This window comes from Urocampus carinirostris, chromosome 16 (assembly GCF_059441175.1).
Source record: "Urocampus carinirostris isolate Australia breed hairy pipefish chromosome 16, RoL_Ucar_1.0, whole genome shotgun sequence".
Taxonomy (NCBI): domain Eukaryota; kingdom Metazoa; phylum Chordata; class Actinopteri; order Syngnathiformes; family Syngnathidae; genus Urocampus; species Urocampus carinirostris.
Window position 1 is genome coordinate 33126957 of NC_142364.1, and position 124009 is coordinate 33250965.

Below are 124009 nucleotides of genomic sequence, written 5' to 3' on the forward strand. Positions count from 1 at the left end.
CGACCTTTTCCCACAACTGTAATCAAGTCTTTCTAAATTTCTACATGTATGCAAATCTATTCTACAAATGCAAGTGTATTTACCACAACATATCCCCCCTTTGGGAGTTTATACTCCCACTTTGAATGGAAATTAGAATTGAAAAATCAATACAGAGTAGTGGCAAAGTATTACAAATCATAGATATCAATACACGGACAGAGTTTACGCGAATCGAAAATAAAATAAAATTCTGGCGGTCAGCCTGCTGTGATCATTCTAACTTTCATTGTTCATGTCTCATTTACAAAAACCCCCAACACTCCAAACATCTGACCCATGCACTAACCCCCCCTTCATTTATCTTTATCCGTACATACTGGATTATACACGTAGACCGTCCACGGTTGATCGGTACGTGATAAAGGTAAATGAATAATTGAACTGATAAGTGATAACAAATTTTGGTAACAGTCGTCGATACATTTCAAGATGAGTGCATGACTGGATAGTGATACAGTGTACACATTGGCCTTTGGCCTGACCCCCGTGAACAATTTGAAGACCATGCACTGTCGTATTCGTCAACGGGTCTCATGAAGTCAGATGTTGGAGTGAGTGTTCATCCCAGCAGGCATCACGCGCAGTTTCCATGCAGCCAAAAACCCGGAAGCGACGATGCATCCTGACCATCCCAGACAGCAGCCTGTTCCCCGGCAGTGTGACATACCAACAAAAGAATCACAATCAGAAACCAATATATTTGCAGCTGTTATTCCTAGCGCTATAGTGTGTTGCGTGTTTAACAATAGTGCTACTTGACATTGTATGTAGTCCAGATCATCATATGTGTCCCTTCCTGCAGATGCTCCATTATCTTGCGTAGGTTTTCCCGACTATTGATGTTGCCATATAAAAATCTTGTTGTTCTCCTATTGTACTAAGGCCTCGTTAGTGTAATTAATAAAACGTCGTTGGTTGTAATAAATCAATAAATGTAATTAATCCATTCTGCGTTCTTTTTCGGAGTTATCCAGATAAATATCAATTCCAATCCAGACTTAATTTCATTCCTAGCTTTAAATTCATCTTGAATTCCTCTCGGTTGTCTGATGGTATCTAGATATACACGTCCATCCGGAATATATGCTCTTTAACTCCGGCCAATTGTCAACAAAAATATTTAATTTAATTACCTTTTCCCCTTTACATTTCTTCCTTTTCTCACTTGTATGTCCCTCTCTTCTCTTTTCCTTAATGTCTACTTTCTTTTCCCCTTTTTACCTTCTTATCTTACTTGTATGTCCCTCTCTTCCTTAATGTCTACTTTCTTTTCCCCTTCTTACTTTCTTTTACTAACTTTTATCTTTCTGTATTTGTAACTTCCTTACTTGCTCTGCCAACAATCCATCTCCTACATAACTTTCCCTTCTTCTACGCCTTCTAACACTTTAGCCCATGGGAAATTGACATATAACCATCTCACTTATTTATTTATTTATTTATTTATTTATTTATTTTTTATTTTTCTTTCCAAACCAATTCAATCTACTATCTTAGCTTCACCTACTTAATGTGAAAATGACGTGCATTGATCTACAATGATTCATCTTACTCATTTTTATTCGACTTAATGAATTTTTCCTCCATATTCAATGAAAAGAAAGTATTTACTCACGCTTTTCCACTATTCTCGTACAACAATTCTTCTATCTCAAATTAATCCATTCCAATTCACTCAATTGGATTTTTCCTCGTCTTCACATTCCTTAATTTTCCAATTTTGAACTGAAAACCGGAATAGGTTAACGTTTTTCTTTTTGATATTATTCTATCCTTTCTTGGTGTTATTCTGGCATTAACATCATCTAAAGCACCTAAAATAACCAAACATAATTTTTTTTTTTTGAAACTTTTCACTTCTAAATTCATCGTTTTCCAACTGAAAAAACATTTATTTTCCGGGAACTCCATAGGCTCTCGGACGTTACGTTGCACACCCTTAGCTTCAAAACGATTTCCAAAAAAAAACCGAACGTTTTCGATTCCTAACGAGACGTGCTATCGGTTCTATCTAAAACTATACATTTTAAACCGTCTTCCTCTTTAAAAAACGTTTTTCTCGTCTCAATGAGCACTGTATTGTTCCCTTTTTCCTTTTCCTTCGATATTTTTCTGTTAATCCTTTCAGTTACGTGGGCTGATTAAACGCCAGCGCTGGACAACCATATAAGACAAGAAAGATAAGAATACAGGAAAGAATACAAACACTTACAACATTGAACAAACATAAAACATAAAACAAGACAGATGGCCCACAAAAATTTAAGTTAATTAGTCAAATCAAAGTCAGTGCACATTGAGACCATGCGCCTACACAACTACCGAGTTAGGGTTATGGTTTTCCTCTTCTACACAATTTCCCGAATTTTACGTACTGGCCGTGCACTCATTTTTGGCTGTCGGCGTTGTAACCTCACTCTTCAGTGCTGTCGCCGTGGGTGTAGGTTTTTCTGGACTTTGGTGTGTCGGTACCCTTCTCGCCTGTATCGTCACATTAAGGTTTAGCATATTATCCGTCACTTTAGTCTGTACTGTCGTTAACACATTTGGTTTCTGGTAGTCCATCGGCACTCCGACTGGTTGCACGTCTCTCTTTCGTCTGACTCATCCCATAATACTCGGAATTTCAGTAATTCAAACTTGTCTTCTATCGCAATTGCACTATTTATACACGTCCTTCTACTCAATCAAGGAAGCAAGGTTTAGGGCGCTCTGAGGAGAGGGATGACTGAGTATGGGGGCCAAGAGTGGACTGAGAGTGTGATCGTGGCCACTGTGTTGTGCGGTGCAGAGACGATTCAGTTTTATTAAGACGACAGCAGTGTGCGTGTGTGTGTGTCGTCGTATCGATACTAATAACTAAATGGAGTGGAATGGAACTATGATGACTATAACATGAAACCAAACGAGACGTCACGCTCTATAGAGAATTTATCGACCTATTTCATCATCGCCTACAATCAGCTCAAAATTTTTTCCAACATTCTGCTTCTTAAAAAGAACCTAAAAAGAAATCCGTCATTAAAAGCGCAATTAACCACCAGTCCATCGTCCCAAAAACAATGGTTCTAAATCAAGGGTGGGCAAACTTTTGGCGTCACGAGCCTAGGGACACATCCAGTTTTTCTCATTTACAATTATGATGTTGTATTTCATTATATTTAATTCATGTTTATTTATTTTGTGTATATGTATGAACCCCTACTGAACACCAGCATACCTTCAGGGCAGTTGCAGTTGATTCAACAAGGTTCGGTTGCATTCGGAATGGACTAATCCCGTTTCAATCAATTTCAAATTGATAATGTGTTTCGATTTACAATAGTTTCATCATTCCATATTTACTGCTAGAACCAATTAAACGTATAAGTAGAGGTACAACTGTGTTATTATAGTTGTGCACGTATGTAGTATTTCTGTTATGTCCAGCATGGTCGCCGTGGCGACCGTCTAATTTGCGTGTGTCCTTCTTAAGGGCTTGCCCGTCCTGAGTAAAAGCCTGTTTTGTGAGAATTCCTAGTCTGAGTTCCTGTTTGCCTGTAAGCCTGTTTTTGTTTTGTTTTGTCCCTGGGTGTTGGACAATTTTGCTAAATAAAGTAACTGGTCGTTACGCGATTGAATTCAGGTCCGCTCTGCACTTAACTCAACCATTCCTGCAGTAGTATCTTATAATATTTACAAAATAAGATTAAATAAGATTCTGTAATATTTTCGAAGTAGGTTGTAGTACACCTGAGGCTATATTTTTGCAGGATTTCTTTAGTAGCGCTAGTATTAATGCTGTTGTAGTTTTGTAGCAGTATTCTTGCAGAATTTCTGTTGTTGGTCTTTTTAGAATTATAGCCGTACCATATACTATGTCCCGGTTTTCAAGCTCTATATTCCGTTTTCTAGTAATTTCATAGAATTTCTGTAGTAGGATTTACATTATTGTAATACTTTGCCATCTCATTTCTTGTTTTCTTTTGGTTAACCGCACATTAATGGCTAGATTAAACCCTTGAGGTTTAATTCTGACCCAATTGTGGAAAAATGTATTTGATTAAATCGTTTACCCCTGTGCTCAGCATCTTTTTCTATAATACAATTTTTATGTATTGTGTGGTATGTATCTTCTTATTCTAAAGCAAAACAACATGTTATGTCTATGTTTATTTGCCTTCAATTAGATATTCATCTTTTTAATAATTTTCTTTTATTTTTATAGCTTATCTATAAAAATACTGTTATATGTTTTGCACAATGCTGACAACTTTTTTGCACTACAATGACTATTTTTAGACCAAATGCATATTACACAAACCTCAACTGTATGTAACATTTTACATGCACATTTTTGTGTAAATATTGTATTAATTATAACTATAACCTTATCTTTTCCGTTCCTTTACCTAACCTTGAAGATGGAGTGTCATGCCAAATGTAATTGTCAGTTACAATATGTCAACCCGTTTTGTAACTATGTCCGTAAAGGTATATTCTTTCTTATCATAAATGATGCGCATATATGTAGTGCCTTCCAAGACCCTGAGGAACTCCAAAAACACTACATAATGTGTTGTTTTTCATACTTTTGTCGCGAGTTTTTCATACCCAATTTTCAGCAAATTATCCTTATTTAAATAACTTATGTTGTATGTTTGTCTTAGTGTTTCTTTTTTCTTTTCTTTCAGAATTAAAGCAAAACAATATACTAGGTTAACTTTTTTTTTGTGGAATTCAGGGGCACTTAGAGTCTCGTTAAGTTTTATCGTGCTTACGTACTGAGATGTTTTAGTAAATTAGCCAGGTTATTCAATTTCTAAATTTTTCTCTAAATTTAAGTACTAGTAGACATTATCTTAGTTTAATTAATTTCTATCCATTCATTTCCCATGCAGTTATATTTTTAAATCACCATATGTCTCGAAATCCATTAATCCGTTATTTTAAATTCCTTTAATCCTTTCCAGGATTGATCAATCTTTTTCTCATTGTCTTCTACAAAAAAAAATGCTCTTTTCAATAGACAATGTTTCATTTTAACTTAACCCAACCATAAGTCAGCTATTGTTTCACATTTATTAATCATTTGTCGAACGTAACACTCATTCTAAAAATTCAGTGTGGAATCAATTGTCCTAAAAAAAACTGCCAACTCGAACTCAATGTCAAAAATTTCTAATTGTCTTTTCATCCCTCTGTAATCATAATCTCTTATTGTTGATTCAATATAAAGCAATGAATTATCTTGTTGAATCGTATTTATTTTATATTACTATCTTAATCTTTTATTCCGCGCAACAATCTTCGTTTTTACGCAATTGTCTTAGTTCCCTTTGTTTTTCTTTTTCTTTTCTTTAAAAGAAATATTTAATTCAGTGACTCAAATAGCTTCAGCTACGTTATTAATGATTTCTAGTCTCGAATTTTCTTCCCTGTGATAATATGTCGTCATTTTCAAACTTCTTTCAATTTTTGATAATTCGAAATCATTCATACCACTAGTAATCTATTATTGGATATGAGAAAAACTAAGGAAACAATCCTTTTACGTATTACGCCTCTTTTGAATTTGTCCATTTATAACCAACGAAAAGATGGACACTGAAATTATGGACGGTTTCCAGTCGTCTTCTTTGTTTTACTCGCCCTTGCTTTATTAGGAGCATAACTACACGTCTTAAAAATTCTTACCCTTTTGCCATTCGCATATTCAACGAGAGATGATTAGTTTTGTTACTTAAACATTCTTTCTTTTTAAACTATTCTGTATAATTATCTTGTATACACTCAGTGTTCTCATTTCACCATGTTCCTGTGTCCCAGATGCATCATCCATGCTGGGGACGCAACCTTTTCCTTTAAATTGTCATTATCATTTAATTCCTCGTTAGCAAAGATTCAACGCATTGCAAGCTTTATCGTTACTTGGTTTTGCTGTATGAGATTTTATTTTTCTGCACGCCGATCTTAGCTAATGAGATCTCGTCGCTTCGAGATTACGTCATTGCTGTTGGTAATTGGTTAAGTCAGTCTTTTTCATTGGACAAAACGGCTTTTTTCTCAATTTATTGAAGAGAGCCAGCTCATAAATGCCCTTCTTGCACTTAACTTGGTATTTAGTTCTGTAGTTATTTATTTTTAATTGATGTAGTGTACTATGTCTTTGTTTTAAAGTACTATATTGAATCGTTAGTTTTGTGATACTGTTTAGTATACCTCTAGGGCACAGGTGTCAAAGAGGCGGCCCGCGGGCCAGATCAGGCCCGCTAAGGGATTGAATCCGGCCCGCGAGACAACACTCAGAGAAGAGCAAGAGAAAAACGAGCTGCAGGTTGAAATATGAAACCCAGGTGCCTTGAACAAAGACACTGTTCTGTATTTCTTTCGCTTTCTCTCTCTCTTTTTAACTTCTTTTGCTCTAACTTCATTTTTTCCCTTTCTCTCTTTTCTCTTTCTTCCTACCCTTCACACTTTCTTTTCTCTCCTTCTGTCTTTCTATTTCTCTTTGGATTTCTTTCTTCCTCCCCCTTTCTTTTCCCCCTCTCTCATGACTTTTTATCTCTTTTGTTTCTCACGCTCTCTCCCTCTCTCCTTTTCCTTCCATCTTTCTCTTTTATTTCTCTCTCTTTTTCTTTCTCTTTAATCTACCAGTCAGGCCCCCGACAGAATGTTTGTTCTATCGTGTGGCCCCCGAGTTCAAATGACTTTGACACCCTTGCTCTAGGGGCATTTCTCTATTACCGTATTACTGTCGTAGTATTTCTACGGTACTTTCATTCAGCGATTTTAATTTTCACTGTGTGACGCTTTGAGTGTTGAGTGACTTAAAATTCGACTCCCTCCCGCCGTCACTTATGAGTGCTGACGCTCATTTTGTCTGTCATTTTGTCTCAAAATGAAAATGTTAAAAATCCCTACAACTGAAGATACTTACGTATTTACTTTTAGCACAGGCGCTGGGCAATGGAGCAAAATGCGCATGTCCTGTTTATAGTTCCTAACACTTACCCCATCAAAACGTTTGAGTTTCTTTGCTACAGCTTCTGGATAAAACGTTCGTTCTCGGTTAAGGTTTTTTCCTGCGAGTTTTTATTAGAAATGTCTTGATAGTGAACCTAAATCGTTTAATTAGCTTTCTTATAAAGTATTTTTAGCAATTTGCATCCAAAACAGGGACTGCTGGTGTGACTACGTGACTGTAAACTGGAGTTACTGGAGTTTTCCATAACATAACATGAGCATCACCTAGAGGCAGTGAAAAATAGTGCTTATGTGGGCACTGTGACTCTCCTATTCATCCTGTTAAGCACTTTTATTTCGGTTGCACTCCACAGTGCAAAGACATCTTGGGGTCAATTTATACACACTGTCCCTTTAAAAGATTTCGAGTGCATGTTTCTTATGAAACCATATTCTAAAAATTATATTTTACACATTTTCGTCATATCTCACATTTTTTCTTTTTTCCTGTAATATTTTTGATTTTGGTACTTTCGAGCTTCCATACCTGAGGGCCAGTGAGCCCTTCATGAGGTAAAATGTACTTGTACTTTCCAAATCCTCAACCGTTTTGGCATGTTATACAGTAGTGTCACACTTAACCGGGCCGCTGTCTCTAGGATGCGTCATGGTCTGCAACTGCAGCGTCGCTTTTTGGATCTCCGGTTGCACTTTCGGAACCGCAATTTCCATTCGCCGCTGCGATTTCTCGAGCTCTGCTCCTAGTAACAATCATATCAGACAATTTATTATCACACACAGCTTTGTCACCCACATCTTGTTTTCCTAATTTAACGTTACTGCCCTGTTGATCTTGCTTGGTCTCGTTGACGGTGGCAGCGTGAGCCGTGGTACCGCGGTTCAGATGGTACCATTTTGAGCTGCCCTCGACCTGGACTGCGGCCGGCGTTGCCCTCACGACGGTGTACGGTCCCTCACGCCTCGGATGGTTCTACTTTCGTTGAAACCTTGATGTAGACGAGATCCCCTGGGACGTCTTTTCAAATGGTTGTTCGACCTTGGACTCTTGTCTCTTCACCAGCCGGTAGATGACAGCCGTCAATTGTCTCATACAGTCTCTCAGTTCAGTTTGTAGTGTTTTGTAGTTGCTAAAGTGGCGGCCCCTTATAGGGACCTCCCAGATGCGGCGCTGGTCTGCCTGTTAGCATTTCATGCGGTGTTAAATGCGTGATCCAATGAGTTTGCATGCGATAACTCATCAGCGCTAACTGTAGCGCATCCCCTCAGTTGAGCCTAGTACTCACAAAGATCTTGTTTATCTTTGATTTTAATATTCCATTTACTCTTTTCCACCATCCCTTGACTTTGTTGATAAACCTCACCGAACCGTTGTTTAATGTGTAGTTTTTGTAAGATGCCCTTCACGACCTTTTGAACAAATGCCGCACCGTTATCCGAGCTTATTTCTGACGGTATGCCAAATCGCGGAATAACTTCTCTAATCAAAAACCTAATTACTGTTTCCGCACCTAGATCTTTTGATGGCACTGCTCCTATTATTCCTATTACTCCTATTATTATTATTCTCTGCACAAATTTCATATGTTGGTTGAGCACTCCGTCTACCGTGGCCTGTAAATACGGAGACCTACACCCTTATTTCTCCAGCTATTTCACACCTCCCCCTTGCATAATATTTTTAAATTGTGCAAATTTATCTGATATAAAGTCAAAGGTATTCCCCTGTTACCTATTCTCCTTAATAATCCTCCTGATGCTCCTGCATCTGGAGACACATCACCGATTTCCTGGAAAGCAGATTCAAAATACAATTTTAGCAGTCTTTCTGTGTTAAAAATAAAATAATTCACAATCCAAACGTATCAATATTCCTCAGATTTGTAAACACTACGTCAATAGACAAGATTCTAGCGTGATTCAATGCAGACTCGTGTTGTTCGTTATCACCGCCCCGTCGACGGCCTTGGCCGTCTGGCTCAGTCCATTGTGACGTTCCACTCGTAATCCGCTGCAGGAATGTGCCATGAGCTTTATCAGTGCCACACTGACCTTGGTGCCCAGTTGTCTACCTCTTTCTCCTCGAAACTGGCTGCAATCAGTTCAGATGGCCCCCTGCTCACTGTTTGAGGACAGCCTGGATGTGCTCCAGTGTCCCCACGACCCTGCTGTAGACAAGCGGCGCAGACAACGGATGAGTGAACGTCTTTGTTTGTTCTTTGCTTGTTTTTCTGTCCATCTTCAGCCCTTTTCAACAGTCCGTCTGACTTCTGAATCCTGTTAAATCGGTCATGTTTACAAACTCGGATGTTTAGTCTAGGTTAAATGACCATGAAGACATCACCTTAGCAATTAAATTCTTACATTTTTCATGGTCTTCCTCAAGATCGAGTAACCTGCTCCTCATTGTCTTTTGAAAATGCTTGCCAAATTGTTTCCTCAATTTACCCAAACTATACTTATCACGTTTATCGGAACAAGATCTCACAAATCAAAAGGCCACACGCAAACGGAGCACTGGACGAATTAAGTAATCCCTCCACTTTTATTTATTTTCCATGACCCCCTTCGTAACGTAAACGACTCAAACATAACGTTACATAAAGTAAAGGAGAGAAAGACGGGGGAAAGACGGGGGTGGGGTGGGGGTGATCGGAGCGGGAATACACACGGTCGAGCTCAACTCACACAGGGAAAGACAGAGAGTGGTGGGGGTAAGCGGTTTAGCGGTGGGGGCGAGAATAACCCACAAAAAAGCAAGACACTTTAACGCAGATACAAGACCGTAAAATGTAAAAGAATACACCTGTCAGCGCCAGCCTGACTCATGTCACACACACATTCTTCGTATCGCTTGTTCTATGCGAATATATCTTAATAATACAACATCTGATTACTGCTCATTTTTCTAACGTCGGTATAACCTTTTAGATTGTAGAAAATGGCGAGGTTCCATGCACCACACTTTTTCTTAAGTGCATGGTTACATGTCCCTCCCAAATCATCAATCGACTAGGGAAACACATAAAACATGCCCCGTATTAACCATATATAGATCGTCCACTCTCGAACTGTCACTTCAGCAAATGACGACGTCTTATCACCGCTTCTACACAGAACTCAAGACAATAATAAATATACAAATACCGACGCCGCTGCACCTTTTATCCAGGTAAATTAGCCTTTTTTCTTTTTCAAGCAGCCTATGTCCCAAAACAGACAGGACTCTCTGAGCTCAGAACTCCCGTCGGACATAAAATCACAACTCAGTCTATATATCTCATCCGTCCGAACTTGGGCCTGACTATAGACGGAAAATCCCACGTGCACGAATTTTCATAATTTAGCTCCGACGCCACAGGCTCCCGTCCTTCCACGAATCTCGACAAGCAAACCGAAATAAGGAGAGAAAAAGCTTTCCTTACCTCACTCGCTCATTTGAGACCGTTCCACTGAGAAGTCTTTTCCCTTTTCTGTTTATTTAAGTGCCAAATCCACGTTTTTGGGCGCCATTTAAATGTTGTCGAAATGTTGGAGAAATTTGGAGGTTCGATAATCGAGAGAAAAGTCTTCTCATAAGTGGATAAGAAAGAAGGAGCCAGCCGCGTGGAGGGAGATACAACAAACAGGATTCTCTGAGCACCGAACTCCCGGGACAAAAAAATCTCAATTCAGTCTATATATCTCATCCGTCCGAACTTGGGCCTGACTATAGACGGAAAATCCACGTGCACGCATTTTCATAATTTAGCTCCGACGTCACAGGCTCCCGTCCTCCCACGAATCTCGACAAGCAAACCGAAATAAGGAGAGAAAAAACTTTCCTTACCTCACTTGCTCATTTGAGACAGTTCCACTGAGAAGTCTTCCTCCCTTTTCTTTTTTATTTAATTAGTGCCAATCCACGTTGAGGCGCCATTGAATGTTGGGGAAATTGCAGGTTCGATAATCGAGAGAAAAGTCTTCTCATATGTGGATAAGGAAAATGGACAGGAGCCAGCCGCGTGGGAGGGAGATACAACTTTATTGATGCGTCAATGAAGTTTTCTCCGAGAGCTGGGAACATGACAATGTTTTTAAAGCTGGTAGCGACGATTAAGCTTCGATTACACCCCAAAAGGCGGTCCTGTATCACGTATCAAGTTCAGAGCGTCCCGTCCCTTGCACGCTATCTTCAAGGAAATTTAATCGTCGCCAAGAGTATCTTCAAGGAAACTTAATCGTCTGCCAAGAGTATCTTCAAGGATGTCAACCCGACCTTTTCCCACAACTGTAAGCAAGTCTTTCTAAATTTCTACATGTATGCAAATCTATTCTACAAATGCAAGTGTATTTACCACAACAACTTATGCCTATTACATACTCTTCCAAACTCCATTACCACCAGTCGTTTCCAGCATGGTCGCCGTGGCGACCGGCTGGCCCCGCCCCCTGGGCACCGGCTGAAGTAGATCAGCTAATTTGCGTGTGTGCTACTTAAGGGTGGGTTGTGGGTATTGCGGGTGCTGGTTCATTGCATTTTCTGTTCTGTTTTGCCCTGTCCTGTTTTGTTTGATTCGGAGGAAACCTGTGTTTTCACGTTTTGAGTGAAAGCCTGTTTTTGTTCTGTTTTGTCCCAGAGTTTTGGACGACTTTTATTTTGCTAATTAAAATTTCTGATCGTCAACGCAAATGAGTTCTCCCTTCTGCCTCCGTTCTGGTCCGGTCTCCTGACAGTGTCAGGCTGACACCACCCTTCTTTCACACTTGCCACACAGTCGGACAAATCCTTCCAGAACTCCTCTCTCTCCTTAGCACTTCTTTCTGAACCAGGTCCATATGCACTCATATAAATACATACTTCTACACCCCACTTTAACCTCACCCACATCAATCTGGAAGATATCTCTTTCCACTCCACCAGTTTTTCCTTTGCTTTCTTACCCACAAGCACAGCCACTCCTTCTCTAGCATGTCCACCCGTAACTCCAGACTTTCTACCATACATACCTCCAAGCTGTAATTCACCCTTTCCTTTCATCTTTGTTTCACTCAAGGCTAAAACATCAACCTTCATTTCAGTCATTATCCTTCTGATTTCCTCTTTCTTCCACTCAGTCGCTTTACTTCCACATCCTCTCACATTTAGTGACCCTATAACTAGCGTTTGCGAGACTTTTCGGTCTCCCGCCCCCCTTTCTTTGCCTTGCTGTCTCTTAAGAAGTAGAGATAGAGAGGAGAGACTCCCCAGTCCCCTCGCTCCCTCCACTTTAGTCGTCTCTTACGACACGCAGCGGACCTAGGTGGGAGAATTCTCTTACCTCTCACGAGGAGAGGGCCCCTCACCACAATGTGACATACAACCCTAAAATGGCCAGCTACATTAAAGAAGGGTGGGCGTGTTTAAAGTGACTTGCAAAATACAGCTGAATAGTTTTGGTGGTGCTGTCTCAAGCACAGCAATAATACAATCCCAACAAGCTTAAATCACATAAAAAACTGCAGGTGGAATAATGTCAGGGCCTAGTTGTAGGAATGCACATATGAGGGTACAATCACAAATGTGAGGAGGACAGAGTTTTTTGTTTTTGTTTGTTTTTACATATGTTAACACTGTTAGGGATTTTTTCATGACGACATGGGTGTTAGCTGTGTGTCCAACTCTCAACTTGGAAAAGTGGATTGCGCCTGTCAGGCCTCTACCTTAAATATCTGTCCAGCTTAGGTGTCTGTCCCACCTGAAGACTAAATCCCCTGCTTGTATAGCTCTTAGGGTCACTGTGGAACGCAAACCCCCTGACTGTCAGGACCAGAACGAAGACAGGACCCACTTGTGTTGCGTTTCTCACAAGTTTTTATTGGAAGGAAGAGAAAGGGCTGCGCCCACGATCCGGTGTTCGCTGGACGCCGGAAGCAAGTCGCTGTGGTACTCAGATTGTGCAATGACGGTGTCAGGGACAGAAAAAGCGGGTTGGTAGCCGGGACAGGAGAGCAAATACGTGGTCGGAGTCGGGTCGTAAGCCAGAAAAGGAGAGAAGGTGTAGTCGGGAACAGAAAGAGGTCGGAAGCCGGGACGGTAGAGCAGACGTGGTCAGGATCAAAAACGGTCCGAAGCCAGGGACAGATGGGAGCAAAAAATGGGACAGGTGGGAGTCAGGGTCGAAAAAGGCTTGCCTAGTGTTCACTGAGGTTCGCCGACGGACGGACTAAAGGGGACAGTCAGGACTGAGTTCAAATACTGATCGGGAGCCAATCCGAACCTGCGGCAGTTGGCGCCAAAAGAGCAGGCACAGGTGAGTTACATCAGTAATCATGACACTGACCAGAGTAAGGTGGCAATCCCTCAGGGCGAAAACTGAAAAAAAAAAAAAAGTAAAATGAAATATCAGGGCAGCACGGCGGCACAGTGGTTAGCGCTTGTGCGGCACAGTTCATGTCATGGGAACCTGACGTGGGTTCAGATCCAGCTCCAGACTTTCTGTGCGGGGTTTGTATGTTCTCCCCGTGCTTGCGTGGGTTTCCTCCGGGCACTCCGGTTTCCTCCCACATTCCAAAAACATGCATTTCAGGTGAATTGGCCGGTCCAAATTGTCCCTAGGTGTGAATGAGCGAATGAGTTGTCTGTCCCCATGTGCCCTGCGATTGGCTGGCAACCAGTTCAGGGTGTCCCCTGCCCACTGCCCGAAGATGGCTGGGGTGGGCTCCAGCCCCCCGCGACCCTAATGAAGATAAGCGGTACGGCTAATGAGATGAGATGAAATATCATTCATCCAAATGTTATCATCCAACAACATAATATTCATCTAAACTGGATAGCCAAGTTGTCAAATAAATTTCAACTTAAAGGAAAGACTTCTCACTATAATCAGTGTTTACGAAACTGAGCAGAAGAAATCACCAAGCATCACATAATCTCTAGCTAACAATAGAAAATAGAAACAGCCTAACATTTTATATTTTTTATATAGTTAATAACTAAAAAATATTCAGTTTCTCCACCTTACTATTCTCTCTCCTCACTCTCCACTCTACAAGTCAAATCAATTCATGTTTATTTGTATAGCCCTTAATCACAAGGAGTCTCAAAGGGCTGAATAGACCACAACACCGTTTTATAAAACTGTACAACACAACATTCAGAGCAGACATAGGGTATTATAACATATATATTTTATCTTTTTTCCCATTTGGGTTGATTTCTTTTTTTACTTGCAACTTAGTTGCTAGAATCTTTTACTTTCTCTCCATCTTATCGTTTTTCTATTTATTCCCATCTAATTTTTCTCCACTCTGAAATTCCACTCTACAACACCAGTCTCGTGTTTTCTTTTGCAAAGAGCCTCACAAATTCACCCCTATCCAAGTTATTTGTGATGGACTTCTCGTGCACCAAAATGACCTCATTTTGTAAACCTGCCTGAGATCCACTGCTACTTACAGCACCATCACTGCTACTGCTTTTAGCAATTTAGCAGGAGCAACACTTGGTTTAAAGGCTCTGAAAAAACTGAATGCATCGTGCAGCATAATATCACACCGTGTATGCTGCTGAAAGCTAGGGCAGGTATGTTAATTCTATAGTTTTGAGAAGTCTATTAGCTGTCTGAAACAAAACGGTGGCGAATCCGATGTAACACTACCGTGCTGCTTCATGTCGACCCAACCGCGTCTTAGCTGATTTACATACTCACCGTGATTGGATGTTTACGGATGGGGCGGGGTGAGGAAAATCGGACTGCAGCGTGTGAAGACATGCTGGAGACGAGAGGTGACAAGTGGAGCCAATTCGCGCCTTTTCGGCGGATTTTGAAGGGGTGGGACATTGGTTTGAGGGGAAGTAGCCCCCTCTTGCCCCAGCCCCGAAAAATGTTTTCGAAAAAGTAATCACAGAAAGGCAATTTATTGGTATATTGCAAACATGTTTGATGTCATTTCAGATGTATTTGTCTTTTTCATATTATATAATACATTTCATTATTTTAAACAAGATGAAAAATAAATATTAAACAAATGCTAATACATAACTGGAACTATATGTGTCGACAAAAGACATTCAGAAGGAAGAGAAGTCAATATTTGAACATAGAGGTTGTAGAGAAATCACCGTTGTTCATGATTTAATCTCATACAATTAATCTTTTCCAAACTGCAACACTCGAGCATTTAAAAAAAAAACCTTACATGAATAAAATAGGCTGACTAAAATGTTGTCATGTCACTGTTGTCAAGTACACAAATTTGTTCATTCAGTGGTAATTGTGATTTTTAACCATGGAAATTGCAAAATATGAGTAACAATCAAGCAGAGTGATCACTGCTATTTTCACCAGTACACCTGTGACCTTGAGCTTTCCCCTGATTTGAAAATCTTTGACCGCAAACTGAGCAAGCAAAACGTTTTTCACCACTGTGGGTTCTTGTGTGGCTCTTTAAATTTGATTTCTGGCTGAATTTTAAACCACATATCAAGCAGGAAAAAGGTTTTTCACCAGTGTGGGTTCTTGTGTGGCTGTTTAATGATGATTTCTGACTGAATTTCTTCCCGCAAATTGAGCAGGGAAAAGGTTTTTCTCCAGTGTGGGTTCTTGTGTGGACTTTTAAGACCCCACTTTCAGAGAATTTTTGACCACAATCTGAGCAGGCAAAGGGTTTTTCCCCAGTGTGAGTTCTTGTGTGAATTTTTAAGGCCCCGCTCTCAGAGAAGTTTTTACCGCAAACAATACAGGAAAAAGGTTTCTCACCTGTGTGGGTTCTTGTGTGGCTTTTTAATGCTTTACTCTGAGCAAATGTTTGACTGCAAACCAAGCAGGAGAATGGTTTTTCACCTGTGTGGATTCTTGTGTGGCTTTTTAAAGTCCTGTTTTGAGTGAATTTTTGACCGCAAACTGAGCAGACAAAAGGTTTTTCACCGGTGTGGGTTCTAGTGTGTTTGTTTAAGTTTCCTTTATGTGTGAAATCTTTACCACAAATTGAGCAGACAAAAGGTTTTTCACCAGTGTGGATCATTGTGTGTTTTTTTAAATTCACACTCTGGGTGAATTTATGACCACAAATTGAGCAAGAAAAACGTTTTTCGCCAGTGTGTATTATTGAGTGTTTTTTTAGGTTACAACGCCGGGTAAATTTTTTACCACAAATTGAGCAGGCAAACGGTCTTTCACCGGTGTGGGTTCTTGTGTGTCTTTTTAAGTATGATTTCTGGCTGAATCTCTGACAACAAACCGAGCAGGCAAAAGGTTTTTCGATCATATGGGATTCCAAACCATACTTGTGCCTAAACCTTTTCCCATGCTGAGAACATGTATCACTATCTGAATGTTCGTCGCTATCGGTGTGTGCAGAGTCAGACATGTCGCCATCATCTGTTGTCACATGTTGATAGGAGCTGCTTGGAAGCTCCTGCCCGTTGTTCCCTTCGTGTTGACTTTGATATTCGGTGGTTAAATTGGCCCCAGTCACAGGGAACTCGGTGAAACATTCCTCAGCTTTTAAGTAAACAGGCTCCAAATTCTCCTCCTCCTTTTTCACAACAACCACATTCAAAAAATCTTCCTCCTTTTTAAAGCCAACAGGCTCCAAATCGTCGTCCTCCTTTTTCATATCAACTGGTTCCAAATACTCCTCCTCAACGCCAGGCAACCCAGGCTCCTGTTGCCAAGGAAGAACATTTTCTTCACTGATGTCTGTGGGACACAATATAACATCAAAATCATCGCAGGGGCCACAATAAAACTTTCTAGTGTTCCACAACCATCCTGCAACCCTTTACTTGGTCACAAGTGACATATTGACATGCAGTTTTTTTTCCCTGTATTTTATTACAACCAAATTTTCCTTCCATTGAAGAACATACTTACTGTCTTTTATTAACACGTTTTCTGTATGAACAAGCAGTTGCATACAATACAGACGATACATTATCCGTGCCTATCTATAATTGACTGAAAATCCCCACATTTTAAGGCTGAACAGGTGAAATGAGTGGCTAAGGTGTATATTATGTAAGCACAAGAGTGCCAAAATGCAATATAATAATCCATTGCCAATCAGAATGCAGAACACAATGCATGATGCAAATCTGTGAAGCAGCGGAATCGTGAATAGTAAATCGCCTTATAGCGAGTGATTACTGTATAAAATGATAATAACGAAAATAAACATTTTGCTTTATAACAACTGGCAGTCATTATTAGGAAATGTGTATTTTAAAATCTATTCATTTAAATCTTTATCATAGTTCAATAATTGTGCCGAGTGCCGTCTCTGACCCTGTAAACCATAATATCTTACTAGATTGGCTGGAAAAATGGATCGGTCTCTCAGGAATTGAGCCTTTATGGTTTAGATCCTACCTCTAAGAAAGGATGCATTGTGTTAGATACAGGGATATGACTTCTGAGCATTTTAGTGTTACCTGTGGCATTCTGCAGGGCCCAGTCTCTGGTCCCCTTCTTATAGTATTTATATGCTACTATTAGACTATAGTATTCACAAGTATAATATTAGTTTCCATTGCTATGCAGATGACACTCAACTGTATCTGCCAATGGAGGAAACTACTCCGGTAAATTGTGGAGATATGAAGGCTTGGCTCACTGAGATAAAAACAAATATTGATGTCACTGAATTTCTTGCGCCTTAAACTTAGAAAATAAGAAATTTCATTTATCCTCTCCAGTCCCCGGATGTGTTGAATCAAAAGTTTGCAGCTGGTAAAAAATGCTGCAACGAGGCTTTTAGCTAGGACAAGAAAGTTTGATCACACCACTGAAATTTTAGCTGACCTTCACTGGTTCCGTCAGCTTTTTAAGTTTCTGTTGGTATTATACAAAATTTTGCATGGACTTGCCCCCTCATATAATATCCTCCTATGTTCCTGTTCAAAGCTCAGAAAACGCTAGTCTACTAGTAACTCCAGGGGCAGAGAAGAAATCTGTAGATACGAGAGCATTCTCCATTCAGGCCCTGGTGTTTTGGAATTCTGCAACCTCAGTGGAAGTGTGTACATCTAGGCTTAAGAATAACTTATATTCAATAGCTTATGAGTGATGTTGACCTCATACTCTTGTTTACTTGTCCTCGAGGGCGAAGGATGAGCCTGGTTGTTGCAAGGTGCATGCATTTAGAGACATCGTACCAGTACTTGGACCTGATGTACGCCATCCATCTGCTGCATTGGTCAAAATATTGGAACAGAAAGCTGTCAACATTCTGTTATTACCTGTCTTTCATGTTGATGTTGTTTGTTGTCCGCTGATGCACTTCAGATTCAGATTCAGATCTACTTTATTGTCATTCTAGTACACGTGTATACAGAACGAAATGTCGATGCATCTGACCCCCACAGTTTCCTTGAATGTACAGATATAAATAAAGTTGTATTGCAGCTTGGTCGTGCTTGAAGAGGATTTTTTGCCTTATTACAAATATCATTATGCAACAGGTTCACCGCAAGGAAATTCCATTCACCACACCAACCCCGGACCATACGTAGGTTTAAGGTCAGTTGTGTAGCAGGGAGAGTATGAACGGGCAAGCACATCGACCCACGAAAAGTTCAAGTCCCCCACAGCTGCTACTTTGCGGATAAGAAAGAAAAATTTACATACCTGTCAAACTGTACGTTTTTGCCGAAAAAAGTACATTTATTATGCATTTTAAGACGTGTACGACGTACAAGAAAATCTGTATGGAAAAACGCAAATTCGTCAATAATGGGTACCATCTGGTATACACACACCAACTATCAGGAAACGGCAAATCAATCAAGTCCAACCAGTTGCCACTATCTCTGCATCGTTTTTTTGTTGTTGCAAATGAAGCGAGCGGTTTGATGCTACTGTGCGCATGTGTCTGCAGCCTTGGATTTCATGTGGTAGTTGTGTAGTGAAAGGAAGTCTGTCTCTTTTTAGAGAACCAGCTTTTTTAAGAAAATTATATTTACATGTATTTTTTCCTTCTACGGTCAACGTCCAAGCTACTTAATTTTTGAACTTTTTTTATAATAAACCTCATTCATGTCGTATCTCACAACAAAATGTTAATTAACAATATATATGATATAACGAAACACATGTACAATATAACATGTTAAACTAGATAAACACGTTTGAAAAAAATATGGTGTGAGATTATTTTGTATTTTGTAAGGGAAAATACGAAATTTTGTAAGGGCATGGAGCCGTGGAGGTTGACAGGTATTAATTTATATATATATATATATATATATATATACATTTATTATGTGGCCGACTTAAGATATGGAAACTAAGATGTCAGATGTTCTTAAAAACTTGAGAGACAAACCTGCTCCTTTCAACACAACTCGGATCTGCTCGCTAGCCTCGTTTAGCCGTCGGCTTTCGGTGTGTTCTTGCACTTCCCGAAGCTCCTCTTTGAAATGTCCTGTCCACCCCTCGCACATTTTAGTCACAATTAACGATCACGATTGTTTTTATACCAGGTTAAACGAAGCGTTTCCATACGGCTGGCGCGGAACGCCACGTAGCCAGAAAGAGGCCTCAGACTGACTCGAGTGAACAAAGAAAGTGGGCGGAATTCCACAAAACAACATCCGGTTCATATGAGTCACACCCAATTGTTACCTTATTATTTTTAGTTTGAATATTTCTTTGTTGTGTGACTATTTTAACCTAAATTTTTCCAAATTAAAAGCGTTTTTTTACGCTAAGGCCCCCCTAAATACAAGCCCTATACCCGTCCCAGTCTTTTGTAATAATATCTAAGTTAAAAAAGACTGTATAAACGAGAAAAATTACAAGTGGATATTGAAGGATTTTATATTTTATACGATTAAATACATGTTACATTTATCGAGTGCAATGAAGATTTTCACTGAGTGAGCTACAGGTTACGACGTTCCGAATGCGAATGTTTTGTTTAGTTCTGTTGATAACAGGACTCTGACAGAGGAGGCCAGACATCGAGGCGAGGGGGACACGTGGGGGTTTTTTCCTGACGCGCCAATGGGAGGAGCCGATGAGAATAGTCCGTGCTTTGCAATAACCTATGGTCTGTGTAAGCCTTTGAGACTCTTTGTGATTAAGGGCTATACAAATAAACATGACTTGACCTGACCAATATGCAGGGCTCTATGAGGAATTAGATCCTGGCTAGATTTTTGGTATAGCGTAGCTTGCCACTGGGACCACAGAGATGAGCAATTGTACAAGGAATTAAGTAATTTTAAAAAAGGCCAACAAAAGAGGTAAGTTCATTTTTTTGTAAAGAATTAACTTTGAAAACGTTGAACTGTGACAAGAAACATGAAAAGAACAACTACAGTACATGTAGTCCCAACAATAACTATAAGAACGTGCTAATCAAACTTGAATATTTTGTTTAAATGTTGAAATATCCTTTCATTTATTCATTTCTAACTCACTTTAAACACGTCCCTGAAACGGAATGACTTTTCTTGGAACAAAGTACTGTAACACGTTATCAACAAAATTTTGTAACTTTACTGTCATCACAACATGGGGCATAACTCCGCAGCGTATTAAAGACAACTCATGAAACAAGTGTTTTGATCGCCATCTTTTCTTCCTTTGCGCATGATGTAACATATAACCCTCAAACGTGAGCTACAAGGGCAGGCCTGTTTAAATTACCTCCAAAATGGAACTAAATACATTTTTAATGGTGCAGTCTCAGGCACAGAGAACAAGTATGCTCAATTTGTCTCTACTACCATTCTGATATTCTCCCTACCATATATACTCACGTCCAAGCCGCATTACAACTATAAAATACAATTCGGGTTAATTTATGTGCGCATATTTGGTTGTTTGTCACCAGTAGGGAATGGGAGGCAGCGTGTGGGGAGTCGGCGTGGCTTATATAGGAAAAATAAAATGAATGGGCCAAACGTGAGCACAGAATTTACAGTAAACGTGTGCTGAATTTTGGTCTTGTTATTTGTAAAAAAAAAATTGCAATACATCCCGCCTGGATTAAAAAAAAATGTCTTGGACAGTACTCAGAAATAGAGAAGGAGGCCCCTAGACAAAACAGATATAGAGTGTCTCATCTTAGTGTTTGTTTGCAAGCTCTCAAAATTGCACCCACCAGGAAATAAGAAGGCTTCACCGCTTCCACAGGTTGGTGTACGCTCTTTCTTTTATCTATTTTATTTTTTGGCTATTTTTAAGCAGTTTTAGAGGATCTGCTTCAAAGAGAGAATATGCTTTAATTTGTAATCATTTACTTTCAGGGTAACGCGCTACCTTTGGGTGTCAGTAATCTGGGTGTAACAAATTAATTTAAAACTGAATAACTAATAATTGTAACAAATTGCAGTTTTTCAGTTACGCAACCAACACTGGCTGTTCCTTGTTTCCCAGACCCTTAGGGTTGATCTGCTTTTTGTAACCTAGGAAATTTTAACAAAAGGACAAGGCTCGTGGGAGGACCTTTAGAAGAGGTTGGATATTTTACATCTTGAGTTTAATATGGTCTTACTCAGTTCTACCAGCAAGCTCAAAATTCTAAGATGTCTTCTCTCCTTAATTTCAGTGTCTATTAAACTATTATGAGTCGTAAAGGTTGGCGACACAGCTAAGGCGTGGAAGACCTTCCAACAGGACAAAGATCAAGCTTACTTAAAAAGGTAACTCAGTTTGGTTGCCAAAGTAGGGCTGGAAGATTCTGGAATCAACACTCACAACGGGTGACTTAAATCACAAGAAAATTTGCTGGTGGAATAATGTCAATAAAGTATTCACAGAAATGCTATTCATTGGTAGATTGCAAACATGTTTCATGTGTTTTGTAAAAGATTAAAACAAATATCAAACAAATAAAAATGCACAACTGGAAACAAAATAGATTGAGAAATCATTTCAGAAGATAAGTAGAAAGTCGAACATATTGTGGATATATATATATATATTTATTTATATAAAAATGACTGTTATTCATAATCTAATTTTATATAACTACTAAAAAAAGATACAACCTGCAACACTCGTGCTTCAAAACTAGCACATCAATAATAGAGTTGAAATAGAGTTTAAACATTTCATTAACATCAAGTACGTAAATCTGTTAATTCTGTGGTAGCTTTGAGTTCTTCAATGTAAATGGTTATGTCAAACAGAGTGATCACTGCTATTTTCGCCAGTACATGTGTGACTCTCAGCTTTAATCTGATTTGAGAATCTTTGACCACAAACTGAGCAAGCAAAATGTTGTTCAGCATTGTGGGTTCTTGAATGGCTCTTTAAATTTGAATTCTGGTTGAATTTTAGACCACAAACTGAGCAGGTAAAAGGTTTTTCACCAGTGTGGATTCTTGTGTGCCTAAACAATGTTGTTTTCTCGCTGAATGTTTTTCTACAAACTGAACAAGAAAAAGGTTTTTCACCAGTGTGGGTTCTTGTGTGGCTATTTAATGTTGATTTCTGGCTGAATTTTTCCCCACAAACTGAGCAGGAAAACGGTTTTTCACCAGTGTGGGTTCTTGTATGGCGCTCCAAGTTTGATTTCTGGATGAATTTCTGACCACAAACTGAGCAGGTAAATGGTTTTTCCCCAGTGTGGGTTCTTGTGTGACTATTTAATGTTGATCTCTGGCGGAATTTTTCTCCGCAAATTGAGCAGGAAAAGGGCTTTTCACCAGTGTGGGTTCTTGTGTGGATTTTTAAGTCCCCACTCTCTGTGAATTTTTGACCGCAAACTGAGCAGGCAAAAGGTTTTTCACCAGTGTGTGTTCTTGTGTGGCTATTTAATGATGATTTCTGGCTGAAATTTTTCCCACAAACCGAGCAGGAAAAAGGTTTTTCACCGGTGTGGATTCTTGTGTGGACTTTTAAAGCCCCATTCTCTGGGAATTTTTGACCGCAAACTAAGCAGACAAAAGGTTTTTCGCCAGTGTGAGTTTTTGTGTGTTTTTTTAAGGACCCACTCTCAGAGAAGTTTTTACCGCAAACCGAGCAGACAAAAGGTTTTTCACCTGTGTGGGTCCTCGTGTGGCTTTTTAAGTTTCCTTTTCGGGTGAAATTTTTACCACAAACTGAGCAGTTAAAAGGTTTTTCTATCATATAGGATTCCAAACAATACTTCTCATCATTATCTGTTGTCACATGTTGATAGGAGCTACATGGAAGCTCCTTCCCGTTGTTCTCCTCATGTTGACTTCGATATTCAGTGGTTAAATGCGCCCCAGTCACAGGGAACTCGATGAAATGTTCCTCAACTTTAAAATGAACATGCTCCAAGTTTTCCTGCTCCTTTTTCACAACAACAACATCCAAAAACTCTTCCTCCTTTTTCATGTCAACTGCTTCCAAATACTCCTCCTCCTCCTCTTCTTCTTCTTCTTTGACGGCAGACGACTCCGGCTTCTGTTGCCAAGGAAGAAGAATCCCTTCATTGATATCTAAGGGACACAATATAACATCAAGATCATCTCAGGGGCCACAAATAAAAAGCTGCTGGCGGGCCACAACCGTCCCTCAAGCCTTGACTTTGGCATAAGTGACTTGCAGTCATGCAGCTTTCTTCTTGCATTTGATTCTAACAAACCTTTCTTCCATTCAAGAACATGCTTACTTTCTTTTTCCACACATTTTCTGCATAAATATGAGGTTGCATACAATAGATATGATACATGATCCGTGCCAATCTATAATTGACAAAAAATCCCCCAAATTTTTAGGCTGACAAGGTAAATAGGTGGCAGAAGTGGATATTATGGAAGCACAAGAGTGGCAGAATGCAAAACCAGCTTAAGGCAAGTTAAATTTAAGACTTGTTAATATTTTTTCATGCATTTTGAAAATAAACGTAGGACCAACGCTGCAAACAAAGAGGCAGTGAAACGAACAAAACACCACATAAATTAGGGACGATTTTTTAAAAAGTAGTTTTTTTAAGATCACATTTTGGTCTGTCTGAAAAAAATAGCACTCTTAATTTTTTACATGGAAAATAATAAAAAAGAATGTGTACAGTACATCATGGATCCTCAGGCAAAACTGGCAGATAATTACTAATTCAAAAGAACCTTTCTGCTTCATTCATGACAAATTTTAATACTTTTAAGTCTCTTTCAGGATCCGCAAAAACCGTGAATTCAGTAATCCCTTGTTTATTGACCTGTAACAGCCAAAATCCATGAAGTCGAATCCAGAAGTAGGAACCCATCTTTCAAAAGCTATAAATGACTTTTTTTATAGTTCAAATGGCTGAGAGATAAAATAGACGATGCACAATTACTTAGTGTATTGTTAGTTTCGGAGCTGAACTTTGTAAGTGCAAAGCCGAGAGAACAACTGATTCAAGGGTTCAGTCCAGTACTAAATATTTAACAACAGTTTACAGTCAAGGTTTCACACCAACAGACCACGTTTTGGCTAAATAATCCTTTATGTGGAATATATATTCATTGTTTGACAATTGAAGATGAAAACCTAAATAACTTTAAAACACACAGAAGCACACGCACTCCTCTTTGCCCAGCGCTGTCTGCACTGAAGGTTAATACGCTAGTCCTCGTTTGAAGTATTTTGTGACATTTTTGCCAAATAAATTTTCTCGCACCTTGTTTTAAAACCATTATTTAGGACAAAAATGACAGTAAAAATTAGCCTCAACACTCTTAAGTAACTGTGGGAGGGAGACAAATGTGGTATATTTATATTGATATGGGACACAGGCTCTGGCATTATTATTATTTCAACTGCAACTAATGCAATCTAAATAATCTATTAGATACATTTATTTTTTGGGGTATTCATTGATTTTGTTCATTTTTAATTTTATGTTTTATTTTTTAAATTGTATGCCCAACAATTGTTTGCAATGCGTGTCTGTTTTTATTTTCGACCCACACAGTGTTTAAAAGGCTACTGTTGGCATTTAGGCTACATAACAGTTAGCTAAAGCCAAGAAAAGAACAAGATAATTTGCAGATAACCTGAGCATTATTAATGAGTGTCTTGGTCCAAAGTTTTCGGTTTAACGCACAACTCTCATTTATTTTCTTTCATAAGGAATGTCTGTTGGGATCCTGTAAGTTTAATTTACGACCACCAACGTTTTTCTTCTGTTCTGGCACACAAACACACAACATGATGACAATTAGCAGCTACGACAGCGTTCTTTTCCTGTGTCTTCTAAACAACGCAAATATTATTTTGCCTCCAGCTTTAATTGTGATGTTAAGCGTGAAGTCGGCTATGAAAGGGTCTGAATGACTGATACGTAGCACAAATACAAACCTTGGCATTTGCGATCATTTAAATAATAAGAAATCTAAAAGTGGATTTGATTAACTTCGCAATTTTATATACAGAATTTTCATGACCATAAAGCGCACATAAAAGTCTCAGACATCTTCCAAATATTGTAGCTCGCCCGGTGTGTGATGTAAAGCTGTGGATGTAGTTGAGGACACCATGAGATACTGTGGGAAGTGTGGGCGTCACAGCTAAAGGGTGAGGTGTGGGCGTGTATATAAGGCTGGGTTCATACTGCATGCTTAATGCTCGATTCAAATTTTCGTGTGAACTGCAATGTTTTTTATAAGATTGTTCACATTTCCAACTAAATACTCCTGTGACTTCTATGCGTCTCCTGTGTGAACGTGACAAGAGTCCCGCTAGTGCAGAAGAGGATACGAGACCCCACACGAAATGTCTCCATTGTTTGCGGAAGTACTCATGGACGCTAATGTCTTATCGTATCTAGCAATTAGAAAGTTATTGTGCTACCGAACAGAGTTATCATCCCAAATACCAATTAAATCCTAAACCCCCCTTTCCCTCCATTGAATGCTTTCTGTGTTTTTGTATGCCCTGGTGTTTCTAGTGTTACGCGGAATAAGATGGAAGCGGAACCGCCGCAAGAGAATTGAAGATTACCGAATCGATGGGATAGGACATTTGATCACATTACCCCGATTTTAGCTGACCTACACTGGCTCCCTGTGAGCTTAAAGGGACAGTGTGTAATATTTAGTGCCTCATAGAGGTCTAAAAAAATTTGATTTGAATAGTGGGCAACCAAACATTAACCATCATACAGATAAAAAAAACTTTATAAATATTTTGCAGGTTGAAAAATGCGTATTTCTTTTAGAAAGCGGAATCCACACCAATTAGTTGCTGCCATGTTCTTTTGCTATCTTGCTGCTACACTGTGCTCATTTGGCACTGGGTTTTTTTGTCGCATTGGGCAAAACAGTGCCCTCTAGTGGTCAAATATTACACAATGTACCTTAAAGGTGTGATTTTATGGTTATGTTGGTGTGATACAAAATGTTGCATTTACTTCCCCCTTTATATCTTTCTGATTTAATTTCCTCTATGTTCCTGCTAACGGGGTGATCTAGCTAATGATTTTTTCCGCCGTTACCAATACTGATGGTTAAAAGTGGTGCGTTACTTTGAATAAAGCGTTTTTTCGAGTTGTTTATGTCACATCTTTTGGGATCATGTCACCATTGAAAATCGCGACTATGATATAGTTACATAGTGGTTTATTAATAGTTAATTATTATTTAAAAATAATGTATTACAAATATAGTATTTACTGATTTGCTGAAAGAAAAGCGAATGAGGGTTGAGTTGCAACCGACTGTGTTGTTGGTAACAAACGTCTCGATGAGCAGCTCTTGGAAGTGGACGAAGGCAGCCGGCTCCCCACCAATAGACTGCTATGGGTCTTTGAAGCTGCTTGCTTTAAAGACCCATTTTTTCCCTTATGATTAGTCAATATGCATTTTACTGGGATTTTGTGTCGTTGACTTTTAATTTGTTGAGCATAAACAAGGTTAAAAATATTTGGCATTTTATTTTTGGTAAATTTAATTATATTTTAATTGCATGCCATGTGTTTTTCAGTTAGTGTGATGTTTTATATACATTTTTTTTCCTTCTTTTTTTATCTCCCCCTTTTGTTTCTATTTTTACATTCAATTTATCAGACTCACTTTATATTGTTAAGTGCTGATTGTTATTTTTTGAATTGTTTACTGTTTATATTTGTTACACTTCAAGTGTAGGATCAATCTGTTGCTGGTGAGGTGCAATGAATATTACAAGGTTCTTTAACACAACTACCTGTCTGTTCAACTGAATCAAACACTGCCTAAAAAAATCAAATACGTCAACACTAATTTATTGTAAAGTAACAGAAATTGTTACTTTCCCTGGTTGTTAGTCAATTTTACTATTGAGTAATTCAGTTACTAACTCAGCTATATTTTGGAACAAGTAGTGAGTACCTAGAACTAACTACTACAATAAAGTTACGCGCCCAGAAAATAGAATAAAACCTATATCGTGCCGGGGACTTCAGGAGCCGAAACTAAGATGTAAAAGATATTATTTAAAAAATAGAGAGACCAACCTGCTCCTTTAAACACAACTCGATGCTGGTCGCTAGCCTCGTTTAGCCGTCGACGTACGGTGTCTTCTTGCACTTCCCAAAGCTCCTCGTATAAATGTCCTTTCCCTTTCTCGCACATTTTAGCTCTATTCGCAGCTCACAGTTGTTTTGATACCAAGTTAAACAGAGCTTTTCCATACGGCTGGAGCCGAACGCCGCGTAGCAAGAAAAAGGCCTTGGAGCGACTCGGGTGAACAAAGAAAGTGGGCGGAGCACCAACAATCAACATCCGGTTCATATTAGAGTTGAACCGAATTGTTATCTTTTATTTTTAGGTTTCTTTATGATTTTTGTTTTTTGTTTTTGTGTGTCAGGAGGCTCGTTTTTATAACTCTTTCAAACTCAAAATTCTCTAACGACTGATCGCAACCTCAACCGTTCAGGTAGTATGCAGTCCTACAGAGTTATGTGGTAATACCATACCTGTCAACCTGTACGTTTTTCCGTACAAAGTACGTTTATTATGCATTTTAAGACGTGTACGACGTACAATAAAATCTGTACGGAAAAACGAAAATTTCTCAATTATGGGTACCATCCGGTGTACGCCGACTATCACGAAACGGCAAATCAATCAAGTCAAACGAGTTCGCAAGTCATTCTGATCTGAAAACAACAGGCGGCATTGATTGAGTACATTTGAAATGCACGTGGTCTTGAAAAACATCAGATTTCATGTGGGAGTTGTCTAGTGAAAGGAAGTCCGTCTCTTTTTAGAGAACCGGCTTTTTCGGCTCAACTCATTAAAGAGAGCCGGCTCTCAAACGGCTCACTTGCTTTGATGTATTATATTACGAATGATTATGTTGTATAAAGAAGTTAAGAAAAAAAGTATAAAAAAGGAGAAAATGAAAAAAGACTGGTTTGTGGTTATCCCTTTAATCAGTATATTACTACTAACAATAATTTAATGCAGAAAATGATTGAATAATTTGAATAAGAAAATGGAGTATTCTACTTAATTCTATTTGCATGTATTTTTTCCTTCTACAGTCAACGTCCAAGCTACTTAATTTTTGAACTTTTTTTTATAATAAACCTCATTCATGTCGGGCAACTCAGTATCTCACAACAAAATGTTAATTAACAACATATATTATATAACGAAACACATGTACAATATAACATGTTAAACTACATAAATAAACACGTTTAAAAAAAAAAATATGGTGTAAGATTCTTTTGTTTTTTGTAAGGGAAAATACGACAGTTTGTAAGGGCATGGAGCTGTGGAGGTTGACAGGTATGTAATACGTTTCCGTTATTGTTAGTTAGTTTTTTTTGTATGTTTTGGTTTTTAATAAATGCTTTATCAAAAAAACAAAACGCAAAAAAAACCAAAAAAAAACAAATAACAGTTCCAAACAAAATCTCACACAATTGTTGCGTTAACAGTGCAAACAAGCAGTACAACACACAAATACCCCCAAATGAAATCAAACAAACTTGCAAGCGGCGAAATGAGAAGTTACATAAAAATACCAAATTGTTTGCAAATGTTGGTTTTTATGGCCTTCTGGTTGTAGGAATGCTTCATGGAACGAATGTTTTGTCTTACTTCACATTGCAATAGATTTCTCGCAATGAATATGCTGTAACTACCTCCCATGAGGGGCATATGGATTTGAAAATAATATTAGATTAAAAATAATGCTAACATTAATATATATACATATATACATATATATACATACATATATATATATACATACATATTTACATATACATATATATATATATTCATACATATATATATATATATATATATATATATATATATATATATATATATATATATATATATTCATACACATATATATATAAATATATATATATTCATACATATATATATATATATATACATATATACATATATACATACATATATATATATATATATATATATATATATATATACATATATACATATATACATACATATATATATATATATATACATGTATACATATATACACACATATATATATACAGGGAGTGCAGAATTATTTGGCAAGTTGTATTTTTGAGGATTCATTTTATTATTGAACAACAACCATGTTCTTGATGAACCCAAAAGTCTCATTAATATCAAAGCTGAATATTTTGGAAGTTGGAGTGGGGCTTTTTTAGTTTTAGCTATTTTAGGAGGATATCTGTGTGTGCAGGTGACTATTACTGTGCATAATTATTAGGCAACTTAACAAAAAACAAATGTATACCCATTTCAATTATTTATTTTCATCAGGGAAACCAATATAACAGCTCAACATTCACAAATATACATTTCTGACATTCAAAAACAAAACAAAAACAAATCAGTGACCAATATAGCCACCTTTCTTTGCAAGGACACTCAAAAGCCTGCCATCCATGGATTCTGTCAGTGCTTTGATCTGTTCACGATCAACATTGCGTGCAGCAGCAACCACAGCCTCCCAGACACTGTTCAGAGAGGTGTAATGTTTTCCCTCCTTGTAAATCTCACATTTGATGAGGGACCACAGGTTCTCTATGGGGTTCAGATCAGGTGAACAAGGAGGCCATGTCATTAGTTTTTCTTCTTTTAGACCCTTTCTTGCCAGCCATGCTGTGGAGTACTTGGATGCGTGTGATGGAGCGTTGTCCTGCATGAAAATCATGTTTTTCTTGAAGGATGCGGACTTCTTCCTGTACCACTGCTTGAAGAAGATGTCTTCCAGAAACTGGCAGTAGGACTGGGAGTTGAGCTTGAGTCCATCCTCAACCCGAAAAGGCCCCACAAGCTCATCTTTGATGATACCAGCCCATACCAGTACCCCACCTCCACCTTGCTGGCGTCTGAGGCGGACTGGAGCTCTCTGCCCTTTACCGATCCAGCCACGGGCCCATCCATCTGGCCCATCAAGACTCACTCTCATTTCATCAGTCCATAAAACCTTAGAAAAATCCGTCTTGAGATTTTTCTTGGCCCAGTCTTGACGTTTCAGCTTGTGTGTCTTGTTCAGTGGTGGTCGTTTTTCAGCCTTTCTTACCTTGGCCATGTCTCTGAGTATTGCACACCTTGTGCTTTTGGGCACTCCAGTGATGTTGCAGCTCTGAAATATGGCAAAACTGGTGGCAAGTGGCATCTTGGCAGCTGTACGCTTGACTTTTCTCAGTTCACGGGCAGTTGTTTTGCGCCTTGGTTTTTCTACACGCTTCTTGCGACCCTGTTGACTATTTTGAATGTAACGCTTGATTGTTCGATGATCACGCTTCAGAAGATTGGCAATTTTAAGAGTGCTGCATCCCTCTGCACGATATCTCACTATTTTTGACTTTTCAGAGCCTGTCAAGTCCCTCTTCTGACCCATTTTGCCAAAGGAAAGGAAGTTGCCTAATAATTATGCACACCTGATATAGGGTGTTGATGTCATTAGACCACACCCCTTCTCATTACAGAGATGCACATCACCTGATATGCTTAATTGGTAGTAGGCTTTCGAGCCTATACAGCTTGGAGTAAGACAACATGCATAAAGAGGATGATGTGGTCAAAATACTCATTTGCCTAATAATTCTGCACTCCCTGTATATATACACATATATATATATATATATATATATATACATATATATACATAAATATACATATACACATAAATATATACATATATATATATATATACATAAATATACATATACACATATATACATACATATATATACATATATATATATATAAACATATATATATACATATATACATATATATACATATATATATATATACATATATATATATATACATATAGATAGATAGATACTTTATTCATCCCCGAAGGGAAATTCACATTTCCAGCAGCATCCCTGAGCTGAGAACAATCGAAAATAACACGGGAGCTGCTGGAGTGGCTGCCATTCGTATGGGCTTGTTTACAAAAATAGGGGGAGCAATACACCGTCTGCCTTACAGCAACAGCACGCACAAACAAATATACAAGAGTGCATATTTAAAAGTAGATCAGGAGCAAAACTGAGTTTGATTGTGGTCTAGTTAAAGGAGCTGTAATGATTTTGGAACTTGGTACTCTATGTCACCATCCCCTGGCTTTAAGTCATGATTGCAGCCTGAGTCTGGTTATTCATGATGATTCATGTAAGTACATTAATTGCTTAGACACGCCTGAATAAACTCTTCTTACTTTTTCCATCTTTCTTGTGGTTTGGACGTTTGGATTTTAAATGAAGAAGACCTCTTACTATTTTCACTGTTTTAATGCTACACTTACAAATAAAAAAAACAAAGGAAACTCCATGGGTCACTGTCAAGCACTCTCCTAGCTCTTAAACCTCAAACCTAGTGTTTTCCGCCCCGAACACGGCGCCGGAAGTTGCAGGTAAAATGCCACAATTACAATATGAAGTGTTGAGGTTGCTGCCTATATTATTTTAACACGACATATTTCTTGGCGCCAGAGTTAGGTTCCGGACAAAGTGGGGCCGCATCACATCAAAAATTACACTTTTCTCAAACATATATGCTCTTCTACACAAAGTAAGATCTGAAGATGTGAAACAACAGTGTTACGAATTAATAAGAAAATACTTTAATCAAAATAGTTAAAAGTCTCTTTCTCTCTCTTTTTCCGTCCCTCCCTAGCCGTCTCTCTCTGTCCGTCTCGGTCTTTCTCTTTCTGTCTCTCTCTTTCTCTTCCTTTCATATATACATATATATACATATATATATATACATATATACATATACATATATATATACATATATATATACATATATACATATATATATACATATATATATACATATATATATATACATATATATATATACATATATATACATTTACATATATATATATACATATATATACATTTACATATATATACATGTACATATACACATATATATACATATATATACATTTACATATATATACATGTACATATACACATATATACATATACACATATATACATATATATACATATACACATATATATACATATACACATATATATACATATACACATATATATACATATACATATATATATATATATATATATATATACATATACATATATATATATATATATATATATATATACATATACATATATATATATATATATATATACATATACATATATATATATATATATATACATATATATATATATATATATACATATACATATATATATATATATATATATATATATATATATATATATATATATATATATATATAGTGGCTTGCGAAACTATTTGTCCCCCTTGAACTTTGTGACCTTTTTCCACATTTCAGACTTCAAACATAAAGATATAGAACTGTAATTTCTTGTGAAGCATCAACAATAAGTGTTCAATGCTGATCTCAATGACCAACGATGATAAATGGAATCCACCTGTGTGTAATCAAGTCTCTGGATAAATGCACCTGCACTGTGATAGTCTCAGAGGCCTGTTTAAAGCGCAGAGAGCATCATGAAGAACGAGGAACACACAAGGCAGGTCCGAGATACTGTTATGGAGAAGTTTAAAGCTGGATTTGGATACAAAAATATTTCCCAAGCTTTAAACATCCCAAGGAGCACTGTACAAGCAATATTATTGAAATAGAAGGAGTATCAGACCACTGAAAATCTACCAAGATCGGGTCGTCCCCCTAAACTTTCAGCTCAAACAAGGAGAAAACTGATCAGAGATGCAGCCAAGAGGCCCACAATCACTCTGGATGAACTGCAGAGGTCTACAGCTGAGGTGTGAGATTCTGACCATAGGACAACAATCAGTCATATACTGCACAAATCTGGCCTTTCTGGAAGAGTGGCAAGAAGAAAGCCATTTCTCGAAGATATCCATAAAATGTGTTGTTTAAAGTTTGCAACGAGCCACCTGGGAGACACACCAAACATATGGAAGAAGGTTCTCTGGTCAGATGAGATGCAAGACATTACGTTTTGCGTAAAAGCGGCACAGCTCATAACCCTCAACACACCATCCGCACAGTCAAACATGGTGGTGGCAGCATCATGGCTTGGGCCTGCTTGTCTTCAGCAGGGACAGGGAAGATGGTTAAAATTGATGGGAAGATGGTTGGAGCCAAATACAGCACCAAAAGAACTGATGGAAAGAACTGAAAATTGCTGCTTACAAACATTTTCCATCCAACCTCACTGAGCTCAAGCTGTTTTGCAAAGAGGAGTGGGCAAAAATATCAGTGCAAAACTGAACGAGACATACCCCAAGCGACTTGCAGCTGTAATCGCAGCAAAAGGTGGCGCTACAATGTATTAACTCAATGGGGCTGAACAATTTTGCACACCCACTTTTTCGTTTATTTGTTAAAAAAGTTTAAAATATCCAATAAAGTGTGTTTCACTTCATAATTGTTTCCTGCTTATTGTTGATTCCTTACAAGAAATTAGTTTTATGTCTTAAGTCTGAAATGTGGCAAAAGGTCACAAAGTTCAAGGGGGCCAAATACTTTCGCAAGCCACTGTAAAAAAATAAAAAAAATAATAATTATATATATATATATATATATATATATATATATATATATATTTATTTATTTATTTTATTTTTTATTTATATATATTTTTATTTATATTACATACACACACAGAGTGAGAGATATGGATTGATAGATGGATAAAAAATGCATTTGTGAATGGAGAATTTGTCTCCAAATAAAAAAAAAAGACTGACAATTAAGGTTTATTTTGGCTTTAATGTATTGACCTTTTGCACACACGTGTGTTAACCACTTGATGACCCCTGACTGACAGCAGTAACCCGTAATAAACCATGGAAAAACAACAGGGCCAATCGAGCCAAAATAAATGTATTACCGTTTCAGGGTCCGCAAAACATCAATGTCTTTGTTAAACGTTTTTACAATATGCACTTTGGTGGGGTAAATCCTGTGAATTATTTTGAACAACATTTCTCCTACATAGTTTCTTAAGAAATAGCAAATGAGAAAGAACCGGACTATAACATGAGAGATTGCTCCATCGACTTTTATATTGTCACCAAGTAATATTGGAAAATTCTATATTTCAATAAACTTTATATAGAAGTATGGAAGCTCAGTCCACTAAATAACGAGCAAACCATTGTAATATTGTTATCAAACCACTGTTTAATAAAATGGGATTTATGTTCAAACAAAATGTCCTGATTGTCCCATATCCAGTATTTATGTGGAGATGAATTGTCTTTTGAAAATAAAAGACCAAGAAAGGAAAACCTGGCCTTGAAAGGAAGACGTTTTTAATGAGACTTTATTAGAGTTGTAATTATAAGCTAAAAAGAATTGCATGCCACCCAGTTTGGACAGATTAGGGAAGTGAATTACATTCCATACAGAATGAGGATTTTTTTAAACAAAGTTTATCACCCAAATGATTATGAATGTACGATTTAATTTTCCAAAATAATGACATAGTAATCTTCGCTTTTCTTAATCAACAAATAGAAATGTTGACACGGTGAGTTCTACTTTTCCATACAAAATTGCATAGTAGCCTGTCAATCTCTACCAACAAATTATTGTCCTGAAACAGAGATTGAGAGGCGTACAATAAATGAGAAATCCCTACTGCCTTAGATAAGAGAACTCTACCTCTAAGAGAGAGAGAGATCCCGCAAGAGCCACTGGTTTAATATTTTCTTTGCTTTTTTACTGATTGGAATAAAGTTCAGAGCGTTTTTTTTGTCGGTCCTTGGTTATTGTGATCACCAGGTAAAGAAGTTCGATTCTTACAGGAATATTAGATATATGTGACTGAACATTCATTGATAGGTTTGATTTCCCATTTACTGACATTCAAACATAAACCAGAAGGTTTTGCTTTTTATATCACGTAGGTAATAACTGTAAATATGACCAATTTTTCAATAACACACCCAACACTGGCTGTTCTTTGGTTTCTACACCCTTCAGAGTTGATCTGTTTTTTTTGTAACCTAGGAGATTTTAATAAAGGGGGGGGGGGGGGCGCTTTTTCATCTTGAGGGTTTTGTACCGTCTCATTCTGTTCTACTTGCAAGCTCAAAATGCACACAAGTCTTTTCTCCTTATTTTGAGTGTCCATTATTCTATAGTCAATCATACAGTTGTTTTTTTTGTGCCGGAATTATTGCCATTGTTACTACTTTCTGTATTATGTTTCGACCTATTACCGACACTGAAGAAATTACCAATTTTTTGTTGATTTGCACCTAATACCAACTGTTTTTAAGGAGGCATACTTGTTTTTCAGTCGACAACCACCAAAACAATGACGTCATTTCAAAGCAACGAGCTCTTGTTTGCCGAGATCGGCGCGAGACCAAAACAACAATGGCGGATCTGCCTGACGAAAAGTTTGGAGTGCGGTAAATCTTTGTAAAAAAAAAAAAAAAAGTAATCGGGTAACAATGACAATTTGGTGTCAAAAAAGTTGCGTCCTGGAGACGCACGTTGATTTGACACAATGCGTCCCCAGCAAAAATGATGCGTCTAGGACGCAGAGACGCGGGCAAACGAGAACAGTATATATATATATATATATATATATATATATATATATATATATATATATATATATGTGTGTGTGTGTGTGTGTGTGTGTGTGTGTGTGTGTGTGTGTGTGTGTGTGTGTGTGTGTAATTAATAAATATAAAGATACAACCCGCAACACTCGTGTATTAAAAAAATAAAATAAACCTAGCACATCAATTAAAAAAAAAACCCTGACAAAAGTTTAGACATGTCACAAAATGTCAAGTACACAAATCTGTAGATCTGTTCATTCAGTGGTAGCAGTGATTTCCTCAATGTAAACACAAAATGTGAGCTCATATCAAGCAGCGTGATTAATGCCATTTGTACCAGCACACTTGTGACCCCGAGCTTTAACCTGTTTAGAGAATCTTTGACCGCAAACTGAGCAGGAAAAAGGTTTTTCACCAGTGTGGGTTCTTGTGTGGCTATTTAATGTTGATTTGTGGCTGAATTTGTTCCCGCAAACGGAGCATGAAAAAGGTTTTTCACCAGTGTGGGTTCTTGTGTGAATTTTTAACGTTGTACTGTGGCTAAAATTTTTTCCACAAACTGAACAGGAAAAAGGTTTTTCCCCAGTGTGAGTTCTTGTGTGTTTTCTCAAGGCCCCACTCTCAGAAAAGTTTTTACCACAAACAAAGCAGAAGTAAGGTTTCTCACCTGTGTGGGTACTTGTGTGGCCTTTTAAGGCTCTGTTCTCAGCAAATTTTTGACCGCAAACTGAGCATGAAAAAGGTTTTTCACCTGTGTGGGTTCTTGTGTGTCTTTGTAAGGTCTTGTTTTGAGTGAACTTCTGCCCGCAAAGTGAGCAGACAAAAGGTTTTTCACCAGTGTGGGTTACTGTGTGTGTTTTAAGGTTCCCTTTGTAAATGAATTTTTTACCACATATTGGACAGGAAAAAGGTTTTTCACCGGTGTGGATCATTTTGTGTTTTTTGATGGTAGAACTCCGTGTAAACTTTTTACCACAAATTGAGCAGGCAAAAGGTTTTTCACTAGTATGGACGATCATATGGGATTTCAAACAATACCTGCGCCTCAACCTTTTCCCACAATGAGAAAATGTGTTATCACTATCGGAATGCTCGTCGCCATCAGTGTGTGCTGAGTCGGATGTGTCGTCATCATCTGTTGTCACATGTTGATAGGAGCTGCTTGGAGGCTCCCTCTCATTGTTTTTTTCATGTTCACTTTGATATTCAGTGGTTAAACGGGCCCCAGTCACGGGCAACTCGGTGAAATAATCCTCCTTTTTAACATCAACAGGCTCCAAATACTTTTCCTCCTCTTTAAAGTGAACAGGCTCCAAATCCTCCTCACTTTTAATGTCAGCTGCTTCTAAATACTCCTCCTTCTCCTCCTCCTTTTTGACAACTGGCAACTCCGGCTCCTGTTGCCAAGGAAGGACCTTCTCTTTGCTGATGTCTGTGGGACACAATATAGCATTATGGTCATCTCAGGGGCCATAAAAAAACCTTGTGGTTGGCCACAACCGTCCCTTAGGCCTGGACTTTGACATTAGTGACTTGCAGTCGTGCAATTTTTTCCCTGGATTTTATTCTAACAATGTTTTCCTTACATTCTTTTTTTCTTTAACATATTTTCTGTATGAATATGCAGTTGTTTACAATACACCTGACACGTTATCTATCTGTGCCAATTTATAATTGACAAAAAAATCATCGCATTTTAAAGCTTTTAAATTGTGTAAAAGTAAAATGAATGCAAACAGGTATGGAAGCCTAAGAGTGCCAAAGTGCATTTCAATAATCGCCCATTTATCACAGGGTACCATTCCAAAAATAACCTGTGAGAAGCAAAATCCGTAAATTAGACACTTTTGTTTTTTTTTTCTCATGATTATACAATTAAATTCTCAACTATACACTGACAATAAAGGGGAAAAACTTTTTACAGGCTTAAACACTTAGAGTCCCATATCAATTGTTTTTTGACAAATAGCTACCGTAACATCAAATAATAATACTGTTTAGCCTATCAGAATGCAGAACACAATGCAAATCCGCAAAGAATCGAAACCGTGAAAAGTGAATTGCCTTATAGAGAAGGATGACTGCTTAAATCTGGGATTAAAACACACTTCTAATCTACAGCCTATGAATGACCTATATTTCATGTTGACAATATCTGTGTATTGTTTGTTATTGCAACATCCGTTGCACCCTGGTCATCCTGCAAGGGGGAGTACCTCATGTGCGGTCCCTTCTTAAGGTTTCTTTGTTTTCCTCTTGTTGAGGTTTTTGAGTTTTTCCCTGACCTCATGTAGGTTTTAGATCAGGGGATGGTGTAATAATAAGCTATGGTTTGAAAGAATCTGTGGTCTGTGCAGCCTTCTTAGACTCCTTGTGATTTAGGGCTATACAAATAAACATGACTTGACTGTATAGAATAATAATAATGAAAATAAACATTTGCTAAATAACAACAGGCAGTTAGGCAATATTCATTCTTAAATTAGGGAGTCATTATCATGAAATGTGTACTTTAAAATCTATCCATTCAAACTTTAATCATAATTCAATATTTCCTAATTTTTAAGTCTTAAAATGTATTTTTCTTCATCTCTTCTTTGTATTTAATTTACATTGTTTAATTGAATGTTGTATCTCAGTGCTGTCTGTGACACCGTGGACCACTGTGTCTAACTGGATCTTCAAGAAAAATGGATTGGTCTCTCAGGAACTGTTTTGTCTTGTTTTAGATCCTACCTCTCGGGTATGACACATTGTTTTAGATACGGGGATATGACCTCTAACCCTTTAAAGTCATTGTGGTGTTCCGCAAGCCTTAGTACTTGGCCCCTTACTTTTTAGTACCTATATGCTTACATTTTTTTACATTATTCACACATACAATCTTAGTTTCCATCGCTATGCAGATGACCCTCAACTGTATCTGCAAATGGAAGAAACTGCTCTTTCAAGTAGTGGAAATCTAAAGGACTGCCTCGTCGGGGGTCACTCCTGGGCCGCGCGACGGAGCGAGTTCGGCGGACGCGGCGTCACACGGCGCGACGCGGGAAAAGGGGGCGGACGTGATCGGGCTACCCCTGTAACTGGGGAGAGCCCGCTCGTCCGACGACCCTAGTAGCGCGGCGCGACGACAGGCGGTCGTCCGCGCGTGGCGGGCGAAAGGCGGCGGACGTGCGCGGGACCCCCATAACTGTGTCGGTGTTGTGCGTATCGCGCCCGAAAGTACGAGCGCTGGGGTTAGGGGATCGCTCGTGGGAGCGACCATACGGCACCCGCGGTGCGGCGCAAGTAAAAACCCTGTCGTGAATTTGTCTCCGATCGTCCCGGGCGCACGTAAAATCACCGAACTGTACGACTCTTAGCGGTGGATCACTCAGCTTGTGCGTCGATGAAGAACGCAGCTAGCTGCGAGAACTAATGTGATTTGCAGCTTCGATTGGCTGGCAACCAGTTCAGGGTGTCCCCTGCCCGCTGCCCGGAGATGGCTGGGATGGGCTCCAGCCCCCCCTTGACCCTAATAAGGATAAGCGGTGCAGATAATGAGACGAGATGAGATTTTTAAAAAAAAATTTTTTGAAGGGTCGTCGCTACTTCGCAGATTTTAACTTTTAGTTGTGGGTGGTTTTGGTCCCCATTAACCGGGTCTAAAAAATAATAAAAAAAAAAAAAAAAAAGATTTGTTTTCTTTTTGAAGGGTCGTCGCTACTTTGCAGATTTTCACTTTTTGCGGGTGGTTTTGGTCCCCATTAACCGCGATAACCGAGGTCCCTGCGTATATAAATGCAGACCATTTACATTTACATCATTTACGTATTCATTAGCTTGAGTGATGTGGACCTGATATTCTTGTCTTCTTGTCCTGAGAGGAGAAGGATGGGCCTGTTTGTTGCACAGTGCATGCATTCATCACCAGGAAATCCCATTTAACACTAATAACAATGAACACAAAACCCCACCGGAGCCGAAACTAAGATGTAAAAGATATTATTTAAAAATTAGAGAGACCAACCTGCTTCGTTCAAAACAACTCGAAGTTGCTCACTGGCCTCGTTTAGCCGTCGACGTTCGGTGTCTTCTTGCAATTTTCGAAGCTCCCCTTTGAAATTTGCTTTCATTCCCTCGCACATTTTAGCTCCTTTCTAAGCTCACGATTTTTTTTTGTACCACATTAAATGGAGCCTGTACACCCGGTTGGAGCGGAACGACACGCAAATAGAGAAATGCTTCAAAACCACTAATGAACAAAGAAAGTGGGCGGAGCTCCAAAAACAACATCCGGTTCACATTTGAGTTCAACCAATTGTTAGCTTTTTATTTTTTATTTTAATTACTACTTTGGTACGTTTTATAAAATATTTTGTCATGTTTGTCGGCACACTTATTGTTTTGACTTTTTTTTTAAGTTGACATTTTCCAACAATCGATCCCCGAATCGTAACCTCAACCGTTCAGACAGTGCTCTGTCTTGGTTATACGTTTTCGTTATTGGTTTGCTTAGTTTTTTTTTGTTAGCGAGCTTGACATGACTGACTGAAAGCTGGCTAAAGTTGTTCGACGCCACTGTATCAGTATTTATCACTTAAAATAAAGGTGGATGCAGCACTGACGGCTACTTGTATTTATCTCTCTCTCTCTCTCTCTCTCTCTCTCTCTCTCTCTCTCTCTCTCTCTCTCTCTCTCTCTCTCTCTCTCTCTCTCTCTCTCTCTCTCTCTCTCTCTCTTCTCTCTCTCTCTCCCCCTCTCTCTCTATCTCTCTCCCTCTCTCTTTTCCACCCCCTTTCTCCCACTCTCTGTCTATGTCTCTTTCACTCTCTGTGTCTCTTTTTTTTCTCTTCCTTTGTTGCCCTTTGTCTCTTTCTCTCTCTCTGTCTTTTTAACTTATTTTGCTCTAACTTCCTTTTTTCTCTTTTTTTCCTTTTTTCTCTTCCTACCCTCCGCACTTTCTTTTCTCTTTTCTCCCCTTCTGTCTTTCTATTTCTCTTTGGATTTCTTTCTTCCTCTCCCTTTTTATTTTCCCCCTCTCTCACGACTTTTGCTCTCTCTTGTTTCTCACGCTCGCTCCCTCACTCTTTTTCTTTCTTTGTCCCGCCCGCTCTCCTTTTCCCTCCCTCTTTCTCTTACTTCTTTATCTCTCTTTTTCTTTCTCTTTAATCTACTAGTCCGGCCCCCGATAGAATGTTTGTTCTATCGTGTGGCCCCCGAGTTAAAATGAGTTTGACACCCTTGATCTACTGGAATGGCCAAGCTAGATAAAGCGCTGATTACATTTAAACTACAAAACCCAAAATGCAGCGTGTGGTTCTAAGATTGTATACTATTTATTTAGTTTCAATCGTATGATTTGACTGATAACAATCCGGGAACGGTTACACTGATCGCTGCTTGTCCCTGCGGCTAGGACCTTGACTCAGCCTCTTGGCTGGAACCAAGTGTCTCGGCCGGAACCAAGTGTCTCGGCCTCTTGGCTTTGTAGCGTATTATAATTTGACCGATCACGGATAATGGATAATTCATAAAGAATATAGAACAATAAACCTTACAAAACACTTGATTCAACTAAGTGAACTCCATTGAATATGGCCGAATTAGTGTCGCTCGAGTCTCTGTCAAGCCTCCTCTCTCGATCCTCCGCCTCTCTCTCGGCCCACGTTTTTTCCGCAAGCTGGTGGGGGGGGGGGGGGGTTAAGGGTTATTGTTATATCTTCGTTATTCATTATCCATTATCCATTATCGTTCAGTTCATAATACGCTACAAAGCCTAGGAGCCGGTACACTTACTCTCAGCCAAAAGGCCAAGCTAAGGTCCTAGCCCTAAAGCCTTGCTGTGATCATTGCGTATGCACCGTTCCTGGAGGTACTGCAATACCGGGCCGATGCGTGGAGTGGACAGAGCAAGTGTGCCAGCTCCTACCATGGGCGTGCCAGGAAAGCCCCCACGTGGGGTCCACTATCTCGGAGAAGAGCGTTGCGATGTCTGGAATTGACCAAAATGATTTCTACGTCATCGGGGCCTTGTTCTCCAAACGTCACCTGCCGTCCTCCGTGCAGAATAATGGAAAGACTGTCCGGTGTGCAGCGTGACGCGTCACACACGGAAGTGACGTAACTGCAGCCACTAGATAATTTATAATGCAATTCCGCGCTCATCTCATCTCATTAGCCGTACCGCTTATCCTCAGTAGGGTCGCGGGGGGGCTGGAGCCCATCCCAGCAATCATCGGGCAGTGGGCGGGGGACACCCTGAACTGGGTGCCAGCCAATCGCAGGGCACACAGGGACAAACAACTCATTCGCTCATTCACACCTAGGGACAATTTGGACCGACCAATTCACCTGAAATGCATGTTTTTGGAATGTGGGAGGAAACCGGAGTGCCCGGAGGAAACCCACGCAAGCACGGGGAGAACATACAAACTCCGCACAGAAAGTCTGGAGCTGGATTTGAACCCACGACAGGTTCCCATGACATGAACTGTGCCGCACAAGCGCTAACCACTGCGCCGCCGTGCTGCCTAATTCCGCGCTAGTGAGTTCTTATTGTCGCAGACGCTTTGCTCCATTCAACTTGGTAAAAAAAAAAAAAAAATCAACCGTGAACCTTAAACTTGTATAAAATGTGCGAGGGAGTGAAAATAAATGTCCAAGATGAGTATCGGGAGACTGAACATCGACGGCTAAACGAGGCTAGCGAGCATCTTCGTGTTGTCTTGAAAGGGGCAGGTTGGTCGCTTTAGTTTTTAAGAACATTTTTGGCATCTTAATTTTGGCTGCACGATGTATGTTTTATTTTTATTTCATATTTGCAATGCAGCTGCTGTGGGGGACTTGGACTTTGCGTGGGCCGACCTCTACGTTCACAGTTTTTCTACACCTGTTTTCCCCCAAACATTTGTTGAGCCAAGGCACACTTATTCCAACAACAACACAAGCTCAGGGCACTCCTTCTGTCAAAATCATTAAAATCATTTATTCCCGGCACCATGTTTTTGAATCTTTCACCAAAGTGACAGTATAACGTTTTTATTTTCACCATAGCTGAGGAAGGTAATGAAGGTTATTCACTTTTATAAATTCTGTAATATGGGATTTTGCTATATTTTTCACCCGTTTTCAAGTTTTAGTACATTTTTATCTTGGTTTTAGCTTTAGAAAAATAGCATACAGAAGTTTTAAAACAATCAATAACATATTTGTGAGTGAAATAAAAAGGTTTTACCAGTTTTTACTTTGTGTTTACTAAAAACAACAAATGTATGTGGAAGATTTTTCCTTCATTTGATTTATTTTGTATATATTTTTGGAGTGCAGTCTTAAACCATTTTAAAATTAGTTATTAAGTGCACAATACCACTTTATGAGCAGATCACGAGTACTGGTATACAAAAATAGTAATTTGCTGCCATTTACTGACATAGATGAATGTTACAGTTCCCCGATTAGTGTAAGAAAATATCCGGAGTAATGGCATACTTTTTTCTATCCATCCATCCATTATCTGCACCGCTTATCCTCAGTAGGGTCGCTGGGTTGCTGGAGCCCATCCGAGCTATCTTTGGGCAGTGGGCAGGGGACACCCTGAACTGGTTGCCAGCCAGTCACAGGGCACACAGAGACAGAAAATTTGCTCGCTCAATCATAATTTGGACCGGCCAATTAACCTGACAGGCATGTTTTTGGAATGTGGGAGGAAACCGGAGTCCCCGGAGGAAACCCATGCAAGCACGAGCAGAACATGCAAACTCCACACAGGAGGTTCGATCTCATGACCTCAGAACTGTGCTGCACACGCGCTAACCACTGCACCGCCAAGCTGCGCCGGCATATTTTTTTGCAATGATGAAAACTAGACAATGTCTCACAGTATACTAAGTGCTTCTTAAGCCTAGAAACACTTTATCATTGTATTGCTACAACTAAATCATGGTTTCATTCCAGTTGTCAAAAATATACAATATAAAGACCCTATGAACAGAAAAATATATATATTCACCTCTAATATGAAGTATTCACATGTAAAATACAACTATAACTATACACAACCGGGATATTGCAAAGTCAACATGACAACTAAAATACCTTCCATTTGCACAAAATTATTAAGTAAATTAAGTCTAAGTGCAAATTAATTAAACAGTACTATGAAAAAAAACATTTAACAGTACAAAAATAAAATACTTCTTCTGCAACAACTGTAGGGACCAAAGTCAAAAACATCCAAAATACAAACTGTACACAACCAGGATATTGCACTTAACCAGGGTGTTGCACATAAAAATTATTATTTCACTTAGAACCATAACACTGCACTGTGTTTCACGACTGCGGTTTAGTGTGTTGATATCTTTGGGGAGGAAGCTATGCCTCAGTCTTTTTATCCTGGCCTCATGGTATCTGAACTGTCTGCCGGATGGTAGCAGGTCGAAAAGACAGTTGCCGGGGTGTGATGAGTCTTTCAGGATGTGTTTGGCTGTGCTGTCGTAGCGAGAGCTGGCAATGTCCTCCAGGGTTGGGCAGTTGGCAGCTGGTGGTACAGTATTTTGGGCCGTGTTTAAAATCCTCTGTAGGGCTTTTCTTTGAGTTGCAGAGAATCCTGCGTACTACGCTGTGATGCAGTATGTTAGGATGCTCCCTATGGGTGTGCTGTAGGCTTTCACCAGCAGCTTCTCATTCAGGTTGTTCCCCCTGAGCACTCTCAGGAAGTGATGTGGCTGCTGGGCCTTCTTTATCACCGCGGAGTTCTTTGTTGATCTGCTCGCCTTGGAATTGGATGGAGTGGACTAGGCCGCACCATTTTTGGAACAAAAGCTAATTGTGATTTTTCAGATGAGTATTGCTATTTTCGTTTAAAAAAAAGGTGCATTTTCTGTGCTGTTTTTTTTTGTGATATGCATGACCTACCAGTAAATTAACTCTTTCATGAGTGAGGTCAAAAATTAGTGTAGAAAAAATAAAAATACTAACTGCATCATGTCATTAAAATGTTTTATAAGGATTACCTGGAAAATGACAATATTACAACTTTTTTTGTTTAAGATTTTAAAGAATAACAACTCATGAGGTCATTTTTGATCCTACTCATTTATCCAAAGGTTAATACTAGTGACACTTTTTAACCTGATAAATCTATTTGCATATATATTTTATACAGTAATCCTCTTCTATAATGCAAATTAGTTTTCATTGTTTTGCTTTTTTTACAGATTTGCATTATGCATTTTGTTCTGTATTTTAATAACCATATTTTCCGCACTGTAAGGCGCACCGGGTTATAGGGCGCACCTCCAAAAAATAGTTTTTGGTCCTATATTTTCCATACATAAGGTGCACCGGATTATAAAGGCGCTACCATGGGAACGTCCACATAACAGTCAGATAGTTCAGTCAAACTTATTACCCCCTTAACATTCCGAAAGCTTGCAAAGAAGTAAATACGTGTCGTAGACACGTGCGGATGCGGTGTCCGTACGATGTCACCAAACAAACATTTCTTAGTTTCCATTTTATTTTTTGCTGGCAACTGTGTGGACGGCAAAGTAAGAATTTTATTGTGCAGGGAAACGGGGTTCTTTACTGTGCATATGACAATAAACACTTTGAATTGAATTTAGTTTAAAAATAGACTCATCTCAGAAACATCAATATTGTTCTAAAACAAGATACCGGGAAAATATAAATCCGCATAGCTCACCTAAATTCTCTTGCAGCCTTCACGTTCATTAATAATACGTAACCATGGTCTTTTTACAACCGTGAGTGTAGTAAATCCAGGAGAGTAAAATATTTACAAATACAGAATAGTAAAACATGTTTTCTCTATGCCGTAGTGCAACCCAGCATCTGATTCACATTCATCTTTTTCGGCCAATTGCAGGCTTTGTTTCGCCCCTTTAGCCTATGCGAGCCTGTAAATGATAAAAAAGATCCGCCCCCTTTACCTCCAAATAACTTTAGCCAAATGATGATTGACACATTGGTTAGGAAATGAAACGCCGGTATATAAATCCCAGCATACACCGCAGACGACTTCGCCTTCGGGGTAAAATCGAGTCGGCGGCTGATTTCTTTAGTTGCAAGACTTTGCGACTTAATATTGATCCATATATAAGGCGCACTGTATTATAAGACGCATGGTCAGCTTTTGAAAAAAGTAAAGGCTTTTAGGTGCGCCTTGTAGTGCTTAACAGTCCCTGCTTATTATTATTTGACGAAAACAGTTGTTATTTAAAAAAACTCATACAGTACTTTTATTTGTTATGTTAGAGCCTGGAAAAAAAAGTTGATTTGTAATATAAAATTGAGTATTTAATTGAAAAAAAAATGAATTTTACCTCATGGACTTAGCCTTCCACGGGTTCTTTTTGGAACGCAACCCCCGCGAAAAACATGGGATTACTTTATTGCATAGTCGCACTCTTGGGCTTCCCTAATATACACTTTATCCATTCAATTCACTTCTACCCGATTTAAGAGCCTTAAAATTTGCGGATTTTTAGTCAATTATAAATTGGCATATATATATTGTAAACAACTGCATATTCATACAGAAAATATATGAAAGAAAAAAAGAACGTGAGCAGGTTCTTTAATCGAGGGAAACATTTGTCAGATTTAAATAAAATTAAATAAAATACAGGAAAAAATCACTTATGTTGTGGCCTACTAGTTTTTTTAATGGCCTTTCTTTGAATGACCTTGGTTATATTGTGTCCCACAGATATCCGAAGAGAGAATGTTCTTCTTTGGCAAAAGGAGCCGGAGTTGCCTGGTGTCAAAAACGAGGAGGAGGGGGAGTATTTGGCACCAGATGACATTAAAAAGGAGGATTTTAAACATGAGGAAAAGTATTTGGAGCCTGTTGGTGTTAAAAAGGAGGATTATTTCACAGAGTTGCCCGTGACTGGGGCCCGTTTAACCACTGAATATCAAAGTGAACATGAAGTGACAAATGGGAAGGTGCCTCCAAGCAGCTCCTATCAACATGTGACAACAGATGATGACGACACGTCCGACTCTGCACACACTGATGGTGACGAGCATTCCGATAGTGATAACACATTTTCTCATTGTGGGAAAAGGTTGAGGCGCAGGCATTGTTTCAAATCCCATATAATCATCCACACTAATGAAAAACCTTTTGCCTGCTCAGTTTGTCGTAAAAGTTTCAGCCTGAAATCACACTTTGTAAGACACACAAGAACCCACACTGGTGAAAAACCGTTTGCCTGCTCAATTTGTGGTAAAAAATTTAGCCGGAGTTGTACCTTAAAAAAACACACAATAATCCACACTGGTGAAAAACGTTTCGTTTGCTCAATTTGTGGTCATAAATTTACCCAGAGTGCGAGTTTAAAAAAACACACAATGATCCACACTGGTGACAACCCTTTTGCCTGCTCAATTTGTGGTAAAACATTCACACATAAAGGAAACTTAACAACCCACATGAGAACCCACACTGGTGAAAAACCTTTTGTCTGCTTAGTGTGCGGTCAGAAATTCACTCAAAACAGGACCTTAAAAAACCACTCAAGAACCCACACAGGTGAGAAACCTTTTTCTTGCATTGTTTGTGGTATAAACTTCTCTGACAGTGGGGCCTTAAAAAACCACACAAGAACTCACACTGGCGTAAAACCCTTTGCCTGCTCTGTTTGCGGTCAACATTTCACAGAGCCTGGTGCTTTAAAAAACCACTCAAGGACCCACACTGGTGAAAAACCTTTTTCCTGCTCAGTTTGCAGGAAACAATTCAGCCAGAAATCAACATTAAATAACCACACAAGAACCCATACTGGTGAAAAACCTTTTACCTGCTCAGTGTGTGGTCAAAAATTTAACCAGCAATCAAACTTAAAGAGCCTTACAAGAACCCATTCTGGTGGAAAACCTTTTTCCTGCTCAGTTTGTGGGAAACAATTCTGCCAGAAATCAACTTTAAATAGCCACACAAGAACCCACACTGGTGAAAAACCCTTTTCTTGCTCAGTTTGTGGTCAAAAATTCAGACAGAAATCAAACTTAAAGAGCCATAGAAGAACCCACACTGGTGAAAAACGTGTTTGCGGTCAAATGTTTTCAAATCAGGTTAAAGCTCAGAGTCACAAGTGTACTGGTGAGAGTACCAGCGATCATTCTTCTTGACATGAGCTCCTATTTTGCATTTATATTGAAGAAATCACAGATAACACTAAATGAACAGATTTGTGTACTTGATGTCATTAACTTGTCTAAACTTAAGTCAGCCCAATGATGTGCTAGTTTTGAAAACGTTTTTTTAATGCCACAAATGTTGCAGGTTGTATATTTCTATTGATTAATTATATAAAACTAAATAATGAATAACAGTAATGTCTATATATATATATATATATATATATATATATATATATATATATGTGTGTATTTTCTCTTGACTTATCTTCTGAAATTCTAAATTTATTTTGTGAACACATGTATTTCAAGTTGTGCATTTTACTTTGTTGGACATTTTTTCTTCTTGAACTAAAAACATTAAATCCTAGCATATGAAAAACAACACACCTGACATGACATAAAACATGTTTGCAACATTCCAATAAATCGCCTTCCTGTAATTACTCTTTTGACATTATTGCACCAGCAATTTAAAGTAACTAATTACAAATTACCATATATACTCTCATTGAAGCCGCCCCTATGAAACTGTTTAAAAAATAGCCACATAATAAAAGAATAGGAAGATTGTACTTTAACCTTTGGAAGCTTGTATGACTACGCCGATGTTGCTTTGATGCACTAAGATAACATTGCTTGTGGCAACAGATTAGATGGATAGATAGATAGATAGATAGATACTTTATTCATCCCCGCAGGGAAATTCACATTTCCAGCAGCATCCCTTCGCTGAGTACAATACAATAATAAAGCAAAAGGAATACCATATACAAATACCCATTGTGACATGCTAATACCCACTGTAGCGTGTTGTATAGAGTATTTAAATAGTGCTACATAAAATACACACTGCAATAAAAGTACGGTAATATGCAATGTAGGGGGTGTGGTTTAATGTGGGCCTTTACTCCGCCGGTTGGAGTTAAAGAGCCTCATGGCTCAAGATTAAAACATTTAATTCAAAATTGACAAAAAAAAATCTCTTTTTGAAAATTGTTAAATTTCATTTCATTATTGTTACTTGCCTAAATTCTGTGTCATTATTGTTACTAGATTGGCTGTGAGTAATTTTCCTCTCTTGTTTCTTGACACAAAGCCGCAGACAGCTTAATATTGGCAACATTCATTTTTTAACAAAAGACTCAATAGATCTCTTTTGTGGGCCTTTTTCAAAGGCCAGGTTGTTTTCCCTCTTGGGAAAATTCCTCGATTCCTTGAAAATCTCAGTGGTCCTATTGGCAGGTTACCCCACACCCAAAATCTAGCCTTGATCTGATTCATCATACAGCCCTACATTAATGTCACTGTAGGAATTGGAATACTGATATTTTTACAATCCTGACTGTGGACTCATGGACTTTGGGAAACCAGCAATACTCATGGATTTGGAATCTTCTGAATTGGGATGATTTGTATTTTCTTTGTTTATTTGATGAACCTTCTTGTCATTTATTTGAATTGTCATTTAAATTTGAAGTGAATTTTTGTGTGACTTTAAATTCTGACATGAAAAAGATTGAGGTTTATTCTAAAACCCTATCAGTGCGTATAAATGTAACATATGCAACTAGTCATGGGTTATCCACCAAATTTGGAGTAGATGACCAATCATTAAACTGAAATAGAATCAAAACAGGGTTAGTAAAGTAAGATTAACCAAATTGATGATTTCTCACCGAACACCTTAAAACACAGGTGTCAAACAGGCGGCCCGCGAGACAATACTCAGAGAAGCGCAAGAGAAAAACAAGCTGCAGGTTTAAATATGTCAACTTGATGTTACCAAAGCCAAGTGCCTCTCACAAAGACACTGTATTTGTATTTATTTCTCTCTCCCTCTCTCTCTTTCTCTCTCTCTCTCTCTCTTCCACACCTTTTCTCCCACTCTCTGTCTCTTTCACTATCTGTGTCTCTTTTTCTCTTGCTTTGTTGCTCATTGTCTCTTTCTCCCTATGTGTCTTTTTAACTTATTTTGCTCTAACTTCATTTTTTTCTTTTTTTCTCTTTTCTCTTTCTGTCTTCCTACCCTTTGCGCTTTCTTTTCTCTTCTCTCCTTCTGTCTTTCTATTTCTCTTTGGATTTCTTTCTTCCTCTCCCTTTCTTTCCCCCTCTCTCACGACTTCTCTTTTTATCTCTTTTGTTTCTCACGCTCTCTCTCTCTCTTTTTCTTTGTCCCACCCTCTCTCTTCTTTTTCCTCCCTCTTACTCTTATTTCTTTATCTCTCTTTTTCTTTCTCTTTAATCTACTAGTCCGGCCCCCGACAGAATGTTTGTTCTATCGTGTGGCCCCCGAGTTAAAATGAGTTTGACACCCCTGCCTTAAAACATGACTGTATTCCATACATTCATTATCTGCACCGCTTATCCTCAGTAGGGTCGCGGGGGTACTGGAGCCCATCCCAGCCATCTCCGGGCAGTGGGCAAGGAAAACCCTGAACTGGTTGCCTGCCAGTCGAAGGGCACACAGAGACAGACAACTCACTCGCTCATTCACAACTAGGGACAATTTGGACCGGTCAATTAACCTAATATGCATGTTTTTGGAATGTGGGAGGAAAACGGAGTGCCCGGAGGAACCCTATGGAAGCACGAGGAGAACATGCAAACTCCACACAGGAAGGTTCGATCTCATGACCTCAGAACTGTGTTGCACATGCGCCAACCAATGTGCTGCCGTGCTGCCCTGACAGTATTCTTTTACTATAATTTATGTTAAATGTTGTCGATTGTATTGTTCATCGGTCATTAAATTGCTGGCTTTTGTCTAAAGTCATTTTGACTCTTGTGTTTCCTCTATTAAGTTACCACCCACAAGGCCTAGAGCTAGTCAAGTTCCTTTTCTTTTCTCTCCCTAACTGCATAGGTTGCTACACAGTCCATTTTAATGTTCCAACACTGAGAACAGCAACATGTTTGGCAAACGGGCAATTATGAATTTCTTGACGACTTGATTTTTTCCCCTCTGTTCATCAAATTCAAAGTTATGTTTAATTCATAAATCAAAAACTTTAAGAAAAAATGAGAAAACAGAAGGAAAAAAGGGCTGACAGGAAAAAGCCAGAACAAGAACTCACTCATGAAAAAAATAGCCTCGTTGCTGGCGACAACTACTACAGTAGCATGGACTGCAGTTAAATTACCTGTCACAAGGAGGGATGCTCTCTTGACCCTTGACTTAAAGTAAACCACCGCTCTCCAAGAAACCTTCACTCGACTCTTAACTTGGACCACATCGTGCGCACAATGACTGCAGATGCAACAAAATTGAAGGAATTACATCGTCTATTCAGAGCAAGTCAAAATTCTGAACAAGATGGTCGGGAACGTGGAAAAGAGAGTAGAAACAAACAAGGTTGCTGTGTTGTAAACTGTTTGGGTCATCGAGCTCGAACACTATAATTGCAGATGGAATCTGCATTTCCAAGCATTGCCAGAAGACAAGACGGAGAGGTGATATTATTTTACTGTCGACCCAAACGCAGAAATCAGGTAGCATTGCAGGGCATTTAATGACAAAATCCATCCATCCATTATCTGCACCGCTTATCCTCAGTGACGGTCGCGGGGGGTGCTGGAGCCCATCCCAGCCATCTCCGGGCAGTGGGCAGGGGACACCCTGAACTGGTTGCCAGCCAGTCGCAGGGCACACAGGGACAGACAATTCGCTCGCTCATTCACACCTACGGAAAATTTGGACCAGCCAATTAACCTGACATGCATGTTTTTGGAATGTGGGAGGGAACCGGATTGCCCGGAGGAAACCCACGCAAGCACAGGGAGAACATGCAAACTCCGCACAGGAAGGTTGGTAGCTGGATTTGAACCGTGACCTCAGAACTGTGCCGCACACACGCTAACCACCGTGCTGCCTTTAATAACAAAGGCATCACAAAAAAAGTTGAAAAATAACAAGAAAACTGTCTGAACCAGAAAACAAACCTCAGAAAGCAGAATGTACTGCAAAGTTGAGGGTAGAAAACGATGGCGGAAAATGAAAAAAAATCACCTAACACTAGTTTTTTTCCATAATGTCTTTATGAAGGGTCAAGCTCATTAGTATGTGTCACACACCCCTTACCTGTCTCAATTGCAAACCGATTAGGTGCCCTCTGTTGGATGTAGGCGTGCTAGACTCACTCCACAAAGAAATATGAACGAAGACCAATCGCAAATGTGCGCCAAGCGTGGATAATTTTTTTTAAAAATGAGTGAGAATAGCCCGACCAGACGCAAACCCAAAGTAATGATTAACATTTTAGGCCTGACCTGAAAAGAATTTATGTTGGGCATTCAGTGGCGTGGTTTTCGCCTCTCCTCCGAGTTGTTTATGTGACGTCTTTTCGGATCATGTCACCATTAACAATAGCGACTACTATATAGTCAAATAGCGATTATAAAAACGTATGCGCCGAAAAAAAGGCGAATGAGGGCTGACTAGTGAAAAATATGAGCCCTGAACAAAACATCTCTCAGAGCTCTAGGAAGTGAACAAAGGAATCTGACTCCTCACCAATCAGCAGCTGGTTCCCTCTGAGACGGCTTTTTTCTCTTGTGATTGGTTGATAAGCATTTTGGGGGGATTCTGTGTTGTTTACTTTAAATTAGCTAAACATAAAAAAGGTTAAAATTGTTTGTATTGGATCTTTTTTTGTAGATTTACAAATATTTACATTTTTTTTCTGTGTTTTTCAGTGTAAATGTGTTTTTATGAAAATGCAAATTTTATTCTTTTTTATTCTTTTATCGCTCTTTTTACTTTTCTTATTGTTTTTTTCTTATGGATTTTTTTCAATTATTTTCCATTTAAATTATTAAACTCACTTTCTATTGTTCACTGCTGATTGTTATCTTATTATATTGTTTACTCTTTATTTTTGTTGCACTTCAAGGGTAGAATACATCTGTTACTGGTGAGGTGCCATAAATAATACCATATCTGTCAACCTCCTCGGCTCCATGCCCATACAAACTGTCATATTTTACCGTACAAAATACAAAATAATCGTACACCTTTTTTTTTTTTCTGGAATGATGCATGATGAAAAATCCCCAGGCGGCAGACGCATGCGCATTGTAGCATCAAACCGCTCGCTTCGTTTGCAACGAAAAAAATGATACCGAAATAGAGGCTTCCGCGGCAAACTTGTTAGACTTGATTGATTTGCCGTTTCGTGATAGTCAGTGTTTACCGAATGGTACCCATAATTGACAAATTTTCGTTTTTCCGTTCAGATTTTCTTGTGCGTCGTGCATGTCTTAAAATGCATAATAAACGTACTTTGTACAGCAAAAACGTACAGGTTGACAGGTATGTATTACAAAGTTCTGTAGATAGATAGATACTTTATTCATCCCCGCAGGGAAATTCACATTTCCAGCAGCATACCTGCGCTGAGAACAATACAATAATAAAGCAAAAAGAATACAATATACAAATACCCAATGTGACGTGCTAATACCCACTGTAGCGTGTTATATAGAGTATCTAGATAGTGCTACACAGAATACATATTGCAATAAAATTCAGTAATATGCAATGTAGGGGGTGTGGTTTAATGTGGGCCTTTACTCTGCCGGGTGGAGTTAAAGAGCCTCATGGCATGAGGAAGAAAAGATCTCTTCAGTCTGTCCGTGGTACAAGACAGTGACAGCAGTCTGTCGCTGAAGCTGCTCTTCTGTCTGGATATAATGCTGTGTAGTGGATGTGATGAATTGTCCATGATTGACCGCAGCTTTTTCAGTGCCCGTCTCTCAGCTACTGTTGTCAGGCTGTCCAGCTCTGTGCCCACAACAGAGCTCGCTTTCCTCGCCAGTTCATTGAGACGAGAGGCATCCTTCTTCATGACGCTGCCTCCCCAACACGCTGCGTTTTAGTTCTCCTGAAGCCCACCACCGTCTCCGTGGTCTTGGTGGTGTTCAGGTGCAGGTGGTTTGCGTCGCTCCATTGGACAAAGTCCTGAATCAATTTCCTGTACTCCTCCTCCTGCCCACTTCTGATACATCCCACGATCGCAGTGTCATCAGCAAACTTTTGCACGTGGCAGGACTCAGAGTTGTACTGAAAGTCCGATCTATAAAGAGTGAATAGGAACGGAGAGAGCACGGTCCCCTGCAGAGATCCTGTGCTGCTAACCACAGTGTCCGATGTACAGCCCCCCTGTTTCACATACTGGGGTCTGACTGTCAGGTAGTCCGTAATCCATTCTACAAGGTGTGAGCTAACTCCCATCTCTGTCAGTTTCCTACTCAGTAGCAGAGGCTGTATGGTATTGAAGGCACTGGAGAAGTCCCAAAATGTAATCCTCACAGCCCCCTTAGCCCTATCCAGGTGAGAGAGGGATCGGTGTAGCATGTAGACTATAGCATCCTCCACTTCCACCTTCTCCTGGTAAGCAAATTGCAGAGGGTCGATGGCGTGACGGACCTGTAGCCTCAGGTGGTGCAGCAGCAACCGCTCCATGGTTTTCATCACATGTGATGTCAGGGCGACCGGCCTGAAGTCGTTGAGTTCCTCAGGTCTTGATTTCTTTGGGACTATAACACAACTACCTGTTTGTTCCTCTATTCAAATGATTCAAATACGGCTCAGAAAATCTCTAAATATTTGACATACAACATCTTATTTTTAAAGTAACGGAAATAGTTTTCCTGGCAATTAGTTAGTTTTACTATAGAGTAATTCAGTTACTAACTTGGTTACTCTTTGGAAGAAATAGTGAGTAACTATAACTTTTTACCCTTTTTAAAGTCACGTGCCCAACACTGATGATGTTTTTTCAGGCTGAAGAAATATTAAGAGGTTTGCTCCCCCTCTTCTAGCCACTTAGCACACGACTTAATAAAAGCCCCTTTTGCTCTTTGGCGAAACAACTCATCTAGTCGAATTTGTGAGGACAATTATTCTTTTACCTTTGTTGTTAAGGAGTTAAAATCTTTACTGGACAAGTAGGTAATGCCAGATATGATCGTTAACTCATCCTCTTTTCTAGCTTTACCTCTTTTTAGTAGGATTTTGTCGTATTTTTGTTTACTATGTATGGTCTGCCTTTGACTTATAATGTCAACCAGTGGTTGGGGTTTTTTTTTTTTTTTGGGGGGGGGTTGTACTTTGCCTGAATAAAAGCCACAAATGACACCCAAAAATATCAAATCACACGTTTTTTTTGCATGTTCTTTGAAAAAATGTGGGTGAAACAATATCTCAACAATTTCCTACATTCTTAAAAAATGTCCCGGAAAAGCCAAAAAGTAGAACATACCACGTCACTCGTATTGGTCAATGAATGCAATTTGAGTGAATTTGGGTGATAAGTAAACACAGCAACAAATTAAATGAGTTTTTCTCAAATGCAACGCTCATTTGTTGCATGTTTTATTGTATCAAGTAAAGGAAAAAAACGCAATTATATTTTCGTGTTTTCAAAGGCGACGTCACCCCTTTCGCGTATGAAAAAGTCCACCGAGGAGCGATTGGACGAGCCCCACACCTGGCAGCGAGCGAAGGTCCAAACACGTTTGAACTTGGAAGCGAACTTGGTTTGTTTAAGAGACTCAATTAGTCCAAAATTCCGTCAAAATTTCTTTTCGGGTCAAAAATGTAAGCTGACGAAGTGGACTCGTAGGAAGCAACCGGAACGGATAGGTAAAAGGCGCACGCCATGGCCACACAGACCAGGTAGGCACCGACAGCGAGTTGTTCTGTTTCTGGCCATGTTATTTTCTGCTTTTCTTGTTGAAATGTCTTTAGGCAAAGCAACTCGAAAAGAAAATCCATTTCTGACAACCTCCCCCAATTACCCGCTTTATTAATTGCATTTCCCCTGAATAAGCAATAAAAAAGAAACCTCACAAACACAACGCATGACTTATTTACTTACAGTAAGACATATTATGTAGAGAAAAAAAATAATATTAGTGTAGACAAGTTTATTTATCAAGTAAACAACACAAACCATTCTTTCAGCGTATTTCCTAGTACAATATTACAATATTACTATCCATTATCTGCACCACTTATCCTCAATAGGGTCGCAGGGGTGCTGGACGCCATCCCAGCTATCTTCGGGCAGGGGACACCCTGAACTGGTTGCCAGCCAGTCGCAGGGCACACAGAGACAGACAACTCAATCGCTCGCTCATACCTTGTGACAATTTGGACCAACCATCTCATCTCATCTCATTAGCTACACCGCTTATCCTCAGTAGGGTCGCAGGGGTTCTGGAGCCCATCCCAGCAATCATCGGGCAGTGGGCAGGTGACACACTGAACTGGTTGCCAGCCAATCGCAGGGCACACGGGGACAGACAACTCACTCGCTCATTCACACCTAGGGACAATTTGGACCGGCCAATCCACCTGAAAAGCATGTTTTTGGAATGTGGGAGGAAACCGGAGTGCCCGGAAGAATCCCACGCAAGCACAGGGAGAACATCCAAACTCTACACAGGAAGGTTCAAACTCATGACCTCAGAACTGTGCCGCACACGTGCTAACCACTTCACCGCCGTGCTGCCGGAATAATGCATATTTAAGTTTTTTTTTCTCCATTTTAGTAGAAAATGTATAGTGATACTGTATTATATCATATACATTTTCCCTAACAAAGTGAAAAAAATATCTTTAAAAGGTTTGAAAGACGAGACAACAAATACTTGAAAATGAGCTGAACAATTTACCATTTTTTCAATAACAATTTTGCTTTTTTGTACTTTTTATCTTACCAGACTAAGAATGTAAAAAATATGATTGTTTTAAACATTCCTGTAGGAAAGCAAGGAAAATAATATTATCAATGATTTGGAAAAACAGCAAAATGATGTAACATTTCCCACTAAACACAATTTATAAATCCTTAGTCTGTTTTCACAAATCTACTTATAGAGTCCCCACCCTCCAAATACAGTAGTGTAAACAGTGTATAATTCATTTAAATTATTTAATTTAATTTTTATCTCTCAATAGCTTTTCCATGTCAGTCCATTTGACATGGAGGAAGGAAGGTGTGTCAGTTTATATAAAGCCCCCCATGGGGGCCGTCTTGGCCCTGTGGTTGTGTTTTCTTGGCTTTCTACCAAATTGGCTCTGCAGTTGCCGTGACATCAAGCCTTTTGGGCTTCAGAGACGGCTACACCTTCACCCGAAATCTTGACATCTATTGTTGTCAACCAAGAATACCTTGCTGCCACTTTCCAGTGTTTGCTCATTTTTCATTGGCAGCTGTCCGAACAGATATTTTGTTGTATTATTTTATTCTGATGTCGATTTGTGCTCTCTTTGCGATGCTTCACAGCATAAACAACGAAGAAAGGAATCGACTGCGCCTCCAAGCCTGGGAACAGCGGAACCAAGATCGCAGAGCAGCCCAAGAAGCGGCTGTGGAGGATGTGCCGCTTTTCTGCAAGCCGTATAAAGTAAATGCTTTTGAATAAATGGAAAACTAGTTTGTAATGCAAATAACTAACCAAACTAGTCAATCCAAATGTTTCCTTTCACGCTTTGCAGATCACCAAAGGTGACAAGCTCTCAAACAGGATCCAGAGGATGCTGGGCAGCTACGAAGATGTCGATAGTCCAAGCGAGCCCTTGCCAGCTCTTCTAAACTGGCCACTTTCTCAGCCGTACTACAGCAAGCAAGACCGAGACCATAGCGGCGTTTTCCCCTGGCCAGCAACAAGGGCCATCCCCAACTGCTCCACAAACCCTGACAGAACCTCAACCGAGGCTCAGACAAAGATAGAAGTGTCGGATGCTGGCGATCCTCACCCACACTCCTTCCATGAAAAAAGTGTCAGAGATGTCAGCGGAATCCTGCCACCGTCGCAGAGCTTCCCGCCGCTGTCCTCAGCCAAGCGCAAACCCACAGCCTATGTTCGGCCTTTGGATGGTCAGGACCAGATTCTGGGAGGCCCGCTTGAGTCAAAGACTCATCTGGAAGTGGAGAGCAACCATGTTGGTCCTGCCAAGAGCCAAATGTCGCCGTGCCTTCTGGGGGTAAGCAAATAGCACTGTTGATCCAATACAACTTCTGACAGTTTTGGTTCTCCGATTAGGTTTGGGCTTTTCAGAAAGACTTGGGTTTATTTTCATATTTGATGGCAATAAATCTAAATGGAAGGTTTGAGGCAAAGAAAATATGTTTAATGTGGCCACTGGGGAGCTGACCTTTAGTCTCCCTTTGTCCACATTCAGTGTCGGGTGGTGTGAAGTTTAAACTCTAGTAGACACTTAAAAATAAAGAGAAATCAAGTGATTTTGAACATGCAAGGAGGACAGTGAGAGAAGCCTTCACATAACTAATTCCCACTAGTTATAAAGTCCTCTCCTGATTCGTTTCCTTTATTACATATCCTAAGTAACAAAAAAAATCCACCCTAGAGGTTGTGGAAATCAAACGGCAACTTGATCGGCTGATGATGTAATAGTCAAAGCATCAAAAAAAGGAGCACAATAAAAGTCAAAATGACAAATTGACTTCTTATTAAATCAATTTTGCAGGTGTTAAATATTAAACACAGAATAAACATGGATTTTAGGAAATTTGGGTCCACTGCTGACACGTGTAAACTTGTTGTCTGACTCAAAGTGAGAAGATATCCTAAACTCTGAAACATGATGGGGTACCTCTTTTCTGAGAGACAATCATCCGTTGGTTTTGGCATCATTGTGACCAATAATTAAATCTCCGTTCAACCCACTTGAACTAAGTCAACAAAGCATTCTTTCATCTACAGTCAGCATGTCCAATTTCATTCTCAACAGCATTTGAATAACGTTTACCATGCCTCGATTTTTCTCCCTCAGGAGACAAGTGAAGCAGCATGTGTTGAAGATATTTTGAAGGTAAATAGATGTAAATATTGACAACCCCTAACTGATGCTCAGTTATTACATAAAGGACCCCCTGCTGATTTGTGGAACGTGTAGGAGATGACTCAGTCCTGGCCGCCACTATTGACGGACATCAACATGCCCAAATCCAGCCAGGTAATGTCAGCATCATTTTGCACGGATTACACTTTAAATGTGTGTTTATTTTGATGGGTCACGGTTATTTTATTGTACTGGAAACAGTCTGGGTGCAGCTAGGCTGCTTCAGGTTTTTCACATGAAAAGCTGTGATTAAAAAAAATGCCAATCATCTCAAATATCTTTTTTTTTAAACACAATATAACATGAAAAATAAACATGTTAAAAACTAATAAGAAAGTCAATCAGGAATAGTTAAATTAAATGATAATAAGAAGGAAACCACATATAGTTGCTTAGCCTGGAAATAAAAGTCAGTTCTATTGCCTGAATAGATGTTCTGTAACTTAACTTTTTAAACATGAATGGAACAGTGAACATTACTGTTTCAAACACGTGTTTTTGGCTTATTCTTTGATGCTAGAAAAATGATCACAAAACGAGTAAATGCAAAAAATAAAATTAACTAACATTAAAGCCCCAATGTGTAATATTTGACAACTAAATGTCACAGTGTTGTTTGGTGCAAGCGAGGGCCAGTGCCACAGAGCACAGTGTGGTGGCAGGATGCTGGACAAACATGGTAACGACCCTGAGTGGGGATTCCAATGTGTAAAAGAAATACACATTTCTTGACCTATGATTGTTTTTATAAAAATTAACATTTGTATGATAGTTTATGTATGTTTGCCTAGTATTTTTTTGTACCACTAGGAAGCACTATATATTACACACTGTCCCTTTAAAATGAAAATCAAAATAACTTAATGTATGATAAAGTACTGACAAGCATGAAAAAGAGCTAAAAAGTATGTAGAGCTGAAAATAAGTTAAAAAGTACACAATACTTAATAGTATAAAAATGACCCCAAAAGGACATAAAACCCCCAAAACGCCCTAAAAACGACCAAAATACAAAACTAAAAAAGAAAATCGATCAATAAACGACCCCAAGAAAAGATAAAAATTACAACAAAACGACCTAAACGACCCCAAAAAAACACCTCATCTACAATTTCCTTTCAATTTTCAATCTTTCTGTTTGAGCTGCAGGAAGCTGAGCAGCCGTCACCACATCCAGAAGGTCAGCATGAATTGGTTGAGCCATCTGATTTCAGGAGCTTGCGATTCGAAGCCGATGGCTCCAGCTACTCTGACGGCAGCTCCAGATCACAGTCGGACGGTGACGGCGGCACAAGAGAGCCTTGGCCACAGAGAGCGAGCTGCCAGACTTCTTCACATGTATGAAGTTTTTTGTGGGATCAGATTTAGATTTGTTCAAGCCTCTATTTTTTGCTGAATCGTCATATGTTCCAGCCTGATGTTGCAGCGGTATGTGGCGACTGGCAGTTGGGCAACTGGATTTGCTCCAGTCCGCACAATTCTGGTGATGACAGCCAAGAAGAGCCGACCCGACACCTAGGCCAGGCTGTGACACAGTCGACTTACATACGGCACTGCTGCATGCTCTCTCCCGTCAAGGATTCTTTAAAACATCAGGGTTACCACAACAGAGAAAGGACTGAGGATCGCCGCGCCTTAGAAGACTCGGAGGTGACACAGACGGCCCCTTTCTTTGACAAAACCAAAACGGACTGTTTGAAAAATCCTTGCATGGTCAAGGTCCAGGAGGACAACCCAGAGTCCTCCGCCCCACTCGAGCCCCCAAAAAAACGGCGCCACATCCCTAAATCTCCTTTAGGTGGGTGCGCTGGACCTGCCAAAGGCCTGCTCGTCCAGATCAACCTTGCTCTGCTATCAACCGTACCGCGAAAACCACACGATAACACAGAGTCTCCTAAACAGCTGGAGGCCAACCGCATTACTACTTATCCAAATGTGAGTTTTTGAAAAAGTCAATCGAGCGTACGTGCACCTGCAAATGTGTAATTCAACAAATAATGCAGGTGGTGACGGCTGACAAAACTCCTCCCATAAAGAAGCCTAAGCTGGACAAAAAGAGGACCTGGGCCAACAAGGACACTCCCACCCAAGTGAAGTAGGTTCCGTGACAGCGCTCATCATCAAAGGCCGATGGTTAAACGTCCTCTCACTTGCTAGGAGCTCCAGCACTCAGCAAAACCAGCAACACCAGAAACTTGAGAAAAAGCGGTCCGAATTACGAGAGAACTTGGCCAACCACCTGAGGGCAGGCAGACCACCTGCAGGGGAGCCTCACCAGAAATCCCCCAAAACTAAAGACCCCTCCAAACCTCAGCAAGCACGTAAGGTAACGTTACACTTTGGCAAAATTGGAGAAGTCCTCAAGGACAGGATGCTAAGCTATCATTCACATTGACCTGTTTTGGGACGCCAGCAGAAGCAGTGTTTGCCAGGACCCAGGGACATCCGGACTTCTAAACCTCTGCACAGCACCCAGGACAGGTCAGGTCCAACCTGTGTGTCTCTGTCAAATTTGTTGGGAGTTTTCCCCCAACCTGCACTTCCTTCCAGGCATCATCCGGTCAAGCATTACATCAAGGAGGCCAAGCGACTCAAGCATAAAGCCGATGCCCAGGTCCGAGACCATAAAAGCCTGTGAGAGTATCCGAGCATACACAAACCAGAAGGTCTTATTCTCGTTCACAACACTTGAGCAAAGCTTCAAGGATACTAGAAGGGAACTAGCCTTCTGGTTTCAAGCAGCCATGCAGATGAAACAAGGACAGGACAGAAAAGATTACCCAATCATCTCAAATTATTTTCTTTTTTCAGAGTGACAAGCGAAGCAAAGCCTTCAACTACTTGGATGCTGCCATGTTTTTCGTGCAAAGCGGCATGGCCATGGAGAAGGACCCTCTAATCTCTACATCATCCTATACCATGTTCGCTGAGACAGTGGAGCTTCTAAAGTCAGTCTTGCCCAATGTGATAAATTGTAACACCTGAGCCCCTAACTATTGTTGTTCTCCCACAGGTTTGTCCTGAAACTCAAGAACTTGGCTGACGCTTCTGCTCCCCCTTCAGAGAAGGACTTTGTGGCTTTATGGTAACGTCGAGCATTGGACGGCAAACGTTTCTACCATTCAGCTTGTTTTCTGTCATGCTGTCAAGCCAGTGCCGTTTTGAGTCACGTTTACTAGTTAGTGACAAATATGCGCAGGGGAGTAGAAGAGATGTATCCTGGTGGTAACGCATGTCACAGCAGACCCCCGAGATACAACATTAATCCGTCGCGAGGTGGGGATTGTTAACTTGCTGTACGGCAGAAACGGAAACATGATAAAGTGTAGCTCAGGCCTTCCCTAGCAGGGTTCATATGGGTGCTTGGAATCCTTAAAGATGCTTTAATTTTTCTATGTGTTTTCAAGAAATGAAAAGTGCTTTAATTTTGCGTGAAGTGCTTTTTAATGCTTGGAATTGTTGCTGTGTTTCTCAGCAAGTAACACAGACACAGTTCTCTGGTGGCTAGGCTTTGCCATCACATTTCTCTTTGCCTCATGATTAACGGCAGCTGGCATTTGATTGTATGGCATGTTCCTATGAAGCATCATCGCCCCCTACGGGTCGATCCAAAAGAGCCAGATGCATGCTACACCTGAAAGGGCACTATCAAAACGTGTATTATTGCAATGATTACGTATCAATTATGGATATTTATTATGGGCCATACAAAAACTTGGGTAGCATTTCCCGGTGGTAAATTGTGAAAAGAACTTCCTCCACCTGAAAATGTAAGTTACATATTATCCAACACCCATATGGGGAGAGATTTGTCTCAAAAATATTTACACATGTACTGTATAGATCCACAAATATATTTGCGATTGACTTTAATTCTAAAAATCATATTTCTTGACTAATGCACACACAGATTAAAAATTCCTCAGTTTTTCCCTCCTCTCTGTTCAAGAGTCTGGGTGTCATCCTAGACAGTACACTGGCCTTCAACTCTCGTATAACTAACATCACCCGGTCAGCTTACACCTGCGCTCCATCAAGCGTCTTCGGCCTTCTCACCCCTCACACCACTGCCATCCACGTCCATACCCTTGTGACCTCACGCCTCGATTACTGCAATTCCTTCCTCTACGGTTTAATTCAAAAGTCCCTCCGTAAACCTCAGGTGGTCCATAACTGAACGCATCATCACCAAAACCCCCTCTAGCCATCACATCACCCCTGTCCTTCAGCAACTCCACTGGCTCACATCAACCATATAATACCCTGAAATCAACTGCAAAACCCTTCTCTACACCTACATGACCATTCATAACCTTGCCCCTCTCTACCTCTCGGACCTCCTTCACATTGCCACGCTTGTTTTATTCTTACTTTAATGTTATTTGGTACTCTGTGTTTACTGACCTTGGGTGTACTGAAAGGAGTTTTGAAGTAGAATGTATTATTATTATGATTAAAAATCACATATGTAAAATCCAAGAAATATTTGTGGATCTGCAAAAGTAGATGATTCACACAGGATATCTTGTTTTAATGGTACCGGAGAAATTGAACTATTGCTCTGGAAAGTTCTTAAAAAAATTGCTTGAATTTTGGTCACGAAAAAGCTGTATGAACCATTCTACCACAGATGAAAAGGTCCAAATAACAAAATAGTATCTAGTGCAGAGGTGTCAAACTCAAATAGACAGAGGGCTGAATAAAAATTTTGTCTTTAAGCCGAAGGGCCAGACTGATCAAAAGCTGACATTTTAAAGATAAAGTATATGGCTTAGTGAAACTAATAGAACCTACTAAAAAACCTAACAAATATATTCCAATATGATCAGATAAATAAAGCAATATTTTCATGTGGCTGTCAGTAATTTTAATTTTCAACAGGGGCAAAAGACAATTTTTCTTTAATTAACAATCCTCAAAACATGAACGATAAGTAATAGAAGCCGGCATTTTTCAAGGCACATTAGAAACCTAGAATTTCTATTTTAGCTAAAGTGACCTAAATTCAAAGAACGAAAAACGGATTGCAATTTCCATCATCGTGTACTTTTTAAAAATCTAATTTAAATGAAATACAATACTAAAGTAAAAAACTACTAACATTACACTTCCTTGAAAGAAAAGTCACATACAGTGAAAAAATACACGATTTCTTATGTATAATACAATAATATGTCGAGATAATCTCAGAGGCAGTAAAAAAACCTACTCACGGGCAGGATATGGCTCGTAGGCTTTGACAAAAGTGATCCAAGTACTACTTGGGTGTAATACAGGTGCATGGGATCATATAACATCATATACAAATAAACATGTAACGAAAAACAACAATTGTATTTACCGTTGTTGTGATGCGACTTGAGCTGGTACAGTAAAGTAGTGGGCGGATGCAGAGGGGAAAGGAAACTTCAGATTCATATCAAAATTGATATTAAAACTTCCACTTGCAAGGTTTTTTATGCCCTCAGAATCGCCACCTTATTTGGTTACAGCGATGAAACTTGGCGAGGGTATCTATGTGTGTTTTTCTTTGTCCTTGACAATTACATGCTTCGTTTCCATGGTTATCATGTTTTGCTACTCCCTTTAGCATCAATGCAAGCTTTAGACCCATAGTGAATTACTACCAGACAAAGAATACAGTACTGTATCGATGACTGTCATTACAAAACACAAGATTATAAACTGATCAAAGAGAGAGAAATTGAGCATTGTGGGAGTTTGTTCTGAAAATAGCATATCGGCCTTTTTTTTTTTGATACTGTGATGCAAAATAATAGCAGAACAGCATTTCATGACGTCCACCAAAAGTCGGCAGGCATCTCTGAGGCGTATCTTGTCATATGCACAAACACAGCAAATTTAATACAAGTTTTTGAGAATCCAAAATAATTTGTTGCTGGTGTCATATAGGTTGGGAAATGCCATAAAGATGGGCCAGAAAAAGATTTTATCCCACACCGTAATGTGAAAATGTTGTAAGGCCCCCGCCGCATCCCGGGGGTCAAATGTACTCTCAATTTTGGTCACCTCTCTCCATCCACTCTCTGTCTTTAACCGTTTTCCTGCTGGCTTTGATTTCAGTCTGAAATGCCAGAGCATCCTGCAGATGTCTATGTTCGCTCACAGCTACGAAAGTGCTCTAGCATCCTCCCAGACACTCACAGACCACTTTGTAAGTACTTCTCGCCTTGTTTGATTAGTAAAAGATCTTGAAGCCGTTCCCCGTTATTTTCCAGGGTCCCGCACTGGAATCTGTTGGCAGCGCCGCAAAGTAAGTGGCCGTCATTTCGCGCTGCTGTGCCGCCCGTCACACGCATTCCGCAATTCTGTCCTCTCAGCAGGGGTGCGGAAAGTAGTGTGCCGGTTCCTGTGTCCGTGGCGCGGGCGGCACTTTCCTATGTGGACGTCACTACCTTGTTCCTTAGTGCACGGCAACTGTGGGAGCAGGCAGACGAGATGGCGGGCAAAGGGAGTGGTACGTTGAGCCCTTAACGGTTCAGTCCAGTATATAAAGACCACGCTCCAAACTATAGTTAATAGTCAATGTGTTATACCAACCGACCCTGTTTTGGATGTGTTTTTGATTTGGATGTTCATCTCTAAAGAATCCTTTATATGGAAGCTCATGAAACTATGTTAACTGTTGAGACACTTCATGATGAAAACCCACAGAACAAACTTTAAAGACTTAAAAACATCAGCCAAGCACACAAAGTAATTTGATTGGATGGGCAGAACTTTACACATAGCGCTGCACTCACTTATTTCTGCCCAGCCACATCTGCACCAAAGGTGAACGCGTCAGTATCCTTGTTTGCAATATTGTGAAAGTTTTCAAAATAACTGTGCTTGCAGCTTGTTTTGAAACCATTATATATGTAGCTCAAGACAAGCCTCGACGATCTTAAGTAACTTTTGGTGGGAGACAAGTTTAATGTGGTATATTTGTTGATATGGGACACATCTTTGTACCACACATTAAGCAAGGGACGCTGAAACCAGGGGACCTATTGTACTGACATGAAGTCCTTCATTAGTAAGGCAAAGCAAATATTTTTATTTTTTTTCCCTTTTCAGGTCTGATGGCCAAGTTGGACGTCGCAGTTGGCCCGCTGAGCCTGGCGTCCAGCGTGAGCACAATGGTGCGTTACACCCGACAGGGCGTGGCCTGGCTGCGACTCCAATGCCAAAAATGATAAACTGATGAACGGCCATTTGTTCGAATTACCTGAAGTCACCCTTCGAACTTAGCCAACCACGTGGGCAAATTGCCAGTCAATTCGTGCATGCCACAAATTTGTCTGATTCTATATGGAGCATTGCCCAACTAAATCCAAACTCGCTTTGATTGGTGCCAAGCTTCAGTACACAAAAACATATAAGAAGATCACACTTAAAAATCTTTTTTCCCAAATACTCTAATTAACATGAGCCTTGAAACTATTTCTTATGCAATCAGAGCAACTTACTTTTGAATGTATTGGTGTTTTGTGCGCCTCTAAGCTTGGAATCTGTTTTGTGTGTGCATGTTGCTTTTGTTTTAAGGTAGCCAATCTGAAATAAAGTGAAAAATCGTAATTGTTATAAAACTCACTCTGATTTTGTCTGTCCTTTCTGTGCACAATGAGGTCAATAATCGGGAAAATGTTTACTTCGATTTGAACCTGGGTGTTAAAATGTGGCCACTTGATAGAATAATTGCTGGGCTTGATGCGGTTTGTAAACCAATGAAAGCAAAAGAGACTTAGATAGATAGATACTTTATTCATCCCCGTAGGGAAATTCACACTTCCAGCAGTCTACCCCGTTGTTTATTAACCGATGAACATGATGCCCTAGGGGTGCTTGTAGCGAAGTGGATGACGTCACGCCAGTCCAAAAATTCGACATCCCAGCGGCAGATGGAAAACTTTTCTTTGTGAAAATCCAGGAATACACCACCTCGTGTTAGCAAGTCCGCCTCCTCTCCGATTCCCCCCGGCTTTCGTGTCTCTGTTTAGCGGCGTTGAAGCCGGATTGCTCCGGGTAGCTCCGGGTGGCTTCACGTTAGCGTCCGGAATGCTAAACGTGAGCCACGTTTCCGCAAAACACAGCAACTGCGCTCCCTGTGCGCTTCGATGTTTTCCACCAGCACCCGATGATCTTATTTGGTCGTGAGTTAGCATTTACCATGATTACGGATGGTACCGAAGACTTATAACGCCGCTAGCCGCTTCGCTAGCTCCGGCTTTTCTTCCACGATAGGCCCCTTCATCACGCCGGCACGAGAATTTTTCAGGGCAAGGAGTTGAAATTCCTTGAATACACGCATTTCTTGTGCGTTAAAACCCATGTCCATAGGATAGAAGTAATCCATAGTGTAGTTGTCAAAACGGGAAGAAAAAACACCGAAGATAGGAGCAGACAATAAAACAATAGGGCAGCTGCTGAAAAGGCAGCCGCTCGTGGCAGCGCCGCTTTTTTGTTGAAAAGCTTTGTATAAAGATGGGGGTGTCTTCATAATGTTTAGGGACAAACTTGACTGAGCATCGTGATCATTTACAGTTTTTCTTTCTCCCTTTGCGCAAGTGTCAGTTGTTTTTTTTAAATAAACATTGCAAATTAATGTGTGTTCTTAATTCTATGCACTTGGATGGAGGGGCGTCAAAAGACCACAGATCGATTGCACAAAGATTTAATTCTATTCAAACAAATTTAAATGATTGGAAAGCCAATAATAATCCCAACACTCTTTGTGGGGGAAATAATGTGTTATAGGGCAATTTCACCCGCTTCTAGTGTCAACTAAAAGAAAATCTGATAATGAGGGAAATTAAGGTTCGAAACAAGGAAATCGGCGGGCACACCCCCACCTCCTTAACTCCAGCCCAAAGCGCTCCATGGCCAAAATACTAATGATGATAAAGATACAAATCGAAGGAGATTAAGGGCGGTGGAAGAAAAAATGTAAAAGTTCTTTGAACTAGTTGGGTATTGTTAACACATACTTAATATAAAAGATATATTCTTAACTTTTGAAGGATCCCCTAAACGATACGCACCCCACCTTTAGAAATACATAACAATACATACTAGTGAGATATCTTTCGCCTCCTCGATTTGTGGTCATACATTTGCTCGAAAAGAACAGTTGAAGATACACAAAAATACACATCGGTGAGAAATATTTCGCGATATTCTATGGTTAAAAAAAAGATCGGAAAGATAACTTTGAAACACACACACACGCTCGCGCATGCCAACACACGCGCCCACAAGAGAGAAAACGTTTTTTTTTTTCACTTTGCGGTCACAAATTTGATCAGAGAATCCACAAACCATGCACCGAAGAGTCCATACCGGGGAGAAACCTTTTGCGTGCTCTTTTCGGCCAGCGATTACGAGACAGAAAGATCGTCCAACTACACGGAAAAAATCCATACTGGTGCGAAAGATTTTGCCTGTTATAATAATTTACACCTGAAGAAGCATCAAAATATACACTGATAAGAAATCCCTTACCTTCTCCGGTTGCAGAAAGGCTTCAGAATTCCGGGTTATGCCTTATCATTGAATATCTCACATAAACATGCTGCAGGCGTAGCAAGGATTTTAATGTTTATAGTTACCATATACAGTAAACAAAGTCCCAGTGTGTAATATTTGACCACTAGATGGCACAGTGTTCTGGTGTAAGCGAGGGAGCGCAATAGAGCACAGAATGCTAGACAAACATGGTGGCGACCTAGGTGGTGATTCCATTGTGTAGAAAAATATATTTCTAGACCTATGATTTATTTATTTGTTTAATGAAAATTAACTTTAGTATGGTAGTTCATGTATTGAAATCAATGTTTTTTTAACCGGATAAAGATCTATTTACCCCTTGGAGCCACTAAACACATTGTCCCTTTAATATTTTAGTACTGATCATATGTTTTAGAAAAGGCTTCTTTTTTGTCTTCCTCATGGGGTCATTGACTTGCAGGCTACACGACTCATTAACTTATTTACCAGTATTACTATGGCAACCATTGTTTCCCCTTTTCCTGTTGTCATTACACCAATTTGACTCAAGACACATAAGGTGTGTAAGGGTTCAACCACAGGCAAAGATCAAATAGCAGGGACATCTTTTTTTAAATTTCCTGGTTGTTAATGATGCATGCGAGAATGTGCTTGTTAAATATATGTAAAAATACTTATTTTTGGGAAACCACATAAAAAGAGTGGACCATATGACATGTTATGATCACGTGAATATGATTCAGTCTTTGTCTACAAAATGCGAGGTTGCTAAGTTTATATTGTGTTTAATATCGCACATCAGCAAATTAGATTTCATAGGATACCAGTTACTTATTTCGTCGATCATTTTGCACTCTTATTTTATGTTTTGTGAATTACATTGGCCAATTACGTTGCTGTTCTTTCATTTCCAGATCCCTTAGGCTGATCTGCTTTGTAACCTCGAAGATTTAATAAAAAGGTGGTCAGGGGAGGCGCTCGGTATTGGTATGGAGATTTTTTTCTCTCCCTTTCTTTGCAAGTTTAAACTGCATTGATCTATAGATTTTGAGAGTCCACAAAGGAGTCTACCTAAGTTTAAACTTAACAGAAGGTCTGGTTTTATTTTGTGTTTTCTTTTCATTATACTACATTTACTTTGGAGGGTGTCTTGCCAATGGAGTAATTTAGTTCAAAAGCGCCAATGCACCTTAAAAGTAAAATTATTCACATGTACCGGTATTTTTTTAGAGTCTTAAAACAACGCGCGTCTTCCTCAGGTTAAATTTTATGTTATACCAAATATGTCCACAAGAGTTCAGCCTTATGCCGTTCACCTTCCCCTCGTTGATGCCAAACAATCCACTTGCATTGTTCTACCGCTACAATAAGTAGCAAAGCAAGTGTAAAATCTACCATCTTTTGGATAGACAATTTGTTAAGGATATGACAGCGTGGGGGGGGGGGGGGGGTGTTTTAAGGGTTATTGTTCTGTCTTCTTTATTCATTATCCATTATCCGTTATCGGTCAGTTCATAATACGCTGCAAAGCCTAGGAGCCGGGACTCTTAGGCCCAATCCCATTTCTCTCACTCGGCCCTGAGGACCCTCCAGTGAGGTCCCTCGAAGAGGAGTGCCCTCCGCGAGTGAAGTGCAAAGCGGAGATGGTTTGGACAAGACTTGCAAGGTTCCACCCCTGTCCAGGAGATGGCGGTAATATTAATTGGCTGTAGACCTCAGTGACGTATTGGTCTACGTCACATGTAAACAACTCGAGTCTCAACCTGTAGTGTGTCAGTTGGAGAGTTCGTGCAACGTTAAAAATGCCCGCTACTGCTGTGTTATTACCGATTGCCTGAAAGCTAATCATCTTTTCCGTGTCTCCAATCAACGGAGGAGAAATGTGCTATACTGAAGACAGCTTCGGCGCTATGTAGTGCTGATTCATCTTTACAAGGTACGTACACTCATTAAAAAAAATTGACCCGTTCGGTCAAATACAGTAAGAGTTAACATACAATGCACGTTCACATAATACCCTATGTTTGTGTAGACATAAATGGCAATCTACTTATTAGTATCTTAATGCCATTTTATGACATATAGTAGGGGTCTTGAATCTGTGACATGACGAAACGTAAACAAACACAAGAACAGTCCACCTGACCCTTTAGCTGACATAATATCGTCACCAAACTTCCCTGTACGACCCAAAAACCTTAGTTCATAAGGAATTTAATTCAAAAGAGTTGTCATTGAATATAAAAAGGTCATTTCAACATTTTTTCATGATGCTTACATCACAGTTAAAGCGGTCTTTTTCTTTTCTATGCCCACATTTATGTCTAAATTGTTTGTTATCTATTGTGTTCCAGAGTGGCTGTCCCATAAGCGTGGACAGGTTGGACAGGAATGTTCCCATCCTGTGCTTATGGTTGGATGTGGAGTCAGAACTCATTCAGGACTTAAGGTTGAGCAAGGTTATGTGGGCCCTGCAGGAGCTGCTAAAGAGGGAACAGGGCCATGGCTGGAGGTCCTGATCTACGTGTACTGGCTGGTCCACGCTCTGTCCTACCGTGTGGTGTCACGGGTCTTCAGGGTTTCCTGGTCCACCGTACAAATAATTGTCCACAGTTAATATGGAATAAATTGCCCAAAAGCCATATTTTAGGCTCTGGAAGTCAGACCCACATTTGCATTATTTGCTTTTCTGCATTACTATTCAATAAACATCTTCATTTTGAGTAACACCTTGGTGGTTTATTTCATAATGATGTGAGATACTGTGTGTGAACTATGTGACTGTTGGACAGAAAACAACTACAAATCACTCCAGCTTAAATAATAGTTTACTTTCAGAAAAACAAACTCACATTGGGCCAAAATACATAATAGTAAATAAATAATGTGTCACAAATTTTAACAAAAATATACCAATACTTCCATAAAGCTGGAAACAAACTGGAACTTCATTGAGTTCTTAATAAAAAAAAAAAAATCCTTTTATAAAACAAAGGGAAACATTGCAGAGATGTCACTGTTCTGGAAATTTGTCCACGAGCTTCCCAAAAAGGACGGGAACCGCTCAGTTTTGGCCACAGTTTATTCGAGCCTTTTCCTCGCTCCGGCAGACTCCGCTTTCAAAAAGTCAAGGAGTGTATCGTGCTTCCTTTTTTTTCTGGGTGATTTGGGGTTTGGCGCTGGATTAGAAGGTGCCAACGACGTGCCCGGTGGTGTGGATGGCGTGGTAGCTGTGATGGTGACCAGCTCTTCCACGGGACGTTCTATAGTGGCCTTTAGGTTGGGTGGAAAAAACAAGAAATACTTAATGCTGATGTATTGTACAAAACAACTGTGTATAGGATGCTCAACAAGTTGATATGAGACAGGAAATTATAGGATGTGTTCTGGATAATTATTTGGTAGTGAATAGATACAAAAAAATGACATGTTATTCTTATGGCTGTAAGAGCTTTCTATTGGCCAGCATCACATGCTTTAGAATTGTCTCCACATTTGGACAACATTTTGAGAAGGTAATTAATTTGTTTACTTAATATGTGTTTACAGAGAAGGCAGTGGACTATGTGATAGTAATTTGTTTCAACTGTATTTCCACGTGAAATTCGGAGACATTACTCATAATGCATGATGAAAACTAATGCATTCTGATCTCACATGAAAGAATCGTATTGTAAATAAAACACGACACCCGAAATTGTGTGCAGTAAACAAGGGCTTATGTCCAGAACGGTATTCTGACTATGCTCCATGTAGATGTAAAAGCACGACTCGTTTAAGATAAAAACAGGGATGGGCTGAACCGTGATTTTCTGCATAGTTATCCTACTTTACAGATTGTAGCGTGAAGATTTTTTTTGCCAGCTCCCTTGGTAGATTAGTGCACTTCGTAAAGTAGCGATTTTGCAATGTTCGTGTTTTAACGCGAAAATACGATTTTCTATTGCATTTACGTCTAACTAAGATATCTCAATACATTTTGTTGCAAATACATGCGTGGTTGTGGAAAACTACTTACATTTGTGCGGTTCCTTTTCGGGCATGTTTGTTGATATTGAGAATTCGCAAAGCCTTCTGGGTAGTCACTTCGCTGCCAAGTGAGGTCGAGAGCCCCCTCGGTCTTGAAGTGGTTACGACATGGTTTGAGGGCACTTCTGCCTCGGTCTTGAGAGTATCGGGACACACCCCATTTTCACGTGAACGCGCAAACCGAGTGACTAGGGCACATAGCGAGTGAAAGTGCGAAGAATGGGACTCAGCCTTACTATCAGCCAAAAGGCCAAGCTAAGGTCCTAGCCTCAAAGCCTTGCTGCGATCATTGCGAATGCACCGTTCCCGGAGGTACTGCAATACCGGGCCGATGCGTGGAGTGGACAGAGCAAGCTCTTATTCCATCTCCGGAGTGCAAAAATCAACATCACATAAAGTGCACAGTCCGTCACATGCTGACACATCTAGATTCTCATACGGCCAATAATTTCACGATTACGGCATGAGTGTGCAGTTTTCTCATGCGTGAGAAGATAAGCAGGACATTGTGGTTGAGCCTTTTAGAATATTAATTCTAAACAGCAAGCCAACAAGAACACGGCTCCATCCAATTCAACATGGCAATCAACAATGAGCAAAACGAAATATGGTGCGTGCGTTTCGACGTCACTCAACAGAAAATGTCTTACCGCAATTTCACGAGTAAGAGTGCTAAAAAATTGACAAATCTTAACACAATTATTGACAAGTGAATCTTAAAAATCTTCACAGTAAGATAACTTATTAATTTCTCTTTGATTTATATCAAAATATGAATGGGAAATTAAAAACTGTGACAAATGGTCACAACCCTAAACCATACAAACTTTTATCTCTCCGTAAGGAAATCCTTCAGACTCCGTCGACGAAGGCGACTATTGCCCAATTTACTCATCTGAAACAATTTACACGGCCTCTCAAATGACAGTACTGTACTGTATTCATCCAGCTGATGTCAAATTTGATGACATTGCAACAAATGAGAAAAGCAGATGATGTTGAAAAATACAATTTACCGAAGGATTTACACACTCATCTCCTGGGTCAATCTAGAACACAAACCTTAGTGGAAATGGAAATATGACACCATATCATACCAGTCTTCAAGCACTACCATGTAAATGTTTTCCCTATTTCTGTCTGTCCGTCTGTCCGCCCTTCCATCCATCCATCCATCCATCCATCCATCCATCCATCCATCCATCCATCCATCCATACATCCATTTTCTTCTGCTTTTCTGCGGTCAGGTCGCGGGGGCAGCAGCCTCAGCAGAGAAGCCCAAACATCCCTGCTCCACGCAACTTCATCCAGCTCAACCGACAGGATCCCGAAGCGTTCCCAGGCCACCCCAGAGACATAGTCTCTCCAGTGTGTCTTCGGTCTTCTCCGGGGTCTTCTGCCGGTAGGACATGTCCGGAACACCTCTCGAGGGTGGTTTCCTGGAGGCCTCCTTATCAGATGCCTATCTCATTTTTCTTTTTTCAGTCTTTATTACCTGTATATTTAAACTTATTGACTAATATTGCCCAGAGCAACAACAAAGGAGGATTTGCATGTTAATCTCAAGCAATACAGAGCACTCCCAAATTCAACCTAAGCACTCCCCAAAATATAGCATTTTTAAAAACCCTTCCTTAATAAAAGACAAGCTAAGATTAAAAATGATGAAAAATTCAAGAAAAAAAAAAAACAAGACGTGAAAAACGCAGCATCGGAAATACTCCACTGCCTTGAAATGGTTGAGTCCATTTCATTCCTTGCACCGCATCATAGTATTTCTGCAGTGGTATTTTTGTAATATTTTATATAGTAGTAGTTTAAGTATTTCTGTAGTCATAGTTTTGTGGTATTGCTACAGTATTACTGTAGGTTTATTTTGGTTGTATTTCTGGCACTATTTCTGCAGTTGTATTTTTGTAGTATTCCATCATAGAATTATTGTAGTATATCTGTAATATTTTTGTAGTATTACAGTTTTTATTAGAGTTTTATTTTTGTGTTGTTTTTTTGTAGTATTTCTGCAGTAATATTTCTGTAGTATTTCTTCAGTATTTTTATAGTATAACTTCACTTTGATTTTTTATCATTTTTATTATTATTTCTACAGTAGTATTGTGGTAGTATTTCCATAGTATAATATGTGTAGTAATTTTTATAGTATTTCTGTCGTAATGTTTATGTAGCAGTATTTTACTATAGTAGTGCTGTGTTGTTGTAGTGTTTTTTTGTAGTTTTACTGTAGAAGTATTTTGAAGTATTCTCATACTAGTATCTTTGTAGAATTTCTTAAGATTTTTTTAATTTTACAGTAGTAGTATTTTTGTAGTATTTCTGTTGTATTATATTTCTAATGAGAATAAAGACAAACTAATTAGTTAGACTCTGTTTTTGATTTTGTGGTATTTTTGGGACAACGGGGACAAAGTTGGCACCAGAAGTTATGTTTTCATCAGTTGTATTGTAGTATTTTTGTTGCAGACACACACATGGACAATAGGGGCAGAGTTGGCATCAAAAGAACATTTTTCATCCACTAGGGTAGTTTGCTATGATGCATCTTGGGCAAGTACAGCCTGGTGGCACCCATCCCTCTCCGGGCCAACATACGTTTCCACCCAGTCTCAAATCGGTAGCCTTTGACGTTTTAGGTGAATGTGCTAACCAGTGCACTACAGAAACACACATTGCAAACACTTTTTGTTTGGCGGGCCGTATTTTTCCCTCCCCTGAACCGGGTGCCAACACTAAAATTGTCTCTGCACTTAATAGTGTGCAGTAATAAACTCAATGTACAGTAAAGGAATACAAGCATTTGCTCGTTTACAAGCTAGTCATAATTACGCTGGCATTGCTTGTTTTTTTGTTGACAAGCCACTTATCATGACTAAATCGCCCGTTGAATGTGGAAATCTGTGGTTGCACATTATGCATGATATCACTTCTTCTATCACGTCTTTTCTTCTCTTCAGACTCTGCTGATGCAAATCGGATGCTGATGAATGTGTTCATCCTCTGACCCAGATACTGTAGAAACGGCACAGCTTCACTTTTCATTCTCTTCAAATTGGACTCCCAGGATTCACCCTCGAGCAACAGAGCCAAGGATTGCTCGTAAGTGGCGGTTAGCAAACAAATGGCGATGTGTATAAATAAAAATGCTCCCTTTATCTATAATCTGCCCAGTAGCGTTTATCAGATCTATAACACTGTCTGATCTTCCTGCCTATAATGGGCTATTTCTGCAGAATAGACAGTTAAACGCTTGAGGGAAGATGCTGTAAAGCAGGGGTCTCTGACCTTTTTCAAGCTGAGAGCTACTTTTTGTTACTGATTATTGCAAAGGGCACCCAGTTTGATATGAAATTCTAAGATAACAACTCATCTAGATGGTTTGCTAAATAGCTAAAAAGGTAGCTTGAAAGTTAGGTAGAAAGGTAAACAGGGAAATAACTAAAAAAGATACCTAGCTCAAAGAGTAAAAAGCCGACCAAATAGCAAGAAAGAAAGCTTTAAAAAAGGAAGTTAGCTAAAGGAGGGAACAAAATTGACTTTCATAACTAGCATAAAGGTAAATAAAATAGCTACATAGCATACAAAAGAAAAAAAGCTAAATAGGTAGGTTGCTAAATAGCTAAAAATGTAGGAATATAGATGCTGCAAAGCTAAAAAAAGAATTTGATAGTTAGCTAGAGGGGTGAACAGGTTAAAACTAAAGGGAGCTGCATTTCTAACTAAAAGAGTAAAAAGCCAACTAAGTCTGTGAAAGGAATAACCAGAGAAGAAACAGCATTATACAGACAGAATTCCTCACAAGATAGGTCCATAATAACCCTAATCATTACCCTAACCCTAAACCTAACCCCAAACCTAACAAAGCATTAGCACAAAACCTAACCCTAACCCCCATTTTTAAAATCTTATTATTCTTTTCTTTTTTCATTTTTCATTTCTTATTTATTTTTAAAAAAATCTTTTTTGCTCCTTACTATAACCCTTAACCCAACACTATCCCTATTTCTCATCCTAGCCCTATGCCCTCACCCTCACCCTCACCCTCACCCTCACGCTATCCCTAACCCTAACTTTAACTCTGACTTTTACCCTAACCATAACCTAACCCTAACCATAACACTAGCATTAGCACAAAACATAACCCTAACTCCTATTTTTAATTTTTAATTTTTCTTATTTTTTTGTTTTTTATTATTTTTATTTTTTATTCTTTATTTTTTATTCTTTATTCTTTATTCAATATACATATATATATATATATATATATATATATATATATATATATATATATATATATATATATATTTTTTTTTTTAAATCTTTTATTTTTTGTTTTTCATTTTAAACGTCAGCGGATTACTGGTTTGTGATATTTCTGATCACCTACCAGTATTTACAATGTATGATGAAAAGGTTACTAAACAAGAATCAACTAAGGATTATGTTTACAAACGAGTTAGAACTGAAGAGACTATTATATCACTCTATGATGACTTAGTTAAACAAAACTAGAATGCTATATATGGTACAGATGATGTGAATCGTGCCTTTGACATATTTTTGGAAATATTCACCAACAAGTATAACAAAAATTAGCATATCGACATAAATATTAAGAATAAATCTGTAAACCATCCATGGATAACTAAGGGTTTATATAATGCTTGTAAGAAAAGAAAAACACCTTATATAGAAAATTTATTAAACTAAGAACTGAGGAAGCGGAATCCCGATGTAAAACATATAAAAACAAATTGACAGGAATATTAAAAGCAAGCAAGAAATTATACTATACCATAACAAAATTAATATCAAAGGTATTTGGGATGTATTAAATAGTATAATAAAAGGAAAGAATGTAAGTAATGCATATCCGAACTATTTTATTGATAAGAACAGTGAAAATTATAATTTAAATCAAGTTGTGGAGAATTTCAACAGTTATTTTGTAAATGTTAGACCAGAGCTCGCTGCAAATATCCCAGAGTGCAGTGGTAAGCAATTTGAGTCACTGATAAAAATGAACTCCAAGACTATGTTTTTATCTGGGGTTACGGAATCAGAAATCTTAGACGTGGTTAACAACTGTAAAAAAAAAAAAACGTCTATGGATTGTTTTGACATCGATATGGTACTAGTTAAGCAAATTATAAATAGCATTGTGAAACCATTTGACCTACATATGTAATCTATCATTTCTAACAGGAAAATTTCCAAATCAAATAAAAATAGCAAAGGTTATACCAATATACAAAAATGGAAACAAGCACATTTTTACAAACAATAGACCGGTATCTCTGCTTCCATAGTTCCCTAAAATATTAGAGAGACTTTACAATAATAGACTAGAACAATTTGTAGATAAACATAAATTGATTAATGAAAGTCACTATGGTTTTAGAGCAAACAGATCAGCAACAATGGCTATTACTGATGCAGTAGAAGAAATCACCCATAGTATAGAAAAGAAGAGATACGCAGTCGGGGTATTTATTGACTTAAAAAAAGCATTTGATACCATTGACCATAATATACTATTAAAAAAACTGGAAATATATGGCATCAGGGGAGTGGCTTTGCAATGGATTCAAAGTTATTTGACGGGGAGGAAGCAATATGTAAAAATGGGAGAGTTGTCATCTGAATACTTGGACATCTGTTGTGGAGTACCACAGGATTCTATCCTGGGACCAAAGTTATTTAATTGATATATTAATGATATTTTTAATGTTTAAAAACTATTGAAAATAGTAATATTTGCAGACAACACTAACATTTTCTATTCAAATGATAACTATATTGATTTGGTAACCTGTATTAATCGTGAACTAATTAACCTAAGAGTATGGTTGGATATAAATAAATGATCTTTAAATTTGAATAAAACCAAAGTAATATTCTTTGGTAATCGTAAGGCAAATCAAGATTTTGAAGTAAAAATGGATGGTGTTGCAATAGACATTGTATCAGAAATTAAGTTTTTAGGGGTCATAATAGACAATAAATTAAGTTGGAAAACACACATCAGACACATACAAACTAAGGTATCTAAAAGCATTTCAATAATTAATAAAGCCACATTTCTTTTAAATTATAATGCATTGTATTTATTATATTGTTCTCTAGTTCTGCCATATTTAACATATTGTGCAGAAGTCTGTGGCAATAATTACAAAAGTTCACTACAGCCCCTTTTTATCCTTCAAAAACGTGCAATAAGAACCATACACAGGGTAGAATATCGGGATCATACCAATATTTTATTCATGCAGTCCAAATTATTCAAATTGGATGATTTTATAAAAAAAATTCACCTCACAACTGTTATTTAAGGTCAACAAAAACATAGTGCCAGAAAACATACAAAAATTATTCACTCGGAAAGAGGGAAATTATAACTTGAGGGGCTGTAGTAAATTCAAAATCCCAAAGGTGACAACAACCAGGAAAAGTATGTGTGTGTCTGTGTGTGAAGTCAAACTTTGGAATAATTTACAAGATGAGATCAAACAATGTCCAACTATTCATGTGTTCAAATTCAAATACAAAAAAAGCATTACTGGCGAAATACAGGGATGAAGAAAATGGGATATGAGGGAGATTGGAAGTACTGCGTTTAAAACTATGGTTAACTTGTTGCTATTGTTGCTATTATTATGTCATAACTGTTATTATACATATTATATTTATTTTTATTGTTGTTATTATCGGTGGGGCCGCAGTGACATTTGGTAACTAGGCACATTATGACGTTGAGGGATGGGTATTACGAAGACTAGTGTATAAAATATGTGATTATTGTAATTATTATAATTATTGATATCTGACCTATGTAATAAGTATATCCATGAGATTTTGTTATATTAGACATAATAGGAAAAGAGGATTTGTAAAATGTATTTAATAGGGAAGATAAAGGGGTAGGGAAAATAAGCATCTGATTCTGACTACCCCTTTTCGAACATGTTATGTGACATTATTTTGTTGTTGACTCATTGTTTTTGTGCTGTTTTTATTTTAATGTTCAAAATAAAAGTTTTCATTCATTCATAACCTAACCTTAACCTAACCCTAACCTACACTCTAAGCCTAACCCTAACCCTAACTCTAACCCTAACCCAAGCATTCTCCTATCTCTTTCTCTCTTCTCTCTCAACCACTCTCTCTTGCTCTCTCTCTCCCTTCTTCTCTCTTTCTATTTCTCTCTTTCTTTTTCTTATTCTCTTTCCTTTTTCTTTCTCTGTTTCTTAATTTTTCATTTCTTTTCCCTTTTTCTGATTTTCTCTCTCTGCCTCGTTCTGTCTATTCTCTTTCTCTTTCACTAATTTTCTCTCCCTTTTTTCAGTTTCTTTCTCCCATTTTTAACTTGACATTTTTCTCTTTCTATTTTTCTTCTTTTGTCTCTATCTCTCTCGCTCCCTTCATCTCTCACTGTCTTTCTTTCTTCCACAATTTCTTTTTCCCTTCTTTTCTACATTTACTATCTATTTTTCTCCTCTTGTTCTTACAATGGGCACCAAAAGTTATGTTTGATTTGTAAGACAGTGGAACCTCGGTTTTCGAACGCCTCTCAGTTCAAACAAATCGGTGTTCAACCAAAAATTTCGAGAAATTCTTGTTTCAATGTTCGGTCAGAAATTCGGAGTTCGAACGCCGGTAATGCGTGAGTGCGTACGCTGGAGTGCGATGCTGAGCGGCGTACGGGTGTAGATCGTGTAGATCGCCCCCACCCCTCGTGACCAGCTGTTATCACGTGCGCACTTGCCTCTTTTTGCTTTCGCTTTTAATATCGGTGAACTGAGTGTTTTAGCCCCTAACTATGCCTCCGAAGAAGGTCGGTGCAAGCAGGACAGGTGAAAAAAGAAAAGTTGTTCGTACAACTATTGCCTTTAAGAAAGACATAATAGCTAAATATGAAAGAGGTGTGCGAGTTTCCGATCTTGCTAGGGAATACAGCTTGCGCCTTCTGCTGACCACCAAAAAGGTAAGAAATCCTATTCATAATTCTATTCTTTACCTTTTTTTTTTTTGTTACACGTTCGTGTTAGCGTAATCTTTCGTACGGAAGATTACGATAACGCGAACGTACGATTAGCCTGGGTTAGCTCTATGATTATGTTGAACATTCAGGTAAACATTCAGGGTTTTGGAACTGAGCCCAAAATTCAGGGTGTTGGAACGGAACCCCCTTTCCAATGAAGCGCTAGTCACTTGTGGTGCTAAATGACTTGTAAATGACCTGATTTTTTTATTTTTACACGTTCATGTTAGTGTAATCTTTTGTACGGAAGATTACGATAACGCGAACGTACGATTAGCCTGGGTTAGCTTCATGTTTACGTTAAACATTCATGGTAAACATTCAGGGTGTTGGAACGGATTAAAACGATTTACATTATTTTTAATGGGAAAAATGATTTCGGTGATTGAACAAATCGGTTCTCGAACAGGGTTCTGGAACGGATTATGGTCGAGAACCGAGGTTCCACTGTACTGTATTTATTAATGCCCCCAATAAGCAGGTCGGCGCCTTGCATGGCTGCATGGCCACTATTGCTGTGTGAGTGTGTGTGTAAATGGGTAAGCGTGAAGCACATTGTATAGCGCTTTGGGAGGTCTTCATTGACTTGAAAATTGCTATGTAAATGCAGACCATTTACCATTTATTAAATATATTATCATTATATTTCGAACATTTCCGTTTTGGTTAGCCCGATAAACAAAAACCCTGATGGGCCCGTGGGCTGTAGTTTGCACACCCCTGCTCTGGGCGCTCAGCACATCCAAAGCTCTGCACCTAAAATCACCCTCGGCAGTGAGATTGTAGAGATTTTGTAGAGGTTTTTTGTTCTATATTCTTTATCAATTATCCATTATCCGTTATCGGTCAAATTATAATTCACTACAAAGGCAAGAGGCCGAGACACTTGCTCTCAGCCAAGAGGCTGAGTCAAGGTCCTAGCCACAGAGCCAAGCAGCGATCAGTGCAAATGCACCGTTCCCGGAGGTACTGCAATACCGGGCCGATGCGAGAAGTGGACAGAGCAAGCTCTTATTCCATCTCCCGATTGCAAAAATCAAACTTACAGAATTTCACCATTCCCGAGGGACACTTCATAGAGGGTATACAAATTCAGAACTACAGTTGTCCAACACATGCCGACTCATCTAGAACCTCACAGTCAGGGGGAATTTTGTAAAGGTTTATTGCTATGTTTTCTTTATCAATTATCCATTATCCGTTATCGGTCAACTCATAGTACGCTACAAGGGGTTAAGGGGTTTTTAAGGGTTATTTTTCTATCTTCGTTATTCATTATCCATTATCGGTCAGTTCATAATACGCTGCAAAACCTAGGAGCCGGGACTCTTACTCTCAGCCAAAAGGCCAAGCTAAGGTCCCAGCCTCAAAGCCTTGCTGCGATCATTGCGAATGCACCGTTCCCGGAGGTACTGCAATACCGGGCCGATGCGTTAATGTTTAATTTTGGTAACAGCTTCAATGTCCATTGACTCAAATTGTGGTACATATTGGAAAAGGCATCTGATTTTATCTTGTCATCACACCATTTTTACTCACGGTGCAACTTTGTTATGGAGCATTATGGGAAAGAATTCCACCAAAACAATAATAATAATAATAATATTTTCCTTTGTATTGTCATTCTTTGTAACAATGTACACAGAACGAAATGTCGATACACCTGACCCGTTGTAGCGAGCTGATGCAGCCGCAGCCAGCAGAGGGCGCCGCCATTTTACCAATGTTACAATGTTGTACAACGTGGTATCTAAATGCCAATGGTGTAGTGTTTACACAATGGAGTTGCCCTTATTATTATTATTATTATTATTAGTGATTTTAATATTGGGCCGGGCCGCAAGAATATAGTCTAGCGCCCCCGTTTTATAAGCGCTATTTAAGTTACAAGAAATCCGACTGTTGGGCTAGAGAGAAAATTACAAAGGCTCCTGAAAGTAGAGAAGATGGGCTTTGCTGCGATTATCCGGAAACGCTCATTTCAATAAAATTCAATTCAATTTCTAATAGCTACAAGATGGCAACAACCTCCAACAATGGATTATCTCACTGACTTTGGTATTGCACTGGCATTCACGTGTGCCGACAGTCCAATCACAGGCAAGAAATGACAGGATTTGCTTCATAATATACCACATAGGCCCATATAACGCTTGATCATAGTGAAAAATAGTTGACGATATATGGACAACTAGGAGAACGAAACTCAAAAACCTTTTTTGTACATATTTATAACTACAAATTTCTAATTTATGTTTTCTTACAACATGTTTATGTTCAGTTCCAGCCTATCCTGTATTTTACCTTATTTTCACGACCATAAGGCGCACATAAAAATCTCAGATTTTCTTCAATTGTACAGGGCGCACTATTGTGCAGTGCGCCCATTGTCTCATGTAAAGCGACGGACATAAGGTTGGGCACCTGCCCCGAGACTGAGAGGTCACAGTTTCGAGCCTTGGCCGAGTCATACCTAAGACTTACAACAAAAAGAGATCAGAGTCTGCATATAGGTTTATTAAGACATATGTAAAGGTCACCAACACTGTAGCGCTGAAAAGCATAGTTCATGCGAAGGGGAGTCGGATTTAAGAGGTCCTACCTGTCAGACAGGATGTAATGTGTTAACTATGGCAATATGACCTCTAAACACTCTAATGTCCCCTGTGGTGTTCCACAGGGCTCTGTACTTGGCCCCCTTCTTTTTAGTATTTATATGCTTCCGCTGTGCAAGTATAATATTAGTTTCCATTGCTATGCTGATGACACTCAACTGTATGTGCCACTGCAGACAACTGGACAGTTAAGTTGTATAAATCTGGAGGCTTGCCCTACTGAGATTCAAAGATGGATGTCACTTAATTTTTTGCGCTTTAACCCAGAAAAAACGGAAATGTTGATTATTGGTCCAGCTCACTGTCGTGAGTTGTTTTCAAACACTACCCTGAACCTAGACAAATGTTATATCACCCATAGTGACTCGGTCAAAAATCTAGGTGTTATATTTGATTCTAATCTGTCATTTCGGTCACACGTGAAAAATATTACTAGAATAGCTTTCCACCACCTCGGTAATATTGCGAAGATTCGTTCTATGCTGTCCCAATCAGATGCAGAGGTTTTAATTCATGCGTTTATTACTTCTCTGCTTGATTACTGTAAAGTATTGCTTTCTGGTCTTCCGATGTCTAGCTTTAAGAGCTTGCAGCTGGTTCAGAATGCGGCAGCTAGACTATTGACTAAGACAAAAAAATTTGAGCATATTACTCCTGTATTGGTCAACTTGCACTGGCTTCCAGTCCACTTAAGATGTGACTTTAAGGTTCTCTTATTAACATACAAATGTTTGCATGGACTTGCACCCTCTTATCTCTCTGATTAGATTTCCCCCTATGTTCCTGCACGGAGCCTCCGCTCAGAAAATGCCGGTCTACTTGTGACTCAGAGAGCCAAGAAGTCTGCAGGCTCGAGAGCGTTCTCCATCTGGGCCCCGGTGCTATGGAATGCTCTGCCTCCGGAGATGAGATCTGCAACCTCAGAGGAAGTTTTTAAATCTAGACTGAAGACACACTTCAATTTCAAAGCTCATGATTGATGCCCACCTCATATTTTGTATTGTCCTGTCTTTTTCCGACTGCCTGCCTGGTGGTGATAGGAAGGAGAAGGACGATTTGAGATGAGTCAGTGGACCAGCGTCCGACCCGAAGCACGTCAACGCATGCATTGACCATCTGGCAGAGATGGGAAGCTGTGTCGTGGCCGTCATAGACTTTCTGGACTAGTTTACAGGCTGGGGGCGTCGTTGCTGTCATGCACTTTCCGGACAAATTTCAACATGTTACCTAGTGTTTATTATGTTTGTGTACTGTTATGCTAAATCTATTTCACCCTGATCATCCTGGAAGGGGGATTGCCACTTGTGAGGCCCCTTCTCAAGGTTTCTTTTTTTCCACACCCTGAGGTTTTGAGTTGTTCCTTGCCCGCATGTTGGTTTAAGATCAGGTAATTGTGTAATTGTAATCCTGTGCAGTCCTTTGAGACATTTTTGTGATTAAGGGCTGTATAAATAAATGTGACTTGACTTGACAACAGTGGTCTCAACAGAGGGCAGCAGTGCCCTATCGTGCAGTGTGTACGTATGTGTTAAATACAGAACTTCAACCAGCTATGAGGACTGCGCCTTTTAACACATATTCATGGTAGATTTTGCCCGATATTGAAAGTTTGAGTTGTTCTTAAGAAAAGGACAAATGTAATCACTCGTAACATGATTTCTGGCTCTTTTAGGACAAAAATTTAAAAAAGATTCTAGGCGGCCTGTATGATACTTGGTCAACAAAGAGTAACACCAGTCTGTGGTATAGAAAAGGTTGTCGACCAGTGTTCCAAAAATACTCAGCTTGAACAATAAACATTATTTAACGTGACTAAATCGGATGACTTTTATGGATATCACGAACCCGTAAACAAATTTCTGACTGTTGACATCAGGCTGACGCAAACTGGGCGGAGGCCGTGTGACATCACTCCTTTGGGGTTAGAGAGCGTCACCGTGACACGCTGTAACCATAACAACGTGCTTTTTGGCCATTCACACAGCTGAGGTGTGTGTTGTTGCTTTGAGTCATGTCTGACACTTTAATTCCTTCTTTTCCTGTCCCGAAAGCTTGTAATAAAGCAGGCCGCCCTCTGCCCTGACATACGCTCAATCCTTTTTCAGAGCACCCAGAAGGAACTGTTGAATTTTCCTGACATTGTATCATATCAAACAGCAATTATTGTGTATAGGGCAAAACAATCTAAATGAGGACCTGAAGCTAAGCCGAAATATCCATCAGTTGTATGTTTGTACGTGGGTACATATGTAAGTCTATATATGTGTGTGTGTGTATGTATGTACACAGTCGTACGCAACGGTTTGAGCAAGCACCCCTGATCATTTTCAAGATTTTTCTTTATAAATCATTGGTTGTTCAGATCAGCAATTTCAGTTAAATATATCATGTAGCAGACAAACACATTGATATCTGAGAAGTGAAATGAAGCTCATAAAATTTACAGAAAGTGTGCAATAATGACTTAAACAAAAGAAGGCAGGTGCATAAATTTGGGCACCCTTGTTGTTGTATTAATTTGAATACCTTTAGCACTAATTATTGGAACACAAAATTTGTTTGATAAGCTCATTGACCCTTGACCTACATACACAGGTGAAGCCAATCATGAGAAAGGATATTTAAGGCGACCAGTTGCAGGTTGTTTTCCTCTTTGCATCTTCTCTGAGGAGTGGTAACATGGGAGCCTCGGAACAACTGTCAAATGACCTGTTCAACATCATAGTTTAGGGAAGGGATACAAAAAGCCAGGTCAGAGATTTCAGTTGTCAGTTTCCACTGTGAGGAACATAGTGAGGAAATGGAAGGTCGCAGGCACAGTTCTATTTAAGGCCTGGAGTGGCAGGCCGAGAAAAATCTCAGATAAGTGGAGGCGGAGGATGGTGGGAACAGTCAAACTCAACCCACAGACCAGCTCCAAAGACCTACAACATGATCTCGCTGCAGATGGTGTTGTTGCGCATTGCTCAACTATTCAGTTTACTTTGCACATGGAGATGCTGTATGGGAGAGTAATGCAGCAGAAGCGGTTTCTGTGTACATGCCACAAACAGTCACTTGAGGTATGCTAAAGCACATTTGGACAAGCCAGCTTTATTTTGGAATAAGGTGCTTTGGACTGATGAAACTAAAATTGAGTTATTTGGACATAACAAGGGGTGGTATGCCTGCTGTAAGAAGAACACAGCATTCCAAGACAAAGACTTGCTACCCACAGTAAAATTATGGTGGTGGTTCCATCATGCTGTGGGGCTGTGTGGCCAGTGCAGGTACTGGCAATCTTGTTCAAGTTGAATGGATTCCAGTCAGTATCAGTAGATTCTTGTGAACAATGTTCTAGAATCAGTGACAAAGCTGAAGTTAAGCCAGGCTGGATACTTCAACAAGACAACGACCCCAAACACTGCTCAGATAATATTTACCAAAATACAAAATATTTATGTAGTATTTTTTTTGTATTCTAGTTCTACTGTAGTAATATTTGTTTACTATTTTTTATCTAATCAGAATATAGACTAGTTATATGATAGACCCTGTTTTAAGTACTGCATTTGATATTTATCTTTGTAGTAATATTGTATACCCAAAAGCTCTGAACCTAAAATTGCACCTGATCAGAAGGACAGTTACTCATCCTTATATCATTTATCAATCAAACCACATTTTCAGGAAAGACCGACCCCAAAGATTGTTCATAAACTTAAAATGTTATTTTGTGTTATTCATATCATGGTTGTGTATTATAAGAAAAAAAGGATGGAAAGAAAGGCAGACAATACAAACTTGCTTGTGTAGAATTCTGCTCTAACATTCTAGGCAAAATCTATCCATCCATTGTTTGCACCAAACTGGTTGCCAGCCAGTCACAGACCTTAGATAATCAAATCAAGGTATTGCTAAGTACCTCATATGGTCAATGTTAGACTAGACACTTTTTGTGTCGCTCAATAAGTCTTGAGGCCGATAACAATGGAGGTTCAACAATCGCTGAATCCATCCCTGAATTCTGAATTCTGTTACTGAGTTTTCAGTCCGAGAAGCACCCATTTGAAAGAACGAACAAGAGGGACAGGGAAAGAAAGAAAGAAAGAAAGAAAGAGAAAGAAAGAAAGAGAAGGAAGGAAGAGAAGGAAGGAAGGAAGGAAATAAAGAGGACAACAAAAGTGTGAAGAGGGAGATAATTAGAAAGAGATGATAACCTGAAGAAACATAAAGCAAAGTACTTTGGCATTGGCTTGTTCAATAACTTCGCTCATTCATCCATGCATTATCTGCACCACATATCTTCAGTTGGGTCACGGGGGTGCTGGAGCCCATCCCAGCTGTTTTCGGGCATTGGGCAGGGGACACCCTAAACTGGTTTGTAGCCGGTCGCAGGGCACACAGGGACAGACAACTCACTCGCTCATTCACACCTAGGGACAATTTGGACCAGCCAATTAAGCTGCCATGCATGTTTTTAGAATGTGGGAGGAAACCAGAGCGCCCGGAGGAAACCCACGCAATACGAAAAGAAGATGCAAACTCTGCACAGGAAGGCTGGTAGCTGGAACCCATGACCTCAGAACTCTGCCGCCTATTTCCGGTTAATTTAGATATATGTATTTATACCTACTTACTTACTTTACACATTATTATTCTACTTTTTTATCAACTTGTTTGCCTCCACTGCAAAAAAGTCGAGTACAAGTTAAAGAAAAACAAAATAACTGTATCAAAAGAGGTTTTCCTGGAAACAGATTTATAACAAGGAGGATAAAGATTAAAGATTAAAATACAGTTCAATTATTGAAAAGTCACATGTCTTCTTTTGCCACTGCAGTTAACTACGGTTTCACATCACAGACAATTTCACTGTGAAAGTCATTATATCTAATGCGTCTTAAGGGGTGATTTGGTTTGTCTTCTAAGTATCTCTTGATGTTTTTTCTAAAACAACAATTAATTGCTTAGATAATAGCACGGTTTCATTATTGCCAATTTCTATCCATCCATTATCTGCACTGCTTATCCTAAGTAGGGTTGCGGTATTACAAGTATAACAGTGCCAAAAAAGATAGAGATTTTCTCATCTTAATTTGCTAACAGGGCAAAGCCATAACTGACCGAACCATTTTGTGTTTTCTCTGTGGACCACTAGACTTCAAGTTTGGTCATACTGCAATTAACGTGGTCATTTTCATTAACTCTAAATGGAGGTATTCGTAATTTGATTCCAGAATTTTAGTTCAACGATGATCAAATAATATCGAGCAGAACCCAACATACATATACATTTTGTGCTATTTATTTTCCATTAAAATTGTTAAAACGGTGAAACACTGTGACTCACCCAAAAACTTCTTTGTATGTATTTTGCCTCCACTGTTTGTCTCGTATTATGAGGATTAATGTAAATTTGTACCTAGCAAATTCATGAATTATTCATGTGTGTGTGTGCGCATGTGTGCGTGTATTTATGTGTGTAGTTGGCCTCCCGGCTAATAATAATCTGAAGGTACAGACAGTGGAACAAATCAACACGGAGGGTAAGTCACCACACACACACACTCACGGATGTCAACTAGTCTGTCATTTTGCATTTATCGCATCCAAACGAGAGACTAAAATACCAACGTCGCGCACCGAATCCACATTTTTCTGCTGTGATTGCAACTGCTAGATTATTATGTGCCACTGAATATGTTGTCACTACCACATGAGTTTTCCAGCTATATTAGTTTTCTTATTCAATCAGCGCAGTATTACAGTGGTACCTCTTCTCTTGCACTAGCAGTAGCTTAATATCCTGAAAACTTTGTAAGTAGAGACCCATTTTGGATGTAAATACGCTAATCCGTTCCAATCCCCACAAAAGTACTGTATATTTTTTCCAAGAAATTATAAAGGAGCATCAAAACATGATTCAAATACATGTTAAAATTAGATGACTGTACAATAAACAAAAAACGGGAGGTTTATAATGTCAAAACAAAAAAATAAAAAAAGAATCAAGAAAATCATTAAAATATTCATTTACGATTTTGCCTTGGGTTTCTGATCCAATAATGTCGGCTTTTGCCGGCTTTTGACAATCCGCAGCAAATGCGCGAGGCAGACGTAGCAATTCCGGGGGTCATAATCCAGAAATGGAGACAGGACCCAGTAGCGTTCGTTTACTCAGTTTTTATTTCTCACACACATTTTGACAGAGGTTTGATTCTCCATCATACAGCAACAGAAACACAAAATATTTACAATTGACATACCCATACATAACAAAAGAAACAACAACAAAAAATGTTAATAATCGTTTACTCAGTTTTATTGATAAAGAGGGAGAGCAGGGCCTGCTACCACGATCCGAGGATCGATGGGCACGGGTAGCAGGTGGCGGGAACGCGGATGTGGAACTTCCGTGTCGAGCGAGGATAATCGTAGACTGAAGGGATACTGGTCACTAGCCGGGACGGGAGAGCAAGGGCGGTATCGAGTTCGGTAAAGAGGTCGGAAACAAGTATCAGGCGGAAAACAGGGCAAAACAGATCGGTGGTCGGGATGGCAGATCAGGGCAGAAACGGGGCAAAACAGGTCCAGAAAAAGGTCGGCAACAGGTAATCAGGCAGGAGAAAACAGAGCAGGATATTGTCGGACGGAATGAGCTTGCCTAGCTGGGAGCAAATGTTCGCAACGATCTGACAGCTACCTCTTGAAAGCCGGGGGTTTAAAAGGAGTCTCTTAGCCAATCAGCTCTCAAGGCTGTTGGCGCCAATTGGGCAGTCACAGGTGCCTTGAATCAGCAATCATGACACCGGGTGATTCCTTTCCACAAATTCTGCAGCTTTATGGAATTTGCCTAAATGTCTTTAATTTAGGCTGAATGAATGAAGGCTGCGTCCTCCTCCCCGCTATCTTGCCGGGACCCCTCCTTCTCGTCTCTGAACTTGAAACTGTGAGTGTGACACAAAGAGTATGCTGAGAGCATGCCTGGCATTGGTTTGGCATTGGTCGGAAAATGCTCTCCTGATCAACTGGCCAAGAGTATACTCAGTTTTATTTTATTATTTATGCAATAAAAGCCCTCAACTAAACTGTTCTCTTCAGCTTTATTTTTTTCCCCGTCCAAAAACTCGGTCTGGTCCCGAGTTGAACAAGCAGCGACACACGGAATGTCGACGCCCACATAACCCTTTTCGGAACAGGTCCAAAACAAAGCAGAAGTCACTATGTGTTTTTCACTCCTGCCAAAACTATCAGTGTGTCTGCAATGTTGAGAAAAACTGAATGGTGTGTGTTAAAACTAAACAATTACCGCATATTCCTGATTACAATTCGCTTTCGTGTCTTGGTGGATTTCAAAAAAGCATTTGGCAAAGCATGATAATCCACCTGATCAATGGTGACATTGGAGCGTGGTTTCGAATCACAGTCAGGAACCTTTTTGACCCAAAGACTCATAAAACAAAAATATTTAAAACCTATTGTAAAAGGGCCCCACCAAATATTTTAAGACAAAATTCAACAAATCCGCCAAACCCTCTTTCCAGACAAAGGCACATTTTCTTTCACTTTGTGTCATTAGATGATTCAATCAAATCCATGGAATGGTAATATTACCAGAGCCTGTGTCCCATATCAATATAGATATACATCCATCCATTATCTGCACCGCCTATCCTAGTAGGATTGCGAGGGTGCTGGAACCCATCCCAGCTATGTCCGTGCAGTGGGCAGGGGACACCCTGAACTGGTTGCCGGCCAGTCGCAAGGCACACAGGGACAGAATATTCGCTAGCTCATTCACACCTAGGGACAATTTGGACCGGCCAATAAACCTAAAATGCTTGTTTTTCGAATGTAGGAGGAAACCCGAGTGCCCGGAGGAAACCAAAGCACGGGGAGAACATGTAAACTCCACACAGGAGGTTCAATCTCATGACCACTGCCCTTTCAGAAAAAAATAATGTTTTGCCAACATAATTCATGCACAGGAACTGGAAATTTGACAGTACTTTCTTCAATATTTACATTTTGTAACATTCGCGTTTCGTTTCAACTTTTTTACCCACAAATCAAGTCTTCAATTTATGCATCCAAATTGAAAAGCAGTGGAAGTTATTTAATGCAAAAATGCAACACTTCTCTTTCTGTATCTTCAGTGTCAATGTGATTTGATTTCCTGTGGCAACCAGCAATGACTACACCAAAAAAGGACTGTGGTGCAATCTAGCACTATTCTCCACATTATGGTTACCCTATTGCGGTCATCTAAAATGTAGGGCTCACGTTTCACACGCCCTCACTCGTTGGCTGTTCTCATTGTGTTTTTTGATCGGTTAGCCCATTTTTGCCTACTTTCCCTTTTTGTACCAGTGCTGCATCCACCTGAGACACAGCGCCCAGGCAAGCCAAGGTCCAGCCAGTTACGGCCCGTGATCAGATTTTGACTGGGCTTCATGAAATGAATAATAGGTGGCCCTCCAGTAATGTTGACTGCAGTATAAAAATAAATTTGTACCAAAAAAATATCCGCAGATCACCAGATGATAGGAGTAGCTGTTTGGCCACATTGCCCTTAGCTTTCTGTGAGAATTTTGGCCCACCCTATTTCCAATTGTGATGGCCACCGCTTCCAGGACAATTGGAAACATTTTTTCACCGAAATCCTAAACAACTGCGTCTGCCTAATTTTCCAAGAGGCTATGGCTGTTTTCAAAGAACATAATATCAAGAGGCACTTCCAGACAAAATATGCTGGCGACAAAAAGATACCTGAAAACAAATGCTGTGAAAAGGTGAAGCAACTGGAAGCTGATTTAACAGCACTGCAGCTCTTTTTTACGAGACCCTGCGAGTCAAATGAAAATGCTACAAAAGCGAGCTATGAGGTCACGCTGCTGATCGCCAAGCACTGCAAACCTTACACCGAGGGTGAATTCATTCAAGACTGTTCAGAAAATGCCAGCTGAACAGTGGGCCCTTACACATTTTCAGCTTACCAAATCTGGCCCGCTTTCCAAAACGTTTGGAAGTTAGGTATTCTTCACAAATACTATTAAAACATGGCTAAAAACACTTTCACCTCTTCGACTAATCGACACGTTAAACAATATGGTGACTGGCTTGCTAAGTTGCTGGTGTTCCTCCGATGAGGTCACAGCTCAAGATGACAAAGAGAATGCTGTCTTTAAGATGCATTACAGAGATTCCTTGCTATTTTGTGCTTTGGTTATCTCTGGTTCACTGCTTCTTGGATTTTGAATTAAATTGAAGTGTCTTTATTGTCTAGAAATCAACGTATTTGATAGACAGCAAACAGCAAATGCTATCACAAGGGGCCGGTTGTAAGTGTCTGTATTGGGTGGGCGTGACTGTGCACGACTGTGATGATGTATGCTGTCAGTCAAACAGCGAGGCGGGCACACAAATGGCCACCAAAGCAAAACAAATTGCGGCGAATGACTTTAGATAGCTTTTAGCAACTTGTTACATTAAATATAAATTCAGCAATTAAATCGGACTCTGGGGAAAGTCAGAAGAGCGCAAAGAAATGGGGATCACCAGCGGGTGCTCTGTGGATTATTACCAGGTTCCAAAAGTGACTGAGGGAGCGTCGGCAGAGAAGGCAAGGGTGATGTGACAGGTCCAGCCTACTGCTACAGCTAGGATAACAACTTTCTTAAGCCACCCTTGCCGAGCCTGTAGCTCACCAAGGCAAGATCCGTTACCAATTAAACGGATGACATTAAGCTACAACGCGTGGGAAACTGCTACATCTGTGACTGCTGTATCTGAATCATCACAGAGACCTGGCTTAACTGAGTGTTACCCAATGCTAGTGTACAGCTAGCCAGACGCTCTCTAAATTGCTGTTCACTTTGAAAGGAAAAATCCTCCAATTTTGTTAGGAATTATGTGCCTTGTGTTTTTATCTATAGACTTACAGTTGTTATTTGGTTACATTTGTATACTCAGTCAGTAAGGACGTCATCTCAAGGTAAGTTTTACCCTTGGGGGAGATACTACTTCGTAGATTTTCACCATTCACGGGAGGTCTGGTCCCCATTAACCTTGATAACAGTTATCTCTCTGCCTCTTTCGAGGGGAGCACGTGTAACCTCAGGGAGTGTTTTTTAAATGTCCAAAAATAAAGGGTAATTGCGCACCCACTACATTGGGGGGCAATAGCGCTGTCATTGTGACTGTGGGTTTATGGTGTAAAAGTTCTGTTTACAAAACTAAATAGCAAATTTAGTGCTAAGGGCCCAGTCACACAGCCGTTTGCGTCTGTATTGCGGGTAAAATTTTGCGTTTTTTTTTGCCCGTGGTTGCCCGCGATGGAAAATGCGCAAAAATGGCCAACCCGCTTTTCATCAGTGGTATGCCCGCAAAACAGACGCCAGCGACTGTTCCGCTTCCTCATCGCGTCATTTCCGCGTCATTTTCTCGTGTGGACCACGGGTATAAAAGCTCCCGAGCCGGTGTTGTGCCCAAATCCGACTCCGACTCCCAATTGTTATAATTAGCTCGCTTTATTGTTTTAATAAGCGTTTTATATAGAATACGATCGCTTTTGTTGGAAGCGCAGCAGAATGCGCGTTCACGCGAGGGGGGGAAGGATTTTATATACGGTGTGCATTACCGTTCGATTACGTTCACAACAAAAACAAAGACAGAATGGCTTAAGTTGTATTACATTCCCAACAAATGCAAGACGAAGTGGTTTTGGTTATATATTCGCCATTAAATTCCCTAAAAGTGATATAAAAGTGAGATAAAACGAGGTAAAAGTGGTTGTAGTAGCGAGGGGATGCAAATCTCGGCAGGGATGCATTTCTCGGCATAACACCGGGCTGTAGAAATCATAACCGCTCAAGACACAGTCCCGTGAAGATCATGATTTCAAGCTATGGCACCGAAGAAGCCAATATGTTATTATTGTAATAGTTTTTCATTTTGATTTTATTATCTTGTTATGAAATGAAAAGAAATGTCAAGAAATAAAAATGGATTAAGACGAGGTCACTACGCTGACGGCGATCCATGTTCACCCCCTTGACGTCTCGAGCACAACTGACGTGTGCTCGGCAAATCGCGCTGTTTATACGCGGAGAAAGGCGTTTGACCGTCACACGCGTAACACGCTAATTTCACGTAATAACACCGCAATACAGGCGCAGAACATGCTATTACCATGCTCCACCCACGATTACCCGCTGAAATTTCCCGTCCTACCCATGTGTAACCACGCCCTGGCCGCGGCCAGAGTACGTCGTTCCGCGTCATTTCCGCATCATTACCTCGTGTGCCGCCCGCGGTTAACACGTGCTCAAAGTTTTGAGCAGCACAAAACTTTTTCGCGCTGCCAAACGCGCGTGAATTTCCGACCGCGTGTTAAGCACTGCTGTATCTCGTCTGTATGGCGACCTCAAAGCGTCCAATAGCGTCCGCCTCACAGGCTGAAATTTCTGGCCGTGATTCAGCCGCAAACGGCTGTGTGACCGGGCCCTTAGGAACAGGGTCTGCCGTGCGATTTTGTCTTCATTCTCATTAGAAATAAACTCCTACAGATATACTTCAAAACACTAATACAGAAATACTATGATATAAAATACTATTACAGAAACATTACAATGGAAATACTACAAAAATACAACTACAGTAATATTAAAAAATACTTAAGAAATACTCCAAAGATACTAGTATCGAAATCCTGCGAATGCTTTTATAGAAGTACTACAAAAACATCACTACAGTAACACTATAATACAAAAATACTGCTACATAAATATAACGACAGAAACCATACAAATTAGTTCTACAGAAATATTTCAACAGTAATACTACCAAATACAACAACAGTTATACTACAAAAATACTGCAGATATAATACAAAAATAAAACTATTGGAATAATACAAACACACTACTGTAGAAAAAAACACAAAAGTACCACAAAATACAACTCAATTAATACTGCAAAAATACAAATGCAGAAATACTACAAAAATACTACAAAATAAAACTACTGGAATACTACAGCATTACTATTACAAATACTAAAGAAATACAGCTGCAGTAATACTACGGATATCCTACAAAAACTCTACTATCTGTCATGATTACCCAAGTGGAGCCACCTGGGGTAATCATGTGGCGCGCTGGAATGTGCTTCCTGATTGGTTAATGCTCCCTTTTTAAACGCGTTACGCGGAGAACTCTTTGTCGGAGGATTACTTTTTACCCCGTTTGACTCGCCTGATTTTCCTGTGTATTTTTGACTTGTTTACCTGATTCTGCCTGCCTCCGATTCGACCTGCTTTCGTCCCACACTACGATCTTCTCTTCAGTCCTGGTAAACTCGACCTGCCTTCGTCCCACGCTACGATTGATCACGTCTCCCGCTAACCCTTACGCTTCCCCAAATCCTGAACTGTACGAACGCTCCGGGGTCCCCTGCTCTGTTCTGGTCCTTCCTGACAGAATCCTCTGACCAGAATGGACCCCGCGTTCGTACATTTGCCCCCTGACCACTATGAAAGCCTGAATCAGCAGCGCAATTCCCCTTCAGAATGTGCAGTTCGGCAAGTCCTTTCCGACGTGGCAAAATTGGCAAAGGCACCTCCGGCCGTATGACTGCGCAATGACTCCCATGCCTGCCTGTTCGACTCCCATGCCTGCCTGTTCGACTCCCATGCCTGCCTGTTCGACTTCGACTCCGCTGCCTGCCCGCCCTGAGTCCGACTCTTCTGAATCTGCCCGCCCTGAGTCCGACTCTTCTGAATCTGCCCGCCCTGAGTCCGACTCTTCTGAATCTGCCCGCCCTGAGTCCGACTCTTCTGAATCTGCCCGCCCTGAGTCCGACTCTTCTGAATCTGCCCGCCCTGAGTCCGACTCTTCTGAACATGTCCGCCCTGAGTCCGAGTCTTCTGAACATGTCCGCCCTGAGTCCGAGTCTTCTGAACATGTCCGCCCTGAGTCCGAGTCTTCTGAACATGTCCGCCCTGAGTCCGAGTCTTCTGAACATGTCCGCCCTGAGTCCGAGTCTTCTGAACATGCCCGCCCTGAGTCCGAGTCTTCTGAGTTGACTCTCCTGATTTTCCTGTGTTACCCTGTGACGTGCCGTGGGTTTTTTTTTTTTTTTTTCTGGGGAACTTCTGGAGCCGTTCCTTGAGGGGGGGGGTTCTGTCATGATTACCCAAGTGGAGCCACCTGGGGTAATCATGTGGCGCGCTGGAATGTGCTTCCTGATTGGTTAATGCTCCCTTTTTAAACGCGTTACGCGGAGAACTCTTTGTCGGAGGATTACTTTTTACCCCGTTTGACTCGCCTGATTTTCCTGTGTATTTTTGACTTGTTTACCTGATTCTGCCTGCCTCCGATTCGACCTGCTTTCGTCCCACGCTACGATCTTCTCTTCAGTCCTGGTAAACTCGACCTGCCTTCGTCCCACGCTACGATTGATCACGTCTCCCGCTAACCCTTACGCTTCCCCAAATCCTGAACTGTACGAACGCTCTGGGGTCTCCTGCTCTGTTCTGGTCTTCTCCTGACACTATCAAAAATACTACAAAAATACTACTGTATGACTACAATGATGCGGTGCTAGGAATCAAATGGACTGAACCGTTTCAAGGTAGTGGAGCATTTCCATTGTTGCTTTTCGTTTTGTTATACTTTTTTTTTAATCCAGCGCAGGGGTGTCAGACTGGCGGACCCGGGAGGCAATTGCGGCCCCCAGGATGAAAGTTTGAGGCTCCTGCCTTGATATGAAAGTGAAAGGGACACCGAAACGAGTCGCAACAGCATAACTGAAGAAGGCTAAATACAGAGACTAAGAGTGACCCAAACGCACTTATCACTTTTGAAAAGAAGAGAAATAATGAAACTAGAAAGAAAAGATAAAAAAAGAAAAAAAAGAAAAAAAGAAAAAAGTAAATGAAAAAAGAAATGAGGCAAAGGGAAAAGAAGTTAAAAAAATATGAAAAAATAAAAAGGGAAAAATAAAAAAGGAAAAGGAAAAAGAGAATATTGTATTTTTCCCCCTTTTTTTGTTTTTTTCTTTCTAATTCCTTTCATTTGTTTCATTCTTTTTTCTTTTTTTTCTTTTTCCTTTATTTGCTTTCTTTTCCCTTACTTTTTTTTTATTCCGTTTTCCTTTTTTGCCACTTTTTCTTGTTTCTTGTTCCCCAAATATTTATTCATTAAAAAAAATCCCTTCTTTTTTGAGAAAGGTTGGGTAAAATTGTAAAATAAATTGTAAAAACTACACATTACAGCGCCATCTAGTTGACAAAAATAAAACCCTGCCCTTTTAATACCAGTGGAGTGCTTTTATCAGCGCTGTTTTTGTGAAAAAAAGTATACAATTTGGTACAACCTCACCTGGCTTTAGCAGCCCCCAACTCAATTGAGTTTAAGCCACATGATCTACGGGTTTTCATCATATTTTAGCCTATCCTGTCCTTTATTAAAGAAAAGAGAGTTTTAAAAAAAAAGGGCGATGCTTGGGTTGAATTTGGGGGGGTGTTGAGCAAGGGGGGAAATTTCAACTCGGACTGGCTCACTTCAAAAGAACGGCTGGGGGCAGGGCGGGGGGATGGGGGGACAGGGGGTTGTTGGCCTACAGGGGGGGGACGATTCACTGTATTACTATACATAAAATAATTAGTTGGAGGCTTCTGTCTTCCAAATAATGCACATTATTCATAACTCTGAAAACAGAGGCCAACTGCTGCACATTTTTCTGGACTGTGTGAAATGGATCAAATATGGGATACAAAAGAGTTTATGAGGTGACTGGCCTTACAATAATGAGAAATAATCTCAAAATAGAGGGGCACGTTGCTTATGACGATTCTATCGATGGTTTTGCAACAACAGAAAGGTTCCGTTTTAGTATGTTTTTTTTTCACATCATACAACTACTTTTCCTTTAGCCAGTTTTCAGCGTTTTTAGCATGTGTGTGATTATTTCATTTGCTGTTTAAAAATAAAAAGTCAATTTTATTATTTTATATTATTTTTCTCTTCACAATGTTTGATGAAGATTTACCATTTTTTGTATGTAGTGTATTTGTATTTATTATGTAAGCATTCTTTGATAAATAGTAGCTTATTTGTATTTTTTATTTAAGCATTTGTGCAATCGACAAAGAAATATTTCCCTTTTATTTGTGTTAAATAAGTGTCTCTGGATTTTTGGGGGCGGGGAAGGGGTGTGTGGGTTGGAGGGGGCCTTGCTTGACTGACGGTTACCCAATGCCAGGGTTCAGCTAGCCAGCCGCTCTTTAAATTGCTGTCTCACACTGGAAAGAAAATTTGTTAGGAATTATGTGCCTTGTGTTTTTATCTATAGATTTACAGTTATTTGGTCACGTTTGTATACTCTCAGTCAGTAAGGACGTCATCTCAAGGTAAGTTTTACCCTTGGGGGAGACCCTACTTCGTAGATTTTCACTATTCACGGGAGGTCTGGTCCCCATTAACCTTGATACCAGTTATCTCTCTGCCTCTTTCGAGGGGAGCACGTGTAACCTCAGGGCCCGGTCACACAGCCTTTTGCGTCTGTATTGCGGGTAAAATTTTGCGATTTTTTTTTTGCCCGTGGTTGCCCGCGGTAGAAAATGCGCAAAATTGGCCAACCCGCTGTTCATCCGTGGTATGCCCGCAAAACAGACGCCGGCGACTGTTCCGCTTCCTCATCGTGTCAGTTCCACGTCATATTCGCCTGTGGACCACGGGTATAAAAGCTGCCGAGCCAGGCTGTAGAAATCATAACCGCTCAAGACACAGTCCCGTGAAGATCAAGATTTCAAGCTATGACACCGAAGAAGAAGCCAATATGTTATTATTGTAATAGTTTTTCATTTTTATTTTATTATCTTGTTATGAAATGAAAAGAAATGTCAAGAAATAAAAATGGATTAAGACGAGGTCACTACGGTGACGGGGATCCATGTTCACCCCTTGACGTCTCGAGCACAACTGACGTGTGCTCGGCAAATCGCGCTGTATATACGCGGAGAAGGGCGTTTGACCGTCACACGCGTTACACACGGTAATTCACGTGATAACGCCGCGATACAGGCGCAGAACAAACGTGCTATGACCGTGCTTCACCCGCGATTACCCGCTAAAATTCCGTGTCCTACCCGCGTGTAACCACGCCTTGGCCGCGGCCGTAGCACGTCGTTCCGCGTCTGTACCACGTGTGCCGCCCGCGGTTTGAGCAGCGCAAATTTTTTCGCGCGGCCAACCGCGTGTGAATTTCTTGCCGCGTGTAAAGCACGGCTGTATCTCGTCTGTATCGCGATCTCAAAGCGTCCAACAGCGTCTGCTTCACGGGCAGAAATTTCTGGTCGTGATTCAGCCGCGATACAGACGCAAACGGCTGTGTGACCGGGCCCTCAGGGAGTGTTTTTTGAATGTCCAAAATTAAAGGGCAATTGCGCACCCACTACATTGGGGGGCAGTAGTGCTCTCATTGTGACTGTGGGCTTATGGTGTAATAGTTTTGTTTACAAAACTAAATAGCAAATTTAGTGCTTAAAACAGGGTCTGCCATGTTATTTTGTCTTAATTCTCATTAGAAATAAACTCCTACAGAAATACTTAAAAATACTAATACATTAATACTATGATATAAAATACTATTACAGAAACATTACAACAGGAATACAACTACAGTAATATTGAAAAATACTTAAGAAATACTCCAAAGATACTAGTATGGAAATACTCCAAATACTTTTACAGTAATACTACAAAAACACCAGTACAGTAACACTATAATACAAAAATACTGCTACATAAATGTAATGACAGAAACCATACAAACTAGTTCCACAGAAATATTATAACAATAATACTACAAAATACAACAACAGTTATACAACAAAAATACTGCAGATATAATATGAAATGAAAAGAAATGATCTGCATTTTCAAGTCAAGACTTCCTAAAGCGCTTTACAGTGTGCTTCACATTTCCCAATACCGGCCGTGCAGCTATGTAAGGCGCTAACCTGCTTATTGGGGGCATTAGGGGTTCAGTGTCTTACCCAAAGACACTTTGACATGCAACACGAAGGAGCCGGGATTCGAACAGCGATCTCTTGATCCCAAACCGAGCGCTCTACCTCCTGAGCCCCTACAGAAATACTATGATATAAAATACTATTACGGAAACATTACAACGGGAATACTGCAAAAATACAACTACAGTAATAATAAAAAATACTTAAGAAATACTCCAAAGATACTAGTATCGAAATACTACCAAATACAACAACAGTTATACTACAAAAATACAACAGATATAAAACAAAAATAAAACTATTCGAATAATACGAACAAACTACTGTAGAAAAAAAAACACAAAAGTACCACAAAATACAACTCAATTAATACTGCAAAAATACAACTGCAGAAATACTACAAAAATACTACAAAATAAAACTACAGGAATACTACAGCATTACTATTAAGTTATGACTACAGGGACACTATACAAATACTAAAGAAATACAACTGCAGTACTACTAAAGATATCCTACAAAAATTCTACTATAGAAATACTACTAAAATACTACTGCCAATTTTACTATTTTATATTATTGTTCTCTTCACAATGTTCGATGAAAATTTAATCGACGAATGAATCTTTCCCTTTTACCCGTGTTGAATATATGTGTTGGGATTTTTTGGGGGCGGGGAAGGGGTTTTTGGGGTGCGTGGGTTGGAGAGGGCCTTGCCCAGGGTGTAATTGAGCCACTGTAACACCCATGGAAACAATTAAAAACTACAAAGCTCCTGAAGATTCTGTTGATAAAACACGTCAAAAACGAGATGTAACAGCAAGCGGATAGAATGATTTCACGGTTCTATGAATGGGCCACATCCACGCAGTCACGCCCTGCTGGCTCCATCCCGAACATGACTGTGATCAGATGTGATCAGTTTCCGCTCGGCGCGCTCCACGGAGCGCAGCGTGAACGCACAGAGGCAGCAGCATAAATGTCCTCGTCATGCTTTTCTCTGTCATTTCACGCAGCAGAGCAGCTGCGGGGGCTTTTCTTCCACTGTCCCCGCGTCCCAACGCCCAAGCAGGTCGCAAGACCGACGTCATGAACTGTTTCCAAAACGGAACGTCAGCCAAGCCAAACTGACATCACTGAAATGCTCAAATAACAAGCAGATGCCTTCCCACTTCTACAGTCTGCTTGTGCTAGGTCTTTTCACTTGTAAAGAATTTGTCTTTTGCATAACTTCCTGAAACAACTTTCTGGAGCTTTTTGGTGTTTTACAATGCAGATTCTTCCCTGGAAACCTATGGCTGACCAGTAGTAGCCAAAACATTTACTCAAGTAAAAGTACTGTTACTTCAGAATAATATTACTCGAGTAGAAGTAAAAGTAGTCATCCAAATACTTGAGTAAAACATACCTGGCAACCTCCATGGCTCCATGCCCGTACAAACTGTCGTATTTTCCCGTACAAAATACAAAATAATCGTACAACATATTTTTTTTTCGGAATGATGCATGATGGGAAATCCCCTGGCGGCAGACTCATGCGCACAGTAGCATCAGACCGCTCGCTTCGTTTGCAACGAAAAAAATTATACCGAGATAGAGGCTTCCGCGGCGAACTCGTTTGACTTGATTGATTTGCCGTTTCGTGATAGTCAGTGTATACCGGATGGTACCCATAATTGACAACTTTGCGTTTTTCCGTACAGATTTCCCTCTACATCTTACTCGTCTTAAAATGCATAAAAAACGTACTTTGTACGGCAAAACCGTAAAGGTTGACAGGTATGGTAAAAGTAAAAAAAGTACATGGTGGAAAAATTACTCAAGTACTGAGTAACTTTAGCAAGGTCGTATTTATTGATTTTTTTTTAAACAACCAATCAGATCATCAAATGATCAAAGTCCATCCAATTAACAAAAAAATACATTTAATTTAAAATTATACTGAAACAATCAAAACAAATTCAAGTGCTTTAATAAACAATCAAATAAAAGTAGTAAGGCAGCACGGCGGCGCAGTGGTTAGCGCATGTGCGGCACAGTTCATGTCTTGGGAACCTCCTGCGTGGGTTCAAATCCAGCTCCAGACTTCCTGTGCGGAGTTTGTATGTTCTCCCCGTGCTTGCGTGGGTTTCCTCCGGGCACTCCGGTTTCCTCCCACATTCCAAAAACATGCATTTCAGGTGAATTGGCCGGTCCAAATTTTCCCTAGGTGTGAATGAGCGAGTGAGTTGTCTGTCCTTGTGTGCCCTGCGATTGGCTGGCAACCAGTTCAGGGTGTCCCCTGCCCACTGCCCGATGATTGTGTTGTAGAAAATAAACTTGCATTTGTAGAATAGATTTGCATACATTTAGAAAGAAATGTAGAAAGACTTGCTTACAGTTGGGAGAAATGTTGTTTACATCTCAGGAGGGTCTCAGCGGACAAATTAGTATAAACAATCCTCCTTAACGGAGGACAACAGATAACAGCAAAGGGCAAGGTGACATAAACTGGCATAAACTTGAAAACACTTCCAAATAAGGACGGAACCCCGGGCATGTACGCCTTCAGGCGTGAAAAGGTACGGGGCCAAACCGGGTACACGTGCTATGTTGAAAACTATAAAGACACACGCATATCTTTGATTCGCTGAGTCTCTTGTTGAAATTGTGTATCAATAAAAAGAACTCCCTCTTATGTCATTTTGATTCCTGCATTTCTTTGAACACGTACGAGTCGATCCAACAAATTGGTCTTATCTTCAACAATTGCTGGGATGGGCTCCAGCACCCCCGCGACCCTACTCAGGATAAGCGGTGTAGCTAATGAGATGAGATGAGATAAAAGTAGTATAAATCAAATAAATAATTCAAGCACATGTAGCACCAGAACAAGCTAGTCTCATGAACTCGAACAAACGAGACATTGCATATTGTAGCTGGTGTTTTGCATCTTTTTTAAGGGGAACATGATTTTGATATGATGTCAGCGGTGCTCCTCCTCTTCTGTGTTTTTATAGGCGCTATTGCTAAGCGACATTTTGATCTGTTTCATCCGTAAACAAAATTTCATCTGTCGAAGTTGAATATGCTTACGTGACGAGGCTGCTACATTTGATTGGTTGAACATGGTAGCGCATTAGAGGAGACAGACAGATGCGTACTTACGTGGAGGGGATTTATTAAGTAACGAAGGGACGACTTCAATGTTGCCTAATGTAGCGGAGTAAAAGTACCATTTTTTCCTTCACAAATATACTCAAGTAAAAGTAAAGGGATTTAAAAATACTCCTAGAAGTACAAAATTTCATAAAGCTTACTTAAGTAAATCTACAACGTTACTACCCACCTCTGTGGCTCACGAGCCATATAAAGCTCTTCTGAATACGCATGGCTCGGAGACAAGATTGATTCCATGATAGACTTATCCATATTATTTGAGGTTGCGTGAATATAAACAAATATGGTGCACTCGTAGCCAAACGATTACCGAAGATCATAAGGGTACTTTCCTGTATATACAGGGCACATTTCTAACTATAGTTTACAGTCGAAGCGTCACACCCAAAAACTCGTTTTGGCTGTACATCGCTGAGGAATCCTTTATATGGAAGTTCATTTAATAATCTGTGTTCACTGTTGTGACACCTTATAAAGTAAATCCACATAACTATTTTTAAATACCCAGGAGCTCTAGCAAAGAACCTAGAGCAATTTGATTGGGTGGGCGGTGGGGATGGCAGGAACTATGCAAAGGGCACAAGCACTCTCTCCTATCTCTCACCCTGCTTCATCTGCGCTGAAAGTAAATACTCTTGGATCATTGTTTGAGGAATTTTGTGACGTTTTTACAAAGTAACTGCATGCACCTTGTTATGAAAAAGTGATGGTCAAAATGAGCCTCAACGACCTTAAGTAATTGCGGAAGGGAAACAAGTTCAAAATGGTATACTTGTTGACAGTTGGGACACAGGCTATGGCATTTTTTACTTATTTCATACATTTTCTCAAATCGTCAAACATCACGCAGTGATAGATAATGCGCTAAAGAATTATGTTTTGTCTGGAGTGTCCGTTTAGCGGTTTTGTTGAATTTTGTCCTCAAACATATCGTGTGGCTCTTTCCCAAAATAAAATCAATATATTTTGCTTTCATAGCTTTTTGAATCAAAAAGGTTCCCGACCCCTGCTCTAATCAGTGCTCCTCCCTGTTTGTGCAACTCTGACGACCCTTCCCTGTGAGTTTTCTTGCTAAACTATTCCCTTGGAAGTAATACAATTGGATTTTAGCAGAAGTGAAGCTCAACTTAAAAAAGCATTTAAAAAGTACTGTTAATTCTGTTGTTAATATCGGACACCTTCAAATGGGAGGCCAGCAATGTTCCCTGTCATTTTTCATGCATCTGGGGAAACACACAAGCTCCCTTTGGACGCTGCGGACCATTGTGAGCAACATCAGGTGTGCACGTTGCGAGAACAAAGCGGTATGACACTAGTAGGTTAAAGAGGAAGCGGGACATAAAGAGAGTGGGGGATAAAGAGCAAGTAAGAAAGCGACAAAGAGAGAGGGAAAGATAAAGTAAAAAAGAAAGAGAAAGAAAGTGAGTAAGCATAAGAAAGGGAGAAAAAGAAAAAGAGACAAAGAGAGAAATAAATGAAGAGAAAGAGAAAGATACAAAAGATAGAGAAAGAGACAAATATAGTGAGAAAGAGACAAAGAGAGGAATAAAGATAGAGAACGAGAGAAAGATACAAAGAGATAAAGAGATAAATATAGAGACAAAGAGAGAGATTGAAAGGGAAAAGACTGAGACTGAAAGAATAAAGGGGAGATAAAAAAACAGAGAGAAAAGAAATGGTGACAGAAATAGAGGGACAGAGAGGAAGAAAGAGTAAGAGAGAAGAAAAAGAGAGAGAGAGAGGGAAAAAGAAAAAATATATATAAAGAGAAAGACAAAGAGAGAGAGAGAGAAATGGGTATAAAAAAGAAAGAAACAGAGTCACAAAAAGAAAACACGAGAAAAAGAAAAATAGAGAAGAAATAGAAAAACAGATAGAAAGGAAATAGAGAGAAGTAATAGAAAAGGCTGGATTATAACTATAATAATAATAATAATAATAATAATAATAATAATAATAATTTTATTCCCAAATCCAATGTGTAGTCACTAGACCACTATGGATCTCGATGATTTAGGGACCGATGTTAGATTTGATCTCATCATCACACTATTTTTACTCACGGTACCACATTGTTATGGCTGAACTCTTTTCCATAATGCACCATTACAATCTTGTATAATGTTGCACCATGAATAAAAAGAGAGTGATTCCATCCATCCATCCATTATCTGCACCGCTTATCCTCAGTAGGGTCGCTGAGGTGCTGGAGCCCATCCCAGCAATCCTCGGGCAGTGGGCAGGGGACACCCTGAACTGGTTGCCAACCAGTCGCAGGGCACACAGGGACAGACAATTCGCTCGCTCATTCACACCTAGGGACAATTTGGACCGGCCAGTTAACCTGACATGCATGTTTTTGGAATGTGTGAGGAAACCCACGCAGGCACGGGAAGAACATGCAAGCTCCACACCGGAGAGTCGATCTCATGACCTCAGAACTGTGCCACACACGCGCTGACCACTGCGTCGCCTTTCTGCCCAAGAAAGTGATTATGAGATCACATTTAATGCCTTTGCCTTTGTCCTTCACACGTACAGAAGAAAACTGTACATAAATCAAACTTAAACTGTATTAATGTGATTTTATTTACTTTACCTTTTCAAAAGTTTTTATTTGTATAATTATATACTAAGATCTATTGGGTTGTTGAGGGTTGTTGTCATTGAAAAGTATTTTCAATACAAAGTGTTGTACATGGTAAATAATACATATTTTCAACAAGATTCCCCCCAAAAAATGTTCAAAACTATTTTTGAAATTAACCATCTGCTAGATGGGTCAAGTCAAAGACTAGACACAACTCTCTAAAACAAAAAAAATCCTACTCAAAATCAGAAATTATTTTCACCAATTAAGTACAAATTTGAAACACACCCATTTTAAAAATGTCCACTCTATGTTCCATAATTGCCCATTGTTCGACCAATCTTAGTTGGTGGGTCAGTTGCTCTAAGGTTCGCAAAAGTATCCTTTCTGCTTTGACACATTTAACTTTCTTCCATTTCCTCCACCTAAAACATGCTGCTGGTGTTTAGTCAGTGTCTACAGATTGATCACACTGGTTTGTATTTAACCTACTTAGGCAGGGAGTGAACGAGCTAAGCTGAGCCCCCTGCAGGATTTAACATTTCCAACTGTCAGGACGAATTAACCGGCACTAATACCGCTTTCATCCTTCGCTGGGTTCCTTTACTGGAGTGACTCACGGCTCTGTAACGCCAAGCAGGAAGATGTTGGAGCGTTTGTGAGAGTGATTCTTTAAAACATCCATGCCGATTAACGACTGATCCGTGTGCCTTCAGGAGAAAACAAAACGGCAGGGGATGACGATAATTGAGAAATAGGCAATCAATCTGAGGTCAATCACAAGATACTCTAAGACTGTGATTGATTATTTAAGAATACATTTCAAAAGCCTAATATCTGGAAATGAATAATTCTGGATTGACTGCTGGTTTCAAAAAAACAGTTTTGTTATTAAAAAAAAAACAAAAAAAAACAGTGAGGTATAATAGTCACATTAACAAACAGGCATCCTATGCAATCTCCTTTCCAGGTGTCCAATACCAACAACAGAATGAACATTCCTATGGTTTTCAAAATTCATCAGCAGTATAGGTTTTTTAAGCGCACAATTTAGCTTTAGGTAACCCTACTTTTTTTTTTAACTTTGAAAATATCCCGTTTGAAATAGTCTCATCAAAACACTTCTAAAAATTGTATTTTACTTTTAGCAAAATAAACAGATACAAAATCAGAGTTTCAGAGTTATATTCAAACAAATGCACATCAATATCTATTTAATTATCTTGGTTTTTTTTTTTGAACGCCTATTCAAAATACCCATCATCTTCTTTTGTGGCCTAAATGTGCAATGGGCTTTTTAATGGGGAGAAACAGCTAATATAATGGAACTGATTGTTGAATTATAAGAATGTTTTATCACTTATTTTCAAAACAAAACTTTAGACAGACATCTTTAGACTTTAATATGTAATATGGACAACAACTCACTAAAAACCCAGAAAAGAAATTTAACTGCTTCGCAACTTTAATCAATATCAAATAGAAACAGTATCATGTTTTAAGTCTATTACGTGTCCCAGAGGTCCGTAGGCTATAAAATAAAAAGATAAATAAAAGAATCAACATTGGCATAATATTGCCGAGTCCCCCTCTTGCAAATCCCACATCCTTAATATAATGTATACCTCAAATAATCATATTGTCCTCGCCTCCAAATCCACTAAAAAACACCTCCATGAATTACAAATGAGCGTGACAAGGATTAATTATAGCTCAGTAAAACCTGTAGTTAATATGCTGCACTCAGACCGACACTAATGCTCATGACAGACTTGGAGAAACCTCGCAAAGCCTCAGAGACTCTCAAAATAGTTTCAGTTTGGTGATATTATCGGAGCAGGCACTAGCGTTAGTCAATCATCATTGGAACAGTTGAGAATCTGACCAGTTTTGTTGCTATACTGACAAAGTTACCCCATCAACAAAGATTCAAGTGAACGTTTTAACCTTGATTAGAGCAAAGGCAGGATTGTTAAAAGTCCAATATTTGATTATATAGAATGCAATTCAAGTGAATGTAAAGAAACGTTTCATGTAAAAGGTTTAAAGATGAGAAAGTACTACTACCAGGTCTCGGGACATAAAAAGCCACATTTTCTTTGAGGTTATCCATTATGGTAAAATACCCTAGATTTGTTTTATGATTTGATTTTTTTTCCCCCATCAACTTAGCATTATAAAAAATAGCACACAAAATAAGAATGAACAAAGAAACAAACAAGCAAATAAACACATAGACGGACAGGCAGACAGGCGGACAGATGGATAGAAATACAGATCAAGATAGACAGCGATCAAGATAGACAGAGATCGAGATAGATAGGGATAAAAATAAATGGATAGATAGATAGATAGATAGATAGATAGATAGATAGATAGATAGATAGATAGATAGATAGATAGATAGATAGATAGATAGATAGCTAGATAGATAGATAGATAGATAGATAGATAGATAGATAGATAGATAGATAGATAGATAGATAGATAGATAGATAGATAGATAGATAGATAGATAGATAGATAGATAGATAGATAGATAGATAGATAGATAGATAGAAAGATCTAGGTCATGTCTTTCAAGAGGGGTGACCGACAGCAAGACAAACACATACAATAACAAAGAAAATAAAAGGGAAACAAATAGCAATTATTGAGTCCGTGCAGTTGCAATAACCTCCGCCCAGTTGATGTCATGTGCGTAGCCTCTATTAGTTAGTTCTTTCACTGAAAGGTTCATTCTTCCCTGTAGTGCGAGTTTTCTGGCAGCTCTCCATCAGAGGAAAATGCCAGCGCGGATTAGCCACTTGAAAAATAGTAGGACTCAAACTCTTTATGCTGTAAAATGTTGCAACATATGACTAAAATGTCCCATCTTCCAGATCCTTTATGGTCTCTGTTGTCTGTTTTAGGTCTGGTTTCTCTGTGCTAGTAATTTGCGGGTTTGGTTTTGATTGGGAATATGACTATTTAATACCACTAGAAGAAAAAAAAAACACCCCAAGTGACGAAGTCAAAATACTGGTGTGCAGCATTACAGTCTGATATTGTCAGATATGTTGTGTCTAGACTTCTTACTATTGGGTTGTGGCGGGCTGTGCATTTCACACCTAGGCCTTCATCAGTGCTATGTCTAACTCAATCCAACCCTCAATAACTATTTTAGGGGGATAAAACATTTACTGCAACCACAGCTGCGACACATAAAAAAGCATCAATAATAACCCCATCAAATTGCAATATTATTTTGGAATATAGCCAAATTTTGCTCACATAAAATCATTTTTTGTTTGTGCACAAAAACTTTCCTCCTTTCTTTCCTCAAGAAAATTTTAATTACTCTGTCATACAGATTCTCTTTGGGTTTCAGTTTCACGACCGGTACAGGCAGTGAACTCAAATGCGTATTTTACACAATGCTTTAATAAGAGATAGGGGAAGTCAGGGCGAGAGGAAAAGACAGCGATCTGATGCACGCTGGACAGGGGGAGGGGGAAGCAAGACAGGCAACCGGGACGGGAAAATGGAGCGTGGTCGGAGACCGGAACAAGTCGGGTAGCCGTGACGAGCGGGAAGCCAGGGATCTGGGATTGGTACAGGAAACGGAATCAGGCAGAATAAGGGTAGCCAGGACAGGAGACTAGAGCTTGGATCAGGGATCAATACAGGAAACAGAATCAGGCAGGATACGGGTAGCCAGGAGAGGAGACTAGAGCTTGGATCGGGGATCGATACAGGAAACAAAATCAGGCTGGATATGTGTAGCCAAGACAGGAGAACAGAGCTTGGAATAGAGGATCGATACAGGAAACAGAATCAGGCCGGATACAGGTAGCCAGGACAGGATACTAGAACAGTTCGGGACAGACGGAAGCCAGAGTCAAAAAGTGCTTGCCTTGCAGGTGCGGACGTTTGCTGACGGACTGACAAGGAGGAACGAGAACGACGTGCTTAAATAGGAGGAGGACTAATTAGGGAACGAGTAACAACTGGGGCTGACAGGGTGAGCGCAGGTGAGGGCAATTGACAAATAGTGACACTCAGTTCGATCAAGAAGTTATTTTCTATTTCCATTGAAGCAAATGCTAAGAGCCAAGCCTGTTCAGTCGTATTTCTGGCATAGGTCTTATTTCGATTTGCGGCTGACAATATCTGCTCTACAGAAGCAGTGGACATGGGGGTATATTTCTTCGCCTTTTCTTTTTTATACTTCTGTTACCGCCGGGTTCCGGCCCGGGCCCAAGATTTTACCTTTAATTTGGGGCTCGTTCAGTAGAGCATGCATACAAAAAAAGAGTCAGGGAACTCACAGGCCGGGGATTTTACATGACATTGGTGTGGTTTGAAAGATGAGCAGAGTAAATGCATAGTAAATGAGCCTCTGTGTACAGAGGAAGTTTACCGAAATGGCGTTATGGTCAACTGTGGGCAGATAAGCTCTTCTTTAGAAATTAAGTGTTCTAAAGAAGGTCCAACACGTAAGTAACTTCACTCAAATAGACTAAATAGATAATCACGAAGTGTATCAAATACAATCAAATGAAATAATATAATGAATTAAATACTCAAGCGGACATACCTGGAAAACTCAAATAATAATGACTAAATATGCAGGGACATTTTAGTTTGCTAACACTATCCAAGCTCAAAAGTTTTTAGATGTACTTATGGAGGCCCGTTATTATGTAACAATAACAAAGCTTTTGTATTTTGTTTCATAGAATTTAAACAATTTAGAATTTTAACCTCCCGTGCCTTCTCGTGAGCTTTATAGGACATTTATATGTTTGAATGCTTTGATCACTTCAGGCTAAAATTGATGTGATTACTATCCATGCAAAAACTGTATAGCTATCTCATTGGCAGAAAATTTTACACGTTTAAAAATATTTTATTTGTTCAAAAACTAAAACATTGTTTAGATTATGCACATTTCAGAAATATTTTCTGCCACTAAGGAAAAATGTGTTGCGGCTGATTGTGAGGCTGAGTTGGACCCAATAGCAATGAGATAATTGGATTAGGAATTGAGGAAAATATTTATTTCCTTGACAGGCGTGTCGGCTGGCCAAATCCAAGGCAGAGTGTGAATGTGGGTGTGTGTGCATGTTTATGTTGGGGGATCCTGGTTGTTTTGCTTTAGATTTAGAGCTGGGTCATGGGAGCCAAAGTGGGTTTCCACAGGCACTATAAAGACAAAAATCAAACGATAGACTGACTCAAGATTGGGCTCTACTGTTTGGGGATGTTTTCCATGGTACTAAAGGTGAAGGAGGAAATAATCTGACACCTATATGACCGTAAAACCAACTTTTGAATTGCAGATGTAGTGCAGGTCGTAAACCATTTATGCCTGAAACAAAACAACTATACACCCTCAAATAAAGAAAAATGACCCGTCAAAATAAAAGCTCTGAGGGTAGAATCTCTGCAAAATGCCTAAAATTTGCAAAATGTTATAATAACCTCTAAATTATTGGATTTATGTTACGCTAAAACGTGTTAAAACCACTTAAAACTAGGAGAATTACACATAAACGGTTTCAGCCAATGGGATAAAATCCATTTTTTGGTCATGCGAGTGGCTGAAGCCTGGAGCGGGATAAGGATTGTCTGAATAAAAGAGAGAATTTATTAGTTACGATTGTGCAATTTTATACATTTAATCAGATATGAATAGTGCGGTAACATAAAAGTTCAGAATTTTTTGGGATTGGGATTTAACTTTAGCTGTAGGAATTTAGAACTTTGTTACTCTCTGCCGCCATCTCCTGGCTTGTGACATCATTGCAGCCAGAGTCAGCTCATTCATGATGCACGTGCAAGTCAGTAATTTCTTAGCTGTTCTCAAATAAACTTTTTTTTTCCATATTTCTTGAGGTTTGGGTTGGCTTTGAACTCAGTTTGGCATTGTTAACACATACTTATTATAGAAAAGATTGTACTTTCAACTTTTTAAGGACACCTCAAGTAATGCACCTCATCTTTTAAACAATGATGCCCATTTTGTGTATAAATTCATTCAATTTTGCATACATCAATCATTTTTTTTCAGAGCTCAGGTGAGATTTTCCGAGGCAGTGACTTTAAATAAAACATCACTTTATATCTCATTAGTTTTTCATGTGATTCGACAACATAGACAATTACGTTTGCCTGAGGCCCGAGTCTGCTAACATTCTCCAACATGGATGTGCAGCGTTTTGGAAGCAGCATGTCTGATTCGTGCAGGTGCCCGGAGGTCAGAGCTAAAACAAGATTGGACCACAACTCAGTGTAATTTGCGCTGACGTCCCGGCGGACAAATGTGCTTCCCAGACAAAAGAACGAGCTGCTGTTGTTGGTCGGGAGAAAAAAAGAACTAAAGCGAATGCCTGCAGGATGTGATTCAAATAGACAGAGTGAAGGAGGAAAAGCAAAAAATGAGGAGGAGTTGGGGCAACATTGTTCCAGTAGAGTAACCTCCTCACCTCTGTCTTGTATAAAGAAATGACACTTGAAAAACCAGCACAGGGTCTCGTGTGTGTGTGTGTGTTTTCTTTGTAGTGAAGTATTTCAATATTATAGCATATACATGTTGAAAATGTTCAGAAATAACATCAGCAGTAATTTTCCTCAAAATGCAGCCAGTATTAGCGGAATAGCTGGTAGTGTTCCTGGAACGCAATCATTTTTCTCAGTAATGACTACTGTAAAGCGTAACATTTTATGTTCCTGCAAATGTTACTTTTTGCAGCGTTACTGCGTTACTCACCAAAGTCAGATTATGAATTTCAATGTTCTCTGACTGCAGAGCAATGTTGCATTTCCCACTATCACATACAATTATTTATCTGCAAGCAACATTTGTTTGCCTGGAAAGTTTCCCAAGACACACCCTTGGAAATTGTGCCCCTACGATTCTAGCGGTTGAGTGATCCAAATAAATCATAGAAAGTGCGGACAAGTATATATATATATATATATATATATATATATATATATATATATATATATATATATATATATATATATATATATATATATATATATATATATATATACATATATCTATATCTATATATCAACCTGGAATACAAGTAAGTACACGGTCGATAAAAATCGATATCTGATACCAATACTTTTTTGAAATAATAATAATCATTAAATAATTGAATCCGTCCACTCTTGAGTTAGTTTTTATATAGGATAAAGCACAGATTTTTATTACTAAAAATATCTTTTTAATCAAATAATGTATATACAATACCAAGTTTAACAGTAGGAAAAAAATGAAAATAAATATTTTTATTGCAGCTGTTTCTGAACAAAAGTTTAGAGTCAAACTATAAAAGTGATGTAAAAAAATAATAACACAATGTCAACAAGGGAACTAAGATACCTTACATTTACACACTATCTTGAAAATGAACTTTTATCCATCTATCAATCTACCCTTGGTCATTTCCCTCGAGAGGGGTGAGCGACAGCAAGACAAACACATAAAAAAAGAAAAGAAAAATAGGAAAAAGCCAAGAAGCCAATATATTATTATTGTAATAGTTTTTCATTTTTATTTTATTATCTTGTTATGAAATGAAAAGAAATGTCAAGAAATAAAAATGGATTAAGACGAGGTCACTTCGGTGACGGGGATCCATGTCCACCCCTTGACATCTCGAGCACAACTAACGTGTGCTCGGCAAATCGCGCTGTATATACGCGGAGAAAGGCGTTTGACCGTCACACGCGTAACACGCTAATTTCACGTAATAGCACCGCGATACAGGCGCAGAACATGCTATGACCGTGCTCCACCCACGATTACTCGCTGAAATTTCGCGTCCTACCCATGTGTAACCACGCCCTGGCCGCGGCCAGAGTAGGTCGTTCCGCGTCATTTCCGTGTCATTACCTCGTGTGCCGCCCGCGGTTACACGTGGTCTAAAGTTTTGAGCAGCGCAAAACTTTTTCGCGCGGCCAACCGCGTGTGAATTTCCGACCGCGTGTAAAGCACTGCTGTATCTCGTGTATATGGCGATCTCAAAGCGTCCAACATCGTCTGCTTCACGCGCAGAAATTTCTGGCCGTGATTCAGCCTCGATACGCCCGTGAAAGACTTGTCGACCGGGCCCTAAAGTTTTGAGCAGCGCAAAACTTTTTCGCACTGCCAACCGCGTGTGAACTTCCGACCGCGTGTAAAGCACTGCTGTATCTCGGCTGTATGGCGATCTCAAAGCGTCCAACAGCGTCTGCTTCACAGGCAGAAATTTCTGGCCGTGATTCAGACGCAATCGGCTGTGTGACCGGGCCCTTACATCCATACAGAAAATAGACTTAGTGATGCAAATAAAGTGTCCTTTCACTTTCATTCCCAGCCTTTGGCTCTCTGCTCCAAGTAAAAAGCCCTTTTCCTTCTGTTGCCATAATGTCAACAGATTAACAGGTATATAAAATATTAAATAAATGCATTATTTTGTTTGGGAGCAGTAACAAATTTACAATTTTAGTTGCACCTCATTGCTTTCTGTAGTGGTGAGCGTTTTTTTCATGTGTTCATTTAAATATGCTGTGTTACCACAGTAGAAGATCACTCTAAAAGTCCACACTGCTATGCGCTTCCTTTTGCCTCTGTCATTTTTATCTTCTGGAATGAGTGAGCGGAGCAATCTGGCTGCTCTCCCTCTCCTTTTGCCTTTCCTCTGCCTGGCAGGTTGGGTAGAGCAGGCTAACTAGCAGCCAAATAGGATTGGTGGCTAGGTGAAGGGGCTAAAAGTGTGCCTCTCAGTCACTGACTCAGTTATAGACACAGGGAGTAACAAAGGGTTCTAGAGAGTGAAAGAAACTGGTGCGCTATCTGCACAGAAAAGCAGTGAGAGGTACTTAGTAGAAAAGCGAGATGTCAATTCCAGGAGAATACTAATCAAGTATGTGTTTGGCATCAATTATATCAATATTTTGATTGATCCGCCACCCCTATCGCACACTGCTCAGGACCTTGACAAATGTAATTTCACGCACAAACGTCGGTGTCATAATGGATCTGATTTTTCTGTTGGACAGGAAAAATATTACGAGTATATTTTTTTTTCTATCTTCGCAATGTTGTGAAGATTCACCCTATGCAATCATAATCTGATTCTGAGATTACAATTTATGCTTTGTTTATTTCTCGTCTTGATTACTGTAATGTCTTGCTCTCTAGTCTCCCAATGACAAGCACCAAAAGTTTGCAACTGCTTCAAAATGTGGCAGTGAGACCTCTGACTAGGACAAGAAGGTTTTGATCATATCATCCCTTAGCTGGTTTGCACTGGCTGCCTGTCAGTTTAAGATGTGACTTCAGGGTTCTGTTACCAACAGACCCTCCACTCCATAAATGTAAGTTTACTTGTGACTCCAAGAGTCAAGAAAAAATCCACAGTCTCGAGATCTTTCTCCATTCATGCCCCAATGCTGTGGAATGCTCTGCCCTCTGAGATAAAATCTACAACCTCAATAGAAGTGTTTTATTTGATTATTTGTAGACTTATATTTTATGGCTTATGAGTGATACCGACCTCATACTATTGTTTTCTTGTACCGTCCTGCTGCCTGGCCGGTGGCTGAGCGAGGGAGAAGCAGACTTGCCACCTGGATCTGAGGCATGCCATCATCTGCATCAATCAGCTGATGGGAAGCTTCGTTGGTGACCTCGACTTTTTCCACAATTTCAGTTGCTACTTCTGCTTATTGTTGTTGTTGTTGTTGTTGTTGTTGTTAGATCGCTTCAAGTCGTCTAAAGATGATCTTTAGGAACGACATGGAACGCTTCGGTTGTGTTACGAGTTCCGCGAATTCGGATCCAACTGCCCATTGTTGACGGTCCGCGATGAAGGCGGGGCAATCGACCCATAGGTGTTCGGCCGATTCCTCGCTCTCCCCACAAAGTCGACAGATGTCGGTGGCCAACTTGCGGAGGAGGAATTGCCAGCGTCGAAGCAGCTGATGGTGGCCGCTCCGAAAGCGGATGAGGTCTGTGCGTTCAGCTTTGGGTAGTTGTACCGAAGCGTTCCAGTAGCGGGTGGGAGACGCATTCATCGGCCATGTGGCCGTCCACAGGACACCACATGGAGGTTGCGTTCTTTGTCCTGCCAGTATTGTTGTTGTTGACTATATTTTGTCTATTGGTACCGATGCAACATTCATTCAACTAAAAAAGAACCCAACAACCTTTATTTTGATTTTTCATGAATACACAATTTGAACCGTCACGACCCTCAGACATGTCTTTGTTTATAAATGTTAACATGATGGGCGTGTGTGTTCCTGTTGTAACCTCTTCAAGTCACAACCATCCAATCAGAAGTATGAAAAACTGACTCAGATTCTCACTTTCCTGACATTTAAATCAGGTACACACGCACACAAACACACAAACTATCTGAGTGCACGGCAGTTTGTGATGACTAAGTACGTGTGTGGGCGGAGCATCTGAGTCACTTTAACAACTACCACGCCAGGAAAACATTTCACCGTCCCTTGAACACCTTCATCGTCAAGTTCAGAAGATCAATGCTTGCTAACATAAAACTGTTTCAGATTCTGCCGTTTTTGGTGGTTAGCATATGTTTGTTTTTTCAAAGCAAAGCCCTTGTGTTGTCAAGTTATCTAATACAGTGTCGGTTAACCTTTTATGTGACGTGACCAGATGATGAAGGTGCAGTATCTGAGACAGATAAGGAGGCTCTTCCTGCTACCGGTAAATATGGAAGCCAGTCCTACAGTATATGCTTCATGTGGGGGAGCAAACCACAAACCCCCACCCAAAAAAAAAGGCTCCACTTACCCAAGACACACCACAGGAAGTGCCGCTCTGACAACCCAGGTGGTTAAGGGATCCAAGAAAAATTAATCCCACCACAAAAAATTGCGATGAAAAGAAAACCTGTTAAATTGAGTGTGCCATTGATTAATTTGGAATTTTTTCTTAAACTCTAAAATCTGTGTAAAATAAAACTGAGCAAAAATATGAATACATGTGAATGAATATTTATGATCATAGAAAATAGCACCATCAACTCAAAACAAATTGTTTTGGAATTCAGTTTTAAAATGTTACCCTTTTGCTACTATTGTCTATTTGACTTGTTTTGTTTTGTTTTCATTTAATAACCAGTGAACATAAAACGATCATAAAAACTAGTACATTAATTAATACAAGGATTTTTCGACTTTGACTTATTGATTCATGATGAAAATCATAAGCAGCCCCCTTTGTCTTTACTTACCCCCATTAGAGAATTACTAGTGTAGTGTAATATAATCATACTGTTGTAGGAAATATGAAGTACTGTCACCGTTTGCGTATTATTAACATAATCTGGTTCACAGTTCACGGATCCCTCAACCACCTGGGTCGTCAGGGCACCACTTCCTTTGGTGTATCTTGAGCAAGTACAGCCTGGCAGCACCCATCCCTCTCAAGAACATGTTTGGGGGGGTTGGCTCCCCCAGATTAAACAGATACTAGTTTCTATGAGTATAAGTAGCAGGAGCAGCCAACTTATCATCCTCAGATACATGACCTTCATCATCTTCACCTTAACCCTGAAAAGACCGAAATGTTAGTCATTGGTCCTTCTAAATGCCGTGACTTCTTCTCAAAAACTGCTGTGAACCTTGACAAATGTCACATCACACAGAGTGACTCAGTTAAAAATTTAGGTGTCATATTTGACCCCGATCTATCATTTGAGATGCATGTAAAGCAAATTACTAGAACTGCCTTCTTCCATCTTCGCAACATTGCTAAAATCCGTTCAATACTGTCTCAGTCTGATGCGGAAACAATAATTCATGCATTTGTTACCTCCCGTCTCGACTACTGTAATGCACTACTTTCCGGTCTCCCGAAGTCCAGAATCAAGTCTCTTCAGCTAGTACAAAATGCCGCAGCGAGGCTTTTAACTAGGACAAAAAAGTACGATCACATAACACCGATTTTGGCTAACCTGCATTGGCTCCCAGTTAGCCAAAGATGTGACTTCAAAGTTCTCTTAGTACTGTACAAAATCATACATGGACTTGCTCCCTCTTATCTTTCAGATCTGATCTGCCGCTATGTCCCGGTCCGAAGCCTGCGATCTGAGAGTGCCGGTCTTCTGGTGATCCCGAGAGCAAAGAAGTCTTCTGCTGGTTCGAGAGCGTTCTCCATCCGGGCACCGGTGCTGTGGAATGCTCTTCCCCCTGAGATCCGATCTGCAACCTCAGTGGAAATGTTTAAATCTAAACTTAAAACTCACCTCTACTCTATTGCATACGAATAACCTACTCCTCTTGTCGGTTGACAATAGTCTGTGTAATATAGTGTAACAATCTGTGAAGCCCTTTGAGACTCTTCGTGATTTAGGGCTATACAAAAATAAATGACTTGACTTGACTTGACTTGATCTGGTCACCGTTGTTGTCAGTGAAAAGCGTCCTCCTGCTCTTCAGTGATGAGCCAGGCTTTAATGTAATTTGTTATGTCCTGCTAGCTAAGCGTGGGTGGTGATGATGATTTAGTTTGGGTTTTAAGTCTGCCTGCATGCCTGCCTGCCTGCCTGCCTGTCTGCCTGTCTGCCTGCCCGCCCAAGAAAAGAGGGAAGGAGTTTACATACGACCAGCATCTTTTTCACAGGCAGTCAGGTAGGTTACCCAAGATGTGAAAAATACCCCTCCAAAAAAATTGACTCATCACTTTGGGTCAGTTGACTCTGCATTTTTTCCGCACAAAAAAGCAAGTGGATAATCAAATAGCTGCATGACAACTTCCAGTCTCTAGTATTCTTTTGTTTATTCCTTGGATTCTTTGCATGTTCAAGTTAATCATTTCCATATACATATGTTGTCAATTACATATGTGGGATGTTCGTTCCCCATTTTCATACAAGGTTGGCAGTAGCTTAGGAGGTAGAGCGGTCGTCTTGGGACTGAAGAGGTCATAGGTTCGATTTCTGTCTCCTACGACTTCAATGTCGAAGTGTTTTTGGGCAAGACACTGAACCCCTAATGCCTCGGATATGCAGGTAGGCACCTTGCAGGGTTGACTCCACTGTGGTGTGTGTGTGTGAATGGGTAAAGCATGGAGTGTATAGTAAAGTGCTCAGTGACTTGTAAAGCGCTATATAAATGCAGTCTAATTATATTTTGCCGTTTTCTACTGCGTACCCGATTGCTTCTTTAAATTAGAATTTCAACCGTTTTGTCTGTTAACGATTTTATTTTATTTTTCACCATAGCAACTACAAATCCAAACACAGCTTGAACCATTCACTGCTTGCACTTACGCAATACGCAGGCCGTCGCTTAGTAAGCCAACAGTGAGGCAAAGAGTAAAGGAAATTAAAAGATAAGAGGTCAACATGTTTTCGTTAGCTCATCCTTTGCAGTGCTTACAGATCTTTAGGCATTTACACTAAAGTTATTGGAAATTAAGCGTTACTATACTTGAACCTTCACAATAATAATAGCATTTATTTATGAGCACAAGTGAGTTTTCAATCATTATTTGGAGAAGACCCTGTTGAAATCAGCAAACTCAAATGCTGGAGGGGACAGGATTGTTTATCCGATTTCACTATGATGGATTAGTTTACGGCCTTCTATTTGTTTGTATTTGACTTGTGGCATACATAAATTACTCCTGCTAGCAGTGGGTGGCCATGCATTACAGACCAAGGCTTTCAGTGATGGCCTTCCGTGATGTGTAATTGGTGAACAAACCGGTTATATGAAAATTAATGACAGGAGCTGGCTCCCCAACTAATCAAGAGTCTGTTCCCTTTGTTTACCTTCTTGTATGCATGGTTTTTTTAAGGATTTTATGTTATTGACTTTAGATTTATTGAGTTTATGAAAAAATGTAAATGTATCTTCTTTTTGTTCATCTGTAAGTATTAAATGTTCTTTTCATCTCAACCCTATAATCTAACTCTAAAAATAAAATTAAACGGAATTTAAAAAACTGGGAAGAAGAAATAGGAAAACGAAGCAAAAAAGGAAAACAGCATTTTAAAAAGTACGATAAAAGAAAGCAAAAAATAGAAAAATGAGGGAGAAAATAAACAAAAAAATGATAGAAAGAAAGAAAAGAAAGGAATTAAAAGAGAAAATGGAACAAATTTAAAGGAAAATTGTCCTCTTTTTTTCTTTTTCTTCTTTTTTCCTTTTTTTTCCTTTTTTCTTTTTGTGCTTCTGTCATTTTGCCTCTCCTTATTTAGTTTTCTTCCGTTGTGCTGTTTGTCAGGACCAAAACCGAAACAGGACCTAATTGCGTTACGTTCTCACAAGTTTTATTAAAGGAAAGAGGAAGGACTGCGCCCAGGATCCGGCATTCACGAGGCGCGGGGAGCCATTCGCTCATGTACTCAGTTTGTGATCCGAACACGGAAGTGGATCTTCCGTAGCGAGCGATGGCGGTGTCAAGGACGGAAAAACAGGTCGATAGACGTGACAGGAGAGCAAAAACGTGGTCAGGGTCGTAAGCGAGTCGTAAGCCAGGAAAGGAGAGTAGACGTGGTCCAGGACAAAAACAGGTCGAAAGCCGGGACGGGAGAGTAGAGGTGGTCAGGATCAAAAATGGGTTGAAGCCGGGGGACAGATAGGAGCAAAAACAGGTGGGAGTCAGGGTCAAAACAGGCTTGCCTAGTGTTAACTGAGGTTCGCAGACGGACTGACAAAAGGGGACGGATAGGAGTGGTTTTAAATAGGGACAGGGAGCCAATCAAAGTCCAAGGCAGTTGGCGCCAAATGTGTTGGCACAGGAGGTGATTCACATCGGTAATCATGACACTGTTAGCACTTGTTTCCGGTGGCATGACAGAATACAGCAACATCAACTGGAAAAACGTACACACTGTCCCTTTAACTTTCATATCAAGGCGGGGGTTGCAAACTGTCATCCTGTGGGCCGCAGTTGGCCCCTCGAATAACAGTAAACCATGTCATCCTCTGCACACGTGATCTTAATCTTAATATTATATAAAGTCTGGTCTAACAATGACCATATAAAGTAGGCAGTATGAACTTTTTTATTCTTTTTTATTCATGCAATAAAAATTAATAATGAAAAAAATCACAATTACCAATTATAGAATGAAAATATCTCACTCACAAGCAATTCATTTGAAGAGCAAATCATTAAATGTTCTTTTAATCTCAACCATATCATTTAGCACTAAACCGTCAAAACTAAACTTTACCGTTTCCTCATGCAACTGTATCAGACTTTGTGCGAACTGATGGCAAGTCTATCATTTCCTGACAAAGGAAGGTGAAAGTGACTCTGCTGCCAGTCAGCAGCTGTCACACACTTAAGTCTCCTCTTCCCTCAGATCCATGCTGACATCCAGCATGTTGTATCGTTCTCCCCCAGAGACCCTCTCCCATCAAGATAACCACCATCACCTCAGTGTGACATGGCAGCTTTGGGCATCGGTGGTGGTTAGGGGGTCGCCGAGGCCTCAGGTGAGTCTCATGAATATTTCATGTGGCACAAACATAGAATGAAAGAAAATGTAGACTCCCCTCCAGGTAAGGCTGCAGAAGCACACGGCTAAAGTGTTCCAGAGATCTGACCTGAGGTCGGCCAAAGATCAGAGGGTGAGATTAATATGATTTACATAATTGTCCCTGAGCTCTTCTTCTCTACCAAAACTTCAAATGGATTCTGTCATTGGCGTAAACAGCCCTTCGTGGTAAATTATAAGAAGAGACAGTTTTGCTGAAATATGTAAAGTTGGGAACTGCAAAAATTATCTGACAACATCCCCTGACTTTAAAACTACACAAGGTCAACAAAAAAGTAAGAAAAACATTGAGAATCATATTTCACAATGGATAAAAATAATTTTCAGATGTTTAAATTTGTTTAATGGTACTGTACCTTTTAAGAGTGAAATTAATAAGTCAAAAGTGGTTCATGGTAGAGGTGGGCAATTATCGATATGATCGATACAAGTACTTAGATCGGATTAATACTATTGTCCTGGGATTGATACTTCGTTCCTCCACCAATTTCCTCAAAGCCCCGTTTCGCTATGAGGATAGCATTGCTATTCTCACTGGTTGGATGTGGTTCATCGACTGAAAATACTAAGGCCATCTGCAGCCATCCCAATCAGTGTGGATAAGCCTCCTCGGGTCCCTTTCATCATTTGTCTGTGCCATGCCATAATCATCTTTTATTTTGATTATTATTTTGTTTGTATTGCACTTTAACCATTGTGTGCGTCAGTGTATTTGGTGTTTTGGTGTGTTGGGTGGGGATAAAGGAGGGAAATTGATTGAGTTATTGATCTATTGTACATTGAATGCTTTTATACAACACTTTGAATGGCAATTTATTACCTGAAAAGTACTTTACATATAAACATATTGATTTGACGTTTGGTTTTTATTCCAACTCATAATTGAATCCCTTCACAGCTAAATCATCAGTGTAAAATGAATACTACCAAAGTGTATATCATTTGAGTATCAATTTAAGAATTTTTGTTACTTTTGAAAAACATGTAATACTTGATATTAAACACTAACACCAAAGAATCAGTGGTAGGCACCTAAACAAGCCCGCCCAACGAAAATGGTAACATTATACCTTTATGAGAAGGTAAAAAAAGTTCACGGTTCACGTTCAAGGATCCCTTAACCGCCAGGGTCGTCGGGGAACCACTTCATGGGGTGTGTCTTGGGCAGGGTTGGGTAGGGTTACTTTAACTTGATTACTTTCAATTACTTTTGGATAACTCCAATACCAAGTATGCTAATAAAAGACAAAAAAAAACTAAATATGAATAAAATTACTACATTTTGTGCAGGCTTGGGGAGTAACGGAATACATGGAACGGCAAAAATGATGTTGGCAAGCTGTTTGGATTTATTTTCATTTTGTTTCTGTCGCATTTTATGTTAGTTTTGCCGAAGATCAAAGCCAGGAGAGAAAGCTTACCACGTGTTGTAAGTCATAATTTTATTCATATTTAGTTTCTTTTGTCTTTTATTAGCATATTTGGTCTTGGAGTCATCCAAAAGTAATTGAAAGTAATCACGTTAAAGTAACCCTACCCAACCCTGGTCTTGGTCAATTACGGCCTGGCGGCCCTCATCCCTCTCCAGGCCATTTAGGGTAGGACTTTGCTCCCTCACATGGAACGGATAGTACTGGTTTCATCGTTACCAGTAGCAGGAGAAGATTCCTAATCTAAATAGGTTACAGCACCTTCGCTGATGTTTTTCTTTGAAAAGCATCATCCTGCTCTTCAGAGATGAGGCAGGCCTCAGCGTTGACAGGCAGCGGCATCTGACAATACTGTTACTAAATTCCAAATCACTTGGGAAAAACTACAGTCTTTTGCCTTAAAATTTTGAGTATCACATCATACAATACGCATTAAATTACTACTAATCTTTTTTTTTTTTTTTTTTTAAATATGCAGTTTTGGTGCCATTTGTTTGGTTATTGCATTGGTTATTTATTATATCTCATCTCATCTCATTAGCCGTACCGCTTATCCTCATTAGGGTCGCGGGGGGCTGGAGCCCATCCCAGCCATCTCCGGGCAGTGGGCAGGGGACACCCTGAACTGGTTGCCAGCCAATCGCAGGGCACACAGGGACAGACAACTCATTCACTCATTCACACCTAGGGACAATTTGGACCGGCCAATTCACCTGAAATGCATGTTTTTGGAACGTGGGAGGAAACCGGAGTGCCCGGAGGAAACCCACGCAAGCACGGGGAGAATATACAAACTCCGCACAGGAAGTCAGGTTCCCATGACATGAACTGTGCCGCACAAGCGCTAACCACTGCGCCGCCGTGCTGCCTATTATTTATCATATATTATATATTATTTATTATATATTGGTTATGTATTTTACTTATCAAGGTATTTATCATAAAACACTTATTATTTTTACTATACTTTTATTCTGAGTGTTTTAAAACCTTATCAAGAGATGGAGATGTGGGCTTTTATATTTATTAATTGATGCATGAGAGAAAATTTCGATCGGCATACATGATGTTTTTTTCCTCATGTATGGTCAAGGTATCATATTTGAGATTGTGAATCGACAGATAA

At 39.6% G+C, this 124009-nt stretch overlaps 6 protein-coding genes and 2 pseudogenes across 10 annotated transcripts in view; 3 read left to right on the forward strand and 5 right to left on the reverse strand.

Moving 5' to 3' along the window:
• The window catches only part of LOC148351124 (uncharacterized), a 7776-nt gene extending 7052 nt beyond the window's left edge, over window positions 1-724 (forward strand). Inside the window, exon 2 of the mRNA XM_088320189.1 lies at window positions 1-724. This exon is cut by the window's left edge and continues 3475 nt beyond it. The gene's annotated coding sequence lies outside the window, so the exon portion shown is untranslated.
• Window positions 725-14868: 14144 nt separating this feature from the next.
• LOC148351125 (uncharacterized) lies at window positions 14869-19554 on the reverse strand. The gene is made up of 2 exons (XM_088320175.1): window positions 19291-19554; window positions 14869-16667 (listed from the first exon to the last, which is right to left on the reverse strand). Exons 1-2 carry the CDS (start codon window positions 19406-19408, stop codon window positions 15283-15285), a joined length of 1503 nt encoding a protein of 500 aa, XP_088176301.1. The 5' UTR covers window positions 19409-19554; the 3' UTR covers window positions 14869-15282.
• A 2320-nt stretch (window positions 19555-21874) lies between these two features.
• On the reverse strand, window positions 21875-40155 carry LOC148351126 (uncharacterized). Of its 2 annotated transcripts, XM_088320188.1 has the most exons (3): window positions 39936-40155; window positions 36965-37358; window positions 23237-23386 (listed from the first exon to the last, which is right to left on the reverse strand). In XM_088320188.1, the coding sequence occupies exons 1-3, from the start codon at window positions 40051-40053 to the stop codon at window positions 23377-23379; spliced, it is 522 nt and encodes a 173-aa protein (XP_088176314.1). In that variant the 5' UTR covers window positions 40054-40155; the 3' UTR covers window positions 23237-23376. The 2 variants fall into 2 exon arrangements, with proteins under 2 accessions (XP_088176313.1, XP_088176314.1); XM_088320187.1 differs by lacking the exon at window positions 39936-40155 and having other exon boundaries at window positions 21875-23386; window positions 36965-37099.
• Window positions 34096-36953, reverse strand: LOC148351127 (uncharacterized). Its single transcript, XM_088320195.1, has one exon. The coding sequence runs from the start codon at window positions 36943-36945 to the stop codon at window positions 36235-36237; it is 711 nt and encodes a 236-aa protein (XP_088176321.1). The 5' UTR covers window positions 36946-36953; the 3' UTR covers window positions 34096-36234.
• Window positions 40156-42540: 2385 nt separating the features above from the next.
• On the forward strand, window positions 42541-48067 carry LOC148351128 (uncharacterized). Its single transcript, XM_088320033.1, has 3 exons — window positions 42541-42646; window positions 46641-47180; window positions 47598-48067. Exons 1-3 carry the CDS (start codon window positions 42541-42543, stop codon window positions 48065-48067), a joined length of 1116 nt encoding a protein of 371 aa, XP_088176159.1.
• Window positions 48068-55367: 7300 nt separating this feature from the next.
• On the forward strand, window positions 55368-66545 carry aff1 (ALF transcription elongation factor 1). 4 transcript variants are annotated; one of them, XM_088319921.1, is made up of 17 exons: window positions 55368-55754; window positions 57370-57490; window positions 57582-58070; window positions 58881-58919; window positions 59004-59063; window positions 60093-60287; window positions 60363-60884; window positions 60953-61044; window positions 61107-61275; window positions 61366-61430; window positions 61500-61563; window positions 61761-61897; window positions 61963-62034; window positions 65034-65124; window positions 65189-65223; window positions 65291-65427; window positions 66030-66545. In XM_088319921.1, exons 1-17 carry the CDS (start codon window positions 55738-55740, stop codon window positions 66146-66148), a joined length of 2424 nt encoding a protein of 807 aa, XP_088176047.1. In that variant the 5' UTR covers window positions 55368-55737; the 3' UTR covers window positions 66149-66545. The 4 variants fall into 4 exon arrangements, with proteins under 4 accessions (XP_088176047.1, XP_088176044.1, XP_088176046.1 ...); XM_088319918.1 differs by having other exon boundaries at window positions 55369-55754; window positions 61363-61430; XM_088319920.1 differs by having other exon boundaries at window positions 55369-55754; window positions 61363-61430; window positions 65294-65427.
• Window positions 66546-72778: 6233 nt separating this feature from the next.
• Window positions 72779-72986, reverse strand: LOC148351130 (U2 spliceosomal RNA; annotated as a pseudogene).
• An 8500-nt stretch (window positions 72987-81486) lies between these two features.
• On the reverse strand, window positions 81487-81628 carry LOC148351131 (U2 spliceosomal RNA; annotated as a pseudogene).
• Between the last annotated feature and the right edge of the window lie 42381 nt (window positions 81629-124009).

Excerpts from the sequence above, each read along its gene's own strand:
- LOC148351125 (XM_088320175.1), bottom strand. The coding sequence starts at position 19,408 with ATGTGCGAGGGGTGGACAGGACATTTCAAAGAGGAGCTTCGGGAAGTG. Across the intron at positions 16,668-19,290 it reads AGTTGTGTTGAAAGGAGCAG|ACATCAGTGAAGAAAATGTT; the intron begins GTTTGTCTCTCA and ends TGTGTCCCACAG.
- LOC148351126 (XM_088320187.1), bottom strand. The coding sequence starts at position 23,282 with ATGAAAAAGGAGGAAGAGTTTTTGGATGTTGTTGTTGTGAAAAAGGAG.
- LOC148351127 (XM_088320195.1), bottom strand. The coding sequence starts at position 36,945 with ATGATCGTCCATACTAGTGAAAAACCTTTTGCCTGCTCAATTTGTGGT.
- LOC148351128 (XM_088320033.1), top strand. The coding sequence starts at position 42,541 with ATGTGCGAGGGAGTGAAAATAAATGTCCAAGATGAGTATCGGGAGACT. Across the intron at positions 42,647-46,640 it reads TGTTGTCTTGAAAGGGGCAG|ATATCCGAAGAGAGAATGTT; the intron begins GTTGGTCGCTTT and ends TGTGTCCCACAG. Across the intron at positions 47,181-47,597 it reads TGGTAAAAAATTTAGCCGGA|AGCCTGGTGCTTTAAAAAAC; the intron begins GTTGTACCTTAA and ends AACATTTCACAG.
- aff1 (XM_088319918.1), top strand. Across the intron at positions 61,276-61,362 it reads AACCTCAGCAAGCACGTAAG|CAGAAGCAGTGTTTGCCAGG; the intron begins GTAACGTTACAC and ends TTGGGACGCCAG. Across the intron at positions 62,035-65,033 it reads AAGGACTTTGTGGCTTTATG|TCTGAAATGCCAGAGCATCC; the intron begins GTAACGTCGAGC and ends CTTTGATTTCAG.